This window comes from Maylandia zebra, linkage group LG16 (assembly GCF_041146795.1).
Source record: "Maylandia zebra isolate NMK-2024a linkage group LG16, Mzebra_GT3a, whole genome shotgun sequence".
NCBI classification, from domain to species: domain Eukaryota; kingdom Metazoa; phylum Chordata; class Actinopteri; order Cichliformes; family Cichlidae; genus Maylandia; species Maylandia zebra.
Window position 1 is genome coordinate 9,966,915 of NC_135182.1, and position 144,179 is coordinate 10,111,093.

General features: G+C 41.3%; 5 protein-coding genes and 1 long non-coding RNA gene across 9 annotated transcripts in view; 2 read left to right on the forward strand and 4 right to left on the reverse strand.

Moving 5' to 3' along the window:
- Window positions 1–1,552: 1,552 nt before the first annotated feature.
- LOC112436098 (amine oxidase [flavin-containing]) lies at window positions 1,553–57,533 on the reverse strand. The gene is made up of 15 exons (XM_076875214.1): window positions 57,380–57,533; window positions 27,688–27,782; window positions 27,280–27,417; window positions 13,083–13,187; window positions 12,871–12,962; window positions 11,890–12,031; window positions 10,693–10,842; window positions 8,927–9,086; window positions 8,751–8,847; window positions 7,549–7,602; window positions 7,406–7,463; window positions 7,220–7,317; window positions 6,114–6,225; window positions 5,305–5,367; window positions 1,553–4,871 (listed from the first exon to the last, which is right to left on the reverse strand). Exons 1-15 carry the CDS (start codon window positions 57,432–57,434, stop codon window positions 4,716–4,718), a joined length of 1,575 nt encoding a protein of 524 aa, XP_076731329.1. The 5' UTR covers window positions 57,435–57,533; the 3' UTR covers window positions 1,553–4,715.
- Window positions 10,938–27,285, forward strand: LOC143413060 (uncharacterized). 3 transcript variants are annotated; one of them, XR_013093627.1, is made up of 6 exons: window positions 10,938–11,337; window positions 11,865–12,052; window positions 14,885–15,042; window positions 23,863–23,934; window positions 24,015–24,154; window positions 24,235–27,285. It is a non-coding gene; the product is annotated as an uncharacterized LOC143413060 (long non-coding RNA). The 3 variants fall into 3 exon arrangements; XR_013093628.1 differs by having other exon boundaries at window positions 11,868–12,052; XR_013093626.1 differs by lacking the exons at window positions 10,938–11,337; window positions 11,865–12,052; window positions 14,885–15,042 and having other exon boundaries at window positions 22,272–23,934.
- A 6,831-nt stretch (window positions 57,534–64,364) lies between the features above and the next one.
- On the reverse strand, window positions 64,365–92,361 carry ndp (norrin cystine knot growth factor NDP). 2 transcript variants are annotated; one of them, XM_004572964.4, is made up of 3 exons: window positions 90,414–92,361; window positions 77,552–77,997; window positions 64,365–65,596 (listed from the first exon to the last, which is right to left on the reverse strand). In XM_004572964.4, the coding sequence occupies exons 2-3, from the start codon at window positions 77,759–77,761 to the stop codon at window positions 65,372–65,374; spliced, it is 435 nt and encodes a 144-aa protein (XP_004573021.1). In that variant the 5' UTR covers window positions 77,762–77,997; window positions 90,414–92,361; the 3' UTR covers window positions 64,365–65,371. The 2 variants fall into 2 exon arrangements, with proteins under 2 accessions (XP_004573021.1, XP_004573020.1); XM_004572963.4 differs by lacking the exon at window positions 90,414–92,361 and adding an exon at window positions 88,914–89,262.
- Window positions 92,362–100,454: 8,093 nt separating this feature from the next.
- On the reverse strand, window positions 100,455–111,624 carry efhc2 (EF-hand domain (C-terminal) containing 2). The gene is made up of 15 exons (XM_004572967.3): window positions 110,894–111,624; window positions 110,448–110,636; window positions 110,074–110,224; window positions 109,115–109,338; window positions 108,711–108,962; window positions 107,935–108,042; window positions 106,763–106,901; window positions 105,913–106,078; window positions 105,649–105,791; window positions 105,317–105,513; window positions 104,980–105,113; window positions 104,030–104,224; window positions 103,098–103,190; window positions 101,934–102,033; window positions 100,455–100,647 (listed from the first exon to the last, which is right to left on the reverse strand). The coding sequence occupies exons 1-15, from the start codon at window positions 110,933–110,935 to the stop codon at window positions 100,531–100,533; spliced, it is 2,250 nt and encodes a 749-aa protein (XP_004573024.1). The 5' UTR covers window positions 110,936–111,624; the 3' UTR covers window positions 100,455–100,530.
- Window positions 111,625–111,729: 105 nt separating this feature from the next.
- On the reverse strand, window positions 111,730–114,791 carry fundc1 (FUN14 domain containing 1). Its single transcript, XM_004572965.3, has 5 exons — window positions 114,700–114,791; window positions 114,082–114,232; window positions 112,787–112,862; window positions 112,572–112,700; window positions 111,730–112,467 (listed from the first exon to the last, which is right to left on the reverse strand). Exons 1-5 carry the CDS (start codon window positions 114,767–114,769, stop codon window positions 112,390–112,392), a joined length of 504 nt encoding a protein of 167 aa, XP_004573022.2. The 5' UTR covers window positions 114,770–114,791; the 3' UTR covers window positions 111,730–112,389.
- Window positions 114,792–115,929: 1,138 nt separating this feature from the next.
- Window positions 115,930–144,179, forward strand: part of kdm6a (lysine (K)-specific demethylase 6A) — a 50,603-nt gene continuing 22,353 nt past the window's right edge. Inside the window, exons 1-8 of the mRNA XM_004572968.5 lie at window positions 115,930–116,421; window positions 116,568–116,631; window positions 121,155–121,263; window positions 121,549–121,598; window positions 127,653–127,711; window positions 136,635–136,755; window positions 142,845–142,899; window positions 143,350–143,384. Of these exons, the coding sequence (XP_004573025.1) occupies window positions 116,252–116,421; window positions 116,568–116,631; window positions 121,155–121,263; window positions 121,549–121,598; window positions 127,653–127,711; window positions 136,635–136,755; window positions 142,845–142,899; window positions 143,350–143,384 (663 nt within the window). The 5' untranslated portion in view covers window positions 115,930–116,251. The remainder of the gene's footprint in view (window positions 116,422–116,567; window positions 116,632–121,154; window positions 121,264–121,548; window positions 121,599–127,652; window positions 127,712–136,634; window positions 136,756–142,844; window positions 142,900–143,349; window positions 143,385–144,179) is intronic.

Genomic DNA, 144,179 nt, shown 5'->3' on the forward strand with positions numbered 1-144,179 from the left:
CCACAACCTCCTCAGTCCGTAATCAGAGAGTGTCTATTTGACAATAACCAAAATGTCTTTGGATAGTCTTTGTGAATGCAAAAAGAAAAAAAAAAAAAACAATGATGTTAGCTGGGCAGCAAAGTAAAGAGAGTGTATGGCACTGAGTGCGGGCGTGTGTGTGAGTACTTCGGTCCAAATAATCAAGGTCCGGATGGATGAAGGGATGGCAGCCGCTTGTCCTTTTAATGGCACCAGCGAGATAGCACAGCAGTAAGGCGTCTGGCAGGAGAACGAACAATAGTCTTTTTTAAGGCTACTGCAGAAGGAGATATTCCCCGCTAGCTCACCCAAGCTTGCTCTCTGGCACAGCTACAAGCCACGTGAGCTCATAGCCCACATGTACTACCACAGTCGACTGTCGTAAAGCAGCCGCAAACCAATAGCAAGTAAAAAAAACAACTCAAAATCATTGAAGAACATTTTATAACACCCAATATAGATATATACATATATACTGAATATCACACAATATCAGATAACCAAATTAACACTGGGTTACAAATTCATGGATTTTTTTTTTCACATTCTGTCTCTCACAGTTGAAGTGTACCTCTGGTGCAAATTACTGACCTCTGTCATCATTTTAAGTGGGGGAACTTGCACAATCGGTGGCTGACTAAATACTTTTTTGCCCCACTGTAAATACAGGCCATTTTACCATCGTCATCAGTGTTTTCCATGAAAGAATTTAAAATTTCAGTTTGATTGATTACTTTACGTCACTTCATTTTAAATGAGCTTTGGCACAGAAGAGATGGTGGTGTTTCTGGATCATGTTCACGTATGGCTTCTTCTCTGCACGGTAGAGCTTCAGCCTGTAATTGTGGGTGGTACAGTGAAATGTGTTCACAGCCGGTGATTTTCATGTGACAGTGAATTTCATGACAGAATCACATCTGTTTTCACTTCAGTTCACAGACATCCAATACTGATTGTCAGACTTGTCCCCTGCACACACAGATTTCTCCACATTCAATTTTATGTTGAGGAATATTATTCTGAATTGTTCCATAATTTGTACAGGCAGGTTTTTGCAGATTGGTAAACCTCCATCCACCTTTGCTTCTGAGAAGCTCTGCTCCTCTGAAACGCTCGTTTTACACTCCAGTCATGTTACTGATCTGATGCTGTTTAACCTAACCTTCTTTTTAGCACTACCTACTTTTCCTGGCTTTTGTTGCCCCGTCTCAACTATTTTTAAACCAGGTGCTGCCATCAAAGTCAAAATGAGCTTTTATTTTTCTTAAAATGGCACACTGACTCAGCTTAAACATTTGATATGTCATATATGTTCTCTTGTTTGCAAATCATTGGATTCTGGTTTTATTTACAAATGACACAGTGTCCTTTTTGGAACTGCAGTTTTATTCTTCCTGGGCACATTGGGCATTGGACTAGCTTTTAATGATTTTTTCCCCACATTTTTCTTAACTATTACACCGCTGTTTTCACTCCGTTGGGCTGTAGCTCTGCTCTGAGTCGACATAATGACACACGACACCAGAATAAATCAGGTTAAGGCGAGTAAAAGATTTATTTCACATTTTGTTAAATATCACCAGCTTTGTATGAGGAATCAAAGACATCAAAGAGCAGGTCACAGGAATAGTTAAGAAGGCTCATATGCACAGAGGGACAAAGGAAGGGGGGGTATCTCCAGAAAAACCCCATAATGAATAACGCTGCATCACGTCTGCTGATGGTTTGTTGTGAGTGCTGTAGTTTGTTGTTGTTGTTTTTCGACAGGGTGGATGGAATTTGCTGGCTTTGTTTGTTCAGCCAACCATAAACTCAAACACTTTTAGTGATGGTTCAAAAAGTGACATTATTATTCAATCATTACTTCTAGAACTGCACATAAAACCTGCACTGGGACTGAGGGTCAGACGGGAGAGGGACACCACAACGAGGGAAGAAGCGCTGCAGGGACAACACGAAGCACACACGGACACAGAGATAAGCAGAGGGATCACCTCAACAGTCTGAGCTCTGATGCTGTGTTTTTACACCCGGCTTTACCTGAGTCAAGTTTGCAGTGAGGACATAACTCAGGTAAGGGGAACTTTTAAAATGAAAGGTTTTCGGATACACTTGAACACAATGCTGACCCCTGTTAATGAGCGCAGATGATGCCTTGAACCGATGACCTGGTCCATCTGACCTCTCACCTCCGGAGCAGGCGGGGGAGGAAAAGAGGGATGAGGGCTGAGAGTGTCAGAGTCACAGGCACTTGCGATAAAATGACAAAAACGTTACAATTTCCATTAAGGCACAACAGATAAACTACACTCACAAACATCTTTGGGACAAGAACAGCATGATTCTTGTAGTGGGCATAAAGAGCTGCACACAGAGGACTGTGCAGCAGGTTGGCTTTCACATCTACACCCCCGACAAATGATTTTACCCGGACAAATGATTGCTGATGACACTGCTTGCTGAGCAGCCAGTACTTAAACCTTTGTTGCAGCGAGTCAGTTTTTCAGCAAGAATGTCATTTCTTTAAAGTTTCTCTAAAAGACAGTTTCCTTTTTCCTAAACAAATCAAAACAGTTGTTACAAGGACGCCTTAGAGCTGGTGGGATCGTGTTTATCTGAAGTGAGAATGTGAAAAGGTAAAAATACACAAGTGAAAAATGTGATTACCTTAGCAAAACCACCATGCATGTGTTATCTAGTGTGAGGAAAATACATTCAAATGCTTCCGTCATACTGATCGATAGATTACCACACTAGCAGCTGGACACCACTACATTTCCATTAAAAGAATAAGGCTGACTCTTCTCATTCTTAGGATGAGTTTTTCTTTTTGTCTGTCAACAAATCCCACAAATTCTAACAGTGAACTGGTCTGTCTTACCACTTCCTGGCTTATGTACGTGAGCCTAGAGTTCCTGTTGAAGAGAAACTACAGGAAAAAACTAGATTGTTTGAGAAGTCACAAAAAGCTAAGCTGCATTCACCTTCTAGCCCCACTTCTGAGCTCTTATTAATAAAACGTGCACACTTTTATCTATGGATATGAAAAATTTGGTATACTTGAAGATTAAAAATATAGAAAACATAACTATTTGTTGAACATCTGTACCTGCTCTGTGTTCAGTCTGGATAAACTTTAACTCTTTACTCCATAAAGAGACACTGACGACATCCCCTTTGTAGCCTTGATGATGAGTTTTGACACCTCAGCATATATCAATAAAGTTGTGGTTTGAAGACAATCAGAACAGTTTCTGGGTTTTTCTAAGTCTAGTTGCACAGGGAGAGACCACCCGCACTAACTTATGATGCACACCAGTCGTTTTGTTCTATAAGCCTGAAGCATTCAAGGTCACTCCTGGTCGATTTATACAAGCGGGTAAAGAGTTAAAACAACAAGTAACTATAACTGAGAAGTGTTTAATAATTATTTATAATAATCATTATTGTCACCATTAGTTTATGGATTACCAATTAAATTTATGGGTTCAGTACTTAGACTGGCACCGTCTTAATTTTTGGTGGCCATATTTGGTAGCCCGTGTTTGCTGATACCTAAGACTTACTATAGTTTAAACAGAGGATTTATATGAAAGGAGTCACCATGAAGGAGACAATTAGCTACAAAGACTGCCCCAGGCTTTAAAGATGCCTTTTCAGGTGGAAACCTAGACATCTTAACATAGGAGTCTGTGAGGAATTACCTGCTTTTGGAGCCAGCCTTCAACTGCACAGATCGCTCATTGGGAATAATACACATTTGGTGCCCTAATATGACATTATTAGGCTACATATTAGGATTCATATTAGGGCACATAATTTGGGCTTTGGGATGTAAATAAAATTTAAATTTAAGAGAAACAACAAAACCCATTTCACGCGGTACCAACTCACTTTAGGGTTGCGACTCACATCTGGCTTTAGCTACAAAGACAATGCTAAAATTCACTATTCATTTGTGTTTTCATGGGATTTGCTGACAGAAAAAGCCCCACTTGTCCTTGAACCTCCTCTCTGATTTTCTATGTGGACAGTGTCACTATACTGACTCTTTTCTCTTCTGAAGTCACTGGATTTCGTCAAACAGCTACGGCTGCTTGGCCAGAATAAATTGGCACCTAAAATAGGCAGCGGTAATTAGACACACAGTGGAAACTCATGCACACGCGCTCGCAACTTTGTACAGAAACTTTGATGACCACACGCTCACGAACGCATGCTCACCGAAGCATGCGACACAGACGAGGCTCATACACACAGTAAGCATGGCGACTTTTATAAACTCACATATAATCGACACAGTGGATTTCATTGGCATTGTATGGGATAGTAATAGTGACAGAGAAGGTTTCCCCTTACGAACTGATTCTGATCTTTTTTCCTTCATTGGTTTCACAATCTGAGTCTGCATGTTTTAAACTGAAGTTAGGCTTTCGTCCCTCCTCTCAAACACCTTTCAGTCAGCCCTTCTCACCTGCTTCATTCTCTCTTTCGTTTGTGGACAGAGTAACAGTGTGTTAGTGTTTTTGCATGAGCTGAGCAGTCCTTCTCACATCACGGTGTTTCTCAAAAAACAATGTATACCCTATGTAGGTCACTACTCTGTAGTTTGGGCCCATAAAGCACTAGAAGTACACAAGTGTCTATTGAGACGTGTTCCCTTGAGATGTGGAGGAGTGAGACGACAGGGTGGTTTAACTCCGGGGGATGATGCCCTTCTTGTAGGCCACCAAGCCAGCTGCGGTGGCAGCAGACAGGAATGTGGAGACTCCTAAGAATTTGAGGAAACCATCAACCGAAGGCAGGTTTCTCTCCCAGAAGGTGGTAACAAACGGGAGTGCCCGGATTTCCTGCAGGACGGAGGGAATGATGATATCAGATATCTGCCTTTTTCATGTGCATGATATTAACTAGATACTTGATAGATGATTTGGCAATATACAACTTATGTAATCTTGGGTCCAAAATGTGTAAACAATGCATAGGTGTCTTAAACCTGCATTTTTTTACATGACCAGCAGGGGGCAACTCTTCTGCTTGAAAATGATTGTATAGAAAGCGAGGGAGAAAATGACCTCTCTTGGTTTACAACCCCAAGAAACATTATGGTCTTGCCTGGTAGTTTTTTTCTCATTTATTACAAGATGATCTTTTTCACAGTGTCATTTATGGTAAAAAGTGTTTTGGATTCATGACGAGAGACTTCAGAGTGTTTCTCCACTGATTGTTCATTTTTTTAATCAAAGGCCAACTTGTAATTTGGTGCATAAGGACTTCTCTTACATCGTTCTCAGGCTCAGGTTGCCAGATCTGATTAGGTTGGAGTTTACCCATCGCACACATGACCTGCGAAAAGACATTGGTGGTGTCAGTCAAAGACTTATAATAATAATAAATAATGGATTGCATTTATATAGCACTTTTCTAGGCACCCAAAGCGCTTTACAATTCCACTATTCATTCACTCTCACATTCACACACTGTGAGCTACAGTTGCAGCCACAGCTGCCCTGGGGCAGACTGACAGAAGCGAGGCTGCCATATCGCGCCATCAGCCCCTCTGGCCTCAAAATTTACAGTCTAAATTTTAAACATGATACACATTTTTGAGTTTGGGTGATGTTAATAAGATAACTCTTTATTATCATTGCACAGTCATACATAGTACAATAGCACAATGAAATTGGGGAACTGTCCCACGTTGGCACTACATACGACACGACACATCAACAAGAAGGACATAAAGTGCAAGCAGCAGGCGAGTGTCTTAAAGAGAGATTTAGAAGACTGAGTGGGGAGGACCATTTTGATTCTATGGTTTGTTTCAGTCAGCTGTGCTCAGACATAAATGAGAGGGGAGAAAAGGCGAGGATGTCATGATTTGATATCAGCTGACCCCCAGCACTGCTGGCTGAGCATCCACAACACCAGGAGCAGGCTGAGGTGTGACTAATAGGTGTGCCAGCTGCATGATTTAAGTGGTTTCCACCTGGTATATATAAGTAACCTGCCTCTAAGGGTGTTTAAACTGGTAAGAACTGGTATTTGCTAACACGTAGCAGTGAAAAGCAGGTACTTAAATGCTCTCTGACCTCTCTGGCTGCTCTCTCTCCAGCTTGTACGGCCCCCTCCATGTAGCCACTCCATTCGGTGGCCGTCTCTGTGCCTGCAAAGTACAACTTGCCCACCGGCTCTCTCAGCACTCTGAAGAGCAAAAAAGAGAGAAACAGGAGAGGCTTCAGAGGTTAAACTGGTTTACAGGTTTTAAACACGTTTTATTTTTAATGTATGCACCAGCATTGTACTGACCATTTAGCTTTAGCATGCATTCACTTCATTTAAGAATATTATCTCACCTGAATAAGTGCAATATGGGATTATATAACATAAAGTGAATTTCCTTTGGATTAATCTTCCCACCCCCACTGTGCTCAACGTAAAAGAACCAAAGAAAGGACTTTTTCTTTAACTCTATTTCTTGCAGGGCCACCCGGTATGTGAAACAGTTACTCTGTATAAAAAAGCACAATGTTAGGTTTCCAACTCCAGCTTACTTTTCATTGTGAGTGAGAACACATTTGCACATCTGGTGAGGACATTTAGACATGAAATATGGTTCACATGACGATTAACAAGGAGTTTCAGTTTTTCATATGGAGGTTAACAAAACTCTAATAGTGAACATATGCACCAGGATCTGTACAACAAGCAGCTTCGACTAATAAATGAAAGCAGCCGCAATGCATCAGACACACTGGATTGTGTTTTATGTGTGTGTACAGCTATAGAGCAAATGGGCAAATCCTGGGGACACGTCCTGCTGTACTGAAAATGCATTCATTTGTTCACACTCCAATAAAACCCATGAAATGCCGCAAAAAACACTGCAATAACACCATTCAGATGAAATATGAGTTCACAGTATTGCTTGTGTGGTAAACATAATAATCCAACACAAAGTGTTGTGATCTCAGTGAGTCCCCTCTGAAACCGTGCACAGGAAGGCAGGTTCGTTTCATGGAGGAGAAGTGACGCTAATTTGCAGAAATAATCACAAATCCTGCTGAAACATACATTAGCCATTAATATCCAGGAGCTGACACATTCAAATAAATTAAGTTAATTGAAATGAAAAGATCACACTTTCATATTTATGTTTATTTTTTTGTGTGTGTACACGTGTGAGAGAGAGACTCACCTGCCAAACTGAGTAAGGATTCCTGGGGGGAAATAGGCTGTGTAGCAGCCTCCAGAGTACTCCTCTTCACACCAGTTCTTCTCCTCATAGTGCACCGGCTGCAGGAAACAAGCAGGCACATGAGCAGTCAGTCAAGTGATTCCACAGTATCCACATGACTGTGTACCACTCTGCACCCAAACTCACATGCAAAGCCTCATCTGTGCCCAGCACTTTGGAGTAGATCTCACAGATCCTCCTCAACCTAAACACAACAACACAGGAGTTGGGATTAAACTGATCTCACAGCTCGTGAGAGTTTTTTTCCATCTCTGTCCACTGGTGTCTACCTTTCTTCCTTGGACAGGCTTGAGAGCTTTCTGCACTTGTGGGCAAGGATGAATCTGGGGGGGAGAGTGAAAAGAGAAAACACTACATGAGCATGTGTGGCTGGTTGGATGACTTTATCACTTGTGTTTAGCTCCATTCAAGCACAAGTCCTACACTGTATGGAAATTCTTGTAGGAGCTCATGCGAGAATACTAGGTCAGAGTCAGATGGTAAAGCTGAGACACAAGCCTACAGGCCAGTCAGTAACCCTCTGATAATCACTAGTGAACGAAATGTGTATTTCAACCTGACTAAAGCATGGTGCAGCATTGTATACTTCTTTGGGGCTGCTGATATCACTTAGCATTTCGGTGCTTTATTTCCCCTGAGATGTCGTACACTTTGGATTCTAGCCAATCATTTTACCTTTCCAAGCGTAGTAGGCGGGCCCAGGTACGTACGTTCTTTTAGAGCAGAGCTACAGATTAAAATGCCCAAGGCGAAGCGGTCAAAAGTCTGGCTGTACTTCACAGCAAAAGATGCAAACTCAGCAGCCTGCAACAAGTGCTTTAAGGTGATACTGTGCAAAGGAGGTAACACCTCGAATCTGATGAAACACCTGGCGACGCATAGTGTTTTTTTAAAGTCGAGAAATGCGCCGTATTTGATAGCTTGCTGCGAGACCTCACACCGAGCACATCTACTGCGGGTTGTTATCGGACCCGGAGTTAGCAACATCCCCCAAGAACCCGAAGAGGAGAGTCCTGGCCCCTAGCCCTGCCAGTGCAGCAGAAATGATGACGGATAATGATGCAGCAGCAGCCGTTCTTCTCTGCGTGAGTAGCTTAATGTTGTTCATGTGTAATTTACGTTGAGTACGCTAACCACGTTATTACATTAACGCATTTAAGGTGAACTAGCAAACACCGTCGTAGTTACATGAGGCTGTCTTCTTGTTTGATGGCAGATACTCCCTTCACCCTGGCCAAAAAGGCTAAAATGACCAAAGAAAAAGAGGGAAACAGCTAAACATGAGAGGTTTTTGGACAAAGTGTGTGTTCTTCATTCTTTAAGCACCGGTTCGAGCACCGTTTAAGCACCGGCACCGTTTCAAAAGTACCGGTTTGGTACTGGTATCGGATAAAACCTAAACGATACCCATCCCTAATCATAATACAAAATATACACAATTACAGAGAACTGTTTGAAGCTCTGTACCAACCCCATAATACAAGGTACAGTCCCATCAGGCTTTGTGTCATCCAGGGTGAGACCGATGGGAGCACCCTCCTCCTCTATCACCATGCTGCCGCAGTAACCTGGTAACACAATAAAACGTTAGAAATGGCATCATCTTGAACAGCATTCGCTCTCTCTGTGTTTTCACTTCCTGCGTACCCTTTTTCCTCCAGAAGTTCTCTCTGTAGTAGACCATGCACTTTATGACAGAGCCCATGGGAACACGGTTGATCAGCTGGTTCCTCAGCGGGGGCAGCTCAGGGTTGAAGTGCATCTTCAGATTCAAAGCAGGTGGTGTGGCCACGATCACATACTTGGCCTAACACAGAGACAGAGACAGTACACAGTGCGTACCAATAGTCTGTTTATAACTGAAAGATGTGACCCAGAAGTATCTGCATGGTAGTCATCAGCCATAGTAAGAGATGTTGCAATTCTCCAAATACTAAGGAAAGAGGCTTCAGTGCTTCCTTTAATATAGGATACACTGGACTATCCTTTATGAAAAGAGGGGAGAAAATGCTGTCCCATAATTCATTACAATGGAACATCTGACCATAAATGAAAACATTCAACCTAATCAACAAAGTAACACAGATCATGTACATTTTAACTGCTTTTTTCCAAGCAGCCAGTAGATGGCAGCCAAAGAGCAGCAGTGCCAGTGAAGTTTGTGAGTAACACTGTGAAGCAGTTACTGTTTTACAGATACATGGATGTTTCATATTCAGACTGCATTATCTCACATTACCTAGTGTATAAATATAGTATCTGTTTCATTTCCTAATACATAATAAAATCAAACAAACACTATAACAGTTATTTGAAACATGGCTGCAGTAACAGGAAAACAGGAAAAGGAAAGTCCTGCATTCACAATCTACTGAAACATAAGAGCAGCGTCATTATTCATTATCTTATCAGCTCGTTAACGGTGATGTATCCATATAAGCAAAGTCATTCTGACTATTTGTTTTGTGGGCCATTTGAAGGTTGGGAACCACTGGACTGAACTAATCAATTGTGTCTACAAACCCAGTTTCAGAAAGTTGTAACATTGTGTAAACTGTAAATGAAAACAGAATGCAGTGACTTGCCGATCTCAGAAAGCCATCTTTTATTCACTTATACAGAAAAATATCAGAAATCTACTATTATCATTTACAGAAACAAAAAGCTCACTTTGAATTTGATGGCAGTGACATGTCTCAAAGTGACACGACCAGCGATAAAAAGAGCATCTCAGAGATGCTCTGCAAAAACCCCCAAAACTGTGTCTACAAACTGTGGAGCAATTTCAGAAAAATGTTCCTCAACATCAAACTGAAAAGAATAATATCATCAAAACATTCCAAGAATCTGGAGGAATTTCTGTGTGCAAAGGATAAGGCTGAAAATCAATAATGGATGCCCGTGACCTTTGGGCCCTGCTGCATCACTGCACTAAAGCAGGCATGATTGTCATGAAATCACTGGGAGGGCTCGGGAACACTTCTGGAAATCACTGTCTATGAACACTGTACTGTTCACAAATACAGGTTAAAGCTCTATCATGTGAACATGATGGTGAAACACCGCCATCATTTCTGGGCCAAAGCTCATTTTAAACAGACTGAGGCAAAGTGGAAACTGTTCTGTGGTCAGAGATTCCCTGAGCGCATTTCCTCTATTTTCCTCTCTTTACTTTATTCTCACTGTGGCCAAGATCTGCTCAAAGGTGGAATACTTAGGTTTCTCTCCATCTTGTTGTAATCTCTGAGATCATCTGGTGCTAGATACAGTTAATAAACATTAATCGACTTTAAATGCTCATTTCCAGCTCAATATTATATTTCTGACTAAAGCAGAATATGTAAGGAAAGACATAAAAAGTGTCCTTAAAGAATAGTACTTCAAAGGAAATACTGGTGATATACTCAACTCACCTTGTAGGTCTGCTTGTCCACGGTCTCCACCACAACCATGTCTCCGGTCTGGTCGATCCTGTAGACTGGAGACTGCAGCTTCACTCGGTCTCCCAGCTCCCTCGCCATGCACTGACTCACCTGATTCGCACCCCCTACAAACTTCCTCTCCTTGAGACACAAAGAGAGCAGAGTTCAGTGAGCACCAACAGGGAGAGCAGATGCAGCAACACTGGTTTCTATTTATATTGGGTGGAAGTGACTCTGATCCCCCTCTGGGTACCCCTCGGCAAGGCTAATAAACTCCCAGTTTGGAATGAAGCCGATAAAATCCCCTGATTTATCCTGGTGATACACACCGGTTATCCTCAGTCCGCCTTCATTTCCTTCACTACAAATTTCTGCATCTTAATTCAAAAGAAACACGTTCATAAAGCCAGGCCAGCAAATGTTAAATGATGAAGATGACAGTGAGGAGGTAGAGAGGTTTGGGCTGTCAAAGCTCCGATACACAAAACCATTTCCATGTGGTTAGTGTCAACATCTCTCTCATCCCTGACCAGAAACACATTGTGTGCATTCCTCTGTGGCATTTGGATGAATTTGTCAAGCAGTCGCTGTGAAAGCACGAGCTACACCTGAATCAGTCCTGGGCGGTGAAACGAGGTGAGCCTCTTCTTGTCTTGTTTGATTAAAGACACATTTGCAGTTTTGCAGGAGGAGTGCAGCTGCACTCGAAGCAATGCATACCAATAGCATATCCATATGTTTAAGATGACTATGTGTAAATACTTCAAACACCCCTATGTATGCACCATCCACAAGGTGTGTAAGCTTTAAATGTGGAGCAAACAGGAAGGAGCCGACTGCACTACTGTTTGTCATTTGTTTACCAAAGCCTTTGTGGCTATGGGAACAAGGCCCTCAGCTTGAGGAACGGCAGCAGAAAAGACGCCCTGAGTATTCCAAGAAAACATCTTTTGTGTGGACAGCATCTTATTCAGGCCAGACTAAGGAGACTGGGCTGTGAGGGATCTCCCTCTGACGTTCACACTGCTCCTCTGAATCACTGAATGAATCTGTGTGAGAGGCAGAGAACGCAAGTCCACTTCTTGGCACGCCGAGAGAATATTCTGTTTGTTCAGACAGATATACAAAAAAACGAATTCTTTCAGTCTGTTGTTCTGAATCAGTAGGTATAATTTTGGGCAGACATACCTGTCCTCCATTGGTGGTGGAGAAGATCCTCATTGTCCCTCCGCACTGTTTGACGTACCAGAGGAACCAGAGAGCCGACACCTCGTGGGGTTCAGAGGTCACGTTTACGTTGACAAACAGTGTGGCGAAGCGACGAGCAGTTCTGGGAGGGATTACATGGAAGGTAAGAAGTCTTTAAATACTGCAGGTACCCCAGTCACAATTTTTATATTCTGTAAGAGTGTGAACAAAGCACAAATAAATCACCATGTCAGAGATTTCTGCTTGCTTGTCCTACTTTTCCAGCAGAGACTTGCACATAATCTACATTTGAGCAGTTTCAAAGTTGAACTAAAGTTTTATTTTAGTTTAATATAGGATACATTACAGGATTAATTCAAACGCTGGAGCAGTACAATCATTTAATTAGTGAAGGACTGTTATTTCTATGTTGTTACAAAAATGTAATTTACTTTTTACAAGCTGCATATTTTAAATTTACACAGTAATTAGATTATCAAAAACATTCTCACTCACAGTGCATCATATACTGAAGCTTCTCCACCAAAAACCTCTATGAAACAGCTACAACCTTCAGCATCCGTTTTCAAAGTTTTTGCAGGGATGAGAATTCTTATTCTTATTAGTGCTGACACAGGAAGCTGTAACCATTTCCACCTCTGCAAGTTTGAGTCACTGAACTGGACCTCTTAACTGTGACTGTGGTGTTGGAGCCTTTTAGATCATTTTATTGGAAATAGCATGATGTGCTCTTTGGTTAATTCTACTTCCAGCTCTGGTGAGTGGAATTGTGCAGAATGCTGCATCCATGCACCCTATGAGATACCTTGCTAACTGAGCTCGCTACCATTAGCTTATAACTTTAGCATTAGCTTTAGATTTAGCAATACAACTTTACCCTGGATATAAACGTTCAGAGATAACAGGATGAATAGCTAGACCTATTCTCTGCACAAACGGGAAACATTTTGAACATGTTACCTGGTCCAGCAGAGTTTTTCAAAGAGTTCCTGCATGGTCATCTTGTCCCACTCCTCAGCATGGGGAGCTCTCCAGGGAGCGTCTCTGGGAATCTGAAATGCAGGAGGGTGTTCAGCATGAGTCAGGCATGTAGCAGGTGTGCAACCTGTCCAGTAAACCAATCTAGAATGCTTATTAATAAGAATACTCATTAATAGTGAGAACTGCTTTACCTCCTCGCCCATCTTATCCATTGTTCTAAAGAGGTTGTTGAAGTCCATCAAAGCGATGGGGTTCCACATGGGAGGCAAGGAGCCTTTGAACGGGTAAGACTTTCCCTGTTGGACACATGATTGCGGCCATCATCACCAAAACAATATTCTTCAATCATCAAATAACCATTGCTTATAAAAGCTGTGCTTAATGATGGCAGCATTCAAAGAACAACATTTCAGCATTTGCCATTAAAGATTTGTTTCAGTTGACCTCTAACTGACCGTGAAAGCAGTTTGAAGAGTGGTGGAGAAAGTGGAGTAATAGCTTGTGCAATGTTTACAACTGAATCAGAGATACTGAATCATTAAATGTGATAAGAGTAGCCATAATCTAAAGCCATAATTTTTATGCCTGGTCTAGTTTATTTCTGCATTTCTCAATCACACACAAAGACATACAAACACAGAGGTGACAGTCAGGGGTAGATGCAGTGGTTTCAAAACTATCAAGGTCACTTATTTGTGTTTTGGTTTCCAAAACACAATTGTAACTAGAGATGAATTTTTGTTGCTTTCTAGCAATGGTCTCTTAGCTACGTGTTGATGTAACCTCAAATAATCTCTCCCGTAATATGGCATTTAGCTTGACAAGGACATTTATTTCAAGTCCCACTAAACACAAACTGTTGAAATTCCCTCAGCCTCACAGAGCTGCTAGCTCAGAGACACTGCAGCTGTCTGCAGCTGTATTGAATTAATAATGGCTCCTATTATTTACATTCTCTTAACTTATTGTGTTGTGTAAGGTGATACCACTGTAATAAAGGAAAAAAACAAAACAAATATCAAAAGTGTTTAGTTGTTCATTTCATTGTCCAACAATGCAGCTGTAACTGTCCAGCTGTTATGTAGCCCTAAAATCTTCTTGTCACAGTTAAAGGTAAATCCGTTACTGAGCTAGTCTAATGTCAAATATAGCAATATTTCTTTTTTTCTCCTTGCAAAACTCTCTCAGTATCATTGAAAATCATTATTGATGCATAAATATTACAGAAACAGAAATGTGTAACCTCTTAAACTACAAGACTCAACTGTAGTGGCATCACCAAAAAGTATGATTATGCTAAGAAAAAACAAATCTGTTAGATTAGCATAAAAAAGTACATGGGTAAGCACAATAAAGTGTTTCCTAAGGGGTAATTATAAGAAATAAGACTTTTAATTATATTATCTATAGCAAGGGTTCTGAAATTTAGATGGACGGTTGCAAAGGAAAAATGTACAAAATTAAGAAAAAAAAAGAAAGGCAAATTGTTCTCATACTGTCCCACGGCATGGCAAATTCGGTATCAACAAATTCTGTCATTTTCACTGGAGAGCCACAGAAAACAATTGAACATTCTTTGAGAACCTTAGATCAATAATAAGTTCACACATTTCTCAGATCAGACTCCTCAAAAACAATGAAAGAGAAGACTTCTGTTGAATAAAAATAGCACAGAAAAGTGTTGTGTGACTTTCACTGCTTAAAACATGTAAAAGCAGCTGCACAATCATTTGTGATATTACTAGATTTAGCCATTTACTGAAATAAAATGATCACCTGTTTGTTTGTTTTTAAAGTGTGTGTGTGTGTGTGTGTGTGTGTGTGTGTGTGTGTGTGTGTGTGTGTGTGTGTGTGACTGCAAGGTGACAGCACCTTTGTTTTTTAGTATTCACAGTCTGTTCTTCACTGCTACACAGAATTCAGTGATAGACAGAGAGGGATGATGATGATGATGTGTCTCATTGCAGCATACTGTCTCTGCTTCTGTGCACAGAACAACAGGTCTGTCTCCATGGTGACCACGGCCAAGAGAATACAGAGGGAGGAGAGAAGAGGAGGGGGAGATGAAGCATGGCAACATCTGTTTCCACATCAGCGAGCAGGGAAGTGTCCTCAATCAGAGGACCAAACGAAGACTGCTTGAAGACAAAGGTGACTGTACTTCAGAGTAGGAGGATTTTATTACAACCATATAAAGATAAAGATTTCAATTAATCTCAGAAATCGCTAATCACTGCCCTTGGACTTTTATCCAAATTACATTGTACGCTCTTATCTGACTTCTAAACAAACATCTATGATCAATAAATATTTTATTGCCCAACGTAATATACAGTACTGGGAAAAATGTTTGCTCTTCTTGATTTCTTATTTTTTAAACTACATTTAGTTTTAAAATTTAGTAAATTATTAAATGATTAGATTAACTAATCATTTCATTTAATAAGGGAAAAAAGCTACACAAACCTACCATGTCCTATTTGAAAAAGTAGTTGCCCTCCCTTGTTAAATTGTGAATTTACTTTGATCAGCCACATTTTTTGGAAAGCTGACCTTTGAAAAGTTCACTTTCAACTAGCCACACTAATCCAGAAATCACTTAAATATAACCTGTCTGACAAAGTGAAGTAAGCTAAGCAACACGTCATGCCTTGATCTATAGAAACGCAAAAAAACAGCTGAAAGACAAAGCCAATAACATCCATCAGTCTGGAAAACCTTTTCTAAGACTAAACCAAGTGGAGAGCTGTTATTCAAAAATTGAGAAAACTTTCTAGGAGTGGCCAGTGACCAAAATGACTCCAGGAGTGCATCAATGACTCGTCCAGGAGGTCACAAAAGCACCCAGAACAACATCTCAAGAACTGCAGGCCTCACCTGCCTCAGTTAAGGTGTTCATGATTTATCCAGTAAGAACTACATAAGGCAAAAATGGTCTCGATGGGAGAGTTTCATAGCAAAACCCACTGTTGACCAAAAAGAATATAAAGGCTCGTCTCATATTTGCCAAAAAACACCAGAAAAACAGATTTGATTTGGTTGCAAAATAATGCAACTCCAAATAATATATCTGAATATGTCAAAGTGTGTCTAAAAATGACAAACTGGTGTATCAGATGGCTGTTCCCTCTGCTTTTTGCCAGCTCTCACAAGCTGGTGGCTTCTTAGTGAATGTGCAGCACTTGGCATTCTCTAAAAGCAAGCTAAACAGACACAGCTGGTACGGCCGTTTCCCTCACTGGTCTTGTGAACGTGCAAACATGCACAGCATCCAAAGTGCTGCAGGATCCAAGGGACAATCCCGGACTCTTTCTCAATCTCTGATAAGCAAGCACAGTATTTAATCAAAGTCTGTTTCCCCGTCTCTGATAGTGATCCCTCATTAATGAATCCAGTGCTGAGAGCTGCATTTGCCTGTTAGGCGGTGGTTTGCTGATAAGGGAAAGCAGTACTGGCCTTTTGGATTACAATCTGCCATAGAAAAGCTGATTAGCTACATGGCTTGCTTGAAAGCTAGCTGTAATTACACAATGGCTTGGGACACATGCTGATTTACAATTACTCTAGCTTTTGTTCTGTGAAGAAATGTAGAGGGTGTCAAATGGGTTAGATCACTGCTTACTGTTCATATAAAGTCTTATTGACTTGTGTCACCATGTGAAACTATGAGTTTATTCTTTTGAATTTCTTCTTTTGTAATTCAAAGCTACTGACAAACAAAAAGGTGTAGTAAAACACTAACACACACACGATAAAAATATAGGTAATAAAGACTGATTGCTGTGAACTGCCGATGCAGGGATTGGTTCTCAGGTGTAAGATAATAAATCATATCAAAACACCACCTCTGAAGCCAGTCTAAAGATTTCTTGTATTTCTATCTTGCAGGGCATTCATTATTGGCCAACATAAAATGCAAACAGTTTTACAATATCTAATGGTTTCCAAAACCCTGACATTTTCTCTGAAAGGCCCCATTTGAATAGCTACTAGAGTTTTGAGTTTGCTTATCACTGTAATTATTATAGCATTCTAAGACTTCCTTTACTTCACCTTAATATAGGTTGTTTCTTTCTGCTTAATAAGTTCTACCTTGAACAGCTGGGATAGGCTCCAGCGACCCCGTGACCCTGAAAAGGATAAGCGGAAGCGAATGGATGGATGGAAGTTCTGGCTTGAGAGCCTTTCATTTGGGTCTTTTCGCCACACCCATAACAGGGTAGCCAAAGCCATAGTAGCCACTTCCATCACAGCTTAATGGTAAGCTCAGTCCACCAGCTGGTAAAAGGGAAATAATGTGAGCATCCCATCCCATTTTTAGTGCTTTAAAAAGGCATTAGTTACAGCTACGAGGAGATGCAAAAATGGAGAGAAGAGAAGGAGCAAGACTCTTAACTTCCATCTTGGACCACTGTAACACTTGTTGGTGTGTGAACGTGTGTATCAGTGTAAGCTGTGAGAGCAGTAACACTAGAATATGCATACACAAAAGCACAAACATGTGCACACACAGAGCACATACACACTGCCTGACAGTGATAGGTGGGAGCTGCTTTTGATGAGGCATGCTGCCATGGAAACCAGCCAGGAAGCTACGAGTGGCGTGTGTGAGTCTGAGTCTTCGAGTGGATCTTACAGAGATAGTAGCTAGGGAGACACAGTCACATGGGAGCTCCCATACACCAGAATGGATTCATTTAGGGTTCACATAACATGCCACAACAGCAGAAATAGAGAAATGTGTTTTCTAACTGCTGTCTGTGTTATGCTGGTGATATTTCGCAGCGCTGTTGTAAGTAGGTTAAGTCAATAATACATCAGTGCTAGGGACAGGGTGGTGAAGATCACGAAACCATGCTTCATTGTCAATCAGTCGCTAAATAAATGGACTAAACAAAAACCACAGAGAGCACACAGTGTTCTTGATCAATATGTTACCCAAGTAATCATAGCACAGAAGACTTCTCGTCTTTTCCTGTGCCTGGATGTTTTAAATTCAACAAGGAAAACACAGGGTGGCTTTTTTAAATGCAGCCAAGTGAGATCTAGAGCAGGGGTAGGCAACCATTCTGATGGCGAGTGCCATTTAAAATTTCCTCAGAGGTCATTTCGCCATATGATTGCATTAGCAGTAAATTTAATAACGCTCTATATGAACAGTTACACACTACATAGAACCACTTTGTAGAATTATATTTGTTCGCAGATGTTGGCAGCTATCAGCGAATAGTTATCAGCTATTTTGAAACAAAAAAAAGACACTTTTTATCCATAACACCAAATGAACTGTACAACAGAAAATACAAACGCTATTTATGGTCTCCTCACAAGAATCCATCCATCCATCCATTCGCTTCCGCTTATCCTTTTCAGGGTCGCGGGGGGCGCTGGAGCCTATCCCAGCTGTCATAGGGCGAAAGGCGGGGTACACCCTGGACAGGTCGCCAGTCTGTCACAGGGCTAACACACAGGGACAGACAACCATTCACACTCACATTCACTCGCACATTCACACCTAGTGGCAATTTGGATTATCCAATTAACCTATCCCCACAAGCTGCATGTCTTTGGACGGTGGGAGGAAGCCGGAGTACCCGGAGAGAACCCACGCAAACACGGGGAGAACATGCAAACTCCACACAGAAAGACCCCGGCCTGATGGTGGAATTGAACTCAGGACCTTCTTGCTGTGCGGCAACAGTGCTAACCACCGTGCCTCACAAGAATGATAAGGAAAAATAAACTAACCCAATATGGCATGTTTGTTAATACAGAGACACACATGTTAATGTGATCTCTGGTCTCCCACTCAGAGACACAGGTCTCAGAGTGTCCAGCATTCAGACGGCTACCTGAGGACACTCATGTGAGAGAAAATCTGCTCACACAGATATGTAGAGCCAAATACTGTCAATAAGGCCTCTGCAATGTTCTGAAGACAGTTAAACTTGTCAGGTAGTGATGTCCAGCAGGTGAAAATGCACAGCTGTGGATTCCAGCTGCTTCGATGTTGCATTAACTGGCATTAACTCAGCCAGTTAATGCGAGACAAATCTAGCTGCTCATTAAAGCTTTCTGGTTTGATCAGAAAATAAAACATTGGTCCATACACCTGAAAGGCCCAAAAGTGCATTGTGTATCCATGTATCTCCGTGGTGCTGATGCTGTGCTGAGCGGACAGCTCCTGAAGCTTTTGAAGTGTCGGAATGTGGAAAGCTAACAACGTCCCTCTCACCAGTAGGCTAAGTTATTTTTAGCCAATTACAAGTTGAATCTAGTACTTGGGGTTGTTAGATACTGTCATTAAGAAGCGGCACAACTAATGTGTCTATGCAAGCTGATTTGCTATGTGCACCGCTGGCGCGGCCATTTATTTTTTGATGCACCTTCTCAGATTAATTTACTGCGTGTCGTGCCCAGGGCTGGACTGGGACAAAAAAAGGTATTAAAGCCATAAAGCCTTTGAATGAAAACAAATGCTGTTGTGACAGTGATGTAAAATCTTGTTGGTATATGTATGATTTCTATACATTTTACATCAGATAAAAACTTTGGTTGTAAGCTTCAGATAATTATTTAATAACAGCCAGACATTTTAAATGAGAAGAACAAAGAAAAGTATTTCTTTGTGCCCCCCTTTCCCTGTTAATGCCCTACCTGCCCCCCTGGCAAAACTTTGCTAGACCCGCCCCTGCACAGTTACCAGCTGTCAGCTACTTAGAAAAGGATCCTGGTGTTATTTGTCTCTCAGAAACCGTTCATAACGTCCCTTCAACTCATTCATGTCACCTAAAAGGTAAACCTGTTTCTCCATCACCTGTTCAGCTCTGATGATTCAGTAAGGACATCTCCTGGTTTCATCTTCATGTTTCCCTCTCACCACATATCTAAACAGACATCATGACCAGCAGCTTTACAGCTGTGGCTCCAGCAAACATCAGCTGATACTAAAAATTAATATTAAATAAATTCTAACAACAGCTGATGAAGCTTAAACGTGCTGTTTAGCGCGACATCCGGCGGTTTCCTCTTTCTGGCGCAAAGTAGGCGATAAACAAGAGAGAAAAGCCGATCAGCTGATCATTGATCAGTTTCATGATTGAAGTAGCAACAGGAGAGAGAGGGGGAGAGAATGAGAGAAGAAGAGGCAGCTGTGCAGCAAAGACACAGAATAACTCCACCTTTGTGTCTTTTTTCATTCTAGCTGAAGTACAGGACAAACTGTGTTCCTTCTCAGCTCAACTTAGACTTAGACTTAGTTCCTCCTACGCCGGGCGGCGCATCGGGCAGCTCAACACGAAACTCGTAATAATATTCCTGAATGCGGGACGATTCCGTTTGTACGGGACGGTTGGCAACTCTACTAATTAACCTTATGAATAAAATAAAGTTCACTATCAGTAACATCATAGCACCGACCCAGCTGTATAGAAACTCCATCATGCTAGCTAGTACGCAGTACGAGTTATTGTAACTGACTGTAAAAAGTCAGCATAATGAAAATAAACTCCACCTAAGCTTGGTTTATATCTGACCCAGATAGACTGCAGGTCATTCTTACCTGAAGTTCAGTTCACCTGACGCTCGGACCGGCGGCCGCCTTGGGTCTCTCCTCGTCCTGCCTCCGATCTCCCTCATCCACGTGCAGCCTCCACCACTTGTTAATTTTACTGAATCTGTGGAAGCTCCACGATGCCACCACCAAACAACTGAGCTATTTTTACACACCGGCCAGCATCTGGCCAATCCAACACCTTTCATTGTTTATACCGTTACAAAAAAATAAAAAATCATCGGGCCACCGAGCAAATGCCCATTACAGTGGGGCAAAAAAGTATTTAGTCAGCCACCGATTGTGCAAGTTCCCCCACTTAAAATGATGACAGAGGTCAGTAATTTGCACCAGAGGTACACTTCAACTGTGAGAGACAGAATGTGAAAAAAAAAATCCATGAATCCACATGGTAGGATTTGTAAAGAATTTATTCGTAAATCAGGGTGGAAAATAAGTATTTGGTCAATAACAAAAATACAACTCAATACTTTGTAACATAACCTTTGTTGGCAATAACAGAGGTCAAACGTTTACTATAGGTCTTTACCAGGTTTGCACATACAGTAGCTGGTATTTTGGCCCATTCCTCCATGCAGATCTTCTCGAGAGCAGTGATGTTTTGGGGCTGTCGCCGAGCAACACGGACTTTCAACTCCCGCCACAGATTTTCTATGGGGTTGAGGTCTGGAGACTGGCTAGGCCACTCCAGGACTTTCAAATGCTTCTTACGGAGCCACTCCTTTGTTGCCCGGGCGGTGTGTTTTGGATCATTGTCATGTTGAAAGACCCAGCCTCGTTTCATCTTCAAAGTTCTCACTGATGGAAGGAGGTTTTGGCTCAAACTCTCACGATACATGGCCCCATTCATTCTGTCCTTAACACGGATCAGTCGTCCTGTCCCCTTGGCAGAAAAACAGCCCCATAGCATGATGTTTCCACCCCCATGCTTCACAGTAGGTATGGTGTTCTTGGGATGCAACTCAGTATTCTTCTTCCTCCAAACACGACGAGTTGAGTTTATACCAAAAAGTTCTACTTTGGTTTCATCTGACCACATGACATTCTCCCAATCCTCTGCTGTATCATCCATGTGCTCTCTGGCAAACTTCAGACGGGCCTGGACATGCACTGGCTTCAGCAGCGGAACACGTCTGGCACTGCGGGATTTGATTCCCTGCCGTTGTAGTGTGTTACTGATGGTGACCTTTGTTACTTTGGTCCCAGCTCTCTGCAGGTCATTCACCAGGTCCCCCCGTGTGGTTCTGGGATCTTTGCTCACCGTTCTCATGATCATTTTGACCCCACGGGATGAGATCTTGCGTGGAGCCCCAGATCGAGGGAGATTATCAGTGGTCTTGTATGTCTTCCATTTTCTGATGATTGCTCCCACAGTTGATTTTTTCACACCAAGCTGCTTGCCTATTGTAGATTCACTCTTCCCAGTCTGGTGCAGGTCTACAATACTTTTCCTGGTGTCCTTCGAAAGCTCTTTGGTCTTGGCCATGGCGGAGTTTGGAGTCTGACTGTTTGAGGCTGTGGACAGGTGTCTTTTATACAGATGATGAGTTCAAACAGGTGCCATTCATACAGGTAACGAGTGGGGGACAGAAAAGCTTCTTCCAGAAGACGTTACAGGTCTGTGAGAGCCAGAGATTTTCCTTGTTTGAGGTGACCAAATACTTATTTTCCACCCTAATTTACGAATAAATTCTTTACAAATCCTACCATGTGAATTCATGGATTTTTTTTTTCACATTCTGTCTCTCACAGTTGAAGTGTACCTCTGGTGCAAATTACTGACCTCTGTCATCATTTTAGGTGAGGGAACTTGCACAATCGGTGGCTGACTAAATACTTTTTTGCCCCACTGTATGCAAGATGGCCAGTCCAGCTATGGCCGTGCCATCAGTTAACCCTTCGCGTGCCAACTGTGGCACGCGTGCCTAGGGTTGCCGACCCCTTATCTAGAGTATTATTCTGCACAGACTGTATTTTTTAGCAGCAGCTGTGCAAGTTTGAAAGAACACAGGTTTACTAAATGCTAAATAACGTGCTCCTTTAAAAATAACTTTCTGACAAATAAATACTAGAGCAATATCATCAGCTGCCACTCCAGTGTACTCTAATCCTGCAAATGAACACCTACTCCATGGTGTTTAAATCTGCACCTTCAGTGAGCTATGCATAGTGTAGCAACAATCTCTCTCGGTTAGAGGAAGGAAGCATGGCATATGTGGCATACCATAAAATTCACTTTAAGGCTAGAATTGGAAAAGCGAGGGAAGCAGTGCTTTCCAAGTCAAATCTAAAAACTGGCATCAATTAAAACGTGCCAAGGTGAAAGCAATCTCTCTCCTTTCATCTCAAACAGCATTCTGTCATTCCAGCCTGTCGCTGGAAGCTCTGTTTGCCTTGGAAACGGCTTGCATTGGAAAATGTAGCACGTTTCCTGTGTGTAATGTAGATAAATGTCTGGTATTTGGTGGAAGACTAGTGGGAGACCAGCATGCGAGGCAAACTGCTGCTAAAGGTAGCTAGCTCCTCTTTCTTTTTAAAAGATCAAATGTAGGCCTATGTTTCTGTGGTTTTGTAGAATGCCATGCATTACTGTAGATTAAACAGAGTAAAAGCTTTAAATGAGTTTGAAATTACCTTAGCCTTAAACATTTCCACTATTAGTTGTGGTCCATAAAACACTGACAAGGAACATTTTTCTGTAGAATAATTACTTTTACTTTACTTATTTATTTGCTTTTGATGATTTATCCACAATTTCAATCATCAATGTAGTTATACATGTAATGAGGTGTTTTCATAGTGGTTTATTGTCTCTTTTGCTAAAGTAATGGTTCTTTTAAAAAAACAGAAAGAACCATCGAACACTCGTCACCGTCAGCTATCACTAAATATTTTTTACTAATATAATAGAAATAATAATATTTTACAATTCTTCGGCCAGGAATGAGTGCAGAAAAGTAAAGAAATCTATGTGGAGTGTTATGTACTATACATGGTCACGGTATCTGTTAATCTGATAATCTGTTAATACCATATGTTTTAGTGTGTGTATGTGCGTGTGTGTGTGTGTGTGTGTGTGTGTGTGTGTGTGTGTGTGTTGGTGGAGGGGGGGATATATTGTAGTGTTTCATATGTGCATTTTGTTGTGCACACACCTAGAGGGCAGAAGTAATAATAATCCACCCGGTCGTTAAGTGATGACGTGACGAATCCTACTTCCAGGCCTAAGGTAGTCTGCGTTTAATATGGCTTTTGTGTTGTTAACATGTTTAATGTTATGTATTTTCTTCTATTTAATCTCAAAAATGTCATGGTCCGCGGCCCGGCGTCCGGGGTGCTGCTGGGATGTCCACGCCCACGAGCGTGGCTGCTAACCCCACACCTGCATCCCATCCCAGGCGATCACCAGGTGGACTATTTAATCCTGCCCTACCTGCTGCTCCACGCCAGTCCGTAGTCGCCTCTCAGCGGTAACGTACGCCTGCGGGAAAAGAACTCTTATGACAAACTCTCCATCGGACCTAACACTGTTTTTTCCCTGTGTACCCAGATCACAACTCGGCGTGTTTTTGTTTTCGAGCCACCTGCCTGTCCACCTGTCCGCCTGAGATTTGGTTCACCATCAGCTTCGCCGTCTCGACCCCTTTTGGAGCTCCACCCCCCTCTGGTTCACTCGGCCCGGCTATCACCGTGAGACGCACACTCCACCTTCCCTCGTATGCTGCCTTTTTTCCGCACCCCAGTAATCTGTCTCTCTTTTTGTTTTACAGCCTCTCACAGCCCCGCTCTCGGCGTTCCCTGCGCGGTCCCTCGGTTTCTTCTGGTTCCATACGTTGTTTTTCAGGCTACCCTCATGGGACACCTTTAGTTGCAATAAAAATTACTTTCTTTATTCGCTCCTACCCTAGTGTGTGTGTTCTGCTACTGGGTCCTGCCTGCGCTCGGAACTTCGGTTCATGACAAAAAAAGCTCCTAAAACAGTCACTGATCACTGTTGACCTCCCTTGGCTTTTATTACCGCTAATCATTTATTTAAGCTCAGTTTTTAAAACCTTAGGATGTAACTACAGCCCAGCCCATGCAGCAGTATATGAATGACTAACCTCGTATTGTGGATGGATTATCTCAGTTGTTCTCCTGGCTGAAGTTTGGTCCTTTTACAGCATCCTGCCATGCGATTACATTTGTTCCTGATCACCGAGAACACTCACGTTAACTTTTATCGAGTGGAAAAAAAGTTAGCTTGTTTATATTATGCTAACATAGCTGTGTCGCTAGCGGTCACGTAGCACATCATTAGCTACAGCTAGCCAAACTTCAGTAGTTTAGTTTTCTGTCTTCATTTGTGTTGGAAGTGATAACAGAATTGTACGTTTTAATTTGTTTCCAAAACCCCGCAGTCAGGGCATGCTATATTGTATTTAGATAGAAGCTAGCGAGCTAACTTCCTGCTAACTTCTAACTCAGTTAAATGTCATAAATTCCGTTTTCATGGATGCCTGGATGTTAAACTCAATTGTTACACCTGGTAGAGCAGAACGCTGATCATTTTATTAAAGATGAAAGACTTTAGACAGTTTTTCAACTCTCAGTAATGCCATAGTGATCGTTTGATATATGGACCTGCAGCGGAGTTTAGGCCCAGACACGGCTAGTGACGTCAGACTTAACGACCGGATTGGACTGGCTTTGAAGTTATAATTCAGTGACTGAAGATAGCCAACATAGGCACTCTCCATCCACACACACAGAGAAAGCTCCCAGCCACGTTACTCAGCCCAGTGATTTACAATAGGGGTAGTTTCACCAGGGGACATAGTAGCAATGGAAAATTAAATCAGGTAGAAGAACACAACTCTGTTAAGGACAGTGGTGCAGCCTCACTAATGAGATATTGAGCACAGAATAACAAGAACAAAGAAATATAGCCTGAGTGTCTCTTTCTTCCTTTCCTCTTTGTTTGCCTTTCAACCACTCAGAAAAGAGAAACTGCATTACTAAAATCCCTCTGGCAAAGATTAACATCTCCAGTCACTAATGCTAAAGAAGGGAGGAGTGGTGGCTGTTCTGTAGACATATAGGAAACCACAGGAACATTTGGTTTTCTTTTTCACAGTACCTCAGTCTTCTTTAAGTAATCTGGAAAGCAATATAGGGGAGATATATGGGCAATAGTGATTTAAACGGCAAACTTTAGGGCTGAAAATGCAGCCAGAATAGAATAGAAAAGTCCCGTATTGTATTTGTACATGTACAACAAAATTGTGGGTGCCCCATGCCAATTTTGCAGGAATAAAATTTAAATAGTAAGACAGCAGGAATAAATAACAAACATGAGAAATATATAAAATCAAGACTAATATATACAAACAAGAGACAAAAGACATACATTAGAGCAAAAGTTGGAAAGTCTGTGTGTGAGTGGCCTGAGTGATGAGGGTTACTCAGACCATGGCTCAGATTAGTGGCTGGGTGGGCAGGAGTGGAGTTTTTTGTGGCGTATTGTTTGTTAATAGTCCAAATGGCCCAGGGGAAGAAGCTGTTAGTGAGTTTGGCGAGTCAAACAGGAGGTGGGCAGGGTCACCTGTGATGGCCCTGGTTTGTCTGAGACAGGAGAATCTGGCGATGGCCTCCAGGTGTGGCAGAGGACAGCCTTTTTTTGGCAGTATTAATTACCCTCTGCACAGCCTTTCTGATCTCAGTTGTGGGCCCTGTGTACACAGAGCATGCTCTCCACTGAGGAGCAGTAGAAGCCCAGCAGTAGCTTCTAGTCCAGGTTTTTCTTCCTCAGGACATGGAGGAAGTGCAGCCGCTGTTGGGTCTTCTTTACCAGGGTGTTTACCGAGCTTTAACCTAGGAATAAGAGGGAAAGGGGCATCTGAAGGAGGTCGGTTTGGCGATAAGGATGTCTGGGATTATAGAGTTGAATGTGGAGTTATAGTCCATGAAGGGCATCCTCACGTAGCTCTTCCTGTTAGCCAGATGGCTCTGCTCCACATATTTCATTTTTTTCCCCCAAACCACTGTCCAAAAAAACTAAAACTAAGAGTAAAAAAAAAGATATTCCTTGTAGTTGGTCATTAGGTTTGCACACATCTCAGGAGGGTTTTGGCCCTCTTTACAGAAAATCTCTAAATGCTTTAGGTTTTAAAGCCGCCTACAGCACATTTTCTACAGGACTGAGGTCTGGTGTTATAACCAGTGTGTTACCATTGGTGTTCTTGTTAACTGGTCCCAGTCTTGAGATCATTAACAAGCTCCTCCACTGCTATATGTTCTGTCTGACCGTGTGTGGGGGGGGTGGCTAATTTTTTTGATTACAGTCAAGTGAACTAAAGTTAACAATGATGATAACGTGACAAGTTATTACTTCGTTGTTAGTGCAAACAAAAAGATTCCCAAAAAATGCTTCAAACTCTACTGCTGATGGCAAAGAGGCTAGCTCTGTTAGCTCATGCAATGTATTAACGTTGCAACTTTGGTCAGTAAATATAAAAAAGTCAAGCTGACAGGAAAAGTGCCAGCGGCAGAAAGTGGCAATTGAAAAATGTTGATAAAGATCCTTGTTGCCATGCCTACTGCGTGATGCCAGAAAAGTAGCAGAGACTTGGATTTCCTTTCTATTGGATAATGGGTCAGACTCAAGATATGGTGCATCATCTTCTGAAAACTGTCATCATTTACTCCATCACTTAAAGTGAAGAATACATCTGGAACATGTCATGAGTAAACATCTGTCATTGAGTACACAGAGATGACATAAACCAAGAAAGCTTGGAGTAGAAAATTATCTGCAATAAAAAAAAGACACTCACATTAACATAATGCACCAAGTTCTCCTGCTCGTTGACTTTGTAGGTCTTTATGCCATACTCTTTGGCCAGACGGAGGATGCGGTTCTGTGTCGGTCCAATGTAGGCACCGCCTAGATCAACCCACTTTGCCTCCTTATTCTAAAAGACACATACTCACAATTAGATCATGACAAAAAAGAAAGAAATGTCACAGATATTTCTGAAAAGGCTAACTGATCTATGCTTGCACTTCTACGCTCATAAATGACTTGAATATAAATGTCATTTTTTTTCTGTATGCCTATTAAAAGAAATAGATACACTATCTTGGTTGTAAAATTAAAAAGGCTGGAAAGTATTTATATTACTGTTACTGATTGTCTCTTTTATGAGCCGCTCCTACAGTAGTATTGACACTCTTTGCTTTACCTGCACAGTGAAGGTACGACCACCAACCCGGTCTCTGGCTTCCAACACTACAGGATCGAGCCCACTGGCTTTCAACAGCTTTGCAGCACTCAAACCTGCAGAAGGACAGAGACACCAACAGGACTTAAACATAAGGATTTAAGCAATATATGTGCTTTCTGTACTTGTAAAAAAAGCAATAGCAAAAGGCACACAGGGATTTTAAAGGTCTTTTAAAATTAATGACAAAAAGGGCTTCCAAAAATCCTAATGCTAGTTAGGACATTGTTATACCATCAACAGCTATTCCCACTTTAATTGTTTTCCGTTGTGCATTTACACTGATTAGCTTTTAGGTAGGCATGCAACTCTTAAATACAATTACATAACATTTGCTTTTCAAATGAACTGAGAGAGCTCTGGGAAAAATGGAGGGGGAAGGATGGGTGGGGGCTGTTGGGGAATCACAAACCAGCCAACCTGCTGATCATGTGGGGAGGAAGAGCTAACAAAAAAAGCACTGAGTACTCATTGGTTTAGCAACCGCAGAGTATACTGAAGAAAAACAGCTTTTCATACACTGACCTCTGGCACTCCTAGTTATACTTTAATTCAATAAGACTACTAAATGAATCTAGGCATGAACACACACACATGCAGAGAATTAGAGGGCAGCATATGGCTCTGAAGCGCTGATCTACAGGGCTGCTAAACACACAGAATATTGTTAAGAAGCTGTTCTTTAGAAGGGGAAACTGGGAGAAAAGGTACACCAAATTAAACAGCTAGACTGAGAGTCAATTCAAATTTGAAAATGTTGCTTCAAATCATTGTCAATGTGGACATCAGAGTCTGGAGCGAGGTGGTGGAGGCTCTGCCATGGTTTGGGGATGCATTACTGGCAGTACAGCAGGGCGATATGGCCAAAAATATTTATCACAATATATATTTGAAAATTTGCGATAACGATATAACTGACGATATAATTGATGCGAGACAAAATACAACTCCACAACATTACTAGCGCAAAAAGACAACCTTCCATTTATTTTCACTTAAAGAAGAAGCTGGTTTTTATGTACATTAAAGCTTTATAAAAATGTAACAGTGCAAATGCAAATTCCTTGCTGAAAGTTTAACCAAAAGGCATTTCCAGTAGAAATGGGCTGACACATCCTGAGCATAACCATGTATAATATCCACTGAAGTTAAAAAGAGGTGCTTTGCAACATTAAACTGCAGTGTGCAGTACGTATTTTTCGGACCATAAGGTGCACGGGATTATAAGGCACATTAAGCGAAACAAAGCAGTCAGATAAATCAAACTTTATTAAACTCATTCTTCTTGCTTCCTCCACTTCTGTACCATTGATTCATTAATTTTGAATTATCTGGCAGCTGCTCTATTCCCATGTTGTTGCAGTATATTAATGACTAACCTCGTATTGTGGATGGATTATCTCAGTTGTTCTCCTGACTGAAGTTTGGTCCGTTTACAGCATCCTGCCATGCGACTGCATTTGTCTCTAACTATCAGGAACCTTAACGTTAACTTTTATAAGTGGAAAAGTGTATAGTGTTCGTCCTCCAGCTTCACTGTTTATGTTATGCTAACATAGCTGTGTCGCTAGCGATCACGTAGCACATCATTATATACCAGCTAGCCCAACTTCCGTAACCCTACAAACGTCACTGGTGTTTAGTTTCCTGTCTTCATTTATGTTGGAAGTGATAGCAGAGCTGTACGTTTGAATTTTTTCAGAAATCTCTCAGTCAGAACATGCAATATCATGCTTAGGTAACTAGCGAAACTAGCGAGCTAACTTCCACTAGCTTCCTGCTAACTTCTAACTCCGTTAAATGTAACAAATTTTGTTTTCATGGATGCCTGGAAGTTAAACTTCATAGTTACACCTGGTAAAGCAGCAATGCTGATCGTTTTATTAAAGATGAAAGAATTTAGACAGTTTTTAACTCTAAGTGACGCTGCAGTGTTCGTTTGACCTGAAGCATACGGAGTTTAGCACCCAGATTACTCCCAGATTTAAGAGCATCTTAGTCCGACAAATACGACAATAACGACGGCCGCTTGCATGTTCTGCAAAAAAATGTGCTTTGTCGTGTATCTGACGGACAAACACCAAACCAGTTCCACATCACTGAAGTTGCACCATTTTTACAAACCAATTCTGGTTCATCTGTTTCACTCAACAATCGGCCATGTGTGTATGAAAACAAAGGCACTGCGCGTTTTACTCATATTCTATCGCGATATTTCATTTTCCTATCGTTGCTTAACATTATACCGGTATTACCGTGAACGGTATAATATGGCCCAGCCCTAACTGGCAGTGTGGAAAAGTACTTTCAGATGTCAATCCACCATGGCACTGTGAATAAAAAGATGAAGAATCGCCTATGAGCAAGTAGTTGGTGACAGTGTGGGGGAAGAACTCCCTTTTAACTGGAAGAGACTAAAGGAAGTGGCAGTGAACAAATGGCGGATGACCGGCTTTTGATTGTGAGGGGCAGCCAATTTGGAACAAAGTAAGGCTTAAAGGTAATAGCGTGTTTTATTCTTGAGGATGAGCTGAGAACTTTGTTGAACTGTGCAAAGCTACTGGAGTCTAACAGAAAAAAATGTTAAAGAGAAAAACAGGCACTCTTTAATAAAACAAAAATGAGCATGCCAAAAATCACACAAAAGCCTACATACTGCATGTTATATTCATTGCATGTTCATCAGCAGACACTGATAAATGAGGAGCAGAGAAGCAGGGGGTAACTTGTAATAGAAAACAGCACAGAGCAAAATGTCTCTACTGTCAGCAGGTACCCACATCTGTGCAAATGTTTTCCTGGCTTTCGCCCTAAATTCCCTTCTGGCCTCGCCATCTTCACCCCTATATTCTTTCCTGCCAAATCTGACTAAGCCCTATTTGATCTGGAAAGGTTTACATTAGTTTAAACAGAGTTTATTTTGCATTACCCAGCGCCAGCCTCCTCTCTATGTACAAAAGCGCTCAGCCTGTCAGGCTTTGCAGAAAGCATTAGACTTGACCAGGAGGAGGCTCACAAATCTCCATTAAATTGATGCTATTAACCTACACTCGGCTCAAAAGGTCACTCTCTGTCTTGGAAAACAAAGAGCATCTGTCTGCATCTCTTGTTTATGCCTACAGCAATCGCTGCAAAAGTAGCTTCCCGTTGGACTAGTCCTTTGATCAGAAAGCTTATTTATCCAAATCAAGGCTTCACTTTTTATCCCCCCTTTTCTTCAATTAAAAAACATGGTACAAACGCAACTAATAGATCAAAAAGTGATCATCACTTCAAAAGGATGCCGGCTGAGTTTTCCCCTTATGTTTACTTCCATTCCCCCAACAACAATAAAGAAAATGAACACACTCAGGCCGAGCTACTTCATGGACCAAAAAGCCAGGGAGGCAAGAAAAAGAAAGAAAATAAAATAGAAACCATCCAAGAATCTCAGTCAGAAATCAAAACCAATCATACAATTACTTTTTTTCTTCACTACTGCTTCATGCATTTGCTCTTTCTGTCTGTTTATACAGATAGAAAATGTTTCTGAATTTCTGTCTTTTTGCAATACTTACTGCAGTAGTTTGTTATGTTTTACATTCAAAAGGTCAGAAGTCAGGTCTGGAAATTATGTTGGTGGTGGCAAATAATAATACAATAAAAATATTAGAAGCTCACAAAAAATTAAGCTAAAATCTGAACTGCTTTCTACATTTTAAAGAAAGACGAATTTTGACCTTAAATCAATGTACAATGGCATTTTTATGGAGATAAGCTAACAATGTTTCTGAATAAAACTTGGTCTCTGGTTCTGAATTTCTAGATGCAGAGGATGAATGGTGCAGCTGTTCCGGTGTAAAGCTGAAAGTGATGGCTGAAACTGCGGATTTACAGGTCAATGGACATTACCACCTTCACTTATGGCCACATATAGCTGGTAATGAGCAATAGAAGACGAGCTTGATATTTATCAAACAGATGTAGTTGCCTTGAAGTGCAATCTTCCTGACATCTGAGGAACAGCTGGTGTCAGTTCAGCGGTGCTTCTCATCCTTTGTGCAGATGTATTTAACGAGGGACCAGACAAGAGAGGAGGAGTAGTATAAGTAGAAGTATTATATTATGGATCGCTCCCTGGGACACCTGGGTGCATTTAATTATGTTAACTTGCCTCCTCGCTTCCTGCCATCTCATCTCTTCTTTCTGTCTTAGTGAAAATGTGCAGGAGACATCCATGAACAAGACTGAAGAACACAGGAGAGAAAATGAGAAATCTTTGCTTCTATAGTATTAGTCTTAAGAGATCCTGTCCTTTTGAGGGATGCTTCCCTCGCTCTTAGCTCTTCCAGACACACTTATCTCACCTGTCCTTGCCTCTTTGAGGTGTTTTTAGGTGCTGGAACATCCTTTGTGATTGAGAAGGGTGAATGATTTTGAGGACACTGGAAAGAGGGTGCAAGAACACTTCAGCTTTGGGGTGACTGTAGCTCAGGAGGTAGAGCAGGTCACCTACTAATTGGAAGGTAGGTGATCTTCCAAATAGAAGGTGGAAGGGGTGGGGGTGGGGGGGTCTTAATTTCCAATTCGATCCAAGTCTGCTCCAGTCTGCATACCAAATATCCTTCATCAAGTTGCTCTGACTGTGAATGTTAGATAGAAAGTGCTTACGTAGAAAAAAGAGTGCTTGTGTGAATGAGGCAAGTATATATATAATATATATATGTATATTAGGGGTGCAACGATACTCGTATCGATATTGAACCGTTCGATACAGTGCTTTCGGTTCGGTACGCATATGTATCGAACAATACAAAATTTTTAATTTATTTTATCAACTTTCCTTCTGACAATGCTGTCTGTGTTGAGCGCTCAGTGGATCTGCACTCAACAGTGCAGCCTAGGCGGAGTAGTCGAACGCAGATTCACTGAGCGCAGGGCAAGCTAGCGAGACAGAAGTTAAGCTCTCCTTGCAACATGGCAAATTGAACCTCCCCCACCCTCATTCAGATGTGGCGTTTGGAACTATTTTGGTTTTCATGTGACATATGACCCTGAAGGTAAGCGCGTCATGGACTAAAGTAAAACAGTATGTCGGATGTGCCACGCAATGGTCAATTACATGGATGGGAGCTAGTGTGTTAGCGCAGTTAGCTCGTGAACGTGTTGGCCGTCCAGCCCCATGCACGGGGCGATCCACGGTAGCTCGTTAACGGAGATTTGCCGTGTTGTGGCATTAACGTCATTTCAACGAGATTTACGCTGACAGCACTAGGGGGAACACAACAAATATGACTGCACATTTACACCGACATCATCCTAGTGCAAAGACAAGTGGAAGCAGACAAAAACAACAAGCACGCGTGCTACAAACTTTACCCGAGTCATTTAGACAGCCGTTAGCACGTGATTCTCCTTATGGGGACCTGATATGTTTAATATGCTGCTGAGAATATAGCCCAGAAGAAGCGTATAGTATAGCTTTTATTTTGGAAAGAGACATTTCTCTGTAATAAACTCTCTTTTCCAAAGATGAGTGATTCCTCAATTAGATACAGGGCTCGCAAAATCGCTAGCCCGACGTCCCCGGGCTAGCGATTTTTCCAGTCGGGCTACCAAAATCTATCTCTGCCCTGCCCGTCGGCCTATCGTAGGAAGGAAAAATATATGTCAATGCTTTTGCATTCTTTCGGTAATGTAGCTGGGTAATTATGTCATTGGCATCGGTGAGCCACTGTCAATATGTGACATATTGAAATCGCGTTTGAATTTGCGCTTGTTTTTTGCTTTCACTTTGCAATCGCGTGAACTGTGTATAGAGAGCGACAGCATTGATTGGTGAGTGATGATAATTTGCGCACCAATTCCTCTGACATCGTCTTATCAATCGTTAGCTTACTATGCAAACATGACAAGTGAATCGCTGTCAAAATAAAAAAACATGCACAAGATAAGAAGTTGCAATGCGTGTTTGCGTACATAAGATTTTCAGGAGGAGGACAGACATTTGTTTAGAACTCTTAAAGATGTCGAAGAAGCAAGCTCCTTTAAGAAATTACTGTGATGTTCCTCCACCTCCAAAGAAATGTCAGAAGGAGTCCGAACCACAAAAGAGGCGCGTATTCTCGGAAAAGTAGTTGCAGGAGGTGAGCTGGCTTCAAACAAATGATGAACGCAGAGATGTGGTGCGGAATGTGCCGTGAAAATTTAACAAATGACAAATTAAAAAGGCATGAACATTTTTTTTTGTATCGAAAAAATATCGAACCGTGACACCAAAGTATCGAACCAACCCATAACGGCAATGCTCAGTGGCTAGTGGATCTGAGGGCAGACCACAGCGACCTCCACGAACAGGGTCCAGTAACCATCACCGTGGCAGATATCCAAGAAAGGGTCTCCAGTATGAAGAGTTGGACAGCACCAGGCCCTGACATGGTTCACGCCTACTGGCTGAAGAAGCTGACTGCACTCTACGAGTGCCTGGCAGCACATATGAACCAGCTGCTAGTTGACAAGAGACACCCGGAATGGCTAACCGAAGGCCGGACAGTCCTGATGCTCAAGGACCCCCAGAAGGGACCGGTACCCTCCAACTACCGACCAATAACCTGCCTCAGCACCACGTGGAAGCTCCTGTCAGGCATCATAGCGGCTAAGATGAACAGGCACATGGGTCAATACATGAGCGGGGCACAGAAAGGGATGGGCAAGAATACCAGAGGCGCAAAACACCAGCTACTGGTAGACAGAACAGTCAGCCGAGACTGCAAGACCAGGCTGACCAACCTGTGCACTGCCTGGATTGATTACAAGAAGGCCTATGACTCAATGCCCCACAGCTGGATACTGGAATACCTAGAATTGTACAAGATCAACAGGACCCTAAGAGCCTTCATCAGGAACTCAATGGGGATGTGGCGTACAACACTAGAGGCCAACTCCAAGCCCATAGCACAAGTCACCATCAAGTGCGGGATCTACCAAGGAGATGCTCTGTCCCCACTGCTGTTCTGCATAGGCCTGAACCCCCTCAGTGAGATAATTGACAAGACTGGCTACGGATACCAACTACGGAATGGAGCAGTTGTCCATACAGCTTGATGGATGACATCAAGCTGTATACCAAGAGTGAATGAGACATCAATTCACTGATCCACACCACCAGGATATACAGCAATGACATCGGAATGTCGTTCGGGCTGGAGAAGTGTAGTCAGATGGTAACAAAGAGAGGGAAGGTAGTCAGAACGGAGGGGATCGAACTACCAGAAGGCAACATTGCAGACATAGAGGACAGTTACAAGTACCTGGGGATCCCGCAGGCGAATGGGAACCATGAAGAGGCCGCTAGGAAAGCTGAAACCACCAAGTACCTGCAGAGGGTCAGGCAAGTCCTGAGCAGTCAGCTGAACGGTAAGAACAAGATCCGGGCCATCAACACCTACGCCCTGCCCGTGATCAGGTACCCTGCTGGGGTAATAGGCTGGCCAAAGGAGGAGATAGAAGCCACTGACATCACACCAGGCAAGACCCCAGGTGCCAGGCTGTGTAAAGATGCCCCAGAGACAATCCAGCACATAACAGCAGGCTGCAAGATGCTAGCAGGCAGGGCATACGTGGAACGCCATAACCAAGTGGCCGGCATAGTATACAGAAACATCTGTGCCGAATATGTCCTGGACAAGGGTGGTGGAGAATGACCGAGCTAAGATCCTGTGGGACTTCCAGATACAGACAGACAAAATGGTGGTGGCTAACCAACCGGACATAGTGGTGGTAGATAAACAGAAGAAGACGGCTGTAGTGATCGATGTAGCGGTTCCGAATGACAGCAACATCAGAAAGAAGGAACACGAGAAGCTGGAGAAATACCAAGGGCTCAGAGAAGAGCTCGAGAGGATGTGGAGGGTGAAGTTAACGGTGGTCCCCGTCGTAATCGGAGCACTAGGTGCGGTGACTCCCAAGCTAGGCGAGTGGCTCCAGCAGATCCCGGGAACAACATTGGAGATCTCTGTCCAGAAGAGCGCAGTCCTGGGAACAGCTAAGATACTGCGCAGGACCCTCAAGCTCCCAGGCCTCTGGTAGAGGACCCGAGCTTGAAGGATAGACTGCCCGCAGGGGCGTGCTGGGTGTTTTTTTTTAGTTTTTTTTTTACACATATATATATATTAGTGCTGTCAAAATTATCGCGTTAATTGTTAAGATCAACGCGAAATGTTTAATGCATTAAAAAAATTTAACGCTGATTTTGTTTTTTTATTAATTTCCTGTAATCTAAGACCTTTAAATTCATGAGCACCTCTGGAGGAGGGGGCAACAGTGTGCTATGCTGGCGTTTGGCCTGACAGAAATGATTAGAAGAAGAAGAAGAAGTGACACCATGCTACTATCTAGCTAACACTAGCTAACACACGCAAGCATGGACGAGGGCGGACTTTTGGGTGGAAAGTTTCTCTTTAAGAAGTTGCCTGATGGCTTGTTGGACAAAACGAGAGTAAGATGCACAATTTGCAACGCTGAATTCAAGTACCACAGAAGCAGTTCATCACTGGCGTATCACCTGAGAGCAAAACACCCAACTGAATCCACCTCTACGGGACCTCGCCAGTCTACGCTTCAGGAGTATGGTGCTTGTGGACGAATAACAAAAAATGTGAGAGAAAAGGTAACCAATTCCTTGGTTGTTTGGATAGCTAAAAACTGCCGACCAGTTAGCATAGTAGAAGATGATGGACTGAGAGAAGTCATTCGTGCTGCATCAGGAGATGACTGTTACAATCTGCCCTCGAGAGGAACCATTGTGTCGAGACTGCACACTTTGTATGGGGACCAGAGGGCTCAGCAGTCCAGCAAGCTTGTGCAAGTAAGGAATGTCGCTCTCACCGGAGACCACTGGACTTCGGTGAACAACGATAATTACTTAAAATATAAAGAATAAAAAAATGTAATTGGAGCCAGGCTATTAATAAAGTAATTGAGATTAATCGCAATTAATAACAGAAAATTGTGAGATTAGTTAGTTAATTTTTTTTAATCTATTGACAGCACTAATATATATATATGTATATATATATATATATATATATATATATATATATATATATATATATATATATACATATACATATATATATATATATATATATATATATATATATATATATATATATGTATACAAAGCATGTGAACAAACATAAGGCAGCGCAATTTAGAGCTATAATGCAGTGTGAATTGGTTCCTCTGCTGTGCGCTCCAGTGCAGTTGGATTCCTTTCCCCATCTCTGTACTCCTGTTTTTGCCTCCCAGAAAATCCCTGTATATGTTTTTCTCCCCTGATTTCCCACCACTGCCTTTCTCCTCTCCACCACAGCACCTTAGGGTTCTGGTTGACCTAATTGCTTGGTGTCTCTGAGACATTTGAAAGGGGGGGGAAAAAAACAACTAACTGTTACATTATATTTTTATTGGACACAGAGTCTAACGTAAGTTTTGAGACTACTTGTTTATGGGTTGGACCTTATTTGATAGAGTGGAGTAAGTTTCCAAAGCTTTTTGCACAGCTATGAGGAGCACACACGTTTCTTTTCATCCCTCTGCCCTCTGTGCTGGAAAAAGAGACAGTGGCAGGCACAGTTTCCCTGACAACAGTAATTGTTAAGATTTGGTCACTTGGCAGGAGCAAACCGTATTTGTATACTGTGTGTGTGTGTGTGTGTGTGTGTGTGTGTGTGTGTGTGTGTATAAAGATATCAGCCTGTCTCCCACGGTTTCTGAAAGTAAACGTTCCCAGTACAATTCACACTCATTCAAAACAAAAATCCAGGTACTGCAGAAAGCTGCCACAACTAAGCTCAGCCACAATCCCTGCAGAGCAGCTCACTTCAATGTCAGGTGACACCCTTCTACATATCCAATCTGCTTTCTCATAAGGGGCCCACCTATTGCTCACCTGCAAGCCCATTTGTAACCCAGGTCTACCCTACAAAAGACAAAGTCTGCCTGGTTGCCTATGATTTGCCACAGTCATGCCCTGTTTATTAAGTGTGGACATGAGCTTCTCTCTGTTTAATTTAACATCATTTTTCCATGACATGACAAAACATGACAAAATCAGGATATGGGTTATGACCAGGAATAGGTGTGGCCATGTAAACCAGGCAGCTTCAGCTTCTGCTTCTTGTCTCTGATTATTTAATTCATTCCAAGAATTAAATAATCTGGCTGAGAACTAATACGATTCCTGTGCCATAATAGCTGCTCTACCTACACTAAACCTGTAATCTTCAACACATAACATCCTTTTTATCAGTAATGGGTGGCAGTAATGGATATTTGTCCATCTAGCGTGTGATTGTGACTGTAGTGAATGTTTCAAAACTGCACTCCTTTGGCCATTTCCTGTTCCTGCTTTTATCTCTTTTCTGCTGCTTGCTGTTTTCTATCATCTGACTTTCCCTCATTCCACCTCTGGCTTACCACCTGCCATTTGTCTTTTCACTTCTAATTGCTCTTGCCATGTTTTCCCCCCCAGTGTTTCGTAGTTTTAATAGTCCCAATCACATTAACAGCCCTCAACTACACCAGATGAGAGCTGACAGACATTCAGCTCAGAATCAACTAACAACTCCTAAATGGCACTGTTTTTTTTGTCTTTTCAGTCTATCGCCTGTCTTCTTGTCTAGCTGACAGTTAGATAAGAAGATTCACACTAGAGATGTCACTAGAACTGATGCTTAGTATACCAAAATTCTAAAAATGTGACAGCACCTAGTTGTTTTGTTTTTTCAGAACTATACCTCGTGTTCGTGTAAGAGATGCATCATTAGTGTGGATGGTCTTTAAAGTGAGTGAAGACACAACGTTTGCCAAAGTAAACCATAAGGGGGCCACCCTGAAAACGTTCAATTCAATTCAATTCAATTTTATTTATATAGCGCCAAATCACAACAGCAGACGCTTTATATTGTACAGTAGATCCTACAATAAACCGTACAGTTCGTACAGAACAACAAACCTATTCAGACACTTGTGTTGTGTTCCAGATATCTTGGAACTCACATGTCAGAACTCTGGAGTGATGTCGCTCCTAAGTTAGTGCGATCCAGAAGAAGCTGGGGAAAATTTGTTTTGTTTTGGTTCTTAGCAAAGCGGCTAAAAAAACACATTCATGGACAGACTGATAGAAAGTACTCAGTGCACTGAGATGGCTTATTTAGTAAGTCAATAAAAACCCCACAACAGTTGCAGTACAGGTTAAAAGTTTACAGTTTTACTACTTGCCAGCATCTTGGATCGCTAACTTGTGGTATGTAAATCTGCTCTGACTTTCCAAGTGTGAAATCCAAGTTTGGTGGGGCATTCCACAAAGATATTTTGACTGGGAACCCCATTAAATCACCTTGACCCAGCTGAATGTGGACATTTTAAAGACGCTAACAAAGACAAAGTGGCTGAAGATAAGCTATTCATTGCTCAGAGGTAACCACAAGCTCTGCTTTTTTAGTAAGGTAAAATCTCATTTCAGTTAATTATCTGTGTAGCCTATAACATGCTGTAATTTGTGAGAAATTTAGTTTAGTAACTTTTTTATCATGATAATACTAATAGGCATTGAAGAACATTTTCGTTTTACTTGTATGTATATGCTCTCAGTTATAGTTCTTAGAATAAAAATTATAATCTGCAAAATTCAGACATACATAGATAAATAAGTCAGAAATTGGAATTGGCCAAGACAACTGCAGTTTGTGTCAACTCTTACTCGCTGGAGAAGAAGAAGGACTTGCAGAAGGACAGGAAAAAGTACAAATGGCACAGCAAAACCTACACGTGGAAATATTTAAAAAAAGTGCAGCTATTGTGATGGCGCCACCCTGACTCCTTGATTAAAAAAAGGTATAAGAGTCAGGTATGGAAATACTGTGCAATTTATCATACTGCAAAATCAGCTATGTTTCGCAATGGCTACTGTTATACAAAAGCTTAGGCTAACATTATGTAATGATCATCATACCTCATAGTAACGTTACAAGGCTACTCTGCAACCATCCTAACATTTTAGTCTGTGTCATGTCAACAAACTATAATGGTAAAATTTTAAATAACTGGTCTGCCATCACTGTGTCAGAGATGGGATAATCACTCTGTTTTTGTTGTTTGTTTGTATTTTTTTAAACCATGGTATTAAATTGGGTGTAGAGAAGTAAGTATGTGATTCTATGTGCGTTAGTATCATCTGCTAAATTTCTGGTATTGGAACATCCCTAATCATAGCAATTTTGTAAGCAGATTAGCTTTTAGCTATAAAAATCAAGAGACACACTAGCTGTTTCATTCTAGCTGCAACTGCATGTCTCATTTGCAGTCGCTCAAATGCCCACTCCAAAAACGAGTACGGACAAATAGGCCGCTGTTTGCCTGCTAGGCTTCACCACAGTTCACTGTATTCACGTAACTAGACCAGTCAACCATGTTTGTGTTGTTGGTGCTTTTTGGAGCATTTGTAATGCAATTATTTTGCACATAACATTACCTGCTCTGATATTTTTAGCAAAAAGAGAACCCAAATGCCAGATAGAGAAAAACAAAAGTTATTTTGATGCACTTGCAGAGGGTGAACAAAAAATACAGCATGCCGTCAGAAAAAAGAAGAGCCTGAGAAACACCAGCAAAGAATGCACGGGTAAAACACAAATGAGGGTTTAAAACAATATGACAAATCAATATGCACATTCGGGGTGATTCAAAACGAGATACAAGTAGAAACGATCCAAACTTACTGTGTCGTTAACTGTACCAACTCTTCTACCAACTATTTAGAGAGTCAGTGCTCCAGTTTGTGAGTTTTTGTGATGAATGAATTTCTATTATTACTTTTTTATATGCTAGCAGTCATTACAGTTAGCAAAATATGATCATACACGCTGGAAAAAAAAACAATATAGCAATGAGAAAAAAAGGCCAAACTGGAATCATAAATCAGAAGTTCATAAACATGTTGGTGACATTATGGTGGCTACATCCAGCTGTCCAATCTTATTGCTAAATAACAATGACTAGCAGTTAGTTTGTATCTTACAATGCCATAAACAGATAAAAGTATTTATCTTCTCACTACTGGTGTTAACAAATTATGTCATCTTTTACACATGAGGGGTGTAGTTGTTTTTAAAGGGATAAATCTGAGATGTTGTTTAATGTTGAGTAAAATATTTTTCTTTAAAAAAAATGTTATGCCCTAAATTGAAAATTAGAACCTGCTTTCTAAGAATATTGAAGAACATGTTCTTCAGAGAGACAAATCACACCGTCAGTGTGTGACATTTGATTTTCTCCATGTGTCTCAGTGTGTCTGCGCCCAGACAATGTTCTTTTCACAGGAACACAAACAAAAAATCCAATAGTGTCTGAGTGACAAGTGAGACACTTGAATAGGAGCCCAATGAGGCTACATATTGATCCGCAGGGTGAGACAATTACAAGATGTGCTGCAATTACATTTTCCCAATCTCATGTTCTCAACATGCAGACACTAATTTGGTTTTTACGAGCAACAAACTGAGGAGCAATACTGACAAGCAATTACAGAATAGCTTGAAATTTACACACAAGAATATTCTCTTTTGTGTGTGTTGTCAGGAAACAGGTGATGAGGATAACTGGACCTAGGGTTACCTAGGTCCTGATTTTTATAATGATGAAAATTAGAGCTTTGAGTGCTCAGATTGAGTAGAAAAGTGCTTAATACATGTCAGTCCATTTACCATTTAACTGACTGTTACTAACATTATTGGAAATTTACATTTGCAACCACCCAAAGAATGTGTGTACTAGTGTATCTCAAAAAATGAGAACTGTTGTAAAAAAAGTTGCTTTTCCACTCAAAACTCCCAAATTCTACATATTATATTTTTATTATGCATTAAGTGAACGACTTTTTTTTCATTTAAATTTTGATGAAGCGCCTCAGAAACAGCTTCCTGAACTCAAAGAGTCTAAAGTGTGCAGTCCACCCATATCTTGAGCTAATTAAGCATAATTCATATCACTGATCAGATTCACGGAGGCCCCACCCACAGGCCCTAAAAGATCCACTGCAAGTGTCAGATACCAAGAGAACCCTAGAGGTCTGGTACCCAATGGCTGTGTCCCAATTCAGGGTCTGCACGCTTGAAGTACGCATTTTAAGTGCGATTACGTCACCGCCACGCGACGACGGCTGTCCCAATTCGAAGTGTACTTCAAATGCATACTCCAAATGCACCGTCGATTTCCCCAAATATCAAGCGTGGTCCGGTGCATGCTTCGTGGTCCCATATATCCCACAATTCATAGCGCGGCGGTGGGTGTGGATAATTTTGCCGCAAAACACGGCAGAAGGGAGCGGCCGAAGAGTGAACTGTCAAAAGTAAGTACTGAATATGATGTCACTTATTTATGTGCAAATGTTTAATAACGAAGAACATTAAAACATTACTGTTGGCCACATGTCGGCAAAGTTGTGTGATATTAGTGATGTTTGTACTTTCAGTGTTAACTTGGTTTTAAAGCATATATATACAGTGGGGCAAAAAAGTATTTAGTCAGCCACCGATTGTGCAAGTTCCCCCACTTAAAATGATGACAGAGGTCAGTAATTTGCACCAGAGGTACACTTCAACTGTGAGAGACAGAATGTGAAAAAAAAATCCATGAATTCACATGGTAGGATTTGTAAAGAATTTATTCGTAAATTAGGGTGGAAAATAAGTATTTGGTCACCTCAAACAAGGAAAATCTATGGCTCTCACAGATCTGTAACGTCTTCTGTAAGAAGCTTTTCTGTCCCCCACTCGTTACCTGTATGAATGGCACCTGTTTGAACCCATCATCTGTATAAAAGACACCTGTCCACAGCCTCAAACAGTCAGACTCCAAACTCCGCCATGGCCAAGACCAAAGAGCTTTCGAAGGACACCAGGAAAAGTATTGTAGACCTGCACCAGACTGGGAAGAGTGAATCTACAATAGGCAAGCAGCTTGGTGTGAAAAAATCAACTGTGGGAGCAATCATCAGAAAATGGAAGACATACAAGACCACTGATAATCTCCCTCGATCTGGGGCTCCACGCAAGATCTCATCCCGTGGGGTCAAAATGATCATGAGAACGGTGAGCAAAGATCCCAGAACCACACGGGGGGACCTGGTGAATGACCTGCAGAGAGCTGGGACCAAAGTAACAAAGGTCACCATCAGTAACACACTACAACGGCAGGGAATCAAATCCCGCAGTGCCAGACGTGTTTCGCTGCTGAAGCCAGTGCATGTCCAGGCCCGTCTGAAGTTTGCCAGAGAGCACATGGATGATACAGCAGAGGATTGGGAGAATGTCATGTGGTCAGATGAAACCAAAGTAGAACTTTTTGGTATAAACTCAACTCGTCGTGTTTGGAGGAAGAAGAATACTGAGTTGCATCCCAAGAACACCATACCTACTGTGAAGCATGGGGGTGGAAACATCATGCTATGGGGCTGTTTTTCTGCCAAGGGGACAGGACGACTGATCCGTGTTAAGGACAGAATGAATGGGGCCATGTATCGTGAGAGTTTGAGCCAAAACCTCCTTCCATCAGTGAGAACTTTGAAGATGAAACGAGGCTGGGTCTTCCAACATGACAATGATCCAAAACACACCGCCCGGGCAACAAAGGAGTGGCTCCGTAAGAAGCATTTGAAAGTCCTGGAGTGGCCTAGCCAGTCTCCAGACCTCAACCCCATAGAAAATCTGTGGCGGGAGTTGAAAGTCCGTGTTGCTCGGCGACAGCCCCAAAACATCACTGCTCTCGAGAAGATCTGCATGGAGGAATGGGCCAAAATACCAGCTACTGTGTGTGCAAACCTGGTATAGACCTATAGTAAATGTTTGACCTCTGTTATTGCCAACAAAGGTATGTTACAAAGTATATAGTTGTATTTTTGTTATTGACCAAATACTTATTTTCCACCCTGATTTACGAATAAATTCTTTACAAATCCTACCATGTGGATTCATGGATTTTTTTTTCACATTCTGTCTCTCACAGTTGAAGTGTACCTCTGGTGCAAATTACTGACCTCTGTCATCATTTTAGGTGGGGGAACTTGCACAATCGGTGGCTGACTAAATACTTTTTTGCCCCACTGTATCTATATATAGATAGATAGAGATATATCTCATGATAATCTGACAATACTATAATATTGGTCATTTTATATTTACATTACCACAGTGAGATGATTTTAGTCTCATGAACAACATTAGCTAATTGTTATTTACTAACTAATCTTGAAATGACTGTTCAGTACAGAAGTGAAGCCCAACAATCGTGTTTTACAGTCCTGTGGTCTCAGCCTCAGATACTCAACTAATCAAAGTGATGTCATGACAAAAATGAATGACCAAAAAAACTTTTTTTTCTCTCTCCTTCATTTCTGTCAAACAAAGCTGTATGAAACATTTCTCCCGGTTAGTATCATGGTTGCTAGGCAACCTGAACAGCGCGACGAAGGCAAGACCGTCCCATTTCACAAGCCTCTCACTTCCGCACTTCTCGTACTTATAGTACGCACCGTACGTAGTACGCGTAGTGCGCGTACTTCAAGCGTGTAGACCCTGAATTGGGACACAGCCAATTCAGGGTCTGCAGCCTTAAAGGCCGCATTTTAAGGCCGATTACGTCACAGCAACGCGACAAAGGCTGTCCCAATCCAAAGGCTGCTCGAAATGCGGCCCTCAAATGCGTCCTTCATTTCCCTGAATTTTAAGGACGTGTAGACTTCGTGACCCAACATATCCCAGAATGCATAGCGCGGCGGTGGGTGTGGATAATGTTGCCGGAAAAAAAAACAGTGGATGAGGGGCACCCGAAGAGTAAACTTTAAGTAAGTACTGAATATTATGTCACTTATTTATGTGCAAATGTTTACTAACGAAGAACATTAAAACATTACTGTTGGCCACATGTCGGCAAAGTTATGTGACATTAGTGACGTTTGTACTAACTTGGTTTTAAAGCCTTTACTTTAAAATATACGCTGTTCAATAGCTGAGCTTAATCTTACAGAGAATGATCAAAGCTCATGTAGAAAGAAACAAACAAATGAACAAAAGATTTTCTCCTTCATTTCTGTCAAACAATGCTGTATGAAACGTTTCCAGATGTTAGTATCATGGTTGCTAGGCAACCTGGGCAGCGCGACGGAGGCTAGACCGTCCCATTTCACAAGCCTCGCACTTCCGGCCTTAATGGTCTTTGAGTACGCGGCCCTTGTGGACCGTTAAAGCTGCGTACTTTAAGGCTGCAGACCCTGAATTGGGATACAGCCAATGTTCCCTCTAAGCTGCGCGCGTGCGCAATTGCACACTGCTGGCACGGTCTCTGCGCACAGAAAAACCTGAATTGAAATTAAAACTTTAACAATTCTGTTTTGCAGTGTTAGTCAGTAAGTGACTGGCTGCTCCCGTATGGGATTAGAATGATGCCACCTTATCCCATAGTCCAGCCAATGATGCGATTCACATTCGTATATACGCAGCTAATCAACGTCGTTGACAGGCTATGACAGCGTCCTTATGTGCCGACACCGGTGTTTTAGCTAGCAAAGCGGCTGATGTGGAGTGAAGCCACATTAATGACAACGTGTACAACCATTGGAGATGTGAGCAGGACAGACGGAACAATTGATGGAAAAAGTGTGGACTTTATACCAGTTTGTAAATTGAGTTGATAGGCCACGTAAAACCAGAGTTATGATAAAAATATCTGCAATGTTTGGTTTTCTTCCTGAATACTATCGTTGTTTATATTTACTGTGGGAAGAAACGGTAAAAATGGTGTTTTATAAGGAAAACACTCTCTGCCTGTGAGCAAAGTTGAAACCAAAAAAACCAACCCTTTCCTATTCGTCGAAAAATGTACCATGTCGACCAATCAAAAGATGATATGGCAACATGGTATTTAGTTGTTTAGGAAGGGGGAAGTTTTAGGAGTGACGCGGTGTTTTGAGATGTGAGAGGTTCGCCATGTTTAGTGCAAATCTTGTGTAGTTAGTGTGTAGTGTAGTCAATAGTTTTCTTGTGTGCGTCAGAACAATGAGGCGACTGCTGAATGTTACAGGTGTTACAGCAGTGACACATCTCCTGTTGTCAGGCCTGCAGGTATCAGGCTGTTGTTCTCCTTTATCTCATAGTGGACAGAAATAATTTTTTGGAGTGGCACAAATAATTTGTGTGGCATCAAATTTGATGCAGAACAGCTGATTGTTCTGTAAATAGTTTGAAATGTTTATTTTAAAAAAACGTCTTGGCTGCATTTTTAGGTAAACAGCTGCAAAAAACTTTGTTTACAAAACTCAGTTACTTTTTTGAAGAAGTAACTATATAATTAATTGCCCAACATTGGTCATTATATACTGTATTTTGCAGACAGAGAGTTACAGGACTCGCTCCCAGACCACAGACTCATAATACAAGTCAGAGCTTTATATATATATATATATAAAAAAAGAAAAATTAAGTTGTGTTTTGGAGTTCAAGTTACTTTTACTTCCAATAGTGTGAACATACTACACAGGTCAATGACTAGATTTTTTTTAAATTTTCATTGTAAGTGGGCTAAAGCAGTTAATTAAAAGTAGTCTAACATAAATGCAAATGCTGTAATTTGATTATTTTAATAAACCATGTAACTTGGATGGATTCGATGCTGGTGTGACCACAGTGCACACGTCTGCTGTTGCTCACAGTAGTCCAAGGGACCGCTCAGGGAGTTTGTGTGTTCGCTCAGACACATGAAAAATTAGAGGGAACATTGCTGGTACCCATTACCTGGTTCATAAAGCAGGTGGTCTTAATTTGATGTTTCATTGCTACAAAGGTCAGAGCAGGTTTAATATGCTTTGAAAGTTTGGTGTGCAATAATTAAAATAGCCTTCTTCATGTTTAGTTTCCACTCTAGGATCAGTAACCAGCCCTCTACTTGACCAATTCCAGGAAATGACTACTCCCTGCCAAGAAACAGTCTGGAACACAACCCACCATAAATCAGCAATGAACGATTTAATTCTTCTGCTTTATATGAGCTAAACACCAAAGATATAACATGTAAACAACTGAGCTTTACAGCTGCTGTCTTCATTCTACGCTGAGTTAGAACTGGCTGGAAGGCAGTGTTGTAGCTGTGCATGTGCAATACAGACATGTGAGTTGTATCAGTTTCCCATGTGATTCTATCTATAGCAACTTCCTTAAAGGGGCAGTGCCCTCAAAAGGATAGCAAATCATTTTAAAGTTGTAAATTTCCTTTCACGCAATCGTTAAATATACCATCAGGCAGACAGATAATTTTGTCAGTCAAGCAGTGAACAAAAAAACAGAGGACCTCATAAGCCTACCCTAAATCCTTCAATTAAAATATATCACAAACAGAGAAAAGGGCTTTCCAGGTGTGCAAACATCAATCAGCTGAATGCACTTTTCACACAGCCAACGTCAGCATTTGTAACATTAACACACCTGACATTTCTCATGACTTTAGCTGCCACACACAAGGCAAACACAGAGGCGCAGGCATGCAGAAATGCACTTATTACATGTTGTCCATCGAATGATTGAATCAGACCGCACACACCACAGGCTCTGTTGTTTGCACAGCTGGACAGAGAAAGTGGTTATCTAGGATTGAAGCCATAATGAAGCTAAATTGCAAGAGAAGGTGAGGATTTATTCACATATGGACTGTTCACATACGTTGACGGATATATTTAGAACACAGCAGGTGCAATGAGTCCTAGAAATGTATTTATGAGATTGAACGCACCACTTAAATTCAATTTAGTTGTATTTCTAGAGCACCGATTGACAACAGCAGTTGCCTCAAGGGGCTTTAAATTGTAGAATAAAGATCCTGCAATATTAGAGGGAAAACCCCAGCAATCAGACAGCACCCTATGAGCAAGCACTTAGCAACAGTGGGAAGAAAACAGGGTCCGGGGTATCATTAGAAGGCACAGCATGATTTTTACTGCTATGCAGATGATATCCAGCTTTATTTTTCCATGAAGCCAAATGATAAGCACCAATTAGTTAAACTGCAGGAATGTCTTAAAGACAAAGATCTGGATGACCTCTAACCGGTCGCAGCAGATGGGTGCTCCTCCCTGAGCCTGGTTCTGCTGGAGGTTTCTTCCTGTTGAAAGGGAGTTTTTCCTTCCCACTCTCAACTTAGTGTTTGGTCATAGGGGGTTGTTTGATTGATGGGGTTTCGCTGAATTATTGTAGGGTCTTTAATACTAAGCGCCTTGAGGTGACTGATGTTGTGATTGGTGCTATAAAATAACATTTAATTTAATTTAACTGAATACTTAGGATATCAGGGTCAGTAAAAATGTAAAAAGTGAAAGTCTATCACAGTTTTGATATACTTCATTTGGGTTTTTTGTTTGTTTTTCTTCTACTTCACAATTTACTGTCTCTAACCCAACTGTTTTAATTTTAATGTAACTTGCTGCAACACTGTAACATCATGAAACAGGTGAATTTTAGTTATCTTCGAGTGATTTTACATTAGGTATTTCAGGTCTTCTTGCTAAAAGTTCACCATCTGCAATTAGGAATTTATGGTAAATGGTAAATGGCCTGTATTTATATAGCGCTTTACTAGTCCCTAAGGACCCCAAAGCGCTTTACATATCCAGTCATCCACCCATTCACACACACATTCACACAGTGGTGATGGCAAGCTACATTGTAGCCACAGCCACCCTGGGGAGCACTGACTCTTATATACAAGAGTTTTATCTTTTTTATATCACTGTTATCTCATTGGTGGACGTAGGACGTAGAATTTAGAGACTTTTGGTGAATTTAAAGCTCAGCTCTCACTCATGTCACAGTTATCTTTACAGAGAACATAAGTTATCACTTACGTCCTCCGGAAAGATGCCATCCTCTGCCATCACCAGGATTGCACTTACTAAAATCCTTTAACTAAATTGTATCTGGTAATGCCTTTAGTGCAATGCAGTGCAATGGAAACTTTCCATCTCGTGTTACCTCTCGTGTTACCTGTAAATTGTAAATATTGTAAAACTTTTCTTCTGTCATTTAATGGTCGGGCATTGTACAGCTACAAGCATTTCACCCCCATGTCATACTGTGTATGGTTGTGTGTGTGTGACAAATAAAATTTGAATTTGAATTTTTACCTGCTGGCAGGATGACCACATCATTCAGCATTCTTACTTGAAAGTAGAGCAGGGCGATATGGCCAAAAATATTTATCACGATATATATTTGAAAATTTGCGATAACGATATAACTGACGATATAATTGATGCGAGACAAAATACAACTCCACAACATTACTAGCGCAAAAAGACAACCTTCCATTTATTTTCACTTAAACAAGAAGCTGGTTTTTATGTACATTAAAGCTTTATAAAAATGTAACAGTGCAAATGCAAATTCCTTGCTGAGAGTTTAACCAAAAGGCATTTCCAGTAGAAATGGGCTGACATATCCTGAGCATAACCATGTATAATAGCCACTGAAGTTAAAAAGAGGTGCTTTGCAACATTAAACTGCAGTGTGCAGTGCGTATTTTTCGGACCATAAGGTGCACGGGATTATAAGGCACATTAAGTGAAACAAAGCAGTCAGATAAATCAAACTTTATTAAACTCATTCTTCTTGCTTCCTCCACTTCTGTACCATTGATTCATTAATGTTGAATTCTCTGGCAGCTGCTCTATTCCCATGTTGTTGCAGTATATTAATGACTAACCTTGTATTGTGGATGGATAATCTCAGTTGTTCTCCTGACTGAAGTTTGGTCCGTTTACAGCATCCTGCCATGCGACTGCATTTGTCTCTAACTATCAGGAACCTTAACGTTAACTTTTATATGTGGAAAAGTGTTAGTGTTCCTCCTCCAGCTTCACTGTTTATGTTATGCTAACATAGCTGTATCGCCAGTGTTGCCAACTCCTCAGTAAGGAAAATCGCTATTGGCTGTCCTAAAAGTCGCTAGAAGTCGCTAAATGACGTCATCGCCCAATTTGCATAATTGGTCATGCTAATCTAATTGTAACCTATGTTGTTGTTGAGAGAAATAACATCGTGGAAGAGACATAAAGTGAGTAAAAAACGTCCTAAATGCATTTAGAGTTTATTTAGAACTACAAATTAAATTTCTTTTAGTAATTATTGTTTTTTAATGTCACAATTCCAACCCTACTCCTTTACCCGGGCTTGGACCGGCAAAAGTGACCCGAAATAGGCACTCTGGTGGAGTTACTTTGTGTGTGTGTGTGTTTATAAGTAGTTTTAAACCTTGTGATCCACAAAACAGCATAAGAGTAAAAGAGTAAAAGAAGAACTGACTGCGTTACAGCACCCGCTGCTTGTTGAGAGTAAAAGCGATAAGCGCTTTCACGTCTTTTTCTGAAAATTCGCTAAATATAGCGACAAAGTCGCTAAGTTGGCAACACTGTGTGTCGCTAGCGATCACGGAGCACATCATTATATACCAGCTAGCCCAACTTCAGTAACCCTACAAACGTCACTGCTGTTTAGTTTCCTGTCTTCATTTATGTTGGAAGTGATAGCAGAGCTGTACGTTTGAATTTTTTCAGAAATCTCTCAGTCAGAACATGCTATATCATGCTTAGGTAACTAGCGAAACTAGCGAGCTAACTTCCGCTAGCTTCCTGCTAACTTCTAACTCCGTTAAATGTAATAAATTTTGTTTTCATGGATGCCTGGAAGTTAAACTTCATAGTTACACCTGGTAAAGCAGCAATGCTGATCGTTTTATTAAAGATGAAAGAATTTAGACAGTTTTTAACTCTCAGTGATGCTGCAGTGTTCGTTTGACCTGAAGCATACGGAGTTTAGCACCCAGATTACTCCCAGATTTAAGAGCATCTTAGTCCGACAAATACGACAATAACGACGGCCGCTTGCATGTTCTGCAAAAAAATGCGCTTTGTCGTGTATCTGACGGACAAACACCAAACCAGTTCCACATCACTGAAGTTGCACCATTTTTACAAACCAATTCTGGTTCATCTGTCATCGGCCATGTGCGTATGAAAACAAAAGCACTGTGCATGCGCGTTTTTCTCATATTCTATCGCGATATTTCATTTTCCTATCGTTGCTTAACATTATGCCGGTATTACCGTGAACGGTATAATATGGCCCAGCCCTAACTGAAAGTGTCTTGTCTTGTGCTCAAACAGACTCCAAGTACAATATCATGCAAGATACCAAATGTCTGGAAGATCACTGCAATCAAGAAGGCCATTCTAACCAGGCCCTATGAGGAGAAGGAGAACTGGTTCATGTGCTGCTATGGCCCACTGATATTTATCTATGATCACAAAATTTAGCATAAAATAAATAATTTAAGAAAGTGGGGGTGTTTCTCAATTTAAGCTCACAGATATGCATGCACATCAGCATGCATCAACTCCACTGTCACCAATGGAATATAATTCTATAGGAAGTACTGTGCTGAGTAAAGCAGAAAAATCATATTTTGAATCATTATTGTATGGAGGTCATATGTCAGAGGCCACATTTTGAAAAAATCAGCACAGATATTACAATAAAAACAGAACTTTATGAAAGTGGTTGACCCAGAGTCATGTAGACATTGAGAGCCTCAGTAAACCATCCATCAATGCCTCATCGGGTAAGTTACAATAAAACCTTCACCAAACTAACAGATGCCAAAACTAAGGATGTTTCCTCTATATTTTAATTTTAGCTAGTTTTCAAAGATTACAAAAGTGTTTCCCAGTTATTTTTTAATTTAACTTAAACCTTGTTTTCAGTTTAGTGTTAGTTAACTATGATAAACTTGTACAGAACAACAAACCTGTGAGAACTAGAGTGTGTCTCGCAAAGGCTAAATGAGAACAACACACCCATAAACACAGACATACATTTCAGCTAGGGCTGCCACAAATGATTATTTTGATAGTCGACTAGTCACCGATTATTTTTGCGATTAGTCGACTAATCAGATCATGCATCCATTGGACATAAAACGTACAGCTTATTGCACCAGCATGCATCTGCTCTTATATAACTATCATTAGCTTACAGCTTTAAGTGTTTAAGGTCTGTGCTAACTAAAAATAAAGACAAGATGATACTTTATTAAATTTTAATGAAATTTGCAGATTGTTTCGGTGAAGTTTAATAAACTCCTTGCTATCTAAAATATAACGGGACACCGCAGTATATTCTCGAGTATCTCACACTTCTGATAATCAGTTGTCTGCTTGACTTTTTTCAGCTGTGTAAAAACTATAACGTTGATCTCAGCCAAACTGATTTACTCAGGAACAAATAAAATACTAAAAAAAAAAGCCAAACAATAACATTTTGAAGTTATCTAAGTGACTTATATATGTTTAACCTGAGTAGTGAAAAACGGCGGTGGGTTTGAAAACGATTTGCCGGGAGTCCGGTGTTCTCACGGGCTCTAGTGAGCCTTGCCCCCAGCTAGCTATCGAGCTGGTGGGTAACAGACATCTCTGAAAACTTTTGAAAATATGTGGTGTCTTGATAAACTGAGCAGATATGTGAGGTTTACACAGCTACATTCTCGCCTAAAAACATGTTAAACGTTTATTTTGTGACCCAGAAAGAATAATAAGAGTAATAGTAAAACTAACTAGCTGCCGCCATTGTTGGAAACTAAGCTGGGCCGCGCTATGAATTCTGGGACAGAGCTACTTCTTCTTCTTTGGGGTTTAACGGCAGCTGGCATCCTTGTACATGCAGTGCTGCCATCTTCTGTTTCAGTCCGTTATTACACTCTTAAGTCCCACTACTTATTCCTGCCTCTTTTGTGATCTTACAAAGCTTCAAACAATGTGTCGACTATTAAATCAGTCGTCGACGATTTTGACAGTCGACGTAATCGTGACTAGTCGACTAATCGTGGCAGCCCTAATTTCAGCTGAATCATTTCTATTTGTATTAGAGAGGGAACTGTAGTTATTATACAACCACAATGCTACAGTCAAACTATCATTCAAATAAAGCCTGCATCATTAAATATGAGGCTCCTTATCCGATCTATTCAATTTGTGACAGTAAATCAATAATAAATTTATTGATAATAATATGATAACTTAATACTGTTCAGCTGATATACTGTATGTTCACTCGGATGAATCTGCTTTATTCATTATTCATCACAGTAGGCTAAATCATTCATTGTTAGATGTGAACCTGGCTCTCCTGCTAACCTACTCACCAAGAGGGATATAACTTCTCTCACTGCTGCTGTTTTTTTGTATTTGGGCCACACAGTGCTTATCACAATGGGTGGATGGCAATACTTAATAGATGCACCTTAACCCATTCCTCCATTTTTAGTTAATGGCGACTCACAGGGGATGATTGTACAGAACCCTAAGCTAACCCTGAGCTGTGGTCCTTGCCATCTCGTGTTTCCCAACCACAGATGACGTTAGCTTCTTCCTAAGACGAGGGAGTCACTGGCGAGGCAGCTGATTATTTACTCTATATTTATCATCACAAATTCCATGTAGCATTTCACACATCATTTAAGAAAGTAAGGATGTGCCTCAGTAGAGGTAATAGAGCATGCATCCCCTCTATTGGCACAAATACAACATTGTCACTCGATGACAAATGGTGCACCGAGTGAACCAAAACGATTCACGTCGGCTGGGTAAACCAATGTCTGACCTGCATTCACTTCTAACAAGTATAAAAGCACAACACACCCTCTAAACACAGACAAGCACTTTGGTTGAAAAGCTTTCTATGTTTTGCGCTTTGTTAGCTTAAAATGTTCTTAAAGTATACACAACATGGAAAACTGCACTGAATGGGAATGATTATATTCCCTTCTCGAAGCACACATAAACAGTCACACACCAAGAAAGGACTATTTGTGAAACTACGCTATAGACACGTGCAGGAAGCATGTTGGTTCTTTGTCTGATTATGACATGTATGTTACTTGGACCCTTGCCTGCCCTAATGTGCTCACATGTGTAATTTTATCTTGGGATTTTACAGTCATTTAACTTTACAGCCAGTTCTCCGGGTAAAAGTCCAGCAGAGTTCATCACCACAAAGTGCAGCCAAAGTTTCTAAATCCTCTACTGTGCAGTTTAATGGGGGAAACTATGCTGCACTGCATGACAGCTTTAAGTTAGCTTGGGAGATACAGGCCCTGTGAACCACTTACTTTTGAACTGTCTGTTTTACCACTTCCATCCTCTTTGCTGCTTCACAACCAACTCAAGTTCCCAGTTTGCACTTTATTCCCTTTCTCGCTTCCCTAATCCTGACATATTCTTGTCCACTTTCACAGCTGCTCAGGCAAAACATGAGGAAATCGTCCCTTCCCTGTTATTTCTGCTTATCTGACCCTCCTCCTCCCCCTTCTCCTTTCCTCCACTCCTTTTCCTTGGCATCCTCTCGGCTGCTGGTTTGATAACAGGCTGTCACAAGCATTTAATGTTTTCTCAGAAAGTGTTGGCTGCACCTTGAGGGCCACGAACGCACCAGGTCCGTGGTCCTGGCTGGCAGAAAACAGACAATTGCATTTGCAAGCAAATTAGAGAGACACACATCTTAGTGGAGAGGTGCTGAAGGGGCAGAAAGAGCACTCCCTCTTCCTCCTGTTTCATATGTGCTTTGATTGGACAGTGATTGTTATATGTGGCCCTCATTGTAACCCTGCAAAGGGCAGCAGTACAAACAAACGGTGTAATTACAAGAACCTAATGTGGGAAAGTGAGGAAAGTCAGAGCAGGGGGAAGCCAGCAGGGTCTTCTGGTGTTGTTGCATTTTCTCTGTAGCATTTGTTTTTGTCTGTGTGACTGGTATTTGAACTGACACTGACCTAAATTCTTTAGTGCCTGACAGCAGACATGCAGGCAGGCAGGCAGGCAGGCAGGCAGTCGATGGAACTGTCAGACTAACAGAGAGTGAGGCAGCGGTCAGGCATGGGGAACAGAAAGGACAGAGGTTCACTCACATCGGGAAAAACAACTTCAGTCACCGCACCAACGCCACAGATGCTAAAATCCTGCCCTGAAGTTTTGCACCTGCCAACCTGACTGCTCATTTGCAGGAGTGTGTGTCTGAAAGTTGTGTAGCTGCATCGAAACAGCCGGGAACAACAGGGATTCAAAGTTTTGACGTTACACCACATACAGCAGCGGTCCCCAACCCCCGGGCCTCGGACCGGTACCGGTCCATGAGTCGTTTGGTACCGGGCCGCGAGAGTTGAGGCTCAGGTTTTCAGCGTTATTTTGTTATCGCTTTTATCGTTAACTCGGTTTTCCTGGGTCTTTTCACGTGTGTTATGAATAAATCTTCTTTTTTCGGTACCGGTACTAGTTTTATTTTGTTGTATTTATCCGCGACACCTTAAAGGCCGGTCCGTGAAAATATTGTCGGGCATAAACCGGTCCGCGGCGCAAAAAAGGTTGGGGACCGCTGACATACAGTATGTCAATCAGCGTCTTTGATTCAGAGCTCATTATTCTTACCAGACTTAATGAATTCAAATGTTTTAAATTTAAGACAGGACCTGGTTTAAAACCACTCGCAGTCAACTGCCATCTTCAAAATGTCACGATGGCGAGAAAACATCAAAGACTGGGAGAAAGTCTGCGACCAGTTTCCCACTGAATGGTTTAAGCTGACAACTACATGCAATCTGTTTGTGGTAATATCTCAAAAATGACCAGAATATAACCGACTGAGTCGAGTCCACCACTGCACAGAAACACGCTGTAGCATTCATCACTGCACATGGATCACAATGTGTTGGCAATCTGCCTGCATTTATAAATTAAAGGGTAATTGTTTGCGAACCTTTGCCAGTCTACCTGAGAGGGACTGCACTCAGTCCAAGTTGGACAATTGGAAACAGCTCACTTGGTGAAAGGCAACCTGTTTCCAATCGCCTTGATATGGAAAGTGGTCCTGCTGAAGTTGAGGGTGTTGTACAGTAGGCTCAAACTCTGGGTGATCATCTGGCCACCTCAACCACTCAAAAGCAAAAAAAAAGAAAAAGAACAATCACCAATTTTTCCTAGTGTGACCGGGCAAGACAGTCAAAAAACAAAAACAAAACAAAAAAACCTGCGGTACTAGAAAGTGGCAGTCCATTCCCTTTATTTTTCTTTCTTTCTTTCCCAATCTTGAATGTTTTTGTGGATTTTATTTTCCGTTTTTGTCCAATGGAAATAGCCCTACACCCAGCCCAACTTTGAACTATTCAGGCAGTGCAAAACTGACGTGCAACACCAGATAAATACTGGCTACAATACACCATCATATTTGCAGATATTTTGGCCAATACCAGTGCTATGCCAAAAAGTGATCATTTGCAAGAAGTGATTTGGTATCAAGCCAGTCTGAGCCAGAAAGAACATTTCTGTCACAAAGTGACAGCTACAAGCAGTTTTGGGCAAAGCGACTTTTTTAGATCATTTATTTATGAATGTAAATGTTTCACCGACATTAAAAATGTTGTTTTCAAGAGAGGTCTGGCCAAAAAGGCAGCAGAAATTGCAAAACCTATAACGTAACAGTTAGGTAAGGTCTGGATCGGTTATAATGTAGAAGACAGAGTCATAAAGATACGTATTTCCTTACTTTATACATAACCTCTTTGTAAATCCTGCTGACTGCAGACTATTTATCATACATACATAAGCAGAAATACTGGACATAAAATCATTTTTTGACTCAACACTGATATTCAGCTGATGTATCAGCACATCCCTACCAAATGACACTATGTACAAAGATTTGCATTCTAGGATTGAGAACATTCACTATCCTCATAGTAAAGGTTTCCCTTGTTAGGTAAGAACAGCACACAGCCTGTTTTCTAAGGAGTGTTTAGTACCAGAAGGCGCCCAGTGCATTTCCCTCCCCTCCTATGCATTATTATCATTGTTATTATTATTTATTACTACTGGGGGGGGGGGGGGGGGGATTGCCAACTTGTACTTAAAATGCAAGTGTGCAATATTACACCTATTGCGTCAAATGCAACGTTTGTAATCCACACATCGCGTCATTTTTCACATGGCTGCTGGACTCCTCCTCAGCATCACGGCCAGTCTCCACCTGGATCATAGAGCGAACACAAACCAGCTGCTTTTATCTGTACAATCCAACAACACGGGCCAAGACACATGTCAGCCTTATGGATGCGAGCAACAATCATTTACGCGAACCCCTCCAGCTCACGTCCTCTTATGTAACACAAAGTATGCGCTGGTTGATTAGCTGTTACTCAACTTGCTCTGCTGTTGCTGCGGTGATACAGAGGTTGACTAGCTGCTGGAGGGGAGGGGAGGCAGCCTCACGGAAGAACACCGTGAAGAAGAAAAACAATACGAATAAAAAAAAACCTCCATCATTGTCAGCTCTGCACACAGTCAGCTGTGGATACAGGATGTGCCGCGTCTTCTCACACACTCGCTCACGGCCACAGTTGTGTAGTTAACCTTCCACAAAGCGCATCTGACCGCTACCAGCTCTGCTCGGAGCTTTGGCTTTAATCAGTTTATTTGCTCAGCTCGTCCGCGGAGCCTGAACACAAAACTAAAGTTTTCTGACGTGCAGCCTACCTGATATGCCCGCGCCGACCACTATAACATCGTAGGTGTTGCTGGGTGCAGTCATGTTGCTGGGTGGTGTGTCTTCTTTCACCTCTTGGTTGTGTCAGCTCGTTGCCGGACGCAGGGTGCACGGCGGAGAGCATCTGGATTAAAAAGCGCCGGGCAGGCCCACTCCCTGCAGACTCCGCCTACCCATAGTAAAGCGCTGCCCTGTGGGTTTGGAGGGTTAGAGAAAACAATTTATGGAATGAAAAAGAAAAAAAAACAAAAACAAAAAAAAAACATAAGAAGAAGAAGAAAGTATAGATTACTTACTATAGACCCACATTTCACTAGGAAATTTAAAAACCCATTACAGTTCCGTGGCTCTGTGTGTCTTCTTTTTAGTCCTTTATGCTTTGCAGTAGGCCTAGTTGTAAAAGCACAGATGTCCGTGACTGTGGTGCTGTAACTGTCTGGCCAAAGGCTTATCAGCATATTTCTTATCAGCATAGTATTATATAATACCAGGGTGTGTACACTGAGTTTTCAAGTTTAACCGTCATCTTACTTTACACAAAGCTAAGTAGAGCGTGAGGTGCATCCAAAGAATGCATCTGGCTGCACAAAGACACAGAACAGCTTTATACTTGCTATGGCAGCTCCTATCTATCTATCTTTGAAAAATTCCCCAAATCACTGCTGAATGAAAAAAACGAATTATCTAGGATACTCAGGAGTCTCTCAGCATAGTCATTTTATCTCCTTCTCAACGGCACTGCTATTGCCTTATATTTTTATGACTTTGTTTTCCTCTGTCTTTAAAAGATTCAGCAGCATTATCATAGGTGATGCATGCAACCGTCATGTTGTATTCTTTAGTTTCTGTTGCCTTCTTGTGGTTGGTTTGTCACAATTAGCCAAGAACTCATCTTTGCACACGCTGTGTGGAGTGCACACAGCCACATCATGTGCTGTTTGGGCTGTGTGCCATATAGCTTGGTTGTGTTTCAGCTAAACCTGCTCAAGGTTTTCTTGTGCATAAACTTAAAACTTGATGATTGAGAAACAGAGAAAGCTGTCATTAAGCAAGCATCAAGGGACTCTGAGGTTATTCAAGCAACTTTGTTCACTTTAGGGATCTCTTGAAAAACCTTTAATATCTCAATTTTGTATTGTGAATTATTAAATGAATAAATATAAATTATTAAATATATTAAATCTATGTATTGTACATTTCGGATACGGGGAGAGAATGGAGAGAAACGATGCAGACACGGCGATGACAGGGTTCCGTGCTGTATGTTAGCTATTCCTGGGACTGCGCTCTTCTGATGTTGTGCCTGTACTCTGCTGGTTACAGCTCCTAATGTTCCTATTACCACTGGGGCCACTTTGGACTTTACCTTCCACATCTGCTCCAGATGTTCTTTCAGCCCCTGGTACTTCTCTGTTTTCTCATGCTCCTTCTTCCTGATGTTGCTGTCCACTGGGATTGCCACATCTATCATAACTGCGGTGTTCTGTTGCGTGTCAGCCAGTCTGGTTGGCTGACCACCAGCTGGTTGTCTGTCTGGAACGGGAAGTCCCACAGGAACTTAGCCCTGTTGTTCTCAACCACCTTCCAAGGTGTGTCCCATCAGGACTTGGGGACTTCTCCCATACGCAGCACAGATGTTCCTGTACATTATCCCACACAGTCTGGTTGTGCCGTATTCCTGTAATCAGAAGCATCTTTAAATATAATGCAGTCCAATACAGCATCAGCAGTAACTCTCTGATGTGTTCTGGTAATGTATCAGTGATGCTGTATTCTTTCTTTAAAATCATCATAATTCCTCATTATGTGGCACTCTATTCCATGAAAACAGTGCCTGTATTCTCAAAACATCTGAAGACTGGGTTAGGTTAAATTTGTGTAATACTTCTGAGTACTTCTCCTGGCCTAAGAATAGAGTTATTTATTTATTTTTAAATTATTTTTTAATATTATAACAGCTCCTAAGGAAGCAATTTGGTGAGTCAGTGGCTCCTTGGCATTTTGATGTTTTGGGGGGGGAAAAAAAAACAACACTAAATCATTTTCCTAAGTGTGACTGAAAATTCCTGTTCCATTAAATGATGATGTGTATTTGTGGAGAATGCTGTGGTGGCTGTGTGAATGTGGCGGACAGGTGAGGGACTACAAAGAACTACAGACCAAAGGAGTCGGTGGGAATGCTACCATGACATGAAGTGTTTTAATCTCCAAAACATGTCTGTAATATTTAGTGTGCAGGGTAAGCTCCAGCTATATCCTCAATCTTTAATGTTCACTGTGTGCCGCTTCAGTGGGAAACAGAGGTGTGCACAGTGTGGTGGTTTGTCAGCAGAGGGCAGCAGAGGTCCAAGATGAGTTTGGTGACAAAGCCTTAAAATGTCAAAGACTGCTGCTGACCTACTGTAAGCAGGGTTATATTAGAGGTTTTCTGGTAACATTCTTTGGAAATCAGTATCCATCATTTCATCCATCCATCAGGCTATTACAAAATGAAAGTCAACTAAAACTGAACTAAAACCAATCTGAGCTCACCTGTACTTTGTTTCGATTTAACCAAGTGTGATTTTAGGCGTTATCGAGAATGACCTGTAAATAAAAGCAAGGCGTATTATTTCTCATATCTGAAACACAAAAGCAACGTACCTTACTGTCATTTGCCCTGCAACTTAATGAAACACCACAAAAGCCTAACATATGTGGTGTTTGGTTACACAGTGAGTTTAGATATGAATATAAAGGGTTTTTTTGTTTTACAAACAAACAAACAAACAAACAAACAAACAAACAAACAAAAACACATTTTACTGGAAATTAACTTTTCATCCCAGTTTTCCTACATTACAATCCTAGTAAACAACTTTTCCTGCACTGTGGATTTGGTTAATCTGTTTATTATTAAAAGCAAACACCATACTGGCACATCGAAGTGAGGAGAGAGTAGCTGAAGTTAACGATGCCTGAGCAGCCCTAATTAATCAAACTATTTCCAAAGTTTCAGGACGAAATTCTTTCTGGTTAGACACAAAGCGCAGACTGCCAAAGCCTCACATTAAGTTAAGATAAACTCTGCTGGATACTTTAGGACATAAACACTTTTTAAAGAAAATATGATCACAAAGAGTGCTGCCAATTTTAGGTTGCCTTTTTAAGAGCTTGCCAGAGACAATAGAATTAGCTTATAGAGGGTTGGCTCTGTTTTTACAGTTTATTGTGTTGTTGATTAATGAGCACAGCCCCGGTCACAAAAATAAAATGAAATGAAACAACAAGCGAAACTTTCAGAGAGAGACCTGAAACACTGTGAGCTTACACCCTACACTGCCATTGTATTCATATTTCCTTAGTAAAGTAAGTGCTGACAGCACGCTCGCAAACCTCAAGCAGTGAATGGTCACATTGTGAACCCTCCAGCACATGGCTGTTGTCCACGTTTCACGTCTGGCATTATGATGGAAAGCTAAACATACAGAGGTGATTTTTTTTAAACGAGTCCAAATGAAATGCTTCTTTTCTACGATTTTTTATCAAACGCCTGAGTGGTTATGATTAGGCTCGAGACTGAATAAATGTGTGATGTCTGCTGATGTGAAGAGTTATATAATGACCACATCTGCCTGCCAGGCTGCCTTACACCTGGAAATGAAGAAAGTGGACCTGATGAATGATGTTTCTGCTGCTTTAATTAGAAGGCCTGGACCCGGCCAACAACAGTCTCCCCGATCCTATTTTGTTCTGCTGGGACAGCCTGAAAAGAGAGCTGTTAGCATCAGCCTTGAACCTTCTCTCATTCTGTCACACCAGTTCTCCTGTTAATTACACCTACTCGTGCCTCCTCACCACCGGCGCTTTTGCGCGCGTGTGTCGAGAAAGGTGAGCCACAGTGAGAGGAGACAGCAGAGAAAGGCAGATTAATCTCCGGAGTGGAAGGTAAAGCCATTTTTATGAGGTTCACGTGTGAAGCAGCCGGCCGTGCTGTCAGTTGTTGTCGGCACTGAAGTGTTCAGAGAGCAGCGTGTTGTGCTGTTTCACAGGGTACAGGTCTGAAAACAGCGAACACATGTGTGCAGGGAGTGGATACTGCAAGCAGAAAAAAACACATACACTTTGTAAGTGTCAGAGCTCTGTGTTCCAGGCTGTCACACTTCTCTGAAAAAGAATCTTACAGGATACTCGGTGAATCCACACAGTGGGCTTTGGGTGTGTGAGTGAAAGGATCCATCCTTCAGTTTTTCATCGTTTGCATTTCTTTTGCATTTCGTTTGCATGTGTTTTCTTTTTCTTTAGCTTTGTTGTGCCACAACCTGGGAAGGAGCAATCTGAGTTTCATCAAAATGTATATGTTGGCAATTTGATCAAAACCTAAATCAGAAACGGATCTACCCGTTGGTTACTTCATATTTGTCTTCTCTATGCGCTATGATGCAAAACTGTATAGAAGCAAACCATTAAATACCTGCAGTCACAATCCTAAAGCTTTTTTGTATTTCATTTCTTTTTTCAGTTCTATGAATTCATCTGCACGCAGCTGACTTTTATGGTTCCTGCTCTGGATTTGAATGTCTGCTATGAGCACTAGGGATGCACAAAGGATGATGCACACATATAATCCACTGTTACTGTTTTTAATTTCCCTTTAAGATCAGCTTCTCTTCTCCAGCTGTTTCAGGGCTGGATGAAGTTCATATTACAAGCAGCACATGTCATTGCTAAGCTACCACTGACTGCACTGAAATGTTTTAGCTTACAAAGTGGGATTCCAGTGACCATAGGATCAGCAGTCACCTCTCTGTCTGGGTTTATGTGACTTAGATTAGAGCTGACAGAACAAGAAGTCAGATCAGTTTCCTCATATTGTTCTCAGCAGACGGATTTGCATGGGGTAAATAAGGAAATGTATTAAGAGACAAAAATCCCCACAGATATCTACATCACCTCTAGGTGACTAGCTTCCAGTGTCTGTATTAAACTCCACCACTTCCATCTTAGTGGGTTAGATGTGTTTGCAAAAGGGACTTCTGGCTGTGTGGATGTTTTTGAGAAGACATCTGCTCCTTTGTATCTCAGTAAAAAAAAAATCATAATAAAACTTGTACTTGCTTCAGTTCATAATCAATAAAAGTTCATTTTGTAAACTTTTCCCTCTCATTTTAAGTGAAAGAAATTCACACAAAACATATTATTTATCCCACATTAAGTTTGTCTTTCTCTTCATTGATTTATTTTTGAAGTGTTAAATTTTCTGATAAGACATTTAATGACATGTAGAGGTTTAATTAATAGCAGAACATCAAACAACTATTCCATTTCCTAAGACTGGCTTTTATTTTTTTTACCCATTTTAGTCGTTCTGCAGTGAACTGCACAAACTGATAAGTGATCTGTTAAGGCACCAGTCACACAGGCCTGCAGATGGGATGGCCGCCAGTCACTGGGGAAGAATAAGTACTCCCAGACTGGTTGCATGTGGTTGCTGGCAGTCACTGTGAAACTGATTGCTGATGATCGTTCATGCAGGGCTTAAAACAGTCAGTGACCCCAAGGTAAGTCCAGGTACCTCATGGCTGCAGGAGTTGCTAGGTGAAGCTGATCATACGGTGCTGCACTGAAAACCTCATTGTGATTGCTGTGGCTGCAAGCAGATGGCTACAGTCACCTTTAGTTTGTATGGAAGAGTGTTTGTTTGCAGACACTTGCAAACTTTTGCCAGTGACCAAAGTGATCACACAGAGGTTTTTGGAGCAACACCCTCTTCGATCAGTTTCACCCAGCAACAATCAGCAGCTGCTCCTCAACCAGTCGGGAAATCACTTCCCTAGTGACCAGACATTTTGAGAGTGCTACCAACTATCTCTGAGTAGCAGACATGTATGTGAGGGTAGTGAAATATATGTACAAGGACAGTGAGACTGTGGTCATGTTTGCAGAGTGTGTCTTTAAGGTGTAGTTCAAGGTTGGGTGGGATTACATAAATGATTGGCTCTGACTATGACGTTTGCAGACAGCATCGTGATCTGTGGTGAGAGCAGGGAGCCAGTGGAAGAGAGCCTGGAGGGGTGGAGGTATGCAGCAAAGAGAAAAGAAGTCGAGACAGAATACATGTGTGTGAATGAGAGGGAGACGAGAGTAACGGTGAAGCTACAAGAAGTAGCTGCGAGGTGAAGAAGAGAGTGCAGGCAGGGCGGAGTGGGTGTAGACGAGTGTCAGGGGTGATATGTGACAGAAGCATAGCAGCAAGAGTGAAAAGGAAGGTTTACAAGATTGTAATGAGACCTGCTATGATGTATGATTTGGAGATTTGGATTTTGGATAGCCACAGTTGCAGGTGGAGCAGGTGAAGATGTTATGATTGTTATTAGGAATGATCAAGATAGACAAGATTAGAAATGAGTACATCGGAGGGACAACTCAGGAGGCAGAGTTAGACGGGTGAGATTGAAATGGTTTGGACATGTGCAGAGAAGGGATGGTAGATACTTTATATTGGACAAAGGATGTTGAAGATGGAGAAGATGGTCGTAAAGAAGGAGGACATGCTTAGGGTTGGTGTGACAGAGGAGGATGCGGGGCTAGAATGAAGGCAGATGATGTGCTGGAGTGACCCTCTAAAGGGAGCAGCCAAAACAAGAAGAAAGAAAGGACGTCCTGCTGTATATGCCAGACACACAGGATTTAACTTAACATGTATGACATAAATTAGCATACTCCAAAGCAGTGAAGATAACTGCTGTGCATTTAGAAAGAAGCATTTAAAATTCAAGCTACCATGGCCTTTCTTTGCTTTCAACCACCCATTATTTCAGCTCAAATACTAAAAGTGAGCTCTCAATTCTTTGTGGTTTGAAAAAAAACTGAAGCCTTAATGATGGAAAAAGCTCAATTTGAACACAGTTTTTCCAATTCAAATAAAGTGACCACAAGTTTTGCAAATGAGCCTGCGGCACACACACGCATACACAAATGCACACACAGAGTATGAATAGTGAGTGTGAAGTTCTGTATTCATCATGTTGGACACAGGACATGTCATTACTAACAATACGTTACAGGCAATAGCGGCAAGTTTAATCAATCCGGCGTGATAGTAGCGGCAGTTACAATAACGTCAACATGAACATCACAAAGATCCAAGTAGAACAGGTTATACTTTAAATGAGCACTGATACCCTTGGCGGTCTATTGACAGTCCACGCCGCTGACCCAGAGGCTGCTAAAACCTTCATCAGTGGTCTTCTTGCATCCTCTGGGCTCCTCTTACGCTACTTTTTTTTTCTTCTTTTTTTTTCTACTGTTCATTCGATGAGCTCTCCTGTCAGCATCAGTCATGTTTTACACAGCTAGATGAAAGTCTGCAGGGAGTGTGTAAAATGTTACTGGGTGAGTAAGCACGGCGCAGGTGCTCCACTGTAGATCCAGCACATGTCAGGGCTCACGCGGACCCGCTTGTCCTTTCCCATGCTGCTTTTTAACGAGGCATTTTGTTTAGTCGTCAAACGCTTCTTTTTTTTTTTTCCCTTTTTTTATGGAGCAGGGAGAAGGCTGTTACAGATATTTGCAATGAGCTCTCATTCTGTGGTTCTTGAGCGTGTGTGTTATGAATTACGGAGGCTTATAATGAGTGCAGTGTGTCTCTGCAGCGAGGAGGGTCTCCAGCGGGCTCCTGGGAGCTGCAGTTTGTGGTGTCTGGCCTTGTGAGCTGAAGAAATATGCTTTGCATTGTTTGTACTGATTGAATGCACATAATAGAAAGGGTATAGTATGTTCTGTCTGAGTCCCAAGGGCTGTAGGTCAATTTTAAGGCCCACGTGAGGCTGATCTGACTGCTCCAAACTATCACTCACAAGTTAACAACCAGTATCTCTGGGGCCGTTTTCTGATCCAATAATCAACCAAAATGCTTTGGACAGCTTGAGAGGAAGGTCTGTGGCCAAGAAAACTGCCGGCTCTTGAGAGTCTTGAGGGTCTGGGAGGGTACTGCTGTCTGCTCAGCTGCACTCCTCGCAGTTGCAGGCGAGGATGTATCTGTAAGTGGCCGTAATGCGAGTCCCGCCAGTGCAGCGCAGCCTCACCGCCTTCAGCTTGGAGGTGTGCGGCCGGCAGCAGGAGCAGGTGCTCTTGAAGGGCTGTTTGAGCACTGAGCTGAATGAGATGAGGGGGTCGGAGCGGGTCGTGTGGCTGCAGTGGCCCTCGCAGCGCGCCAGCAACACCATCTGGAAGAAAGAAGTAGGCGAAAAGGCGATGTTATGAAAAATACAGATAAGCATTTTTCGTTGACCTTCAGGCTCTTTAAGGGGAGTAAAAAGATGTTTGGGCTCTGTGTGTGTTTATGTGTGCGTGGTTGGCCACTTTTTTTCTGTGCTGTTTAGAGGGAACAAAGCCAGCATATGAAACCTTTCCCCAGTTTAACCAGTCAGCACACACACACATCACCAGCCTGATTAGTGTTGTGACTGTCCGACCGGCATTCCTCTGTAGGTCACTGAATTCCTGTCGCCTGTGTCATGTCCTTCTGCCAGCTGCTGTGTGTCGCCACCCGTGTACCCACTTTGATAAAGGCCTGTCTGGGGCCATGTATGGGTGACACACACACACACACACACACACACACACACACACACACACACACACACACACACATATGAACAGTGTTGTCGCCACTTTAAGACCATTTGTCTTTGTCCTGGCAAAGGATCAGGCTATCAAACTTTGGCCTCCTCTCTGTCTGCACCTTTCCTGCTCCTCCTTTTACTCATGAGCCAAATTCAAATTCAAATTCAAATTTTATTTGTCACGTACACAGTCATACACAGTACGATATGTAGTGAAATGCTTGGACAACTGCTCGTGACCTAAAGAAAACAAAAAAGGAAAAGGCTATGAATAAGATAGGAAATAAATATGAAAAATTAAAAAGGGTAAATTTAACTAGGAAGGAATAAAATATAAATTAAGGTTAAAAATGAAATAACTGTACAACACAAATTAGAATGAAGGGTAAATTTAACTGGGAAGAATAAGATAAAGATAAATATATAAATTAAAGTTGAAAATAAAATAACTGTACAACAAAATACACAATATAGAACTATATAAGAATGTATGAAGAAATCTAAATATAAATAAATATATACACAATAACAGCAGCTGTACAAGTATTAACCGGAAATGAAGAATATAGTGACCAGTGTTGTGCAAAAACAATGTCCAGAATGTCCAGTGTGTGTGTAAGAACCATATGTGTGGGTCAGTACTGTGTGGTGGTGTGATTGAGAGACCGTATCGCCTGCGGGAAGAAGCTCCTCCTCAGTCTCTCTGTGTTGGTCTTCAGGGAGCGGAATCGCTTTCCTGACCTCAACAGAGAGAACAGTCTGTTGTTGGGATGGCTGAGGTCCTTCACGATCTTCCTGGCCTTGGTCCAGCACCGCCTGCTGTAGATTGAGTGCAGGTCAGGGAGCTCGGAGCGGATGGTGCACTCAGCTGACCGCACAACCCTCTGTAGAGCTCGTCTGTCCTGCATGGTGCTGTTCCCGAACCAGGTTAAGATGTTTCCCGCCAGGATGCTCTCTATGGTGCATGAGTAAAAGTTCCTGAGCACCTTGGAGGGCAGTTGGAAGTCTCTCAAGCATCTGAGGTGGTAGAGACGCTGACGGGCCTTTTTCACCACGGTGTTGATGTGACAGGACCATGACAGGTCCTGCGTGATGTGAACTCCGAGGTATTTGAAGCTGTCCACTCTCTCCACTGGGCACTCGTTGATGACGGGGGTCTGGTAGTTCCTCTCCTGCTTAGTGCTGAAGTCCACTATCAGCTCCTTTGTCTTACTGACGTTTAGAAGGAGGTTGTTCCTCTGGCACCAGTTCTCCAGATTCCTAATCTCCTTCAGGTAGGCCGTCTCGTTGTTATCAGAGATCAGGCCCACCACGACGGTGTCGTCAGCAAACTTGATGATGGTGGTGGAGCTGGTAGTGGCCACACAGTCATATGTGTACAAAGAGTACAGCAGGGGGCTCAGAACACACCCCTGGGGGGCTCCAGTGCTGAGAGTGGTGGAGGCTGAGACATGTCCGCCCATCCTTACTGCCTGTGGTCTACCAGTTAGGAAGTTGGAGATCCACTGACACATAGATGAGCTGAGTCCCAGATGCTCCAGCTTAGTGGTGAGTGTGGAGGGAATTATGGTGTTAAATGCAGAGCTGTAGTCTATGAAGAGCATTTTAACATAATTCCCCCTTCTAGTGTCCAAGTGAGTGAGTGATGTGTGGAGGAGATGAGAGATGGCATCGTCTGTGGAACGATTTGGACGGTAAGCGAACTGTAGTGGGTCCAGTGTGTCTGGTAGTGAAGAAATGATGAAGTCTCTGACCAGGCGTTCAAAGCACTTCATCACTACTGAGGTGAGGGCTACAGGGCGATAGTCATTGAGAGAAGCAGGGTGGGGTTTCTTCGGGACAGGAACAATGATGGACTCTTTGAAGCATGTGGGGATCACCGACTGAGATAAAGAGATGTTGAATATCTCAGTGAACACAGGAGCTACCTGGTATGCGCAGTCTCTTAGGATACGACCTGGGATGCCGTCTGGTCCTGCTGCTTTCCTGGTGTTCACTCTCTTGAAGGCTCTCCTTACTTCATGCTCGGAGATGACGAGCACGTTTCCGGTGCTGGCAGTATCTTCCTGTCTGCAGCCGTTAGCGCCGCTAACACTAGCATTGTTGGAGACCTTAGCTGCAGCCTCGAAGCGAGCATAGAAAGTGTTCAGCTCGTCTGCCAGAGTCACGGCCGCGTTCGTCATACCGGTTGTTGGTGCTTTATAGTCCGTTATTGTCCTTAGTCCCCGCCACAGGCTCCTAGAGTCACTCTGTTGGAGTTGTGACTCTAGTTTCCTCCTGTAGCGCTGCTTCGCCTCTTTCACCGCCCTCCGCACGTTATATGACGCGGCTTTGTACGGGTCCATGTCCCCCGTCATGAGTCCCGTGTTGTAGGCAGCGGTGCGGGATCTCAGAGCGTCGCGGATGGTTTTATCCACCCACGGCTTCTGGTTGGGAAACGTTGTGATAGTCTTTGTCTCCACGGTATCATCCGCTAGTTTCCCGATGAATCCCACAACCGCTTCCGTAAACACGTTGACGTCATCGTCGGAGCTGTTTCTGAACATGCCCCAGTCTGCGTCATCGAGTGCGTCCTGTAACGCGGCCACCGATTGATCCGTCCAGCGCGCGACCTTCCTCTGAACCGGAACTTCCTGTTTCAGCCTTTGTTTGTATTTTGGCATGAGGAAGATGGCGGCGTGATCAGATTTGCCAAACGGAGGGCGGGATTGTGCCTTGTAGCCGTCCTTGACCGTAGTGTAGCAGTGGTCCAGTGTCCTTTCACCCCTGGTGGGGCAGGTGATGTGTTGATAAAAGTTCGGCGCTGCGCGTTTGAGGTTGGCGCTATTAAAGTCCCCCGTCACAATAAGCGCAGCGTCCCGGTGTTGTGTCTGGTGCTGTGTGAGTGCCTCATGCAGCTCGCATAAGGCGGTGACCGTGTCCGCTTGTGGTGGAATATAAACGGCACTTACAATGACCGATGTAAATTCCCGAGGTAGATAAAAAGGACGACACATGATGGACAGTAGTTCCAGATTTGGTGTGCAGGAGCGTGTGAGAGGAACAACGTTCGCACTGTTGCACCAGTTGTTGTTCACCATTAAACACACGCCGCCTCCCCTTGACTTCCCCGAGTCCCGTGTCCTGTCCATGCGGTGAACCGAGAAGAACTCGGCCGGCTGGATGGCGTGGTCCGGCACCGCTGGGTTCAGCCATGTCTCGGTGAAGCAGAGGAGATTGCAGTCCCGAATGTCTCTCTGGAACTTTATCCTGGCCCTGAGGTCGTCAAGCTTGTTCTCCAGTGACTGGACGTTGGCGAGCAGGATGCTAGGCAGAGGTGTGCGGTGTGCACGAGCTCTCAGCCTGTTCCTGACGCCGGCTCGCTTCCCTCTAGGCCGCCGCCGCTTCCCTTTGTTCTCCCTCGAGATCTCACTCGGCCAGCTTGGATCCGGAGTTAAAAACTTCGAATTGTGAGTACATTGTAAACCAATAGAAACAAGAGTGTCACTGTCATACCTAATGTACCCAATGGTGATGATTTTGCCGATTTAGAAACGCTGAAAACTAACTTAAAAAACAAAGACAAAGAAAAAGTGGTCGGAGCAGTCGTGACGGCAGCCGACCTCACCGGCGCCATCTTAAAGCCGCTACATTAAACAAACCTATGCAAGCTTCAGTACTGACACAGCACTGTTCAAGTGCCATAATGAACTATTATCGGGTGAACGTACACCATTTTAAACGACTCAGTTTGTACTTCTGTATATTTCCATTCTCATCGGTTGATGGCCACCCTTCTCTGAGCCTGGTTATTTTGGAGGTTTCTTCCTGTTAAAAGTGATATAAAGTGATATAAACCATTACTAAGCAGTCATCATGGGCTCATTCAAGCAACTTTGTTCATGTTGGAGGGTCCTTGAGGAACATTTAGAGGCTCAATTTCAAGAAAAGGTTATTGGAGGAGATTCTGATAACTCAAAACTTTCCCAAAGGAAACTTATTTAAAAAGTCAGTTAATTTATATTGCAAATTTTCAAGATGTACAGTATACATTTTTTATTAATTTGCACCTTTATCAGTTTTTTCTAATTTTATGTATGATTATGTTTTATTATAGTGGAAAATAAAACATCACTAATAACAGAATCTAGTGACAATATACTGCTGTCGGAGGGATCATTCTTTTAATACAGAAAAAAAGAAATTATTATTTTAGATGCAACATGTCAGGCTCATTTTCCCTATTATTATTATTATTATTATTATTATTATTATTATTGTTATTATTATCGTTATCGTTATTATCGTTATTGTTGTTGTTGTTGTCGTTGTTGTTATTATTATTATTATTATTATTATCGTTATCGTTATTATCGTTATTGTTTTTGTCGTTGTTATTGTTATTATTATTATTATTATTATTATCGTTATCGTTATTATCGTTATTGTTTTTGTCGTTGTTGTTATTATTATTATTATTATTATCGTTATTGTTTTTGTCGTTGTTGTTGTTATTATTATTATTATTATTATTATCGTTATCGTTATTATCGTTATTGTTTTTGTCGTTGTCGTTGTTATTATTATTATTATTATTATTATTATTATCGTTATCGTTATTATCGTTATTGTTTTTGTCGTTGTTGTTGTTGTTGTTGTTATTGTTATTATTATTATTATTATTATTATTATTATTATTATTATTATCATCATCACTGCAATTTCATCTGCGGTAGTAGTAGTATGTAATTTTGCAACAAACTGTAAATTTCCTTTGAACTATATTGTAAAATGTAAATACAAGACTAGCTTTGTATTTATTATTTATATAATTATTTAAAATTATATAATATACAAGTATTATATATTTTCAAAAGGGCTTGTACCACCTTGTGGGCCCCTCTGGACGTGCCCCTGGTCTGATGGGTGTTATATAAATGTAATTCTATACATATAGGACAAATGTCAGCAGTGCAAATATAAAGCACATCAAACTGACTGTTGTTGTAATTTGGTGCTATATAAAGAAATAAAATAAAACGGAATAAAATTAAATAGGACACGAAAGTAAAAAACTGAAGGTGGAGTGCAAAAGTACTGGAGCTGGATGTGTGTTAGTTGTGTAATAATTTTTAAAAGAATTATCTTAAATTCTTGAATTCTCACGATGAAAAGTAGCTATGATTAATCATGAAAACTCCAATATGACATGAACCTTGCATTCATCGGTCTGTTGTGTTTTAGTGACAGGCGCTGTGGTTACTTTTTCCTACTTTGGTTTTTTTATTGGCAGTTTTTAATTTGAATTTGAGGTTTTATGCTCTAAACTCAAGTACTTTTGTAATTAGGAATAATGGTGCTTATTTTGGCTGAAATTACTTCAGTGTTTCCAACAACAGCTGCTGTTTTACTTAAAAAAGTCACTGCTTGGATTTTCAGACTAAAACTGAGCAGCATTGGACTTTATTTGAGCCGGGGTTGCTAAATGCACGTGGATCTGTTAGGTAACAATGTAATTACAGTGTGACATAAAGAATGTAAGCATTTGTCTTTTAAAATAAAAGTAATTAATAACCAAAATTTCAAAATAAAAGCATTAAAACTTTGTCATCAACTAGCATGTCCGCAGCAGTGTTGCTGTCCAAGTTTAGACAGATGTAATTATGTTAAGAACTAAGATACTCGGAAATGAAGGACGAGTTTTCTGCAACCCTGCACTGAAATATTTGTGATTCCTGTGAGGAAGTCCCATATGTCCTAAAGACAAAATCCAGAGTCGACACAGTAATCTGTGCTGTCGTCAAATGGATAGCTTGTGTGACTGATCCATTCAGATGCATGGGGCATGTGAAATATTTTCTTTTTTTTGTCTGTGTGTGGGGATGGGGGATTGTGTTTGCTTACTGTAGTCTCTTACAGCAAGAATATTTTTTTCATGCATTTAATATGTTATAGGGTTTGTTTTAATGTTTTAGAGGCTGAAGTGTCATCTTGGCCTTTAGAGGGTCTCGAGATCCACTTCCTGTTTTTTGTCGTTGCTTGGATGTGTGGAATGGCTCCCTGGGAGTAATGGCTGACACCTGGTTTGCTCATCTGCAGATATACAATTTGGGCCTACGGACTCAGCTGCTCGCTGACCTCCAGATTATTTGTTTTGACTGAACGTTGTCACCATTATTTTTTTGGTTTACTTGCACAGCACTTGTTCACACAAGACACATAACCGAAGAACTCACTCCATGTTAAACGTTTTGGTGAAACACTTGGTGAAAATCATGTGTGGTCTTCACATTCTCTTCTGCCCCATTGTGCTTGGGTTGTGAGGGCAGTAATACTTAAGAGGAATAACACGTTCAGTTCAGTTTCTCATATGAAAGCTTGATTTTATAGCCTTAGGTCACCTCAGGCTCTCCTGTGCTCTGATATTTCATTTACTGAACAACACATTAATTAATCAGCAGTGGAAGTAATAGTTAGTTGGAACCCTAATTATAAAAAAAAAATTTAACCTTGGAATTTTTTTTTAATGCATTTAAATTATAATTAACCCTGTAATGCCAAGTATATCAGATTTGATGCATCAGTTTTTAAGAACTATAACCCTCTAATATGTTTTTTTGGTTTAAGATAAACAAACTATGAAAAATAAATTGCACAAAAATCCTGGACGTAGCAAAAATGATACAAATTAAATCTTATACATGCAAATTCGTCAGAAGGGTTGACAAACAATAGTTTGAAAGAAAGGAATTTTCTGGAAATTTTCAGGCTTTACAGGCTTAAATAAAACTCAAGGTGAAGAACTAGTTTTACACTGGTAATAACTGGTAAGTGTGTTCTGTGTTTTTGAACACAAATCAAAGGCAATTTCTGATAAATCCATTTGTCAGATGGCTTTCTACATTTCTTTGAATAACTGAACCCTATAGTTGGTTTAGTGTCACATAAATGACAATGTACAGTATACTCACACATCAACACCAAAAACCCAGCAGGGGTGAAAATAAGCAGAGAACAAAGAGGGAAGAAAAAAAAATCAACATCTTGAACAATTTTTCACTCATTTTTACTGCACTGCAAAAAAACAAAACAGTACAATTTTTATGTTTGTGCACAAAAAAGTACAATAAATAACAACATCAGTGTATGAAATATTGTTTTTTTCCTTCACAATTAAGGAAGAAATTTTCTTCAGCTCCGGTGAAACAGGTCACAACTGTTACTTACATTAACCCGAGAAAGCAGCAGTTCAGCACTGGCAGGAAACCACACACTGTGGATCTAACCTGTGTGTTTTCATCATGTTTTTGCTAATAAGTTGAGACAGATGCTCAGACAAGAGTTGCGTTAGCATCTAAGCAGGAAAGTCATTCAAAAACAAACCCAATCCTATTTCTTTGCACGCTGCACAGTGCCAAGATAACCATAATGAAATCCCCAGGTTTATTTTTCTTCTCCCCTCAGATCCACAGAGGACATTATACAACTGCTTCCACTGGCTGAGTTGTGCTCTTCGCACCCTGTAAACTCAACTTTATTTGTGGAATTAGCGTAGTGATGGTGTAAGTTCAAATTTACAATGGAGGAGTTTGCTACCAGAATATTACTCAACACCTGTGCTGCAGACAGCAGAGAGAGCTTTTTTTTCTAGTCATACAGCACTGCTTGAGCTTGAGCTGCCCCATATTTCTTTGTTCCTAGGAAAACAGGAAAAATGTGTAACAATACACAGAGTATAGAAGGCAAAAACACACAAAGTCAGTGTTTTGTATGGCCACTTTTATGACCACCTTTAAAGCTTTCGTTATTTCTTATTTTCAGCTTTTTGAAGGTCAGTCAACGCTGTTCTTTGGATGTTTCTGCCTTTTGTTCTGTTTTCTGTCAAGGTGATCCCACACTGCTTCAATAATGTTGAGGCCTGATCCCCAACACTACTGGCCCCAAGCCATGTTTTACAGACGGCTGTAGACATTCGCTGTTGTCCCCCTCTCTTGTTCATACAAATCCTCTAAAGATCCACCTCTATAAGACCTGGTGCCACTGATTTTTTAGTCCAGTTCACTGTGTAATCTGCCATACCTCATCCAGTCTTGTTTCTTTCATTTAAGATTCATTTGAAAAATCAAACCTTAATTGCCTCCAAATAATGTGGAACTTCTTGTACACACACAATTTTCTTCTGTCTTGATTATTGCTGCTCACTTTTCACATGCATTTCTCAGCCTCCTCAGCCCGTCTTCAGTTGGTACATAATGCAACAAAACAAAAACTAGCCGGCATTCAGAATCCATTTAAGAATGTTACTAACAACATATAAAGCCCTTCATGACCGGGCTCCTGCGTATAAAGCAGAGCTACTGAGACATCATAACTGCAGCCAACCTCATCTGATCGGGGTCTCCTAACTGTTGCTCTTATCTTAAAGCTTGTGGTAATCACGATTTTGTGGTTGTAGCTCAGGTTGGCTGAATCTGGGGTTTGTTTTAAACATCTGCTGCAATCTCATTTCTATAGTTTAGCTTCTACTTAATCTTTTGCTGTCTATTTGTGGCCTTTTTTTTCTTCTGCTATGCGTGTATAGGACTGTGTATGCAGGAATGAAAGCGACTGTGTGCTTGCATGGTTGAACATGTGCACTTAACTTTAATGCATTTTTATCCAAACTATGAAGCCCTTTGTAACTGTTCTATATAAATAAAGTTATTATAAGTACATTTTCCCTGTTTCTCTTCCTTCTTGCCTTCTTGAGACCATTTCTGATGGTCATCAAACTGAAGTTGGATCAACTGGAGTGCCAGATGCATCGCTCAGGTCTTGTGTCAGTTTTTTTTTTTACTGGACTTTTTCCTGTTCCTTAAGAACGGGCCTTTCAGATACTGTTTATCTGATGTATATTTTTAAGCCTGCCACTCATTTTGTCCCCCAGTTTCCTCTAAATATTTCAGGGCACAATGCACAACATGATGAGATATGGCAACAAGTTTTCAGCTAACAGCTCTTTCCAAATTGCCTACTACTGCTATTTTAAGTCTATCAAACTATTTGACAAAAGACAAAATAAAGTGACAGAAGATACTTTTAAAATTGTTTATTTACTAAATTGTCTGTGTAGACACAACGCTGACTCATCCCTTTGTTAAATGACTTTTGTGATACTAATTCATAGGTCAGCATTAAGGGATTTAAAACTCAAGAATTAAAAATGAAAATCCTCTGAAAATGGTCAGGTACAAGGACTGGAATGAAAATGTTCAAAGAAAAGCTTTAAAACACCTTCAGACAACCTGAGGACCCATCACTCAAGACAACCTCCTAAGCCCCAACGTCCCCTGACACGGGAGCAAAAGGCAGGAGATCAGTTAGGCTTGGGGCTTAAGAGGTTAAAAGGACAGGGAAGTTTGGCTTTGCAGAATCTAAATATAAAGAAATGACAGCTGGCTCAAACTTTTTGCACAGTACTGTACACAGCCAAAATATGAAAGTGGAAAGACTCGAGGAACCAATATAGTTTACCCCAGAAAAGAAGCAAACAACAAAAAAGAACACAACAAAGCGTGAGGGCCCATCATTTTATTGGTTTCTATCCGCTGGCACCGCATATAAAACAAAGGACACGACCACATGCTAACTAGCACATAACGCACCAGCACAGGCATAAATGCCGGCAAGAAGTCGGCCACTTACGTAGGTTACATTGTAGGCACTACAAAGATTCACCACAGAAGTCTAAATCAGGCCTGAGGTGTAAAACAGTTGCTCAGTTAGGCTTCCACTCGGCTCTCTGTGCGCTGTAATAGAAAGCCAAGCTCATGCTGAGTGTGTGTTCAGCCCTGCCTCGCCTGAGCCGAGTTGCGGTTTGGCCACCTGCTTGATGCACTCATAGTCAGAATATTAAAAAAAGACCAAAGAACAGATCACTCACGCTAGACAAGCAACTGCACTGGTGCACAACAAAAGGAAAGAGGGAAAATCGACAGCACCTTCCCACAATAGCATTCACATGTTTGGTGCTACTCAGTGGGATCATCAGTCTCTTTACGTCAAGTGGCTGCCTTTAAGTTGTCAGGATACACACCACACCATTGTTTAATCACTGCCTCTCCACTTTTCTTCTTCTTTCCTCACCCCATCTCTCTCTCTCCCCCTCTTTAGCACCTGGCAGTGCACGAGCGAGCAGGCTAACAGCGACACGATAGCTTCAGCCAAATCTGAGCCCCAGCTGAGGTGCAGAATATGTCTGCAGCGTGGCCCATCTCCAGAACCACCAACACACACACATATACACACACTCCTATGTGACTCTTCTAAAAGAGATGGCGATTAAGAGAGCAAAGGAAAGAATGATACACTAGAATGGTCAAATGGAGAAAGGCTTTCAAGGGGAAATGAGCAATACTAGTAGAAAGGAAGGAATTTGTGAGAAAAAATGGCTCTTAAGTCATTGCTGGGTATTATTCTTAGGCTCAGGAGCTTGATTTGAAGCAAATGGCCCATTACCTTAAGGAGCTCTGTGCAACCTTAGAAAACCACTGTTATTGCTGACACCTCCACCCAGGTGATCAGTAGGCTATAGCTCAGGTTCATGCTCAGCTTGTACTTTCGCCAGTCAACACTGTCCTGCAAAAAAATGTTGTTCTGTTGTATGTGCTGTATTTCTTGTATCTTGAACAGAAACCAGGAGACCGGTATAAACACTGCGTATCAACATAAAGACATCAAAGCTAAATTGCAGACAGCTTGCTAACCACCTCCATGTTGAAAAGAAAACCATATTTTGTATAAAGTAAATATTACTCATAGATATCTTTGCCATTGCATGATTTACTAAAATCAGTACCATGTGACACTTTATAATCAATGATCACTTTAGCTGGGCAAGCTAACCAACTAGCATTTTCATTCAGATATGATTTTCACTGACAAGCAAGATGTGATTAGCCATACTCAGTTTTGGTAACATTAGCAGATAAAGTCGTTTTAAAATGTCCAGCTAAGTTATTAGATTAATTAGCAGACCCTGCTGTTTGCAGTTTGTCCGTGACTCTGAAAACCAAACATCCTGAAGTCCACCACAGTTTCCCCTGATAGTCAAATTTCCACTTCCATCTCCAGACCATCCAACTTAAATAAAACTGTGTTCTGGCTAATTTCAGCTCATCAGCTAACATGGACAACTTGATACCAACACCAGGTAGCTAGCTAACCTTATGTTTCATCCTGCAGTGTATGACAGGGCTTATTAGTTGACTTATGTTCTAAGCTGTTGTTTTCTGCTCTTGACACTTGCACTAGAAGGCAGGCACTGAGCTACGCGGGGTGTAGAATAATTGTCACATCCTTTGGGTTTTTGTGGAAAAGTTCAATCACATCGTTCACACAGAAATCACACCACCGGCTGACAGAGGGAACTGAGAGACTCGGGGATGGTCTCATTTTTGAACTTATATTGCACTCCATTTAAACACTGGCAACAATAAACATTTAATACATCAAACAAAGTAAAAGTCACATAAAAAACATTGACAACTATCTAGATTTCATATGAAAGGTTGGCTTTTAGTGTGTTGGTAGGTTTACCTTGGAGTTGCATTTATAAATTGGGTGTGTGATGGTCTCCACAAAGTGATGCCTCATGCAGCGGTCTGGGTCAGCATCTCCCAGGTGTGCGTGTCCGTTATCGCTGGCCTTGTTGCTGCTGCTGGCAGAATGGACCAAGCCCAGGAGGGGGCAGCACATTAGAACCAGCAGAAGACCAGAGGGGGAGCCCCCAGAGATGGAAGGTTTCATGATCGGGCCACCCTGAGGCTCTTGATCCTCACGGGATGTCCAACGTGTAACGTAGTTGCTTTTCTTCCTCCTCCTTACAGAGTCTGTTCTGTCACAAGGCTGCACAAAAGGAGATTGTCTTTGACTCTGCTTTGTTCCTGTCAGCTCACTGTAGGTTCAAATTCAGCAAGCTTTAGGTAGTAGGAGGGTTTCTTGGGCAGGCTGCTCCATCCCCCGCTGCCTTAATCCATCAGAGTCTGGAAGCAGAAGACAAACATAACTGCATCAATGGAAACATGAAGAGATAAAGACCAGAAAAAGCAGCGATATTGCGTGTGGCCGTTCTATGTTTTGTCCACAAGTCAAACTGTTCCAAATGCTACAATTCGTGTGTAGTGGATGAAGCTATCTCCAGACATAGTTTTTTTTTCTGCCAGTTTTTGAGATTAATTATTTGAGTGTGTGTGTCTCAAGAAACTGGCCATCTACTTTGTCTCCTTTATTCCACGCTCAACCCAGTACACCCACACACGGCACACACATGTGGACACATAAGTCCTTGTGCTTTTATTATAGAAGAGAAACTTAAGCCATGCACAAACAGCCTGCAGCCGGGCCTTTTCCTCTCCCCAGGAATGACTTTTTCATTAAAATAATTCACTTTCCCAACAAGCCCTCTCATGACTGCAAGCCCTCTGCATATTTTCACATTTATTTAGGTAATTTTTTTTCCCGACTTCATAGTTTTATAGTCCTTCTGACAATAGGGTTTGTGTTAAAAGTGAGCCTGGTTCTGGCTGCAGCAGGTATGTTGAAATGTGTTGTGAATTAAGTGCATGGTAGGGTGAGAGATGGCGAAAGGAGCAAAATAGCCATGTTAAAGTTTATTAACTATTATTATCTATCTATTTTCACGAGCTACCCATAAATTCATGCTTTGTGATCATTTTAAATACTTTGACCCAATTTATACTTGTGTGCTAAAGGTTTACGAAGAAGTGGTTACACATGGAGTCGCAGGAGCTGTATTTATGCTTAAGTGTTTGTTTTTTTTAAACACGTACAACTAAAGTCAAGTGTAAACCGTGGCTTTGTAAATGTAGGTGCTCATTAGTGGTGCTGTGGAAAAATATGACTTTTACACAGTTGCTTTGGGATGAGAAGAAAGTTATAATTTTGATGAAGGAACCGACCTCCCAGCCCATTGTTCCTTCAGTGGGCTGGTTTCAGTCAGTATGCAAATGTACTGTTTATAAGATTGGGGAAACCTGCAGTCAGCTGAGACTGAAGAAGTCACTTGGATGAGTGACGAAACGTTTCTCCCACTGAAAACGCCACGTCCAGATGAACAAAATCAACTTTTGGAGATCAGTAGTCTGATGTTGATTGTACAATAGTTAGAAAAATTCCAGGTTATATAAAGTGGTCAGATGAATATTCTGTTCCTTATTACTCCTCAACTAAATGAATATGTATTTAATTTCAGGGACAACTATATAACCCCACTGATGTATTTTCCACTCTGTCATATGTCAATCATATCATTCATTGTCACCTGTAAGTGCTTTAATCCTTGAAGTTGAGAAAAGTTTAACGTTTGAGCATAAATGACTAGCCTACTTCATGCTGCTGACATTTGTTTCCCTCCTTTGTGACAGTGTAAATGTGTAAATGGTAAGATGACCTAATTGCTCTCTATGGTCTGAGGTTGTCATGTTGCTGGTTGTTGCTTCCTGTGTGGACACCTCTTGACATATGATGAGTACAAGTAGTTATTAAGTGATAATGTCTACTTAAAAAGTTTGTGAAATGTAACCTATTTGAATAGTACTTTGATAATACTTGGAAATTATTGAAATTTTAACTCAAGACAATTTGTAACTAGCTCTTCAGTCAATTGCTTTTAGTTACATACCTATGCAAGAAGTGGAGTTACATTACAGTAGAAAATGAAAATGTAACTTTAATGCATTAGTGTTTTTGTGAGTGTGTGTCCAAACATCTGCTAATCACCCACCTGAGGCTTCTATGCATCCAGTTGCCTTTCTCATGCAATATGCACTATTTTAGTTGCTTTATCCTAGTCACAGTTCCACCCGATATCATGGAAAAACGTGTAACAGACATCCACCGTGTCCATTTCACGCTTTGCCTCTCCAAAGCATGAAAAGGACATGCATGCAGAAGCTGCAGTACCAGCAGGCGAGGTAATATATTGAAAGCCAAGAAGTCGCTATTGACCAAGGGTGGAATAAAGTACATTCCAGGGTCCTTAATCACCAGAAACAATTTACAATAATTTGCAGCAAGTGGCTGGTACTGCTACTAAAATGATCAAACCTAAGGGAACGTCTTCAGCCTGTAGAGAACTTTCCTGTTTTATTACTTACAAGGAATGCATTTGGCACATGACTGAATTACTTATAGTCTTGCGTTTTAAAGCTATGTCTAGCAATTTGTGACCTACTACATTTCAAAATAACTTCCCAAAAAGGTCAGTTGCACTAAAATACTTTCACAAAACACGAATACATGAAATTATGTTATTATTATCATTTTATTACATCCCTTTTCAACACTGCACCATCTTGCACTCACTTCTTCCTCTGAACTAAAACCAAGCAACTAGTTCGGGCAAAACCTTTAACCCATCTCTCCATCTTCAGCTCCCCTTTAGTTCAACCCCAGTGTTTTTCTTTCTAAGGGGGAATCATTTAACCTTAACATTCCTCTTGAGAGAAAAAGAAGTATCATTTGGCCTGTTAAAATAAATATTCCCTGAGATGTTTCGTTGGCTTGTCGAACATGTGCTGCAGGGTTTACATTGCAGTCGGCTCATGCAACAGGATGCTTTAGACAGCCAGCACCCATCAGCACTTCCAGCTTTGCCAGCCATACCATTAGAACGAACACTGTTATCCCCGTCTCTGCTGCTGGTATCGCTATCAGCATCATTAGTGTGCATGTCTTAGAAATTACACAGTCAAGTCATTGAGAATCGTACAGTGGAATCAATTCAGTTCCCATGTAAGACAGAGTAAACGAGGAAAATAGAGGCATCAGCCAAAGTGGACATTGAAGCAGATGTTGGCTTGTTTTTACTAGATCGACATGATCTACATATTTACGTGCACCCATGTGAATATAGCTTACAAAAAGTAGAATAAAACTGGACATGAAAAAAATATCTATTATGAAAAAAATAAAAATTACACTACACTAACACTAACTGTAATGATTTTGTGAACTTTGAAAACGAAAATAAAATAGAAATATAGAGGAAATATCCTTTAGTGTCTGGTAAAACTTTAATTACAGCTTGCCTGATGACACTGAGGGACATGTTTATCGAGACTCTGAATGTCCACAAGAGTCAACTGCTTTCAAAAAGTTCTGTTTTTATTGTAATAATTGTATAGATTTTTCTAAATCTTGCCTCTGACAATTCCCTTTTATACAGTAACAGTTAAAATAGACTTAAACTCTGATGCTAATTAAAAACTAAAAGTAAACATTTTATAAACTAATCCGAAACAAGAAAATCCACTCAGAGAACTAACTGAAAATAATACAAAATAAAAGCGAATTCGAAAATACAAAACTATGATAACTGATCCATTTAAAGACCAGATTAAGCAGCAATGGGGCAGTGAGACAAAAATTTGCTGTCGGGCTCCTTTTGACCCGAGACTACCCTCACTTATGCCTCTGTGCACACCTTGCATGCCCCGTGGCCTCCAAATTCCCTTTCAGTGCAGTGCGCACTACAGAGCACACATGACAGCTTCATTACGTCCCCAGAGACCCAGAAAACAACCAATACTCAAGTGGTAAAGCAGTTCTTAGGTTTTCTGCACGTCAGCTGAATATGTGGTCAACAGGTTTATTTTCCAGTAAATGTGATCTTACTACCCCATAAAATCTAAGCAACGTGAACTCAAAAAATGAACTAGACCTTTCTTCCAGCCTCCATAATCAATATTTCTAAAACACTTGAAATGATCAATGCAACAGGAAAGAGTTTGCTCAAAGAAGCATAGCAACTTAGTGAGCAGGTGGCAAACAAATTTGTGCATATAGCAGTTAAAAAGTCAGATACCTTCCTAAAAATTCAGTGGAGACAACGACTTAAGAGGACTTTACACTACAGACCTACATTCAGCATGGCCTGAGAGACATATTTACAATGAACTGGAATACTGCTTAATATCTACTGTATTCAAACACACAGATGTCTGGATAAAATGGTCATTATCAGCTTCAATTATGATAATATGGTTTCCCTGCTCTCAACTGACTAAACAATGAATTATTGACGATTCAACTGATTTTCCCTTTCAAATTGCCTATTAAAAGTACACATGCAGTCAATCTGTGAATTTTCTGGCTCCTGTAGTTTTGGCGCTCAGTGACAGCTGGATGCTGCCTTAGCTGGACAACAGTCTGGTTTTGGATGAAAGAGCAGAAAGCATATGTGATTGCAGCATCTCCTAACCCACTTTTTAAGGGAAATGTGTTTAATCAGTTCAGATCAAACATGACAATGTAATTGTATTTAGGTGTTTTCACAGGAAAAACATCCGCAGTGTTTCCTCATAAATCAAAATTTCCGCTCAGAACATGTGTTTTTGTTAGACAACAGGCCTTACCATGAAGCAAAACAATCAAAGATAATGACAGGAGTGAACCGCCTAGTAAATACCAGGACAAGTCAAGCAAACTTTATTTTACCCTAAATCTCATAATTTTGGTCTCCAGCCAGCTCTGCGCTCTCTGATTACTAATTAGTTGAGCTAGCCAGACATTTCCACCTTTTTATGTGCACCAGGGAGATGACTTTCTATGACTGTCGTCTGCTTGTTATGTATCCATCTGAGGCAGCTTCCCTCTAACATCATTGCTATGCAAGCAGGGACGTGCCCTTACCGCAAGGTGACCACACATCATTATTACTGTCTCTTTTGGCAACTCATGCTTAAACTCTGAAAGCTGGTCGTATCAATACAGAGCTACGAATGGCAGCTGACTCAGATAATGGGGGCTTTCAGGATAATATATGGAGATTGTATCTGGCTGAGTGAGTTCATTACTGCACTGTGAATGTACAAACTGAGAACTTATTAATGTGTGAAATGCCAGGTACCTTATACTCTCACCTATCCAATTCATATTTATAGAGATCTTAGAGTTTAGAAAAACAAGCTCTATTGCCCCTTCCACCCCATTCCCCCAACCGATCCAAGTATAATGACCAGCAAACCCGAGACCGTTACGGTCCATATCTTTCCTGGATCTATTGTTTGGAATCAACCCCATCATCAAGTCCAACCAAGCTTGTCTTTCTGATATAATTACAAAAACAAATCCCCATGGTGTTCCACTTAAACCTGAACCTTTTCCTTTTCCCAAAAACAGTCCCTCTATCGTTCCTTTCCCATCACATCTTTCTCTTTGATCCCCAAGACCAAGCAGTTGCACCGGTACCGTCTGATGTCTGATAGAAATGATTATTTCTGGGAGGAGTGCTGGATACAACCTCATTATGTCACCTTGGGTCCTTACTGCTTTCATTATAATGTGCTGCTATGTGAGCAATACAACAAGTCATTAATTCTGAATTACCCATGAAATTTCACCTCAGTTAAAGTAAACAACCTCCTTTGATGATCGTTGTAGAAAAATTGCTGCAAGACCAGGTCCAACCCCATAACCTCCAGCAAAAAAACCACCTCGTCCCTCATCCTCATCACATGGATAACTTCCATTTGGTGTATCACATACATCACTCGAATTGATTTTACTTTAACAAATCCAGGTTCTTAGTTGTGTTAACTGAAAGCCTGTGTCCTGATATCCGTGACAGGAATCCATGTTCAGAGCTTAGTGGAATAGGAACACTGCATGAGGTAAGACTACAGGAAGCAGCAGCTGGACCGCTGCTTCAGAGTGTTAGACTTGTACTGTTCTAGCAAAGAAGGAGAAAGTATGTTGTGTTCTACAGAAGCCAGGGACATGGGGGAGATATGCTGAATTAGCTATCACAATATTGCCAAGTCTAAGGCAAAAACAAGTAGTCCAGAGTAGCATTATTACAAGAGGAGAACGATAGAGTAGTGGGGTGATTTTTTTATGTATATATTGAGTTAAGACCACCACTAATAAAGACAGAACTTTCAACTAAGTACAGTTACAACATATTAAATTGTTTAATATGTTACCTTAATTAAGATGGTTACACAAGTAAGTTGAATACACTGCTTAGAACTAACTCTTTAATGTGTACAGCTGGCGCGTAAAAGAGGTCTTAGATATAAACTTAATGGCTACTTAGTTTATATTATACTACCAACGTTAGTAGTTACAAAAATTACGATTATAAAAAGCCTTAATGTGTATTGCTTACTTGGAAATGTTGCCTGAAGAAAGCCTATTTTCTCTCTGTAGAGAACATGGCACCACAGCTTAGGTTTGCAAAGCTGTACCTGAATGAAAAACGAGACTTCTGGAACAATGTTCTTTGGACAGACGAGACAAAAGTGGAGATGTTTGGCCGTGATGCACAGCACCACATTTGGTGAAGCATATCTGCACAAACATCTCATACCAAATGCCAAGCATGGTGGTGGAGGGGTGATGGTTTGGGTTTGTTCTACAGCCACGTGACCTGGGCACCTTACAGTCACTGAGTAAACCATGAACACCTGTGTATACGCCTCAACCCAAATGAAATGCTGTGGCGGGACCTTAAGAGACTTGTGTATAAACAAAGGCACACAAACCTCAATGAACTGAAGCAACATTGAAAAGAAGAGTGTGCCAGAATTCAATGTGAGAGTCTGATAAAGCTATGTGGAAATGGATTACTTCACGTTATTGCTGCTAAAGGTGGTTCTACGAGCTACTGAGTTCATGGGGTCAGGTGAAAATGCAGCGTCATGAATGTACGCTTTGACTTGTGAAGTAAGGAAGCACACTCTAAACCCTTTTATTGAAACATGACATTCTTTTTACAAATTCATTCACATCATTCACGTGGAGAAATTCAGAGCCTGACAGACCTGAGATGACAGTGAGTTACTAAGAAATGATTGTAAAATCATTTAGCAAAAAGCTAATAGTTTTAGCTTTAGATTCTTCGTGAACATCCTGCTTCTTTGGCCTATACCAGGTAAATGGCAATTATCCATTACCTTTATTTATCCTTTACCTATCTTGCCCCAACCAGTTGCGGCAGATGTCCACCAAAGGGAGTTTTTCCTTCCCACTGTCACTGGGGGGGGGGGGGGGTGTCATATGATTGTTGGGTTTTTCTCTGTATGTATTATTGTAGGGTGTACCTTACAATATAAAGCACCTGTTGGTGTGATTTGGTAGAGTGCGTCCACTGCTTCAGGTCTTACTTAAACAAATTGGAACTTCAGTAATTTAGCACAAAGGCCTCCAAATCTAAAGCAATCTCTTTTCCTCTTCAACTGACCAACGTGAAATTCCCAGTACTCAGAAACTAATAAGAGTGCCAAAGCTGGAGGCCCAGAGGCAGACGAAATTATTACACAGCATGTATTATTTGCACTGTAACTCCAGGCCTATATCTAGATCTGTGCTTATTGCTTATAAAAAGACATATCATCTGTCATAGAACAAATCAAATTAAACAAACTCTCCTTCATTTTTATATAACTTTAGCAGCATAGCCAAAGGGCGGCTAATTTAAAAAAGGGCTCTGGACCTGCAAAGAGATCCAAACTGGGTTAAATATATAATATGTGGGAATCCAAACCACATTACTACAAAGACAGCCCCACAGTTTGTGTGGTCTGAAGGTTTTGGCTTCAGCTGAGAAGATAATTCCAAGCTTAAGAAGTGCAGACACTGTGATGCCTCTCTTAGAGACTACTGTGGGAAAGATGCCTCCCCACGCTCACCTGGGATACAGAGACCGATCATGACGGGTCTGAAATACAGGCAGGCCAGCTCTGCTTCAGGTTTTTGACTACTTTTGGAGTATCTGTGGTGAACAGTTTTCATTATTTTCTTACCATTTATAAAACCAAGCAATCGATCAGTTCACACAGATCAGTGACAGCAAAAACTGATTTCCCTGTTTTCCACTGCTCTAAGATACACAAACACAAGTCATAATGAAAACTTTTGTTCAAGAGGTACAAGTGAAACAATTACGTTATCTCAAAAATCTGTTATGAAAAGTGACACTGCGCTGACGCCCCAGTGTATGTTGTGTAGAACAGAATTGCACAATACTTGTTACCATGTTTTCTTCTTAGCAGTGGGGTGCAAGTATAAATATCCCCTGCCCACCTTACTTATGGGTTTTCATCTCACACACACAAACCCTCACATATGTACATAAGGGCTGTGTCATGTGGTATTCTCGTGGGTGTTATTATGCTCCTGCTCTGGGGCTCTGAACATTGCTGGGATGTTGGTGTGTGACGGCACATGGCCTGGGTAGAGGAGTCGGATCTTCTGAGGGATCCTCTGCTTTATCACCTATGCCTGGCGGCAGCTGAGTACACAGTTGTTGTCCAGTGATGGGCCTGTCTGCAGTCACAATGGGGAGCTCGGGTATTAAGCCCCCACTGCCCTGCTGAGAAAAACAGGTGCATCACAGGACGATGGAGGAGATGGAGTGAGGGCGAGGTGACAGGTAGAGCGGGGGAAAAGGTTGTTTTATGGTCTGTCATGAATAACTCAATCTTGCCTTCTCTCCTACATTTACTGCTACATCATCACCCTCGCTGCTGATCTGCCACGGCTCTGTATCATGCCCAGAGTTTACGTCATGATTTTCTATTCACCACCACCTGCCCTCATCCCCAACCTCACCCCCTCCATTGTTTCACCAGCTTTTAATAAACTAAAGGGCAGATTCCTGACTGCAGTGAAGTGAGGGGGGGTGGGGGTGTACAGAACCAAAGACCTGTCCAACCACACTCACACACACACACACACACACACACACACACACACACACACACACACACACACACAGTTTGGCATGCAGAGTGCCAAGCTCTTCCACTGTCTACTGACGCCAGCTCTCAAAACGCACACACAAACTTACTCTTCCTCTCTGTCTAAAACACACACACATTCGCCCTCTCTTACCCTCCCCACGCGCCACTCTCCTAAAAGCTAAGCTCCTCACTAAATATATATCCCCCCCCCCCTCCCCCCAAGTAAAGATAAGACAAACAGTGTGGATTTGAGAGCACTGTACAGCCAATGACAGGCGGCCGTGTGAGCTGGAGCTAATCTTGTGTTAGCTTTACAATTTAGGCTTCTCAGAAACAGTGGGAAATAAGAGGCACTGAGATTGGAGAATACACAGGGAAGGCATTTGTGTAAATATTCTCCAGTTTCTTTTTCTTCTCATTTAACCAGAGTGTGGGAGCTGTTTGTTGACCGCTTTGATAAAAACAGAACCCCCTAATCTTCCTGAGTCAACACGCATGCACCTCAAATCCCAACTCCATCTCCTCTGCTGTTCTCTCCATCCGTGTCAGAAAGAAGTGGGGGGAAAGAAAAGCTGTGGCGAGCTGTGGGCTAAAAAAGCTGCGCATGTAACTAGATCAATCCTCAATGCAGCTCCAGGCCTAAGATGTTTTTGAAAAAGAGGGAGCGAAAGGAGTCGTGGACGCATTTGTTTTATCGCTCTGGACCGGGTTTCTTTGGGCAGCAGATATCTGCCACATGCTCGTCTGGGTGGTTGGTGTTAAGGATCCCCTTGATGGCCTCAGGTTCGTGTAGAGCATCCATTTGTCAGAAGCACATTCCTGTGGCAGTGAGACATTGTGAACTGCCTATCAGAGCTTCAGCACTGTCCAAATAAATATACTCACAATGGGCCCCAGTGTGTGTGTGTGTGTGTGAGAGAATATGAAACATGAGACACAAAACCAAGTGTGTGCTGCTCTGCCAGAGTATTGCTGTCTATCTGTACCTGGCTGAATGTGCAGTGTTTCAAACACACCTCCTACTCCTTGTCTTCGCCTTTTTCTCTTCCCCAAACAGTTCAGAGGTGATTCTCAGAGTCTGCGGCGCTTCTTTCGTTGCCGCGCAAACTGTTTCTCATCTGGTGTCACCGGAAGTGGACGGAGATGTCTGGAGGGCTGTTTGCATCACATGGTCTCAATCGCTTTCTTTTTTCTGCCCCGTCTTGTGTCATGCTCTCTCACTCTCACCTCCTCCAGCCCTTCTTTTCTCAGCCTCTCTCACACATCTCAGTTTCATTCTGTTTCTCCTATTTATTGTGTCCTCCTCCTGGCTCTGCCCGTCTCTTTCTTTCTCAGATGTTTTTTTTTCCCCTTTCCTCCTACTTGGGCTTCTTCTCCTACCCCACTCACATTATCCCACACTCTTTTGTAGCCACTTCATTTTTCATTTAAACACCTTCTCCCTTTATCATTCTCACACACACGCCTCTCCTCCTCAGTCAAATCAAAGTGGTAGCTCGCCTCCTCCTCCTCCTCCTACCTACCACAGAGTCTATTGTATCTGTCATCATGTACTTCTAGCATAAGCCAGCAGCCTCGGGGTCCAACATAACAGGCCAAGTCAATCATACACTTACAGCCATGAACGCACACACCTGTAAAACACATATTCATGCATCTCCGGAGATGTTCACTATTAACGCACTATTAATGTCCCGCAAGCCACGCGGGTTCCCACTATCCTTCCAGCCTCGCTGTCAGTGCCTGATTAGCAAATCCACCGGCGCCAACACAAACATGTTTCCTCTTATTACAAATCATGTCACACTGCGTCCTAATCACAACCACTTGCAGTTTATGGACTCGCACGGTGTAGAACTGCCCTGCAGTAAAACAGGAATGCACACCTGAGCTTAGTGATGTGCAACAGAGGAAGGGAGGAGTAGGGGGGGAGAAAAAAAAAGTGAGCAGGAGTGTCACTCAAACTCTCTTTGAGCGAGCCCATGTGTGATGCACGTACAGCTACGTAAAAATGCACACACGTGAAACACATCCAGGGTATAGCAGTGAATACTTGGATCCTCGATGGCATGCCTGATACAGAGTTTGATTGACTACATTTGCAGTGCACAGAGTTATAAAAAAAGACAACAGGATGCACCCAAATCTGCAGGAGTGCAGATTCAGAGGTGTGACACCCAGGCTGATGGTCTTACCTTCAGTGACCGGCAGCAGAAAGACAGCAGAGGTATCCGGAGAGGCTGCATGCAACACTGGATTTGTTGTTCAACTGTTGTTTCCCAGCCAGCTCCTCTCTCCTCTTGTTTCTACCTCTCTCTCTCTCTCACTTACACACACACAGACACACACTGATTGTCTGAGCGCTCCTCTCTCCTCCCTCTCTCTCTCTCTCTCTCTCACCTCTGCTTTCTCTCTCTTTCTCCCTCCCTTGCCCCCCTCTCCCTTACTTTTCTTTAACAGGGAAATCACCAGACAGAGGGAGCAGCCTGGATGCTCCCCGCCTGTGAGGACGCTCATCACATGTGGATCGTGACACAGCAATCGTATATCATACGCCCTTTTACCTCGCAGGCACACCAGCTGACGCACCGACATGCTCCGCAGCGGCAAATGGGAATTCCAGGCTTGGAACGACTCTGCTTGCCCCATCAGGAGAGAGCTGACCAAAAGCTGCAGCCAGTTTTTTACGAGGTCAGGGTTATAAAACTGTTAGCAGATTTAGTTTATTTAAAAACAACTGGCCCCTGCGGCCCTTCCTCTTCACGCGGCGTGCCCCCCCCCCCGTGACACAGGGGGTAGGGGCGGAGGGGTTCGCAGGTGTGGTGGTGGTTTGGAGGGGAGGAAGGAAGGGGAAGGAGAGAAGCATATTTGGGATTGCAACTCTGAGATACCATTTACTTCTACTAGAAAAGCAAAGCTACACATACGCTGAATATATTGAAAAAGGAGACATTATGAAAAGCGCCAAATCATAACCGAATGAAGGACTTATTTGCCAAAAATCACTCTGTGTTTAAAACACAGACACACAACCCGGAGGGGAGGGGAAATATGAGCACAAACCTAAAGCCAGTTGTATGTTTAGAAATGATGAAAACAAACTGCAATATAGGAGAGCCCCGAGTGGATCCAACTGTAATAACCTCATCCATCATTCTCAAGCGGCTCAATATGAAGACAGACAGACCCTGGAAATATTAAAGGGCACACTGCTGTGAAGAGAAGGCAAATAATGAGGCTTGCCCTGAAAGTTATATATTCTCTGAGGCTGCGCGCACAACAGTCGCCTGATTATTGCAGTCGATTACGTCAGTGACCTCGCTTCCTTTTCAGCATTTCTGGATAGAGAAATATCAGAAATATGACAACTAACTGATGTGTTTGTGGTACTGGGATACAGAGGGAAAAGGGTATTTCACAGTTTTTACACAGGCACAGGGAGGCAGAGCCTATTAAGGGACAAGCTCGTGCCATTTTTCATCGCCTCATGAAATAAGTAACGAGTTCATGGCCCCCCAAAAAAGGTGTAAAAGAATAACACGTGTTTGGTGACAGCATGTGCTCCGATTGTCATTGTAGCGCACATGAACATGTCCTTGGTACAGGGAGTAAAAATTCTCAGGGGAAATAAGGGGAGCGAGCTGCAGCACACTAAGCAGGGCTTACAGGGTCAAAAGTTTAAGAAGCACAATTACCTGGAAGGCCTCGGCTGACCCCCAAATTTCTCACCTTCTGTTCCCTCTCTCTCTCGCACAAATACACCTTCGACAGAGGCGATTTACAACCAGCAGCAGGAGGTGGGGGTGAAAACTTATATGCCACCAATGGGCTCCTAGAGAGTGAGAGCGAGAAGCACACGTAAGTGTCTTGTGTTTGTGTTTTGATTGCACTTTCAGGCATTGTAAAAGATCGGGCCGGCTGTGAATGGTGTCAAATTAAATGGTCATAACTCACCTGGACTCAGCCTCTCCTTGGCTTAACTCGGCTTGTGTCCACACGAGAGGTGGTGACAGGGAGTAAATGGCTTCAGATAATGTATCATAATATCACATTAAGAAAACGGTCAGTGGAGCCAAATGTGAATCCCATATGCGGGGAGAAGAGGGTGGGGTGGGAGGCAGAGAGCGGAGGAGAAAGGCCAGAAGACATATTGAGCTGAAGAGGGATGCACTGAGCTGACATACCGCTGCAAAAGCAGCCTCCTGACAACTTGGACAAACCCTCTCACTCTCTGCACTTTTAGCTGGTAAACGGGCGGTAATAAAAAGCAAAAATAATGTGACAGCTGCTGGCAGGTAACTTACTTTTTAAAATTACACCTCGTTTCTCTCTTTGTTCGGCTCCATTTTAGTGATGTGTCACGCCTTAAGATTTTTTTTGCTTCAGTTGCATGTGACAGCGGTCCATGTCTTTATTAAGTCCCACCTTGGCTGTAGGCACTCTGATCCTGCTGTCCCTGTGAGCACCGGCACTCGAGCTGGTCTTCAACAGGATTAACAGGGCAGGGTCACATCGTATCACCTGAGGCAGACATTTTTTGGCCTTTGGGCATGGTATCCTAACACCAGCCAAGAATTTATGGTGGTGATGAAGCTCTGATGCCCTGTCCAAAGATGTAAACATTGATATCTGTCAGTTTTTAACTCGTTTCCTTCGGAGCAGCTTATTTCGAGCCACTTCATATCGTCTGCGAGACACATAAAACAGCAGGCTGACTGATGGTGAACGCACACGTATTCAGTCTTCATTTGGAAGCTTGACTTTCAGTATTATTTGAAGCTGGACGAAAAAAAATAGAAGTGGGCTATTATTTTTGGAGATTTATGCAGACCAGTGTGCAACAGAAAAACAGGCGTGTTTGCCTCAAAAGTGGTCTCCACTGGGAGCCAAATGCCTGACAAAAATAGTCCCATAGTTGTAATTTAAAGCTGGTGTAGAATAACTTTCTCTGTTCTTGACCAGGTAGAGTAATGTCACAGCAGCTGCCAAAGACAACTTGGTGTCTGATGAGCGTACCAGGTCTGCCTATGGAGCTCAGGGAGAAACACAGTTAGCTCAGAATCAAGGGATATTGTCTAGTACAGCAATAAAACTCTGGTATCAAAGAGAAACTGCACAGCTCAAATGGCGATGAGGGCGCAGTGAGTGCAGACCACACCGTAGCTAATGATCTTAACACTCATTTAAACCCAAAACACATAGCTGTGTGCATGACATTGCATGGGAAATCAGAACAAATAAAGGGATATAAGAGAGAAAGTGAAAAGATTCTGAGATATGGAACAAAGAAAAGAGCAAATAAGTGCTTTCCCATGTGCACCTGGGGCAGGGTCTGACCCTGTAAAGTGGGGTCCAAGGCTTAGCCCTCTCTACCTCCACCCTCTCTCTATACCAATGGCCATTGGCACTGAGCAATCACCAAAATGAGGGAGAGCTGCAAAAAAAATCTACTAAACTCACTTCATTCCCATAGAAGTCCCATTGCAGTGGACATTAAAGTAGCTGCTCTACCTCTGCAGCCCACTTGGGACTTCTGAGTCAGAATCAACAAGTGGAAAGGCATCGTGTTTAGTGAAGGTAGTTTGAACTGTGCTACAAAAACACTCTACCTGTGTTCAAAAGGCAAAAGCAAAAACCAGCCAACAAACATGATACCATCTAGCTCTCATTTCCAAAGGTTTTGCAAAGTTTTCATCACAACATCGTCATTCCATCTCAAATCAGATGATCAAGAACTCAAAACAGAGATTTGTTCTATTTGGATTAAACTATCTGCTCATATTTTGTTTTTGTGGTAAAACTTGTTATATTTCCCCAATCCAGCATGAAAGTTGAACAAAAACAGCATTTTCTTTATTTTTGTGAATAACAATTTCATGTTCAAAAATATTCTACGTTTGCTTTTGCATTTTTGGAAAATATAACTATTCAGACATTGTCACCAATTTTCTTTTGCAATGTAAAGTTTTTTTTATTTGTGGATTCTTAATTATAGGACTTATTTATAGTCCCATAATTCTAAATAAATATATTTTAACTAGTAAACACTCAGATATTTGAATACAAATGAAAGTTTTAGGCTTTTATCTTTAATCACTTTTGAGATAATCGTGTTCAAACATGGTCTGAGATTTCAATGTGCAAAAAAAAAGAGACCTGAAAATGGATAAATGGACCATTTCTCCCAAAATATATCTTGAAAGTATTTGATACATAAAGCTACAATTTCACAGCAATCAGAACATATGTTCAACCTTTGAAACATAAACTTTCGAGGCATTTTTTAAATGCAGAAAATGTTTTTAAAAATGTGATGATTTAAGAAGAAAATGGAAAAAATATACATACATATTTAACAAAATTATTTTCTGAGTTGTAATTAAAGTCCCACCTGTAAATGTCATACTTTTGATTTATTTAGACGCGACAATCTACTGATACTTTTGTTTTTGTCATATTTGCTCAATCTTTCGTGATGAAGTATTTCATGTTAAAAGCTTTTCTGCATACTTTATTTCACAGTTTTGTGAATTGTCTTTCACAACGTGAGACTTTACAGGTTGGCTTGAATTTTTTTTCTTTCATATTTTACCTAGCCAGTGTGTACACGTACTTTGATGTATGTCAGGGCAATGAAAAATTCAGGCTTTTATCTTTAACGGTCTTTCGGATATGCATGTTTATCCTTTGCCTCAGATTACAATATGTGACAAAAAGGCCCGAAAGCGGGCCAACGGACCATTAAAAAAAAAAAAATAAATAAAAAATACTAATAAATTAAATATACACATATTTTGAAATTGAAGTAAAATGAGTATATCAGAGGGACAGTTGAGGTTGAGCAGTTTGGACAAAAAGCTGGTTTGGATGCAGGAGGAATACTGGATATTTTGAACAAAGGATGTTGAATTTGGAGCTGCCAAGAAAAAGGCAAGAGGAAGACCACAGAGAAGATTTATGGATGCACTGAAGGACGACATGCAGAGGGTTGGTGTGACAGAGCAGGGCGGTGCTGGGGATAGCGTGAGATGGCGTAAGTCTGATGCCCTGCCTGTATCTTTTTTTTAATGTTGTGTAGGTAATGACTTTAGCTAAACAAACTTGATAATTTTCCACAACTACAGTCTTAAGCTGTGTAGAAAATCATTAGCAGGACGGATTAAAAGATTATAACAATTACTGGCAGATTGTTCCGAGTTAAGTGCAGGGCCAAAAACTGCTGCTTTGGGGGAACAGTTCTGAGAAAACAACATCTGAACACAGGTGCTTTGTGATGTGTGATGTGTGTGTGTGAGTGTGTTGTTCCAGGTTTAAGATTTGTTGTCATGAGAAAAGAAAGGCACCCAGCCAGTAAACAGAAACTCCCCCCTCTTGTTCTCAGATATCTGTTTAGACTTCATAGATTAGCCATGACTCCATCAGACTTGCATTAGGCCACTCACGCACATAGAGTGCGTGCACGCAAACATATCTGCATATTTGGACGTGCGCCGCACACTCAGATCCTCTTCACCCAGGAGACATTTATGGATTTCCTGCGTATCGGTTTTTACAGTACAATGGTCCTGAGCAGAACAGCAGTAAAGTAGAATGAGGACAAAAAAAAAGAAAAGAAAAAAGGGAGCAGACTCTTTAAAACAAGCCTCCGTGTCCCGTTTGTGCTGAGTAGAGGCAACAGAACACAAACCACATGAACTAAACAGTGAATCGCAGAGGGTGATTCACTGTTGCCCTCCGTGTTTGCTGCAAAGTTTGAGTCACATGTTCCTCGTTGTGCTGTTTGATAAAACGCTTTCTTAAACGTTAACAGCAACATTAACCTTCTATACAGCATGCAGACAAATATCAATTCACATAAAAGTCCTTTTTAAAATTGTGACGTTAATAAATAAATACATTTATGAAAGCTCATCACAACGATTAGAATTTTATGGAGTTAACCATACTCCATGGTAGGGTCCATTACAATTATGCAAGCTAATGCCTGTTAGCTTTTGTTTTCTGTGTGGACAACTGCAGCTAAACAAAAGTTTTTTCCTTTTAATTTGTAATTTTATTTTCTTGAGAAACTTCCTTTTTTTTAACAGCTGATGAATCTTATCATTTACTTATTCAGGACTACCTACTCCCTAATGCAAGAGAGACACATGGCACAATATTCAGCTGCCATGTTTCAGGACAAAGACAGCAAACTTATATCAGTAGTTGTGTTTTGTTTTCACTGCTATGATTCTGTGCATGCAGTTGCGCTGAAAATAAAGTACATTTACTATCCAAAAGAGCAACTTTTGACCCCCCAAATCTCTATGAAGTTCTAACTCATGTAAATCAAAACCTACTAACACATCTGACTACTCTGCTCAACTGTGGACTCCATCCATCCATTTTATTCCAGTTATCTAATCTGCAGTAGACAGTCTAGTTCAATATGCAAGATTCCTTTTCATTTTTCTCCAGCTACATGTAGACAGTCATCAACTGTGGGACCTGTAAATACAGCAATATCCTGATTTTTCTTGAAATTATTTAGCTTATTACTGTTTTTGGTGTTTGCTAAATTTGTCTCATGTGAGATGAGCAAAAGGGCAGCATGTGGCTGTGGAGCTGCAGGTTCACCACCCCAGGTCTGATAATGCTTTAAAGCAACTGTGCAAATAAGAGCCAACAGCTAGACTCACTTCTAGAAGGACTTTTGTTCTTTGGGATGCGGATGACTATACAATAAGTTCATGTACCACCTTAAAAACACTTTCAAAAACTACTTCTGTCATTCTCTCAGCAGCCAAAATGAGTTTCTGTTGGCTGCTAACTTATACAGAAGGGGTCCTCACAGCAGACAGCTCCACATATTTGATTTGATTTTTACACCAGATGCAATCCCATGGGCAGTCTTTAACCATCTCGTATGCTAGCTGAATGTTTAAAGCACTACACTATGAAGCAGCTATTTTTGCAACATTGTTATTTACATTAATTTCTGTCGGATTGTTAAAAAGTGACTCAGCATCTGCTAAACAAATAAATACAGACGTGCATTTTCTCAAATTAATAAGCACAAATACGGTTGATATTGTGATAATACTCATAATTCATTTGGACAGCACTACAGAATGAGGAACTCTAGTCCATTGCATAGTGAGTGGTCGTTGAGATCTGAAACAATCATTCAAAAGTGTGGTTTAAACATTAAAATGTGCCCGTAGACATAGCCTAGAAGAATCTAAAATAAATTCAGGGTGAGGTCTGTGTAACCGCTTTTGCTTAAAAATGCTATAAAAATGTACAGCCACCTTGAAATCTGTTAAAAGCAGCATAAAGGAGGGCTTTGCACCTTTTTTTAAAAAAAAAAAAACTTTTTCTTTTGCACAATTCTCACATAGATTTGAGTTCAGTACAGATGAGAACAGATGAAGGAGAAAGAAATTTTTTTTAGGTCAAATTTTCTTTTACCTGTGTTCCCCCCTTCCCTCAGTTCTCTCTGCTGTCCTCAAAGTGTAGCACGCATTTGAAACAATGGAATAAATTACTAAATGCTCATTGCCTTGTAACTTTACACTCTTCAAAACAAAGATGGGAGTGGCACAAAGTGAAATAATCGAAACAATCGAATTTAAGACCATACACAGGCTTCACTGGGCCAAAGTCAGATTATTTAATTAACAGAAATTTACTGTGACCTTAAGACTACATGTAATCGTTGTAAACTGTCTTCGTTCGTACCCAAATTTAAAACATTTCTGATGTCAAGATTTTGAAAGTTTTCTACAATTTGGGGAAAACTGCACTGTCTGCTATTACAGCAATATTTGGGGTAAACCCTCCAAATGTGAACCTGAACAGAATCCAAGCTGACATTACTGCCTTTTGTCAACTTGTGCCAAGAAGGCCCATCCTACACAAACGGAAGGACTCCTGAAAAAGATACACTACTTTTCTGAAGGATCGACCTAACTGCTTTTGAAACCTGACAGACATCTTTCTTTTGTGTCCGACACAGAAGCAAAAGATCTGAGATCAATAAGCTGTTCTCTCCTTTTCATAGTTTTTGATTCTCTTCTCTAACTGGTCTGGATGTATATAAATCCGCACACTTATATATGTTCTTTCACATATACATATATATTAAAGTTCAGGATGTTCTGATTATCTGCAAAAAAAAGCAGCAGTGAGTAAGTGGAAATTTGGTTCATAACTAGATGAGTGTCTTCCACTACTTTCTACTCTACATTTAATGGATTCATTTGGGAAATGATTAGTGATTAATCTGCAAAGAACACAATCATTATTTGCTTGTTTTTAACTGAATGCATATTTATAATCTAATATACAGTACACATAACAGTCACAGTGACCATTACTCTGCCTGGAGCACTTTTTAAAAGTAGTAATACATTGTCCTGAATATAATAACTTCCTTTGATATTTTCACTGCATGACCTTCCCCATATGTCAGTAAGTCTCTGAGTACTTCCTCCCCACTTTAAATAACAGAGGCATCCCACTAACAAACTTATTGTTTGTCGCAAAGCGTAATTTATTTTCTGAATACATCCAAAGACAATCAAAAATCATTGATCAGCAAGTACTTTGTATACTTCAGCTGAAACTATAATATTCTATATTTTTAAAAGCCCAGCCTACTCCTGAAGGACGTTGTGCACCTCATATGTCACATCCATATTTCTAAGCCCAATGATGATGACGCAACCCATTCAATCTGCTGTTGCTGTGCCACAGACCGTGACAGGGCAGAAAATGGGATGTGTGGGTGTATAGCAACTGACAGGAGGAAGAGGAGTGTTGGACGATGTGTGGGTGGTGGAGGCGTTGAAATTCCTCCCTCATTATCCTCTCTCTCTCTCACCTCATGTTTCAGAAAGCAAAAAAAAGCCAAGCATGTGCCCAGGAAGCTCCCCGCCACCGCTGACCGCATCACCGTCACTCGTTGTGTTTTGGTGGCGGGTGACTGTGGAGGTTAATATTTTAGTACGTGTGAAAGCAGGCGGACAGGACCTGATAATGCCCTGAGTGATGTAATGCACTGTTTCTGTGCTCAGTGTGAAAGGGGTGAGGCGGTACATATGGTGTGTGTTTGCATGTGTGTGTGGTTACTGAGAACCTTCACAGACATGTGTGTGTGTGGTTACACAAAGGGGATTCGGTGTTTGATTACCCAATGTTTGACTTATCCCCTTACTATAATTTGCAACGCCGGCTCCCATTACAACGGCGCCTCAACCTGAACAACCTGTGCTTTTTCATATTCCAGCAGTGCCACATACAGACAGGCAAACATGAGAGTGTAGTTCCATGTAATTCTGACCTATGAAGAACTCACTCTTCACTTCTATGTGTTGCCAATATCCTTTGCGATGTTTTCATCCATTTAGTATGAGAAAAGAATTCCCACAACTATCACTGACAATAAGTCACTGATGCCGGAATGAGCCTCAGGGAATTTATAACTGAAGCCAAAGAGAGACAACAAAAAACAACAACATCCATTTTGTTTTCTCTATTTACATTTCGACTTTGAAAATTTTTGCCATGATCATAAAAATATAAGGCCTGGATATAATTTCTGGATTTTGGATCATTACAACCCATCTACGGATTAGGGCAAAATGATCAGCCCCCTGTGAAAACTTTTGATTTAACAGGAGGGCTGATAATTTTGTGTCCAGTACCCAGAACAACTGCCAAGACACGAGTGAATGACTTAGCCAAGTTGGGAATTTTAGTGTCAAAGACGATAATTACTAGAACCCCAAAGGAATGGACTGTGAGGCTGCAGACCAAGAAAAGCTCCATTTCTACAAAAGAGAAACCTTCAAGCCACACTGAGCTATGCTAAATACAACCTGGAGAAAGATTACATTTACTGGAAGTTCATCCTTTAGTCAGATGAGATGAAACTAGAGCGACAACAAAGACACTGCTTATATTTAGAGAAAGAAGATTGAGGCGTACAACCAATAGAATAGTAAAGCATGGTGGTGGGAGTATTATGCTGTGAGGGTGCTTCAGTATGTCTGGAACTGAGAATCTCGTCAAGGTGCAAGAAATAATGAAGAAAGAAGGATATTTGTAGATTTTGAAAGAAAACTGCAGTCAGCAGCAAAACTTGGCCTGGGTTGTCGCTTTATCTTCCAACGACATGTTACTGATTGGACTCCCCAAAGCCCTGATTTGAATCCCATTAAAAAGTCTGTGGCCTGGCCTAAACTGAACGGAAGGCCAAGGTCCAAGCCACACTACCATCAAATCTGGAGGAGCTTGAGATCTGCCAAAGAAGAGTGAGCTGCGATTGGTCAGGAGACTTATTGAAAACTACAAGAAATGACTGCAAGCTGCTAGTTTTGCTTTTTTGTTAAATAATCATGTTTCTTTCTGCAAAGCAAAATAATGTAAGCATTCAAAATAAAACCAGGATGTTTGGAAAATGCTGTGTTAAAAACCCATTGCTCTCTTTAACAGTACTTGGGAAATACATTTTTTTTCATAGGGGTCTAATAATTCTGATCTCATCTGTACATTTTTTTCTATAGCTCTAGAGGAGATAGAAAAGGGTCCAGTGACTAGAAGATTCATACCAAGTAAAGAGCTGTATGGTTGAGGTCATTCACTTCAGTTCACTTCTTATGAATTAAGGTTGCCAGTCTGTCAACAAAATCAACGGAAAGACAACCATTCACACTCACTTTCCTACCTGTGGCCAGTTTTGAACACCAGTTAATCTGACTTGGGTGGAGCACTGGGCGGTGAAGCCAGAGCATTTGGAGAGAACCCATGCAGGGAGAATGTGCAACCTCCACACAGAAAGGCGTCAGCCAGCTGGTGGATTCAAATACAGGACTTTCTTGCTGCAAGGCAAATGTGTTAACCACCGTGTCTGCAGTAATTTATCTTTGGCAGGCATCAGTGACAACAAGCATGACACTGATTAAGTCAGAAACAACATAAATACTATGAAATGGAAGAGCTGGAGTAGAGGTAGGGTTGCGAAGCAGCTTGCAGAGGCTGCGGGAGCTGTAATTAGGCTTAACCTTAGCCCTCAAAGGGTTAAAGCAGCTTAAACCTCTGAGGGCTTAGTCATCAGCCTAACCCTACCATAACCCTGTAAAAATGTGAATAGTTTCTGATGTGTGTCAGACTGTTTTCTAAATTCCATCATTGCCAAGATTTGGGAAAGGAATTTCACGAAAACATTAACTACATGTTCTGAATTCCCAGGGTTAGGTTTCGGAGTATCACTGATGACTTTGAACAACGTGTAGCATGTTTATCTTTACAACCTTATTTAGTTGTTAAAATGATAAAGTTTAGTACCTAAAATTTTTATGTCCTTGTCCTTTAGTTTAATCATTTGGCAAGGCAGACACAACATGGTATCATTAACAAAATGACTGCCAAATGTCAGCTTTTTCTTGTAAAGGTAATACTGTTTAATCAATATGTTTGTGAGCAGAGCTCTGGCCAGCATGTGTTTTTCAACCATATCTTGGTTAAGTTCAAACCAAATCGCAAACACACACTAACACATGCAAGTACATAAAAAAAACATCTGTGTTCTCACAACTTCTCTCCCCTAAAGCACCAATTTTCCAGTTAACTCAGTTGTTTTAGCTTTGCGCTTTAACCACTGCTGCCAAACTGTACACACACACATGCATATCACCTCTCCTGTGGTTTTACACATCTTCACTGTGACCCATGATGAAAACACAAGAGGCTGGTTATGTGATGTACCATGTCCTTTAATTGAGGAATGAGCAGTGTGTGTGTTTGTGTCCATGGGGTAAGGGTATGTGTCTATGCTGAGGTGTCACTGCTGTTTGAGGGCAAGCTGAATGCATCCTGCAGGAAGGCAGAGTAGTTGATGTTTTTCACGGCTGCTCGGCCACCATCAAACCCCACATCGACTTCAAACTGGAAACAGGAACAGGAACACACACGTCACTTTGAGCAGATTCAAATACTTAGTGTTGTAAATAATTGATCATTCTGGTGTCCAGCTTTATTTTACTATTTCTTTCTCTCCTCTGTGACTGTTTGTGCTTCTCTGTGATAACGCTCTCCTTTATTGTTCTTTTATTTGCTTGACTCTGCACTATGACTTGACTATGCACTTTTGCACAAATGAAACATTTCAGAGTGTAGCAAAAGGGCTATTTAAAATAGCACTGCTTTTTCAAACGTTAACAAAACTGAGGGCTGTCTTTTACCTCCATTATACTGATTAAACCCTAGGAAACAAAGGAAAATCCTGCTTACAAAAGTGCCATTTAGCACTTTCCACTTTTTTTTAAAATTGTTTCCAAGATAAAGTAAAATGAACAGAACAAAAGAATGATAACAGCAGAGGCAATAAGAAAATCAGCAATGCTAAACAGCGAGCTGGAATGCAGCAAATACCAAAAAGGCACGCAAGGAGAAGTTAGTTTGTCTGGACCTGCCAACGTGACATTCCTGTTGTTCTTGACACCTTAAAAAATGTTAAAAAGGTGCAGTGGCCATTTTTGGTCTCTTCGAGGGTTTGCCTTGGAGATTTTTTAGGACGGCAGAGTAGTTGAGCAGAGACTGAGCAATGAGTTTGGGCTTAGAAGCAGGCGAGGAAAAAAGCAGCTGGAAACCATGGCAGAGGAAAATGGAGAATAAATTAAGCACAGTGTCAGTATACACACACACACACACACACACACACACACACACCGTGAGCACATACACAGATTCCTTCACTCTTGTTCTATTCACGCAAGTCTGGTGAATATCTCTCCTGCTCACCTGTTTCTGCTTAGATTTGGCTGTAGCGTAGCATGCCGAATTTGTATTACACAGGAAAGATACAAGTAAAAGAGAGAAGAAGAGAAGAGAAGAGCTACTTCTTTTTGACCACCTCTGTATGTATGTCTCTCTCAAGACATTTGCCTTACACACACACACACACACACACACACACACACACACACACACACACACACACACACACACACAAATTGTCTTCTTATCCGATGACTGTTCCTTTCCGCTCACTTGATTCTGCCTTTGGCTCACTCATCCACTGAGTGATTGCAGGTTAGAGGAGAACGTAAACTCATTTTCAGTTACCCTTATTTAAAAAATCTGTGCACATGCTGTGAAATCACTTACTGTCTCTCACTGAATTGACTCTTTCTTCTTGCTTTATTTGCTTTATAGTTCCTGCTTTTTCTCACCTTTAAGGTGTCTTCAGGCATCACGGGTGGAGCAGGGTGCTCTAACCAGTTAATACCAGCAAGGAAGGCATAGTAGTCAATCTCATCTCCATCTGCAAACCTGAATAAAAGATGCCATCCACTTGAGAAACTGTTTTTTTGTGCTTCATGGTCACAGTCGCTGGAGCTTATTGAACCATTTTGCAAACTAAAATTTAAGAATTGCTTCCTTTTCAAAAATAAGTCACAGATGGAATTACACATTAATTATCAGACTCCTGCAATTTTTGCTTATTCTTCCAGTTCCAGCTGCCCCAAAGGTGCTACAATAATCATGTACTTTCTGTTTGTCTGTGGCTTCTGGAAAATCCAGTCTGAGTCAGAATCTCTGTGGCTTTCATACATTTTTTGTTGAAAGGTGAAATATTTTCAGTTTGTACGGATGCATATTGGACTGTATTCACACCACCTGGGCCAAGTTTAACCCATATTTCTGCACTTTATCTGCACTACTTCAAAACTTTTCTTTGCAACTTGTAACAACAACTGTAAAGCCAAGTATGATTTTTTTTAATGTGGAATAAAAATAAACAATGTAGACTTCAGAGAAAACAGAAACTACCAAACAATATTCTGGGCTGACAAAAGCAGCCAAAAAAAATACGTAGAAATTGTCTTTAAGATTTTTAAAATGTAGTTTTCTCAACCATCAGGAGATGTTAGTGCAGATTGTGATTGGGATGTCTACTTGATGTCTTATATGTCTTACCCAGTCAAATACCCCCAACACAAATAATAACAAATAAAAACAAAACTGAGTCTAAACACTGAAACTAAATAAATCAAGCTGAAACAAAAAAATGAAACGCACACTGGAAACCAACTGAAAATAGAAACCAAAATTTCAAGTGCAATTAAAAAAAACAACTCTGGTCAGAACACACCTTTAAATATTTATAAGATATGTCCTTGAAAAGATTGTAACAAGGCACCATTTCTTAATTTTTGTGGTTTTCAGTTCGGTAGAGATTTTTTTTGTATGACAAGAACAATCCCGGGCACAGATTGCGGACTGCACTTCACCTCGGTGAAAATAAACCTTTCTGAAAAGCCTTCTGAAAATGTTCTGACATTTTTGAGGGGACCTTGAACTGCTCTACTCTAAACTGATTTGTGGGCTCTTACTTGCTGAGAAGACCTTCGAGCAGGCTGTTGGGCACGGGAAGGTGGAAAGCTTTACAAATGGTCCTTATCGCTTTTGTGGAGAGACGTTGTGTCCTAAAGAAAAAAACAAAACAAGCGCACAACATATCCAACATATGGTAGAGCCAAAAGCTGCAGCTACAGTTCAGACTCGCATTGGCTGTGAGCCTGCTGTTTGTAGAGACATTTGAGAAAGGCTCTAAGAAAAAAACAAAACAAAACATGTTGGTTAGAGGCCAGTACATTACATCAGAGACAATGTGCCATCAGCAGCAACATGAGCTGGCCTTTGTTGTTAGTTTAACATAAAGTACATGTAATTCCCATAAGGACTGACATAAATTCAGTGCTAGTGGAAAACGTTTTAAAGTGATATCGTATTTGGACAATGTGTGTAAAACAGAGGATGTCTGTCCTGCAAGAACACTTATTCTCCACAGTAATGACCGCGAGTCCAGAGGCGCCGTTCTTGTCATGCCTTCCTTATTACAGGGACGCTGATGAACAAGTTGATGCCTATCAAGGGTGTCTACACTTGTGTCACATAAACAAATCAGCAAAAGTGGGTTAAAGGTCCTATCAAGTGGATGAGCAGTGTGTGCGCATTAAATATGTGATTTTATGCACTAAAACAAAATGAAGGTGACAGACAATGAAAAACACACATAATAGACTCAGGAGACTGTGTGTGTGTGTGTGTGTGTGTGTGTGTGTGTGCGCGCGTGCGCACTGGGCTAAACAGGTCTTAAGGATCCATCTGGTTCCCATGCTCCGCTATGGCATTGCTGGAACTAATCGTTGCTCTGAGGTATGGGGGCCACAGGCTGCACGATTGATGCCTTGTTGTGACGCTATCTGCCTGTGTGTTTTTCTGTGTGTGTCTGTGTTTATGTTGCAATAGTATTTTGCCTTACTTGTGTCGATCGTGATCCGCGAATGCTCTGGCCATTTTAGGGAATTCTTCAAAGGCCTTCTTCTTGAGGAAGTCCTGGGCCACAGCCAGCATCAAGCCCACGTCCACCTGGGTCTGCTCGCGCTCTGAGAAACACCGGCCCAGCACCAGCACCTCGTGCTCAGACAGATTGCAGTCCAGTCCCAGCAGCAGGCTCCTATGTGGGGAGAAAATAATACACAAAAACTGATGACAAATGAATTAACCCACATCTCACAATCCTTTAAGGTTGTTTTCACACCTACAGTTCACTTACTCTGGTCCAAATCAGCTCATGAGTATGTAAACACGAAGATTTGGTTTCTGGTTACCAGATAAAACTCGAAGGGGAACTCCAAGTGAACCAAAATGTGTTGCTACAAAATAAGTGAGAACGTGTAGTATGCTTATTGGTCAGATGTGTCTGGAGCAACAAAAGTAAATAGAGGAAAGAGGTTGAGGTTATGTTCTCGCTGAGTGGATAACATGGAGAACTTACATTCAATTTATAGCTGGCCCATACTAACTGTTTTATTCTCCATTTTCCATAAAACGAAGAGAGTTCGACTTAGAATTTGATTTAAACTGACTAAACCCTGCAGATGTGAAAACACCCTTAATATACTGTGCACAGGATTTCTCTTTGCTTTCATGTGTCACTTATTATATTTACATCCCTAGAATTGGATAGGAACAAATTAGTCTCCAGTAAATCACTATTTAAACTCCACATATGTAGTGATTAACTGTCCTTTTCATCACTTTATGGTTGGGAACTAGAACCCTTCTCTCGGTCTCGTCCAAGTTACCACACTCTGCTAACAGGAGGTGCTGGCAGTAATTTCACCTTGGAGAACTGAATACATTGATCACGTACTTCAACACTTGCGGGCTAGAGATTAAACTGCAAGTGTTTTTGCTTCGTTACTGTACCTTATCGACTCAAAAGGGATGAAGCCAGTGTTGCTGGGGTCACTGAGAGTCAGAAACTTCCTGATCTCACACTGTTTCTCCTCCGGAAGGGACCTTAGTTTGCTAATGATGATGCCCATGTTGGCTCTGGGAAACTTTAAAGGGTAACACAGAAAACATGCTTAATAGAATAGAATTAGAATAGAATTCAACTTTATTGTCATTGCACATGCACAGGTACAGGGTAACGAAATGCAGTTAAGGAAATAATAGCACTTAAGGAAAAGCGGACTGCTTCATGCCCCCGAGACAAAAAACTAAAACCAGCTTGAGCTGATTTCTTATTTTTCCTCTTTACCTCCTCAGCATGCTGCTCCATGTACTTGAATGTGTATTCATCAGCATCCAGAAGCTGGAAGTTGATGCTGTTAAGGCAGAGGGTAGCTCCCACATACAGATCCTGAGCTGTAAAGTACTGAGACAGCTGACTCTTAAACAGCTCCTGGCCTGGCTTCTTTACACGACCGCGCTCCAGAAACTTACCACCAAGAACACCTACAACATGGGACAGAGTGTAGAAAGAAAGCTTCTGTAATACTTAACTACATGTATCCGAACCATGCGGGTCATCGATTTGTATCTCAGGTCCTACGAGTGTTTCTGTTGCAAATGAGGATGGAAAGTTTTTACCTGAGTTCTTCTGTGGGCGTTCAAACACACTGATGGTGTCATTGGAGAGGTAGAAGGAGATGATAAAGACCCGCTCTCTGTCAACTGGATCAGCTGTAATCATCTTAGCTTGGAAATTCAGCACTTTACTGTCCAAGCCATACCTGTGGAGACAGGCTCACAGTAGAGTTCGGGGCTAGCACTAACACACATATAGTGAGAGATAGAGTAGAGATAAAAAACTTTCACTAATTTGATTGTGACTGTGACTTAAACTCATCGAACCTGTCTTTCGCCATAAATTTCTGGAAGTCTTTCCGTGGTGGCTTGGGCAGGAGGTGCTGGCAGAAGCTAAGCGAGTCCTCCTCTGAGCCAAAGCCGTTGTAGGGGGGCACAGGTCTCGGGGGCTTAGGGGCTGGCGGAGCTTTGTACTGCAACGGGGTGAAGTCCTCTAAGAGGAAGCAGAAGAAAGAAGAGACAAAACATTTAAAAGAAGAAAATAAACCCAGGAGGAGAGCTTAAATGATCACAACGAAACAGGTCATCTATCCCTGAGCTGACCCCTGACTACTCAGAGCAAGAAGGGACACTTCCATCACAGTGACCTGTCAGCGGGGCCTCTGTCTTGTTTCTTACTGTGACTAATGCAGCAAGCCCCCAAAACCTGCCCAGGGTGGCAGTGAGCAAGGATACACTATAAGGTTTTTCCCTGCTGGGGAGTAAGTGCCTTTAACTTTAACTGGAGGCCCAGGTGTCTTTTGTCAGTTCATCAGTGGTGTTGAACACTTTCTGTTTTTCTAATAAGCGTCAAGCAATAAGCGCTCTCTATAGACAGAAAGCAAATCTATCCTGTACCATTGGATTCAGGAATCACCTCCACAAGAAAGACGGCTTTGGCAGATGCTTGCTCTTACTGCCCCCAAGTGTTTATATTAATGCAATGCAAGACACAAGTGAAAATCCCCAGGAAAAAATATGTCACTGTAAGCATTTTCTTACATCAGTTATTCCATAGGTGTATACATAATGCAATTTTTTTTTTTCAGTTGACAATCCTGTCCAAAGAAACAATGCAAACATTTTTAGTAATACTGAAATAAAGAAATCAACAGCACTGCAGTAGTGTTTACCGTACCGATGCCATATTTGGCGCGGTAGTAGTGTTTGGTGAAGTCATCACAGTCAGCGAGGATTACTCTCCTGCCCCACACATTCACTTCCCCACCTATGATTAAATCACAGTCCTTGTAGAATTCCTCGTGGACAGCTCCGGTCTGCAGGTGAGAATAGAGATAATGACATGAGTAAACAAAACAAAAACTTATATAGAATCTTACTTGTTGAATTGAATTACTTAAACACACATGAATTGGATGGTTATATCTATTAAGAGCCTGGTGCTGAGTGGATACAGGGAGTGGGACATGGTGATCGAAGAATCCTGTATTAAAATCCACAGCAGAAATTATGTCAGCAAAAATGGTGGAATAAGATTAACGCTCTGTGGAAGCATTTTAAAACCTTATTTTGGGTCAAACTCAGGAAACCTTTTATTTCTGATAAGACTGATGGTTGCATACAGGCAAAACTGAAAATTGATGGAATTATTATTTAATACAGAAAAGTGTGGTCAAACATAATCTGTGTTTGATTAGCAACAGCTTCTTTTTCAGCATGACACTGCCAACGCAGTAAAAGCATATCTGAATAGAGAAACACACAATGGAACATTATCAGTCATGGACTGGCCTCAGCAGAATCATTTTAGCAGTGTGGCATCATCTTCACAGAGAACAGAACAAAAAGCAGCCAACATCCAAAGAAGAACTTTGAAAGTCTTTGAGAGCTATTCCTAAAGGATAGTCAAAGAAATTAGAAGAAAACCCACCTAAGAGAGTTCAGACTGTGAAGTATAAAGGTGGTCATACTTTGACTTTCAAGGTCTTGTACATCCTCTGTTTTTGCCTTATATATTGTATTTCCACATATGTACACACATGTTTCAATAAATTGCCTCTATTTCCTAATTTCCTAGCAAAATATGGAGGAAATGAGGAGTGACACAAGAGGTTTGCACAGTATTGTATTAACTGAAAAAGGAAGCTGCCTTCCCCTAGACTGGATTACTGGATTGTAATTTGACGCATATTTTATCCTCTAACTCTAATCGAGTGTCTTAATAGCTCGTTTTAGGTTTAACCTCTGAGATTCATGTAAATCTCGCTAACTGCCTAGCCTCTCAGTGACCTCTCAAATAACATCCCGTTAGCATGTTTGTAGTGTGAGCATGGCTGAGACAGGACATACTTTGAGGCTGTCCAGTATGTAGCGGTTTCCCATAGTACTGGAGGTGAGCACGTTGAGCACCGTGCGGTCTGTTATCTCTCCAGGCTGCTTGACTTTGGCTGGAACATGCTGCAAAAGGGAAACAAGTGCGGACAGGAAAAATACAGAAACTGTTAAACAAAAATTATTCTTTATAAGTAAATACCATTCTGCATGCACACAACTGGTAAGAGAAATAAAAAGACGGATAAAAGACTGAAAGAGAGAGGGAGAAGCAGATCAACAAAATAAGACTGAAGAAGGAAACGAGATCTGTCGTTAAGGACACGGTGATTTCCCACTGGATGGCAAAGTCTGCTCAACCTTTAAGGCTGACATTTAATAAAAAGGCATCGGAGCAAACAACGTTACTGGACTGAAAACACATAGTTATACATTGACATGATTGATGCCTGGATGTCCTTCAGGATGAATTAAGCTTGGTCAGTCAGTAACTGGAGGAGAAAGCCTACATGCTTGAGGGAAACTGGGTGCTAAAGCAGTCCTGTCAGAGTGAATGAGGTCTCCATGAAAGCAGGAAGACGAAAAGAAGCAACACAACCAGAAAGAGGGACACTGCAAGCCTTTAGGTTAGGAGTAACCATCTTTAAAAGTTAACAAAAACAAAGAAATAGCAAAACTTCAAGCTCAAAAAAGCCCTTATTTATCCTTTTGTATAACCCTGCCTGTGCTTTTTTTCTTTACTCTCTCATTTCTCGACAGCTGTTATCGCGCTCTTATCACGCTGCTTTACCTACCTTAGGTAGTCTGCAGCGACGAAGAAATTTGTTCACTTTGTCTCTGCCAGAATTTGGGGGGATCACCTCCCGGATCTCTATGGTGTCATCAACCAGGAAGTAGTGCAGTATGAGCTCCCGCAAGTCAACATAAATGCTCTGTGAGTCATCCCAGAAGCAGTAGAAGCGCAGGACTTTGCGGTCATGGTCCAAGAACTGCTTCAGCGTATCATGTCTCTCATATGGCCGAAGTGGCTGCATACTCTTTTTGAGCTGAAAGCGTGAAACAAATAGATTATTCGCTATAACTTTCTTTAAAAAAAATAAATAAAGGAGGATTAAAATATATTTCGACAGAGTTAAAAAAAAAAAAAAAAGAGTTAAAATAAAATACAAACAACAAAAAATGTATTTCGGATGCCCACCTGTTCCCGTAGGCTGCTGTAGGGGTCCTCAGGTACAGTTGTAGGGTTATTTACGTGCACCCCAAGTTTTGTCAGAAAGTTCCTTGTGAAAGAGTCACAGTCAGTCACAGTGAATGTGCGAGAGTGCAGCTTCATCTGTTGGTTGATGTTGAAATGGAACAGGTTGTAGAACTGGCCTTCATTTGGAGGAGGCAGTGGAATACGGTGGCGACGAATGAGTGTTCCTATGACAGGGATCACCAACACAGTAACAAATGAGTCTGGAAACTCTCATCATATTGCAGATTTTTGGGCCACTTGGGAAAAAGCAGAAGATTAACAAAAATCCAAACCCAATCCCAAAAGAGTTGTGATGCTGTATAGAATGTAAATTAAAACAGAATGCAATCACTGACAAACTCATAAACCCATATTTGTCTGGAGAAATGTCTTTTTGCAAGAGACAAAGCTGAAAATCAATGCTGGATGCCCATGATCATCGCCACCCCGAAGGCATCTAATACAGGCATGGTTTTATCATGGAAATCACTGCATCAGCTCAGGAACACTTCCAGAAATCACTGTTCACTTTCCACAAATGGTTGGCAGAAACGGTTAAAGCTCAATCATGCAGAGAAGAAGCTGTATGTGAACAACGCCACCATCTTCTCTGAGCAAACACTCATTTAAAATTTAGAGAGGCAAAGTAGACTGCATCTGTAGTCAGACGAATTAAAATGCAATATTTGAATTTCTTCTTCTTCATCTTCCTCCCATCAAATTCAAAAGTGACTTTATTTTTTTCTTAAAAATGTTACAAGTTTTTATCATGAGTAAAATGTGAGTTTATCAGATTTGCAACTCATTTTATTCTGTTTCCATTTATATTTTGCATAGTGTCTCATTGTTTATTTATTTATTGAGGCTGTAATTGAATTTAAGCAATATTCTCAAGATATTTCCTGTTATATCACAGACACCTTGGGGAATGCCACTGTTCTTGTACTCCGGCTCCACAACCTGTATGGTATCGTCTTCCAGGAAGAAGTAGATCTTACACTTTCTGATTCTGTACGTCTCAGACTGAGCCTCAGGTACAGTCTCCTGGAAGTATGCATCAAAACACAGAACCTAGAAGAACAAAATGATATTTTGTGGCTAAAATTACTCAAATGACAAATGCGAAATGATTACAGGCTTTAAAAAATACCAGGCTTTAATTTTTTTTTTACTTGAATGAGTAACACAAGATATTGGAAGCTTTAAACCTTAATAACAGACATGAAAAAAAAATAACATAAAGCTATACCATGTCTGTCTGAGTGGAGAATTAAAATCAGTTTCTATTATTCACCTGTTTGTCAAAGGTTACCCATGGTGGTAAACCGGTACCACTTCCTATGGGATAGACGGAGTACTTTGGTTTAATCTCCTGACCAACTAAATGTTCTCCTCCAATGCCTGGCTTCTCAGACCCAACCAGCATAGGGACTCCACTGGAATAGTTAAAATGTTGGGATTTGTGGAATCTCTCCTTCCCCAGCTGTGGTACAGAAAGGAGAAAGTATATCTGAGCACTTTCTATTAAAAACATGTTAAATAGACTGGTTCTTATATGCCTGAGTACTCAAAGCGCTTTCTAAACAGCATACATCACTCACCCACTCGTACAACCACTTTTATCTGAGCTTAAGCGCTCTCTAGCTAACAGGCGACCTGGGGTTAGTTTCTAGCTAAGGAAGTCGCCTGCTAACGAAACTCGGTAATTTGCGAGAAACATACGAAGTGTCGTAAACTTACTCTTTCATTGGGAGAGTTCCCTGGCAGAAACGGTAAAGCCATGGTGGTAATACTTATAACTGTTGGATTACTTTCTCCATAAAACTCAGCGGCCCTGAAGTTCCAACGGTCTGTTATTGGTCTGTTACCATGGAAACGTCTTTTGGGGACACGTCTCTTAGCAACAAAAAGAACCAATGAAATATTTTTATTTTCATAACAATATTCAAATTATTGCTGTTCATCGTATATTTTGATGCTAACATAGCCAATTAAATAAAAAAGAATTTATAAACACATTATTTTTCCTACAAGTTAAAAAGTGCAACAGAGCGTAAACTGTGTACTTATGTACTATTTATATATTAAAGTTTACAAATAGTATCAGAGTTGGCATAATATAACCACCACTACTAAGGTAATTAAGTAATTATCCCTGTAAATAATACCTTGCTGTTTAGAGTTTACTGTACATTCTGATGATTTGGAAATAATTCTTGCTTGAACTTTTACGCCATCTAAAAGCCCTCTGTGTCTACCTAAGAAATTATAATTTAATGTATGCCACACACATCCTGCAAAAATTTAACTTGGACTCAAGAATACATTATAACACATCCTGTTTCCTTGTAAACTGTAAACTATTATGCTTGTAGGGCATACAAAAATAAATGGCCAGAGTAGCAGCTCATTTTTGTTTCTAATTATAAGTGCAAACTAAAACATTTTACAAAATCCAAGTGAAAGTAAACCAAAGCATGGATGAATGTATACTAACAGACTTCAAAGGCATCCGAGACTAGGTTTCTTCATCTGTACAGTTAAATAAACTGCACTGTAAATTGAATTAGACACAATTAAACATATTTCTTTATTTTTATTTACTTACATAATAGTCAGACCACAGCCTTCAGTACCCAAAGCGATGCTAAACATAATAGACCATAAAAAACAGAGACCGCAAAGACTGGTGTAACCCAGTTTTTACTTTGAAGATGATTGATTATAATGTGTTAAACCAAAATATAAAAATTAACAGTGGCACTGATGGAATACCCTAAAGACATGCATCCCCTGCCAGGTGTAGGTGAACTGAAATCTATTTGCCCCAACTGTGCACAACCACAATGGGAAATCTTTCCTTCTGGAACACTGTCCCGTTTTTTTAATAAATACATAATAACAGAAACATTCTGCTGGGTTTCCTTTTTTGATTTAATTTACATGATATGTATTATTATTTGGCGTTAAAACTGGAGTGTTTCAAGATGGCCATTCTGGGCTAATAAATAAGTCCCATGTCTATATCAACAAGTATGGTGTTATAAACAGAGGGGTTTGCAATGCAGCTTAAGTAAAAACACAGAGCTCCAAGCTAAACTGGTATCTGTTGGTCACTTGCTGTTAAAACACTTGAGAACTTTTCAGCAAAGACTTATAATTATCCCCTATAGCTTTTTATAACATCAGAAACATAACACAAAAAAACCCCAATAACTCTTCTCATTCGGTAGGTCCTAAGATGCCAGGCCGAGCAGGAATCCTCCGATGAAGCCACTTGTGACGACAATGTTTTTCTTCACAAACTCTCTGGACTGAAAGACACAAACCATATTTCATATGACACAGTCACTTTTTCGTTGTAATGGGAGGGTGAAAATGATCTCACAGTCAACCAGACAACTCACAACAAAATTACCTTCTCAACAAATGTGTTGAGCTCAGGGACTGCCTGATCTGTTCCCTTCTTTAACTGCTTCTTAGCTTTGTTGACATCCTTCTCTACTCGCTTCCAGTCCACTTGGATATAGCCACTGTTGTTAGCTACCTGAAGAAAGACAGATTCATGAAAACAATGTCAATGTGTTGAAAAGCTTAACCTGCACATATTTATGCAGGGCGATGCAATAATACCTGTAAAAGCAGAAGACCTCCCCCCACTGCGGTAGCAGCAACTTTTCCAACCTTCTGGAAGAGGTAACCTGCACACCTAAGGCAAATTGAAAAGAGAGCCTAGTAGCTGATCTAACAATAATAATGACACAAGTTAGCCTAACAATGACCATTGTAAGGTGGCCATTCACTGTCATAAGGTTTGCATGATGTGAAATGTTCCACTGATAAAGTGTAACTAAGACACTGTTTGCAAGATACCTTAACTGCAGAGTTATAAAGTTGGGAGTGTGAAATTTGTTTTCTTAAGTGATGGCAAAATACAATTTTGTCTCTCTGCTACAGTAACACGTGAACAGCACGATGAGCATGCACTATATGTAATACAATACTGTACAAAACATTTTGAGCTACTCCTCATTTCCTTATATTTTACTTCCAAAGAGCCAGGCCTCCTGGTCATTTTTTAAAGCGGCCTTGAGCAGTAGCTCTCCAGCCCTTCTGATGCTCTTTTAATGTTTTTCTTTGGACGTTCCTTTCCAAGTTCTGAGGTATGCCAAATGACACAAGAACTGGGTTGTAAATAACTTGTCAAAAGTAATAAATTCATGAACACAGAAAATGATCTTTGATCCACCACCCAATGTCATCTCTAAAGTGTCTGATTTGGAAACTGAAACTAAAGAATGAAACTGCTGCCATACACGCTGCTAAAGGCATACCTGGATAACCCCCCCCCCCCCAAAAAAAAAAAAACCCCAAACAAAACAAAACAACAACAACAAAAAACACAGTGGAACGCTGTCAGCCACTGATTGTGCAAAGCCTGGACCTCAACATTACTGAAGCAGTGTGAGATCATCATGACAAAGAATGGAACAAACAGCATTCAAAGGAGAACTTTGAAGAACTATCTTTGAAGAGTGCTTAAAGGAATTAGACGAAAGCTTTCTGAGGAGACTTCGGGCTGTTGAAGAATACTCATGACCATGATCACTTAAAAGGTCATGAGTATTGTATAAACTCTGTTTTTCTTATATACTGTATATATGTTTGCATGTTTCAAATACTGTCTGCACACATTTCATATTTTCCTAGGAAAGGGGAATGTGGGGTGGCTAGAGATTTTTGCGCAGTACAGAAATAAAGACATCCGTGTCCAATTAGCCAACAGAAGATATACTGTAAACAAGATGAGACACAGAGCAATTTATAACCATCTAAATCTTGAGATTTTCTCATTTTGCGTTGGGGTGTTTCTCAGCCATTCATATTTACTACGCTAAAGGCAGCATAATTTTAATGAGAATATTTACCATCCACTCACTCCACCTATTGCAATCTGTGTGGCCACAGAGTATTTTTCAGCTATGGGGCCGGAATTCTTTCCGAAAAGGCGGTTCCACCATCGCTGACGTTTAGCGTATTCTGTCAGATCCACGACCTTGTCGTAAATCTCATCTTCCACTTGTGTACATACAAGAAAAAATAAAAGACAGCTAGCATGAAATAACAATGAATGCAGCGGCGAGAAGCCTTACAAGCACAGTTATATTAATGCTACAAAATCAACATACGATTCTGGACGCTATTATCCATAACTCAACGATCAATTTTAGTAGTTTCCTGCTTTTTTACTTAAGATTTATCATGACAGAGGCAGATACCAATAGTTTCATTACGGGCTCCATTACAACTTACTAAAATTCATGGGCCTAACAATAACTTAGCATGACTACATAACTAAAGCTAACAGGTGAAAAGTTAATGTTAGCTGTAAATGGTGCGGCCCAGGACACAGTCAACGCTACAGAGGAAACGGGAAAACGTCTTCAAGGCTTCTTAGCAGCAACGCGAACGTTACTAAATGCACCCACGGTGTCGAGACCGTCCTGGATCCGAATAACATGCAATAACTTTGCAGGCCTCCTTACCCTTGCTATTCGCCATTTTGGAGTGCACTGGTCTGTCCTCAGCTGCTTTCACGTCCGGCGTCATTTGCATAAATTTGACGGTGAAAAAGAAACTGAGACATGGGCAGGCCTACATATACTGCAATGTTATACGTTGTGTAATAATAATAATAATAATAATAATAATAATAATAATAATAATAATACATGTTTTTGTTTCTTATGAAACATTTGGAGATTTTGCCAGTCTCGCAACTCCATCCAGGTTTCGCGTGACCTCCAATACACTCAGTGCACTGAAGGTTGTTAGGACACAGGTATGGGCAGCTAAAGGTGTGTTGGTTGTGACTATTTTGTTTTTTAAGAATAACTCTAAATGAGTGCATTCCAAGTGGAGATGGTTAGCCCCCTATTTTCCTAACTGATATTAGGAAAACAATTCCTGACTAATTCCTGACAATAACAGGTTTCATTTATTTAGGTTATTTTTGCACTATTAAGTTAGCAGAAGAAATTCTGCCGTGAATTCTCCATGAATGAGTTTCGTAATAACCCGGTGTGCCTAGTGGTAGAAAAAGACAAAACAGACAAACAAAAGAAAGAATCGATAGTAAATATATTAAAATGTTATTACTAAGTTTTATATAGCTTTTTATTTTTTATGGGATTTGTTTATATCTTTTTTTGGAACACCAAGGCATTGTGTTCATTCGCTAACTGACGTCCTCCTGAAGCTTAAAAAACAGATAAATAACACGGCACAAAACTTCAAAAAGGGAATAGTTATAGTTTTCTGGACTGTTTCACTTTAGTTTACTTTGTATGGTTCATTTCACAGTTTCTTCAGTCGTTCATTTTTTTAAATTCATGTTTATTTGTGTTATTTGGAGGAAAATGAGTTCCCAGTTTCTTGAGCTATCTATCTATCTATCTATCTATCTATCTATCTATCTATCTATCTATCTATCTATCTATCTATCTATCAGTCAAAAAGTACATGTGCGACGTTGCAACAAATACCCTTGGCACATATGACAGTTATTTTAACCAATACGTTACCTACAAAAACAGTTACGTAATCATAATATAGCCTGAAGAACCAATCGCAGGACGTGAGGCGGGACTTGGAAACAGATTTGATGTGTGCGTGCGCGTGTTCGTTCGCGTGTTCGCAACACGTCAACAGGAGACCACCACGTGACCGCGGATGCCGCGTGCTGATTGGGCACAATGAGCAGAGGGCGTGTCGAAGGTGGCGGCATGCGTTTGCCTGTGTGACACAATTACAACAACTTTGAGCCGATGGTTGGGGAAGTTTGCGATATTATAAAATAACACTCAGTCCTACAACCCAACATTACATCAACTTCATGCATAAATTGGCACTGGAATACACGTTGAGTTTGATGTACAATGAGGAGTGTGGAAGATAACTTGAAGGGATCATTTCCTTGAGGATTTGGCAAGAATTACACTACGCCCCGTTTTAATCCTGGATAGGTGTGCAACACTTTCGTTGTGACTGCATTTTGGCGGAGTTGCTCGGTGCCGTTGATTTTCCCAGTTCTTTTCCATGAAATCGTGCGGAGTGTCGCTCACCGCCGCTGCCTCTGCTGCTGCCCGGAGTCTCGGCGTTGCTGGTAATGACGAGGAGAAAATGGCGTCGGGAAAAGCGACTGAAATCGAAGAGGACTTTCCGAAGCTAACAGCGCAAGAGAAAGAGAGCTTGGTCGGAATTGACAGGTTAGACGCTCTATTGTGTGAATAGTTTAATTCGCTTAGTTTTTTTGCAATTAATAAATTTTCTTCGCGCAGTTGGAAACAACAATTGCCCCCCCTCCCCTCCAAGTAATACGGAACCGCCTGTGTTGTCTGTCCTCTACTTGCAGTTCACTGTTTGGATTTCATAGGCTTCAAGAAGATGGCGCCAGAACGAAGGCCTTGCTGTTAAAGGTATGCCACAGAATAGGATCACAGTTGCCGCTCTCCGTTATCTCCACAGACGAGTGCATATCCCATATGAAATACGTGGTACAGACCTCCCAACGCCACTCTTGGTATAAGGCTAGCAGCGACATACACAAACCATAATTTCCCCAACTTTGAAGCTGAACCTGCGGGCTGAATGTACAAACCAGCCCTCAGTTTTACATCATTGCATTCGCAAGACAACACGTACAGTGCCAGGTACACAGCGAGCCAACTCGAGTGTATTTCTGCTATGTTTATTACTATGTTTAGTATTAAACATGCCCAAACTAGCCGACAGGGCTACAGTACGATTGCAGGGAGATGGGAATCTCCACCCTGCTCAAATCGGTGGTGTCATCGGTAGTTGAGAGTAGGTACCATGTACATAGCGTTTTATGGAGTGTTGAAAACATACTTGGCGTAGCAAAAATATTGCTTTTAACAAAACTCACAATAAGTGGAAGGCACGTGTATCGGTGAAAAAACGTATTACAGTGGTTATTACTAGTTAAGTATTGCTAGATAGTCATGCACACGTTGTAAACTGTAGGACTAACAAATTTAATACTTTGCTACCAAGCCAACTTGGTGTTTCGTATCTAAAAGCATTACAGCGAGCCTAATAATACGGTAAACGCCGACTTTTTTGACTTTTACCGAGAGGCGTTAACAGAAATATCAGTGTCGCACTATGTCGTCCGTCCCCTCCTCAGTAACGGCAGGTAGAGTTTGGTTTGTGCGTCAGCTCACTCTGTTAGCATGTAGCAGCTAACTGTCCAGTGGTTACCCGCCCCTACCCCCTTCCTGCTCTCACTTTTAGCTATTACGGCATAACCTGGAGAACACTAAGAATGAAAAACACAATGTTAGGTATTAATTTAAGCTTGCAAAAATAATGGCTGCTCAACTTGGCGCAAGATGGCGGGGATAGGGAGAAAATACCTAGCAAAGGTTTGCTAGGTGACTGGCTAACTATCAGCGGTGGCTAGGCTAACCACCATTCGCTTAAAAGATACAACGACGGTGGCGTTCAGTGTTTTAGAACAAAGGTGCACGATTAAAGTGCAAAGAAGGGTTTACAGTTGAGTTCACGGTGTGTGTTGCAAACACATCAACCCTGCTCATTCAGTCAATGTTACTACAGGTGAGCTGCCTGTGCTGGATGTGTCTTCAACATGTGGCTTCTGGGTTTCTTGTTGAAGCGGTTTCTTGGGACGTTGTTTTGTCAGGGTCTACTTTCAGATTAGGGCCGAGCCATTACACTCATTCTTTGCACATTTGTGGTGTTGCTGTCCTTCATACTCTGCTGGATAGCTGGACAACCTGACCGTTCAACATCATAACGTTAAACTTACAACGTCTGGTTGTTGAGTCTTTCTTGGCGATGGTGTTTTAGATTGTATCCCATTAAATACAGTTGTGTCTTCCAAAATGAGTGCGCTTTACCTAATTCTTCTTATATTCTTTCCGCATCCTACCATTTTAAAATGTGGTGTGACTAATTCTTTGCACGATGCTCTGTTCATTGAATGGTGAATATTAAAAACAAGTAGATTTGTCGTCGTAGAGTATATAATTTGCTTAAATGGTTTCAAAAGTGGTCCTTGCTGATTGACACCGTCTCTACAGACTTCACTGCTGCACCAAAAGCAGAATTCGTGAGCAGAACAACAATAGTTTCAATGTGCATGGATTTTTAACCAGTTAATGATACATCACAGCCCTTTTTATGTTAGCGTAGTTGTATGTGCAGTGACGAATCATGCGGGAATGTTTTTCTTCTAGACCGCTAGATAAGGTGCATGGTGCACAAGAATAATGTTTTCAATTTTTTTTCATAAGGTCTTGTAATAACGAAGAGATACTGAGTCAATTATCTGAAAAAGTACTTTGCCAGAATCTCTGAAAAATATACCTCTGCTGTAAACAAGCAGCATACATATATGGAAGGTTGCCTTTTTTGCAGAGCAGTAGAACTGATCACAGATAAACACTATGCAGGTTTCAGAATCAGTGCAGCTAGTTAATTATATCTGTCTAAAAACAGTGCAGCAACATTGTGCACGCAACATAGCCGTACAGTGAGATGGATATCATTGTTTTGCAAAGTACACCTGTCAGGGGAAAAAAGTGTCTATGCTAGACCGACATGCATGGGATTCAGAAGGATGGAGTGCTGCTCACGAGTTCTGCAAAACAAGAACCAAAACCAAAAATAAGGAACCATTCTGTGTTGGCTGTTGCTACCAGGCTGATTTCCAGTTCTTGCACTAACATTATCCACTACTACCTCTTTTCCACCAACATAGTGCTGGTGTGTAGCCAGTTCTGCCTTGGTTCCCATTAGACCTCTAGACTCAATTTGAGCGTTTTAAGAGCTAGTTATTGGGTAGCTCTGTTTGCAGACATTGGGTCATCTACTATTGTAAGAAAACTAAGGTGGTAAGATACCTGTAGTTTGCTCTGCCTATATTTCTTGCAGTGACTTCTCCAGTAGCCACTGAGATCAATGCTTTCAGCTTCAGCTCCATCAATATGATAGTGCCAGTGTTTTAGAACAGGTTCTAAAAGGAGCATCCGTGACAAAGCCTTAAACTGTAAATAGATAAATACTACTGATAGTTTTGCTGTGTTTCAAATATTGATCTGAGTCACATCACATGACAATAACCTGACAGTGATAAAGTTAGTTCTTTGCTGAGTAGGGCTGCCATGATTAGTCGACTAGTCACGATTACATCGACTATTAAAATCATCGACAACTAATTTAATAGTTGACGCGTCATTTGAAACTTTGTAAGATCCCAAAAGACGCAGGAATAAGTAGTAGGATTTAAGAGTGTAACAATGGCCTGAAACAGAAGATGGCAGCACTGCATGTACAAGGATGCCAGCTGCTATTAAACCTTGAAGAAGAAGAAGCAGTGTCCGGTATCGTAGCTGTGTCCAAACCGCATCCTCCTGTGCCCGCATTTGTAGGCTGATTACGTTACAACGACACAACGAAGACTGTCCAAATTCGAAGACTCCAACAAATGCGGCCGACAAATGCGCCCTTCATTTCCCCAGATTTGAAGGATGGGTCGGGTGTATATTTCGTGGCCTAACCTATCCCAACAATGGCGGCAGCTAGTTAGTTTGAATTTTACTCTTATTATTCTTTCTGGGTCACAAAATAAACGTTTAACATACTTTTTAGGCGAGAATGTAGCTGTGTAAACTTCAGTTTATCAAGACGCCACATATTTTCAAAAGTGCTCCAACGTTTTCGGAGACGTCTGTTATCCACCAGCTTGATAGGTAGCCGGGATTCAAGGCTCACTAGAGCCGGCGAGAACACCGGACTCCCAACAAATCGTTTACGAACCCACAGCCGTCTTTCGTTACTCAGGTTAAACATATATAAGTCACTTAGATAACTTAAAAATGTTATTGTTTGGCTTTTTTCAGTATTTTATTTGTTCCTGAGTAAATCGGTTGGCTGAGATTAAAGTTATAGTTTTTACACAGCTGAATAAACGTCTAGCAGACAGCTGATTATCAGAAGTGTGAGATGCTGGAGAATATACTCCGGTGTCCTGTTATATTTTAGATAGCAAGGGACAGACGGCTGAGTTTATTAAACTCCAATGAAACAATCTGCAAATTTCATTAAAATTTAATAAACTATCATCTTGTCTTTATTTTTAGTTAGCACATACCTTAAACACTTAAAGCTGTAAGCTAATGATAGTTATATAAGAGCAGATGCATGCTGGTGCAATAAGCTGTACGCTGTACGTCCAATGGATGCATGATCTGATTAGTCGACTAATCGCAAAAATAATTGGTGACTAGTCGACTATCAAAATAATTGTTTGTGGCAGCCCTATTGTTGAGTTGTAGCTGGTATAAAGCAAGTTCTGTAAAGCACTTTGAGTAATCAGGCAGAGTAGAAACGCGCTATATAAGCACCAGTCAAGTTACAATTTATTTTCTGTGACTGTTACCAGCTCAACAAGACTGTATTCTGTATGCCCAAATTCACAGTACACTCTGTTCAGTTCACTTACCATTTATTTTTGTCAGTTGAGTTACATTTAATTTATTTCAGCGGTTCCAAATGATACAATTGTTTTTCCGCCTTTATTTTACCCTCTCATGTACGCACACAGTCATACTCATCAATCATTTGTCCTTAGTGACTGCAGCGCGGGCTAAAGCGCATAATTTGTATAGCCATTGTTTAAATACTGACTTTCCAGGTCCATATTTGGGCACAGAGCTGGTACTATGCAAAGCAGGTCTAGAAGGTTTGAAAAGGATATCCCTTTGATAGTATGTGAGTCAACTGTGTCAGAACGTTACCTCCAATAAAGCTCATCCGGTGACCTAAGCATTGGTCATATCGGTCCTTTATAGCCTCATAACGTCTCTGTAATATGCACAGGACAAACTGAACATCTACCTTACTGTTATCAGTCGCACCCTTTTAAACTCTTCATTGCTATCACCTTTTTATTTAGGCTGTTAGCTGCTATGATGCCCTCATCCTGAAAGCAGAGGGGAAAGTGGACCCTGACATTTTCTGCCAGCTTGGACACTTCAACCTTCTGCTGGAGGACTATTCAAAAGGTGAGAGACCAGAGTGTAAATGGCTCCCTGTTCCTGTCAAATCTGCTTCTTAGGATCCACTAAGACATCTTTTTTTTCCCAGTAAAAATTTGACTTCACTCTTGTTTCTTTACTCTGCTTGAAAAAATGTTGATAATAAAATATTCAGATTAGGTCATTTGTGCTTTCCTGCTGGGAAGCGTTGAAGTGTAACAGAGCTAAATATCTTTAGCTTTTAACATTGTCACAAATTGTTTACATCCTGTTGAGTCTTTCCCTCTCTCTGCTTTATGTTCTTATATTTAGCATTATCTGCATACCAGAGGTACTTCAATTCACAGTCGGACTACTGGAAGGTAAGCGTTCATGACTCTTATAGGTAACACAGCCATTAAAAAGCTGTATTCATTTATTTATGTTTTAATTTGCTAGGACTGATTTTTTTCTGGGATACACAACATCCCCTATTACCGATTTTTCTACTGCTTTTGTTTTTGAGCTGGCAGAAAGGTACAGGTCAGCATCAGAAACGGTGCCTTAAATGCGCTGCAGGTACTGAGGGGCGGTAGAGGCTAACAACTGCTCAGATGCAAGAATGTTCAGCATGTCATTGTCCTTAAACAGTGTGCGCATACCAAACAATGCTTGACTGGTTGACAGTTAGCCTGTAAAATGCGCCTCAGCAACCTGCTTTAGATTATTCACTCCTAGTCCAGAGCCACTGCTGGAGTAGATACTGTGATTGACAGTTTGATATTAGAATCAGAATCAGAATCAGAAAGGGGTTTATTGCCAAATGTTGAGCAGGTTTACAACATTAGGAAATTGCTGCGGTGCTTCAGTGCAAACATAGTGTCATAAATAGCACTTAAATAGACATGAAAAAATAAAAGTAGGGATAAGAATTAAAAGTGCTACGTAGAAAGATATGTGCATGAGATATACATGAGATATATACATGAGAATAAGAATTAAGAGTGCTATGAGTGCTACGTAGAAAGATATATACATGAGTGCAGGTGGTGATCAGTGCCAAACATAGAATGATGCAGTGACACAGCGTAGGGTCATGTGTTAGTGGCGGGGACAGTCATATGGTTATTGTTCATGTGTCCAACAGCAGAGGGGAAGAAACTGTTCTTATGGCGAGAGGTTCTGGTGCGAATGGACCGGAGCCTCCTGCCTGAGGGGAGCAGGTCAAACAGACTGTGTCCAGGGTGAGAAGGGTCAGCTGAGATCCGAGCTGCACGCCGCAATGTCCTGGAGGTGTACAGGTCCTGCAGAGATGGGAGTCTGCAGCCAATCACCTTCTCAGCAGAGCGCACAACACGCTGCAGTCTCTGTTTGTCCCTGATAGTGGCTCCAGCGTACCACACGGTGATGGAGGAGGTGAGGATGGACTCGATGATTGCAGTGTAGAACTGCATCATCGTCCGTGTTGGCAGGTTGAATTTCTTCAGCTGCCTCAGGAAGTACATCCTCTGCTGGGCTTTCTTGATGACGGAGGTGATGGTGGGCTCCCACTTCAGGTCCTGGGTGATGGTGGTACCCAGGAAGCGGAATGAGTCCACAGAGGTGATGGGGGTGTCAGTCAGGATGATGGGGGGGAGTGGGGCTGTGTGCTTCCTGAAGTCCACAATAATCTCCACTGTCTTCTGGGCATTCAGCACCAGGTTGTTGTGGCTGCACCAGGACACCAGACGTTCAACCTCCCTCCTGTAGGCAGACTCATCCCCGTCAGAGATGAGCCCAATAACGGTGGTGTCATCTGCAAACTTGATTAGCTTGACAGACTGGTGGGTGGAGGTGCAGCAGTTGGTGTACAGGGAGAAGAGCAGAGGAGAAAGAACACAGCCCTGAGGGGAGCCGGTGCTGATGGTCCGGGAGTCCGAGACATTCTTTCCCAGCCTCACATGCTGCTTCCTGTCCGTCAGTAAGTCAGTAATCCACCGGCAGATGGGATCAGGCACATTCATCTGGGAAAGCTTGTCTCGGAGATGGTCTGGAAGGATGGTGTTGAAGGCAGAACTGAAGTCCACAAACAGGATCCTGGCGTAGGTTCCTGGGGAGTCCAGATGCTGCAGGATGAAGTGTAGGGCCATGTTGATGGCGTCGTCTACAGACCTGTTGGCTCTATATGCAAACTGCAGGGGGTCCAGGAGGTGGGAGAGAACCAGGCGCTCAAAAGACTTCATGACCACAGATGTCAGAGCCACGGGTCTGTAGTCATTTAGTCCAGTGATCCTAGGTTTCTTGGGGACAGGGATTATGGTGGAGGACTTGAAGCAGGCAGGCACATGACATGCCTGCAGTGAGGAGTTGAAAATGCTAGAAAACACTGGGGCCAGCTCGTTTGCACAGTGTCTGAGGGTGGCAGGAGACACGCCGTCTGGGCCGGGAGCTTTCCGAGCATTCAGGTTCTTAAACTGCTTCCTCACATCTGCTTCATGAATATGAAGAGTTGTGGTGGGAGGAGGTGATGTGAAATCCTCTTTTGTGTGGGGTGAGGAGGGGGGTGTTGTAGGTGAACAGTTTGAAGGTGGTGATGGCTCTATGGAGGGGGGAGAGGTGGGGGAATTAGTGTCCAAAGTGCCTCTATTGTTGGGGTCGTTGGAGGTGTGAAGGCTGCCTGATGGCTCGTCAAAACGGCAGTAAAAGTCGTTTAGGGTGTTGGCTAAACTATATATTAGTTTATAGAGCTTGGAGATCGGTAGTCATGTCAGTGTGAATATAGTGTGGATATTCTTTTTTGCTGTTTAGTTATTCTGCTGAAACTTGAAGTGCATTCTCTGAATTGGATACAATACCAGGAAGATTGGGTGGATGGATGGAAGCACGCAGTTAACTAAATGTAACAGTCTTGCAAAGACAGTAGCAAACATGATTTCATATAAACTGGCTTGATTACAGGTCATTTAGTCAGCAGTATTATGTAACCGTTTTGAAAGCTGAAGTTTGCCAAATGTTGCCAGCTAGTTTGTGTTTTTTTTATATCTGTGCAGAGACCAGAGTCACGTTGGAAATGCTGTGGCATGAAGGTTAAAGGCTCCTTTCTACTGTTTGTTTTGAACTATCGCAATTCTGCTTTTCATAGCCTTTAAGAGGTCAGGGGATTTTGTTATTCTGTGCTGTGTCAAAGGTTTAAATGTGCATTGGTGGGAGGCTTTGTTCCCCATACGGAAAAGAAATAGTAAAAACTTATATGTGATTACTCATGAAAGTGGCCACTTTCGCATTACTTTCATACATTATTTTAGTAAGTATCCAAAACATACAAGTTTTATTATATAATTTTTCAAGGGATCTTATATCTGTTTTCACTCTTATATGCTTTTCATACAAGTTTCACACAAGACGGATACAAACTTTATAGGATTTATATATATCTTTTCCATATGGGTCCACCTCTAACTTGGGATTTTTTACTGTAGTTGCTTATTACTTAGGAAGAGACTGTAGCAGGATGACAACCTGCCTAAATTGCAGTTCCAGTGACATCCAATTTGCATCAAGAATAACCATGGCTTTACAGCAGTAACTAATTTACTACTGAATGGAATAAAATAAAGAAATAAGGCTAGTCAGCTAGTCTATAAGTAAGTAAGTAAAATGTATTTATATAGCACATTTCACAGATAAAAATCACAAAGTGCTTTATAATAAGATCAGACATACAAGCTAAAATTAATTAAAAGCCCGTTTGTATAAAAATGTCTTCAGCTGCTTTTTAAAGGAGTCAGTTGAGTCTAGAAAACAGTTACAATTTAATCAACAAAATAACTGATTTAACCGAGGTTAAACAGTGTCCCAGATCTAGCATGTGTGTTTTGCCACCATTAGTCACATAATTCAGGAAAGAAATTCTGTCTTAAATGTTGCTGAAATGTCTTTCTCATTGTGCTGTGCCTAACACTGGACACATGATGCTGCAGGTAGCACTAGCAGCCTTCTTTCCTTGTAGATTAGTGCCCACAATGTGGTTATTTAGTGTTCTGGTTCATATGTCGGTTTCGTTTGACAAAGTCTACACAAAACCGTTCATTAACGGAGCAAAGTAATGCAGAATCAGTGGCTAGCAGGGAATCATCTGGATTACTTTACGTTTAGCTAGTTTCAAACTTCCTATAACCACAACAAGTAAGAGAGAGAGATGCTGGTGTTTGGTTTCACCTCAGCACTGAAAGCGACCAAGCTAGAGAGAGATGGTGTAAGCATGTTTGCTGGAGCCTTAAGTCATATCAACTCACTTAATCACAGTTTTTGGTTAAAGAAAAACTATGTCTTTAAAGCCCAAAAGGTTGATTCTGTTCATCTGGACGTAGCATTTTCAGTGGGAGAAACGTTTCGTCACTCAGCCAAGTGACTTCTTCAGTCTCAGCTGACTGCAGAGTTCCCAGCCTTTTAAACAGTACATTTGCACAATAACTGAAACCAGCCCACTGAATGGGCTGTGAGGTCAGTTCCTTGGTCATTAATATGAAAACCATTGATGAAAGACCACTGATTAATGGCCATGAGAACCATTCAGAGAGTTGGGGAATGGCTGCAATCACAGCAGTGTAAGATGGCGAAAGATGTACCCTTAGGCCTCCTCCTGGAGTCTAGATGAACAGAATCAACCTTTTGGGATTTACTTACCTGGATGACTGAGCATGCATCAAGATATGCCTGCAAAACAAGCTATCTTAGTGGTCCCATTAGCGGCCATTGCTCTGTTGCTAATGTGCAGTGTAGAACTGAATGAATAGACTTTAGATCAATTGGTATCAGAGCCAGTTTTTGAAGTCCGGATTGGACTGATATCCAGTCCAGCTACTGGATCGGTACATGCCCAGTTGAACATTAGTCTTTCACTGTGTAATGAATCCCCTTTTGGGGATGCTCGTTTGTTTTTATTCTTTTTACACTGCTCTGCTACAAATGAACTACGTTTGTTATGATTTTGTTTTCTCCTATCATCACAACTTTTTCAGTATTTTGTTGCTAACTGCTTTGAAGCAAGTTCATAGCATGACAGTTTTAAGCTTGTTTTTCTCCAGTGTGGTCATATGATTTGTTGTCTTTGCAGTTTTTTATTAATCCCAAGTTTTTTGGAAAGTGGAGCGGCTGTGCTGAGAGTTTGCACCTGTATTCTGTCTAAACTAAAAGCAATAAGGTTAAGTGAAGTGTCGCGCATCCTCTTAATTTAACAGGGCAATGCATAGCTTGTCCTGCTAAATTACAAGTGTATCATGCCTGGCATGAACTAGCACATTAACTTATTTGTATTGTTCAGGAGGATCACAGACAATATTGTGAGGGGAAAAGCAAACTTAATATGGTGAGAAAGAGGATCACAAAAGCACTTCAGGGGAAGGAGACAAAAAGTGCTCTATTTCTGTCTACCCGACCACAATTACCTCATCCATAATCATGGTCCCCCATTGTGTAATTTGTTAGCTTAAACCCCAGATCAGTAGTTTTTTTTTCCTTAAAGCATTATTTGAACTTTAGTCAAATTGTCCAGTCATCTATGTTATGATAGTTTCCAGTCCGTGCTCTTCATGTGCTTCAGCACGCCCGTTAAACAGAGGTGTTGAGAGTTCGATTGTGATCAGACCTGACAGCTCCCTGCTTACAGCTCACCACAGTGAAGTGATAATGTAAGCTCGTAGTCTCGATTTCCCCGACTCAGTGCCAGTCCCAATGAGACTGCCTCCCTTTAACAAAGCAAAAATAAAAAATAAATACTGTAACAGAAAGACGGTGTTTTATTTATGTAACAATGCATCGTTTGTGTGCCATGTATAGATTACTGCACTAATATGGGGGAAGGGAGACAATGACTCATGACTGATTTTGGACATGAGTTAAACACAAAACCTAAACTAGATTTCCATATAAAATGATCACTGAGATAGAAAGTTAGAAGCAACATGGGGTTGCTATAGATGGTACAAAACAAACGGTGGACCTGAGAAGTGAAGCCAAGGCAGAAGTGCCTTCAGTTGCCATTCTTTCAATGGCCATCCATCTTCATCCGCTTTATCCAGGGCTGGGTCGCGGGGGCAGCAGCCTAAGCAAAGCATTTTGACATTTAAAAAACAAATAAGAAGAAGGATTCAGGGCCCTAAAATTGAAAATGGAAACCTTTTTTCTTTTTTTGGCTATTGTTTAATGTGGTGCTACATTCTCTCTTCTATCTTGCTCTCTGTTTCACCTCAGGGAAGAATTCATTTAAAGTGGTATTAAAGGCCTTGAAAAGTCATACATTTAACTAGTATTGAATGTGTATAAACATGTTTTCGTGCCATCAAGGTTATCCTTGCGAGCTCTTACTTTAGTGCTAAATTCTGTACAGTAAACAATGAGCTGAAAAACGTCTGTTTTGCTCTTAACAACAATTTTCCAACCTTTGGTTTTCTCCACAGAATGCTGCCTTTTTATATGGCCTTGGCATGGTTTACTTCCATTATAATGCATTTCAGTGGTAAGTACTTTTGAAAAAAAAAGTTTCTCATTGAATGTGTGATCTCTGCCAGTTTTATAATTGTTTCTCCATGAACCAAGTGGGGATTTAAAAAATCCTTTTCCTTTGCTGTGTAACGGTCTGACCTTGTGGTAAATAAGCGCACGTTATGTCACCCCAACTTTGTGTGAGGACCAAGAAACTTGATAAAAGCAGAACTGTTTCAGGGAAAGACAGAACAGTTGTAAGGCAAGGTTCCCCTCTGGACTGAAGGCTGCCTTCGTGTATCAAGCTAATATGCAGATAAGAGTAAGAGAAATCCTTTTTTGAATTCCCAGTGCTCAATAGGCACTTGACATATTATTGTCAGGCATTAGTTGTGTGTGTGTGTTTGTTGAAGTATTGCTTTCCCGGCTATTGGAAGTACACTTTTCTGTGTTTATGTGATTTATATGCTGTTAACAGGCACTTTTTGTCATTAAATGTTTACATCTGTTGCACTAGAGAAACTTTGTGTGTTATGAATGATGTCTTTGTATTCCATTAAATATTCCCAGTAAGCCAAGAGGCACTGGCTGACCCTCAAGGTTGTGGAATTGGTGTAAGTTATCACCACCTCTGCCATTTAATTTTTTAAAAATTACACATGCTGGTAAAAATATTCTTGACTCTTTTTTTGCTTTCTTAAATCCTTTTAACCTAGGGCTGTTCGATGTAACGATATATATCGGATGACGATATAAAAACGTCTATCGTTTCATTTTACGCTATCGTTTGTTTCGTGGTGTCGCAAAATAAACTGTTTACGGCAATATTTTTTCATGGTTTTGATGGTCACTGTAGTGGCTATATTAATTTCTTAAAGTTCTCTCTATCGCTTATATTTAATATAACTACACTACAGACAGACAAGCGTTTGTTTTTATGCGTTGTCGTTAGCAACAACGACGGTAAAACCACCGCGTGTCTGCTTGTTCCACATAAACCTTTCACAATAAAGCTCAAGATCCTGTTGAGACTTTTCAAAATAAACTGAATCACGTGAAAGAGCAGATTGTTTACGGATGAGAAGCAAAAAAGAGCCGCCAGGTGCTAAAAAATAAACCTTAGACTCAAACGTGAGTACAGGCTTTTCCCCGCAGCACGCCGTGCACGCCGTGTAATAAGCCGTGTGCAGTCAGCACAATCTGGAGCTGAACACTCTTAAGACTGTAGAGATGACAGTGGCCTTCAGGAGACATCCCTCAACTCTGCTCCCCCTCACCATATCAGACAGCCCTGTGTCAACTGTGAAGACCTTCAAGTTCCTGGGTACAACCATCTCCCAGGACCTGAAGTGGGAGACCAACATCAACTCCATCCTCAAAAAGACCCAGCAGAGGATGTACTTCCTGAGACAACTGGGGAAGTACAGTCTTCCACAGGAGCTGCTGATCCAGTTCCATACTGCGGTCATTGAGTCTGTCCTGTGCTCCTCCATCACAGTCTGGTATGGAGCAGCCACTAAACAGGACAGGAGCAGACTGCAGCGGACTGTACGGGCAGCAGAAAGGATCATCGGCACCCCCCTGCCCTCCATCCAGGATCTGTACCTCTCAAGAACCAGGAAACGGGCAGGGAAAATCATCACAGACCCCTCGCACCCTGCACACAGACTTTTTGATCTGCTGCCCTCTGGCAGACGGTACAGAAGCCTGCAGACCAGGAACAGTTTCTTTCCCCTCGCCATCTCTCTTCTTAACAGTTGACCTGTCACACTGCTCCCACTGCCAGACTGCAACTGCACCTTATGTACATTTTGTAGTATTCATTCCACCTCATTCATTTCTGTATTTTAGGTATATAAGTTTAGATTCGTTATTTATAGTTGGTTTACACAGCTTTGTGTATGTATGTGTAATGTGTATATATATATATAGGTGTGTGTGTGTGTGTGTGTGTGTGTGTGTGTGTGTGTGTGTGTGTGTGTGTGTGTGATTTACATTGCTGTGCTTGAGAGCCACCATCTGCACATATACTTGGCCAATAAACACGATTCTGATTCTGATAAATACTCACAAAGAAAACGGCGGCCGTTACAACTTACCGGTATGTCTAAAAATGTATCGTTTCATGCATCGGTTAAAACACTCGACTCCAGCTACATGACGCTCAGCTGGAAACACTTCACGCAAGTCGAGCTGCCTGAGATTCACAGAATTTACAGAAAATGTTACATTTTTGTGATTTATATCATTATCGGACGATAGATGTCTTAATATCGGGATATGAGATTTTGGTCATATCGCACAGCCCTAGCACAACAGACTTTCCACTTGTGTATCGTGATTGTATAAAATCTTGGAGGCTAAGACTGTATTCAGATTGCTTTGTTCTGCTGCCGCCTGTGCTGGTGTTGATGTGCAAAGATGTGATGAGCGCTGACACTTATTGCATTAGAATGTAGTAGATAAGTCTGTGATGTGAGTGTAGTCATCTTGCTACACCGACTGAAGTCCCATCAAACAAATCTTGTAACCAGACTTATGGAAACCAGGGGTGTAGCTTTCTTATATACCAGGCTGTAGAGGCTGACCTGCTGCTGTGTCTGTTACCTTTGGGCCTGTTGATTTTATTGCTTTCATAAGCTACACCAGCAGAACATCTTATTTTTTCCCTTAGCCTAAGCCAAGCTTTTAAAGCTTGAAAACCTTCTTTAGCAAGTCTTTTACTACATTAGTGCTTTTTGCCCTGTAAGGGACCACCTTGTTCCTGGGTCTATTTCACTGAATCCCCATTGTAGAACTTTTACTTTGATTTAAGATCAAATACTTTTAAGTAATGTCCAGCATTTTTGTCTAATGACCAACCAACGTATTATCATTGGTTGGTCATTAGACAAAGGCAGATATTTCCTATCAAATTTAAAATTACATTATACATTGCAGTGCACCGGCTGCATATGCACCTGTCAGGCTTTAGGATCAGAAATGACTACTCGTCTGTGCTCCATCAGTTTCAGGAGTAGAAAAATATGATTGGGTGGCTGATACAGTATTTTCCTATGGAGTACTGGTACCCAGTACTCCATTTTTTAGTACTGGGATTCCAAGCGATCTGAAAATGTGACATCAACAGACTGACGATGAGTCACATGAGCACATCTCTTTCACAAAATTCAAAACTATAATTTTTAACACCAGGCAACTAGGGAAAGGGCTTCACCTGCATTAGGTGGTACTCAATTTTAATGGAAAAACGACCAAAAGGAGGATCGGGCCGAGCTTGTAAGGTACTATTGGAAAGGGCTATTAGTGTAGCCGAGAGACCTGCGCAGAAAAAGTCTGTGTACAATAAAGAGGAGAAAGATTTTTACGTGATGTTCTAAATGGTTAATCTAAGACTGGTTGCATGTTTCAAGTGATAAACTATGTCTGAGTTTGCTGAATTGCAGAGAAATTGTTGTCTGCAGAGCCTGCATATTCATCCTTTGCCCTCTTGCTCGCCATATGTAATTCCTTTCCTAAGTGCTTTCTGAGTCTCTCAGTGCAAACAGTGGTTGTAGAGCTGTACAGTCATGTTTCATTCACACTAAGATGAAACCATGGTTTTGACAGGTTTTTGAATCTGTTTGTGTAAAACGGCTGTGAGTGTTGGGGGATGTTAATGGGGGAGGGGAGCATGTCATGTTGGGACCTCAAGGTCAGATTACGTCAACTTGAGCCGGAGGCCCAAAGGAATGCTGAGCTGTCAAACGGTGAATGTTACTTCACAACGCTGTAGTTTTGCATATCCAGAGAGGGATGCTAGCCTATGAATCACAATCCTTTGATTCTTAGTGTTTATTAAAAATAAAAATAAATAAATAAAAAGAAAGCCATAATGGAAGGATAAGATATTAGGTCATAAATGCCATGCTAATTTTGATGTTGAAATAATGTTGGACATTCAATTTCAAATGGTCACCAACCAGTAGCCATATTTCAGATGTGCACCTTTTTGTTGTTGAATGGTCTTTTCTAAAGGCCTGGGTCGCCCTCTGTTCATCCTTTGGCTCGAGTCTGCCTTATGCTGTGTGTCACAACCTATTTGGTAGAGCAGCTTCACTTTGGATTGTGCCATTTAGGGAGGGGAGGGTGAACACGGAGGGGAGGGTGAACACAGAGGGGAGGGAGAGAGGGAGGGCCCAGATAAACAGGGAGGAGGGAAGGAGGGCAATGAGTTCAGTCAAGCTGCCGTTTGTGTGTGCGTGTATGTTGCACACAGTCAGCAGTGAGCTGAGTGCCCTGCCATACAGGAGAAGGGCTTCGTGCTGATATGCAGTTGCTATTGTTGTCATAGCTACACAGTGAGTGGCTTCAACTGGAAACTAGTATTTGTCTGTGTTTTAATGTGCTCTCGTCTCTGTAGGTTAGTTTATTTCAATATTGCTGAGAGATCGGTGCTGAAATGTTGAAAGGCTGCTGTCATGCTAGCAAATTTACGATTGCTCTGACATACACTACACTTGTGAAGCCAGACCCGCCGATATAGACCAGATCCACTGTGCAGATACTGTTACTGAATGACTGATTTTTAGCTTGCAGCAAAAGTGTTGAAGAGAAATTTGGGGACTTGAATTTTCAAACTGCTGAGCATGCTGTCATTCTTAAATAATCGCGCTCCATTTTCTGCTGGCTGTGCTGTATTTGACATTACAAGGATGGATTTGTTTAAAAAAAGGAGGGAGGGTTTGCATGTGCACTTTGCTTTTATTTTACAGATAAAAACAAAACGGTACAGCGGAAAGTCTGTTTGCCTTTTTCTGGGCTGAACTGAGAAATTAGTTCAGCATTTTGCTGGCAACTAGGGACCAAGATATGAAGTCCTCTTGTTAGCTTTGATGGAACATTATACCATTGTCACGTCAAGTTTATGTGAACTGAAACCTGTTTCAGACTAGAGTAAAAAAAGTAGGATGGCAAACTGTGCAACCAGGAAAAACCACTGGTAAATAAGCTTGGCTTTTGGGTGTGTTTGTTTGTTTGTTTTTTCTGTCTGGGAACAGTTGAAAGTCAATGCAGTTACCCTCTGGGAGGCCAGAGGCTGAGTGCCCTCTGCTCTGGGCACCCAACTTTGGTCGCAAGGCAACTGCTCAGCCTCTGGGTGGGAAGTCCAAGGCGGGCAGACTCCAGTCCCTCTTCAGTAGATTGATGAAGGTTTGCTGTTAATTGCCGTCTAATCTATAAATGCAGACAAGTTGCCAACAAATTTTAATCAGTGGTTTGCTCAATCACATATAGAATAGCACAAACCTGAGTTACTGTTCGGGCACTGAAAAGCATGTTTTATTTTGTGCCAATGTGTGTAGTTGCCTCTTGGACTGTTTATTTGGAATGAGAGGGAAAGATGTTACCAGAACAAGTGTGTAATTGGCACGGCTGGATGGCTTAAAGCTGTAGGTCTCTTCTGTCGCTCTTTCCTCAGTGTTTATAGCCGAGTCCCACATGTTCCTGCTCCACAATGATGCTGGTATTTTACTGAAACAGTAGAAGTAAACTCAACTTAATGGAAGGAGGAGAATTCTAATGCAAGACACATACAAGGATTCAGCTTACTTTCTCTCTTTATTTTATTTTTTTTAAATTATAGTGAGCAGAGCAGGTTCCAGTGTGTCTGAATGTTGCAAAAGGGTCAGTGTTAGTTAAATTAATATGCAGAATATTCCAAGTCGTGTGCTTTCCTCTTCAGACACTCGAAGTCAGACGCAACAATACAAAAGTATAATCTGTAAGAATTAAACGCCCTCTCCACTTAGCCAGCTGTGCCACTCAACTTCGATGTTTAATATGAAGTAATGGCAAGAAGTTGTTAAAGAAAGAAAGAGTTAATGTTACACTGCAGTAGATTTCTAAGAAAGCACTCTACTTTGATGGAGGATTTATTTATTTTATTTTGTAAGTCTGCAGTTACCTTGAGAGTTAATAAATATGTATAATTACTCTGCATCTGTAGCAAGTTTCACACCATCACCATGGACTGGAAGTTCTAAGTGTGCAGTGAATGATGGTTGGGTTAGGGTTGAGTTTTTTTCACTCAGCTGCTCTTCTTGGCCCGTCACAACAGTTGCATCATCATTTGCAAAGCCAATAAACTTTGCATGACATTTTATCAGAGATCCTCTCACAGCAAGGCTTTCTAACTGTAGGATGTGAGACTGCAGCCCCGGTGCATAGCATCAGTTAGGTTTCGCACACTGTAGAATACCTCTGATCAATCATATTTGTACACCCGGCACAGTAAGAGCATCTTCATTAACATGCGGACAGCTTGGAACTGACAATAGATAATGTTTTGTTCTTCTAAACATCGTATATGTCAGGTGTTACAAATGGATTTCAGGCTTATATGGAGGAACAGTTTGCAATAAAGCAACTCTAAGGTCAAATCCTGCCTCCACTCGAGTCTCAGTCCTCAAGCCTTCACACAGTTACCGACAATTTCAAACAGAAGTGTTCACACTTGTATCATATTTACCGATTCCTCTTCAGCCTTGTTACCTGCTCCCTGACTTTTGCTCTTGGTGAAATGCTTGTAGTTTGCCGCGTCTTTACTTGTTTGCCCCGTTTAGATCTGGCCCAGCCTGAGAGAGTTGATTATGCACGGTCCAATGCTGGCAAGTCTGTCCCTGGCCCAGGGTACAGCTCTGCAGGTCGGATGTAGGCGGGAACAGATTTGAGATTGCAGTATTATCACAAACAGATTGCATGTAGAGTGCTTAACAAATGTGTTAAACCACATGTCATAAGTGCCAACTTGTTCCTGAACTGATTCAGAGAAAAACCACCCCCAAAAAACAGTGGTAGCCGACCGACTCGGTCTTATTGCTGTTTTATCCCCATTCTACCGCCATATTGACACACCAGTGTTGATTTGAAGACGGGCAAGTTGACTACAAGTGGTCTCAGACCCTGGTCCCTGACTTTGAAGCCACAATGTACAATTTAAAAATGGTGTCAGACTATGTTAACTGTTCATCTGCACAATTTTATACAATTTCTTCAGATTTAATGCAGATTTTTATTTGTGTAAAAACAAACAGCGGTGGATGGAGCAGCTACAAAGTTTTGCTTTTCTTTGCATCAGAGTTTTTGATCGGGTGTTTTGATGAAGGACTCCCGCTTGCCTTTTTCCACTAAAGGCATTAATGGTGATCACAGGAACAGCACTGCTGTTTACGACACTAGAAACACGTTTTTCTTTCACTCTACCCGAGCTCACCAGCTCGGTAATGGCTCCGCCTCTTTGCTCTTTATGGTGTGTAAAGATACTCTGGGTCCACGTTAAACTGTGCCAGCATCATCACTACTGCTGTTATGTTATCAGTGTTTTTGTTTAAAACTGGGGCCTGTTTGGGCTTAATGTTGTCAGACCTTTTAGTCACACGCTGCTCCTAAACACATTTATACTGAAGGTCCATTTTTAGTCGCACATGCGCGTGAAACCCTCATGTTTACATCATTTAACACATCGGCGCAATACAGAGCCATGCGTTAACCGAAGCATCGAAGCAAAGTTCGTGTTGAGAATTTTTTTTTAATAATCGAGTTCTTGGAATTACTCAATGAAATGTTGTAGCCCTGAAATGGTTTCTTTACCTACAAGTTATGCTTCTATATGTATGCAAACATGTAACAGCTCAAGTGAGACGCCTCTGGCTCCCACCAGATCACTTGCCATGAAAAATCATCTTATGAATATAGTAAGCTAACAAAGTGCACATAACTCCATCTTTACTGTAGTGATGAGGGCCTCCACGTAGTTGACCCTGTTGTGAACTTTGCAAGCAAGCAAAGAGGAAAAAAAATTTACTTTTGGGAAAAGACACATGCGTGAAGCCCACATGGAACCATGTGTATCATAGATTTGGGCTGGTAGATACCAATATACAGTAGTGTCTGCAGCACCTTGAAGAATAATGGGAAGATACTAGAGAAGACACTATCCACTGACCATAAAGGCTACAGTACAATATACTGATACACTGCTGAAGCCATTTTATTTAATTGAAGTAAACAAATTGCCTGCAGCTGTTTGTACAGTGAAATGATTAAGATTTTTTTTCTGTTGTAAAAGTAGCATCAAGCCTTATCTGGGCTACCTCAACCTGGATAATGTTTCGCAACACTAGAATAGTTTACAGCTTAGCAGCTGTTATGTTATGTATGGGTTAAGTTGCACAGTTGCATCTTGCTGCCTTAAATGGCTAATATTAGGTCCTCATCCCTTATCTCAACCTAATTTCCGAGATGGTTTTACAAATGGGATTTCACTCATTTTCCAAGTTTTTTTTTTCTTTTTTCTTTTCAAAGTAGCATTTACACTTATCTGGTTACCTTGGAGATTTTTATACTCCATATTATTACCATATCCATTCCATTCGCTTCCGCTTCTCCTTTTCAGGGTCGCGGGGGGCGCTGGAGCCTATCCCAGCTGTCATAGGGCGAGAGGCGGGGTACACCCTGGACAGGTCGCCAGTCTGTCGCAGGGCTAACACACAGAGACAGACAGCCAGTCGCACTCACACTCACATTCACTCGCACATTCACACCTAATGGCAATTTGGATTATCCAATTAACCTATCCCCACAAGCTGCATGTCTTTGGACGGTGGGAGGAAGCCGGAGTACCCGGAGGGAACCCACGCAAACACGGGGAGAACATGCAAACTCCACACAGAAAGACCCCGGCCTGATGTTGGAATTGAACTCAGGACCTTCTTGCTGTGCGGCAACAGTGCTAACCACCGTGGCACCGTGCTGCCCCTATTACCATATTATTATTATTATTATTATTATTATTATTATTATTGATTGGTAGTGTAGTAAAGTGTCCACATGGGCTATATTGGCATATTTTATTAGGTTTACTGTTTGTATTCATTTCTGTTCTTGTTAATCCTCCTATTTTTGTGGTCTTTTTCCAGGGCAATCAAGGCATTCCAGGAGGTGCTTTACATCGATCCCAGTTTCTCAAGAGCTAAAGAGATTCATCTGAGACTGGGATTCATGTTTAAAGTCAACACAGACTACGAGTCAAGCTTAAAGGTAAATTCAATTCAATTTCAATTCAGTTTTATTTATATAGCACCAAATCACAACAACAGTCGCCTCATGGTGCTTTATATTGTAAGGTACACCCTACAATAAAAGATACAGAGAAAAACCCAACAATCATATGACCCCCTATGAGCAAGCTCTTTGGTGACAGTGGGAAGGAAAAACTCCCTTTTAACAGGAAGAAACCTCCAGCAGAACCGGGCTCAGGGAGGAGCACCCAACTGACGCGACCGGTTGGGGTGAGAGAAGGAAGACAGGATAAAGACATGCTGTGGAAGAGAGACAGAGATTTATAACAAGTACAATTCAATGCAGAGAGGTCTATTAACACATAGTGAGTGAGAAAGGTGACTGAAAAGGAAAATCTCAATGCATCATGGGAGTTCCCCAGCAGCCTATGCCTATTGCAGCATAACTAAGGGAGGGTTCAGGGTCACCTGGTCCAGCCCTAACTATATGCTTTAGCAAAAAGGAAAGTTTAAAGCCTAATCTTAAAAGTAGAGATAGTGTCTGTAAATCTAAATAGATATGAAGTTTGAGACAGAATCCAGTCTGTGTTTTCAGGATTTTATTTCAGTGGTGTCATATCTTCCACCTTGTCTTGTTTTATGTATTTTCACTGAGATGGTAAAATATGTTGGACTGAACTGAAGCATGCATGCACAGATAAAAAGGGTGATCTGAGGTTGCTATACTGAGGCTGCAGAACAATGTCCAACTTAATAGGATGCACTGTAGAGGACTACTGAACAGATGTTGTCTCACACATTTTAATAATGAAGTTACTGATTTCAGTTGGAATATTCTAAATATCTTGAACTATCCATCACAAAGGACTTGGGGTGACAACTCTGGCTGTGGTCTGACGTGATTTAATAAATGTAGTCAGAAGTAAAGCCATAGGGAAGCAGGCGAGCTATCTTATCTTGTAATGTTGTCATAACAACCTTATCAGCTAATATTGGAGGGATACTGGAAGCATTTGCTATTGTGGGTGTTTATGAAGTGTATTATACAGTCTTACTTTGTTCATTGCACATCTAAAGGTTCTGCACCCACAGCTGATAGAAGTGCAGCTAGAACAAATATATACATTTTGACTCGAGTCATCAGCAGAGTGTCCTTGCCTGATGAGAGTGCTGGAACAATTGAATCATTTTGCATTCATGCCACTTAAGTTTCATGAATTCCGATGTACAGTCACAGATAAGAGCCTTTTAACTTTTTAGATAATTCTGACCTCCCTAGTCCTTTGGATCAACACCGGCTGCAGGATCATCTGTCCTGTGTGTCTGTAATCCCCGGATACTTGTGAGTTGTCGAGACAGTAACAAAAGGAAAAAGGCATTCTGACTTTTAGCTGCCGATCTGTTGTCGGGGATCCCTTTGGGGATTGATTGCTCTGATCCTAGGCTTTGTCCTGTTTCAGACGTTATGTCACACTAGCATACTTATGCCAGTGCACTACAGAAGTTTAGACATGCCAACTGGATATTACAAGTTTAAAAAAAGTAATATTTATTACACTGCCATCGCAGAGGATTTTATTCATGGTGATTATTTATGAAATAAAAGTTCAAATAACCAGAACTAAGAATAGAAAACTAACTAAGAAAAGATTAAATTCCAATAAGTTACAAGTAAGTGTCAATATTGCAGCAATAGGTGCATCAGTGTATTTAACACTCTGAATGACCACAGTCAGAAAATAGCAGTGGAAGCACTGCAGTAATATTCTTCCAGGCTTACAGAATATGAAGTTCATACATAGAGCTGTTCGATATAACGATATATATCGGATGACGATATAAAAACGTCTGTCGTTTCATTTTACGCTATCGTTTGTTTCGTGGTGTCGCAAAAAAATAAACTGTTTACGGCAATATTTTTCATGGTTTTGATGGTCACTGTAGTGGCTATATTAATTTCTTAAAGTTCTCTCTATCGCTTATGTTTAATATAATCACACTACGGATGGACAAGCGCCTGTTTTTATGCGTTGTCGTTAGCAACAACGACGGTAAAACGATCGCATGTCCGCTTGTTTATTTTCCACATAAACCTTTCACAGTAAAGCTCAAGATCCTGTTGAGACTTTTCAAAATAAACTGAATCACGTGAAAAAGTATGCAGTGTTTACGGATGAAAAGCAAAAAAGAGCCGTCAGGTGCTAAAAAATAAACCTTAGCCTCAAATGTTAGAACAGGCTTTTCCCCGCAACATGCCGTGTGATAAATACTCACAAAGAAAACGGCGGCCGTTAAAACCTATGTCAAAAAATGTGTAGTTTCATGCATCGGTTAAAGTACACGACGCCCAGCTGGAAACACTTCACCTTCCCGAGATTCACGGAATTTACAGAAAATATTAAATTTTTTGTGATTTATATCGTTATCGGGACGATAGATGTTTTATATCGGGATATGAGATTTTGGTCATATCGCACAGCCCTATTCATACATTACTAAATCTTTTGGGGAAGGTATAATAAGTGCCAGACACACAAACTCAGACACATATCGCTGTGATCTCAGTCAGCAGCACAGGAGCTCCTCCTCTCCTCTGATGCCCATGGAGGATCTAGAAGGAAAAAGGTCGAGGTGGTCATATTTTCTTAAAAGTAAGTTGTGAGTTAGTGTTGCCTGATCTCCCTGACTTTCTTTTTTTCAGTCAGACTAAGTAACCTAGTTTGAATGTGAGTAGAAATCCTGCCGAAACACGTTTGAGCGGTATGGTTCAGAGGTCTATGAATTCAAATAAATTTGTCATTGATAGAAAAAAGCTGCAACATACACATTTAAACAATTCTCTCTCCAAAGAAAACACACCGACATCAGATTAACAGATAAGATGACACAAGAGGAAGTGCATGTAATCAGCAAGGTGAATTACATTTCCAGAACAACACCGACAGTCCTGTATATGTGCAAGAAACGAAGTGTGCAACACTCGGAATTTAAGGTGCATGACACGTGTCTTAACTATATCAAGCAAATATTCTGTATTGGTTAATGGTGAAAGAAGTATTTCCTAAAGCTTGACATTTTCAGTTTACAGTTTATTACCAAAGGTTTTAAGAGTTTATACACATGGTGCTCTGTGGAGCTAACTAGGCTGCACGCGTTGCACGTCTTCACTCAGTGTTGGAGGCCACCCCTCCCTGTTTGTTCTGGCTCGCTGCCAACACATATACACACACAACTGCCCCACTTATCTAAAGGGAGGGGTGGTCTCTCACGCAGAGGAGCTGAGATTGAATAAATGTAAGAAACAGAAATGAGAAAGGAATCAGAAACTGTTTTCTGTAGTAAATGCGTGCAGGAGGGAGAGGGAGGGAATGTAGAAATGGACTTTCATGAAGGATGCATGTTTCAAGGTGCAGAGCATCAAGTGACTGAGATGCCTTGAGTTTCTAAGAACACATTGCAATGTGAATCACTGCATGTAACTGCACCAAACTTGGATTTCACATACAGCGCAGACAATTTCATCCCATTAGTGTCTGCTAATGTGGTTAATGAGAGAAGAGGAAATGATTTGGCCCCAGTGTGCTTTAAATTGAGGTTATATGAGTTGGCTGCTTCTGTAGAGCTGCGTAGCCATAGAGAAGAGCTTTGAGCCGAGAAAGAGAGGTGAGATTTGGGTTGGGTGAGGGAGGGGGGGCTGTAGAGGTGGTGTTTCCCTGCCTGTTCCAGCTTTGAGGTATTGTGTGTCATCTCTCAGCACTCTCCACTGCAGCCGTCTGCTGAATAGTAATCAGTGACACCAGGATAGAAGAGGGGGAAGGAGGTGGCGTGAGAGAGGGAGGGAGAGAGACAAAAAGAAAGATTGCAAAGAGACAGAGAGAGAGTGAGGAAAGCGAGACATGGGGAGGGAGGTGGAATGCCAAGCTGACAATCCTGCTGCATTATCTGCCTGATGGTAGAGCAAGTGTGAAAGGGAAGGAGGGAAAGGATAGAAGAGGCTGAGGCGGAGATCTACTGGAGGATGCTGTGGGGTTCCATAAGGAGTGTGATGTGAAAGCGATCTAGGTAAAAGCATTTGTCTTTGCCTCTGTTGCTTGACATTAAAGCATGTGGATGCAGTTGGAGTGTCTGGTGTTTAGTGGCTCGTAGCGCTGTTTAAAAGGGAGTTTGTCCTAAGCAGGGTCCTCTGTGTGTGTCTGCATGCGTGCGCATGCATGTGTAAGTGTGTGTGTGAAGCTCCACTGGCCCAGGGTGAAGCATGCAAAGAAAGATCCAGCTGGACGGCTCTTGATTTTTATCTGGCTGACATTGACCGTCTGTGCGGCTGCTGTCGCTCCAAGACAGCGGGCGCCTCCTTTTTCTGTGTGTGCCTGTGCTTATAGCTGCCTTTTCCCCAGCATGGACCGCTGATACCGGTGCTTGCCTTTTAAGGTTAAAGCAAGAAATCCTCTTTAATTTGACCAGTTCAGCAACAGCAGCAGTACAGTTTGTTCCAAAAGTGTGCGTGCCATTGAAAGAAGTTCAAGGTTTTGGGATTTTCCTCGTGCTCAGGTGCTGACAGGTTTTACTGACCCAGATTCTAGTGGTGCCTTTTTAAATGCACAAAGCATCATTTGGGACTGCATAGGGTTACAGTGCAGCAACCCTAGGGACTGAAAAAGGGCTCCAGTGATTCGTCCAAATAATCGATGACATCAACTATAAAAATTAATTGATGGGGGAATTTTATTGTCGATGCATCATATCATAAATTTATTTTTGTAACTGCAATACACTACAGGAAGCTATAGGGCAGTATCGCCTATATCGTCTGCCAAGACTGCAGATAATACTAACGAAGAAGAACGTAGCGCGAACGGCAAAACAGGAGGACAGAAGAAAATAGAAACTGAGATTTTAAACAAAAGTTATTTGCAGAGTGTCCAAACTGGCACTTTCCTTCCACGACAGGACTACTGCTGTGCACGAGCATTTAAAACGGCGGCACCCTGGAGCTGTGACGTCAGCTCTGAATGCTTCAGTTTTAGGGAGTTCAGTGCATCGCGTTAATACTTTATGTTCAAATTTGTCCAGTAATGTTTATGTTAGATTACCTATCGGAACCTTCTCATGCATGATGCTTGCTAAGCGAACACCATTTCAGTTTTGTTAGCTAAAGAGTGAAATGCGATAATGTAGCTACTCCTGTATGCTAGTTTGTTTGGTTTTTGTTTTTTTTCTCACATTATTATTAGTGTTTATTCTGAATAGTAATTAGTACAAGTTTCTGGGTCATTATTTTATTTTGCTGTGGGCCGAGACAACACAGTGATATTCACAGGTGGGAAGACTTGACTAGGTGAAACACTGGAGCCTAGAAGAGGAGGTTCACCCACTGGAAGTGGAGATAAGCATAAGTGAAATGATTGTTGACTAATTGAAGAAAAATTGGCAGATTAGTTAACTACCGAAATAAACTGCAATGAAAACTGTCACCTTGAAGCCACTTATAGACAGGACATCTTGCTGGAATTTACATTTCACTTTCTCGTATAATGAACTTGAATACAGTTAAAATTACAGCAGTGTGTCAGCAACATCTGGGCATTTTGTGGAAGAACTAAAGGGAGTCCGAGAAGGCCAGAAGAGCTGTGTGACTTGGGCTAATCAGTTCAGTGACCCCATATAGAAGGCATTTCCTGGTACTGTGGCACGCCTTGGCCTCTGCAGACATCTGCCTTACCCAGAAACCGTAGTTCAGATGATGGAATTGGATGCCATTAATAGCCTGCCACTGGATATCAGCGTCTCATTTTGAGGACAAGTTGGACAGGAGAAAGGAGGGGTGAGATTTGTGCCTTAGCTTTTCCAGCTCTGTGTCCTCTCTTGTTGCAGTGGCAGGAGTTCATTTATGGTTTATTAGGAATGCTGGGGATTTGGGTAATGCACATTAGCTGGAGAAGAATAGAAATTTCTCCACGATTTCCTTAAAAGTATCACTCCTGTGCTCTGTGCTCTCGGAAAAAACTAGGTTAAATCGTTTTTGTTTGTTTTTAATCTTGTCACAGAGATGTTTGATTTGTGTGAATTTGCTTTCACACTAAAATGATTACATTTTTTCCCTCTCTGCAGCATTTTCAGCTGGCTTTGATCGACTCCAAACTCTGCACTTTGTCCAAAGCTGAAAGTAAGTATAGGTGCTATAATTGTTCCAGCCAACCAGTCACACGCTACAACGTAAAGTATGATCACATATGATGGGCCGTGTTGCTAGTGGTATGTAACACATATTGAAAGGGCATAGGAATATTTCTACAGAGCAGGTTTTTTTTTTCTCTCTCTCTGTTGCTGTTTCCCTGCTGACTCTGCCCAAGACTGGGGTTGCCTAGGAGACAGCACAAGGAGAGAGAGCGAGCTGGAAGTGCTTTCAAGCACATTGCAGATACACACTGTGATTTCAGATTACATGTACACTCTGGGGAAAGTGTCCTACTCCCCCTCCCATCTGTGCTCCATAGTGCTAGCAGTCTGTACCCACTGAGCTTCATGGAGCCATTATCTAGCTTAATTTCTCTCTTTGTTTGGGTTTTTTTGTTGTTGTTTTATTTCACTAATTTCTAATTTCTCACCCCCACAGTTCAGTTCCACATCGCTCATTTATATGAGATCCAGGTAAGCAATCGATAAATGTGGGCCAAACAATTTCATGTTGTACTCAATTAATATAGCATCATGCACCTGCTATAACTTTATATTGATTTAACAATTTCTCTGACAAGGGAAGACCTTCAGTGTAATCCAGCCTTTTTAAGAACTCAGATACTGTGGCTTATAAGAACAACTGTACTGTTTATTCATAAGTATAAAATAATTCAATTATTAAAAAATTATGATGAACAACACCAGTAATATAAAGCTTTAACTTCTAACTATTATTGTTTGGCTCAAAGGCTGCTGGGAATGATTCAGGGTATATATAGGTACATTACACCCCTACTTTGTACTAGACCACTGGTGTCGATGAGTTACTATATCTAGGTATTGTTTTTATTTACATGTATCTGTCCCTTTGCCTTGTTTAGGCCAAGTTTGAATATGTTAATGCACTCCTCAGTATGCCATTATGAAAATATGCTGCACTGGGGGTAGAGCAGGTTATTTACTAAGTGGAAGGTTGTTGGATCGATCCCTGGCTGCTCCAGTCACAGATCCCAAGTTGATGCATCCATCAGAGTGTAAATGTGTGTATGTCAGGTAGAAAGCACTTAGGCATAGAAAAAAGTGCTTTTTTGAATGGGTGAATGAGGCATGTTGTACAAAGCGCTTTGGCTGCTCAGGTAGAGTAGAAAAGCGCTATATAAGAACCATTACTGTTACTATCATGTTGAAACAACATGATCAGGACCTGTTGGAAAATGTGTCAATTAACTACAGAACAGTGTTTGTTCAAGTATTATCTAAAACTAA

Bases quoted from the DNA above. Each gene is read 5' to 3' on its own strand.
- LOC112436098 (XM_076875214.1), bottom strand. From the start codon at position 57,434: ATGACTGCACCCAGCAACACCTACGATGTTATAGTGGTCGGCGCGGGC. The intron at 27,418-27,687 runs GTAAAGCAAAGA...TGTGTCTTTTAG, and splicing joins GTCGTACCTTCACTGTGCAG to AATAAGGAGGCAAAGTGGGT. The intron at 13,188-27,279 runs GTGAGTGTCTTT...TGTGTCCAACAG, and splicing joins ACTTGGTGCATTATGTTAAT to GGAAAGTCTTACCCGTTCAA.
- ndp (XM_004572964.4), bottom strand. From the start codon at position 77,761: ATGAAACCTTCCATCTCTGGGGGCTCCCCCTCTGGTCTTCTGCTGGTT. The intron at 65,597-77,551 runs GTAAACCTACCA...TCTTTCTTCCAG, and splicing joins TTTATAAATGCAACTCCAAG to ATGGTGTTGCTGGCGCGCTG.
- efhc2 (XM_004572967.3), bottom strand. From the start codon at position 110,935: ATGGCTTTACCGTTTCTGCCAGGGAACTCTCCCAATGAAAGA. The intron at 106,902-107,934 runs GTATGTCCTGTC...TCTCACCTGCAG, and splicing joins ACATACTGGACAGCCTCAAA to ACCGGAGCTGTCCACGAGGA. The intron at 106,079-106,762 runs GTACGGTAAACA...GCTTCCTCTTAG, and splicing joins CCGCGCCAAATATGGCATCG to AGGACTTCACCCCGTTGCAG.
- fundc1 (XM_004572965.3), bottom strand. From the start codon at position 114,769: ATGCAAATGACGCCGGACGTGAAAGCAGCTGAGGACAGACCAGTGCAC. The intron at 114,233-114,699 runs GTAAGGAGGCCT...TATGTACACAAG, and splicing joins CAAAATGGCGAATAGCAAGG to TGGAAGATGAGATTTACGAC. The intron at 112,863-114,081 runs GTAAATATTCTC...AATTTGCCTTAG, and splicing joins ATAGGTGGAGTGAGTGGATG to GTGTGCAGGTTACCTCTTCC.